The sequence below is a fragment of the Leptopilina heterotoma genome, unplaced genomic scaffold, assembly GCF_015476425.1.
Source record: "Leptopilina heterotoma isolate Lh14 unplaced genomic scaffold, ASM1547642v1 Lhet_227, whole genome shotgun sequence".
NCBI classification, from domain to species: domain Eukaryota; kingdom Metazoa; phylum Arthropoda; class Insecta; order Hymenoptera; family Figitidae; genus Leptopilina; species Leptopilina heterotoma.
In genome coordinates, this window is record NW_025110945.1 from 348,454 (window position 1) to 467,041 (window position 118,588).

Consider the following 118,588-nt stretch of genomic DNA (forward strand, 5'->3'; position numbering starts at 1 on the left):
TTTATTAAAATAGTAGATTTTGAAAATAATTGAAATTAGAAAATTTTTTGAAAATAATTGAAATTAGGACAAGAATTTTTTTGATATTTATGAAAATAATTGAACTTTGGAAAAGAATTTTGTTATTTATAAAGATAATTGTGATTATTACGAGAATTTTTTTCAAATTTTGAAATAGTTGAATTTTATTTTTTTTAAATAATTGAATTTTTGCAATTATTTTTAATTTCTCCAAAATTGAATTTTTTTAGTGTTTTCAACAAAAATTTAAGGAAGAACCCTCTCTGCATTGTGAGTCAATGCAATTACCATTTAAGTTTTCAATTTACTCACGTAGTACTAATGCAACGCTTGGCAACATTGTAATGCTTCCTCCGGTCTCATTTCGCGTCGTCTGTCATTGCTATTAACCATGTTAGATAATATTTCAGAAAATTCTGATAGTCTAAAAAAAATACTTTTGGAATTTTAATTTAAATGTTCTGAGCGTTCGATGGTCTCTGCAATCTGTAGGTTATGTGCGACTTACAGTTATCGCCCAAGAGAAACGGCATTGCATCGTTTAAATGACGTGAAATTAGTAAACAGTTGCTTTCGAACGAGTTTTTTTTCTGCACACAGGCACTTTTTACAAAATCTGACAACATACAATTGACACAAATGTTTTTAATTGTCTGAATTCAAAAGATTTTGTCAATCCATGCAGAAACGCGGTTGCAGGATTGGAAATACAAAAGTAATGTAATGACAGGCGGCAAGAAGTGTGTTACAGCCTAGCCATTTTGCCAGTGGAGGGCAGAAGCATGCAGGGAGCGAAAAGGCTCAGCTGTCAAAATGATTCGCATTACATTGCTACAGTAATTCCAATGCTGCAACCGTGTTTCTGCATGGATTAACAAAATCTTTTGAATTCAGATAATTAAAAACATTTGTGACGATTCTAGGTTGTCATATTTTGTAAAAAGTGCCTGTGAACAGAGAAAAATTTGTTAGAAAATGAATATTTACCAATTTCACGTCATTTAAACCGGTCAGTGCCGTATTTGTTGGGTGATGACTGTTAGTGGTTAGTCGCACTTTATCGAGAAATCTTGATTTGAAAATGATTTTTCTTCCAATGCAGACAGTTTTTGCAAAATCGGAAAAAATACTAGATATCCTGAATATTTTATGTTTCATTTGCGCACAAAAAGTAAAAGATTTATTTCCATTTACAACGACAGAAAGTAAAATAGAAAAAAGTCAAACAAATGTGCGGTACATAAAATTACCGCCAGAGGGCAGCACTTGATGGGCACATCAAATTTTCTCATTTTACTTCCTGACGTCGTGTATTATTCTGGATTTTCAATTTCTTGTGCATAAAATGACAGAACAAAAATTCATTTAATATCTGGTACTTTTTCTCATTTTTCAATAACTGTCCAAATGGAGAAAAATCCTTTTAAAATTACGTTTCGCGTTCAAGCAGTTATTTTTAAAAGTCGACCACTGTATGAAATTGCGCAACATCGTTAAATTGAATTCTTACAAAAAATTTCATTAACAAATTTATTATTCAAATAGTATATAATAATTCAAATGAAATTTTTTTTTAAAACTATTTGTAATTTTTAAAATTTATTTCTTTTTATTTAGATTAAATTATTAATTCGGTGTTACTTTTAATTTTTCTTAACTTTCTACAATCAAAAAATTAAATCAACATTAATAATATTGTTAATATTGTAAAAAATCTATCTATTTCAAATTTTAAATGATTCGCCTCTCCCGCTTTTTTACCATAACCTATATAAGTGCCTCTAAAGGCGCTAGCACAGCTCCTACTGCCTGCCTGCCTGCCTGCAGGTTGACATGGTAACACATAAGAGTAAGAGAGTCAGAAAATTCAAATTAAATGTTTTTTCTCTCTCACTCTTATGGCGCCTGCCTGCGCAGGCAGGCAGGCAGTGAGGTGAGAGTGTACCTTAAGAAGCAACGTTGCCAAGTGTCGTGCTTAGTAACTTCTGATTGATAAAAAATGTGTTTTCTTATACAATATAATTAATTTTGAGTCTCACAGGTTGTGACTGATCATTTTTTTGGACAATATTTAAACATCAGTTCTTTAGCTTTAACTGTAAAAAGTTACATCAATATCTCGCTGTCATTTTTCTCATACAATTGAATTTTAAAGATGATGAAAGTGCATTTTCCCATAAGACACAATGTAAAATGTGAAAACATAAAATTGTTTATAACTTTTCTTATACATTGTGCAGACCTCCAAAAATTTAACTACATATTTTTTAAACCAACATCTACCATTATTCCAAGTTTCATCAAAAACTCGCTGTTAATTCTATTTCCGAGGGTACTTCCTTAAATTAGAAAATTTTTAAATTCTATTATCTTTAAAATTGTTAATTTTATTTTTAAAAAAAGGCAGTAAGAAGTTAGCCGTGCGCGAATTGTTGCTATGTTATTAAATAATGTCCTAGAACATTATTTAACGGACATGAAATAGTCTAAAAACGTTTTAAGAACATTTTAAGAACGGACATGTTTTTTTGCCCAAAGGGAAGTGATCTGAAGGTGGAATTCATTTTTTCAATGTATTTGTTGGATATTTAAATAATGTCACATCTGACAGTTAATTGCAATGAATTTTGAAGTGTTTTACACGCAGATAATTTTGATTTCCGACGATACGTGAAAAGCCACTTCTATATTGATATTCATGCGTCTCTTTTCGTCAAGTATTGTAATCAAAATGTAAAACGAAGTGTTTACGATATAAAAGTTACATGTATGTATTGTGTGCATGTGTTTTTGTGTGTATTTGTGGAAGCCTCTTGTAGACTTGAGCGTTGGTTGGAAGCGTGACAGATTTCATGGGGTATTCCCCGAAGAACAATAGATTTCACGTTGGGTGGAACGAAGCCAGTGGGGTAAATGCTAAATCGCCATTCAATGGAGTTACGCCACTTTAACCCCAATAATATGGTCATTGTGTGCTACGAGGGTCGCGAGAGAGAATGCATTCATCGATTTGCTCGTCGGTATAAGCAAACCAACGTATCGATAACAGATGAGATAATTTATCTTAAATTAACTTTACCAACATTCCTCAAGTTCCACGGTCAAGGTTCACGATATTGTTATCTTTTTAAATATATATTACTATCCTAGTTCCAAAACTGACTCACAATATTCAGATAATGTTTATTTATTTTGTCAAGAATCAAATTTTCTCTATGAGAAATTCGTTAGATATGGATTGGAAGAGGAAACGTGCCAACTTACTCTGAAGAGGTGATTAACTGTTATCCAAATTAAACTTGAAGACTATTTTTTTTATTTTTAATTTTACAAAAAAACATTTTTTGTCCATAACTTTTAAAAAATGTTAGGACACCTATATATGTTTTCCTCTAATTTTGTAGTTTTTTAGACGCATCTTTTGGGCCCTTATTGAACATTTTTCTTCTATTATTATCTTCAAAAATCTAAAATTTTGAAAAATAAGACTTTTTAAAAAATTTTCTTAAGAAATGTAGGAGTAACTTTAAAAGTCGAATAACCAACTTGTAAAGCATTAAAAAAACTCTTCGACTGACCTATTTTTGAACCTAATTCGATTATAGAAATTACGAAATTAAAATTGTAAAGAAAATATTATTTTTGAAATTTTTTTTTAAAATATGGAAGTAACTTTTAAAGTCATATAAATAACTTGTAGAACTTTAAAATCGCTTCGACTCACCTATTTTTTAACCTAATTCGATCAGAAATAGGAAATTATTGTTATTTTAAAACCAAAAAACGTGGAAAACATCGTTTTCAAAATTTGTAGGTATTAAAAATAATTTTATAATAGCAGAAGTGTGTAATGTAATATAATTTATATAATAAAAATTTATGTAATACCCAATAAAAAAATAAAATAAATTGATCGAAAAAATCTCCACGAGGAAGCAAAGTGTAATGACATTAAATTAAAAATTATCTTAAAAAATAACAATATAACAATAAGAAATCTGAATTTCTCAAATTTTTGTTAAAACCATACAAAAAATATGAAGATATTTTTTTACAAATTCTTTTCTTACAAAAAAAAATTTTTTACACAGAAAATTCTTTTTTTTGCAAAATTTTTAGAAAATTAATTTCTGAAGAACTACCTTTAATTCTATAAACCATTGCACTTATAGATTAAAGTTTAAAATTTATAATAATTTCCACCTCACGAAGAAACTTTTCTTAAATGTATATCTAGAGCTGAAAGTGAAAACTTAAATGTTTACAAGTAATTTTTTTTAAAAAACTACCTCTGCCTAACAATAACCACCCTTTCAAAAGATTATTAAAAACATACCATAAAAATTTGAAAGGTACAGAATTTCATCCATATTAAACTTATAATGGTCTTAACAAACTTTTTTTTAATTCTCTTTTAATATACCGAAATCGATCTTGTTAATATTAATGTTTGAAAGTAAATAAAAAATTCTTCCACATTAATGTAGGATTAATTTGAAATTCCCTAAATTTATTGTTTAAAAAGCATCCCCTACTTTATATTTAAAGTGAGTTTATTTTAATAACTTATTCTTTAACCCTTTAACGTCCGACTTTCTTGTAGCAGTGCAATTCTCGCTATTGCTTATATATAAAGGTTTTTGGGGTCACTGATTACAAATCCGACGTCCCTTTTTCAAAATTCAAAATGGTGGATCCAATATGGCGGACATCTTTTCTAAAAATTGAATTAATTTGCCTAAAAATTGTTATTCGGTGGTTTTTGGGGTTGCTGATTGCGAATTTGATGTCAGATTTTAAAAGTTCAAAATGGCAGACATCTTATCTAAAAATTGATCCAAAAAAAAAAAAAAAAAAAATGATAACTGAAAAATGTTACTTAGGGTATTTCTGGGTCACTGCGATTACGAATCCGATATTAGATTTTATATTAGGCAATTATTTTTGTATAACCAAATATAGGCGTTAGGCATTTGTTTATCTGATTATTACGAATGTAGAAAAGAATATTTCATTATGTTTTCGCGTTAGGCATTTGTTTTTCACATTATCGCCATTTTAGACGTATTTTGAATTTTTGAAATCTGACATTAAATTCGTAATCAGCTACCCCGAAAACCTCCAAGTAGTAATTTTCAGCAGCTTTGCTTCTTTATATTTTTCAATTTGCAATTTTCTTATAAATACAACAAATATATTTTTTTATTGTTGTTGTAATTACAAAATTGTTAACTATTTATTGAAATATAAATTTTTTTCATAAAATAAAATAAATTTGTGGGTTGTGGGTGTTTAGAAATCAAAAATATATTAATTTTTGTCAAAGTTATATAGATTTTAGAAATCAGAAGTGGTTTCGATCGAAACCGCTGGGCGTTAAAGGGTTAGAAAATGAAGTCAAAATTAAAAAAATTTTTTTATGAACAATTAAAAGCCTTTAATTAGTCCTAAAAAACTATTTTCTCCTCCTCATGCTTTGCCATACTTTGCCAATGGTTCAAAAATAAAATAATTAGGAGGTGTTTGTTTTTTGTGTTTATTTCAGTTGATTTAATGAAAAATTAATTTTTGTTGTCGCTATTCTTTAACCATGGGATTTCTCTCATTAGAAATATTTTGCCATACTTTGTCAAAATTACCATATTTTACCATCTTTTACCCATACTTCCATTTCCACGCGGGTTGTTCTCAATGTTGAATTCAAAACTTTAAAAGAGGTGTTTTTATTGTTTAGGGGTAGTTCTTTAAAACATTACTTGTGAACATTTAAGTTTTCCTGCATCAGATCCCAAAATGTATAGAGGAAAAAATTCCTTTGTGTGGTTTTAATTTTCAAAGAGTGGTTTTTATATTAAGGGTATAGTTTTTCAAAAAAAAGATCTTCACATAAAAAAATGTATGAAATTTGTTGCGTTTAATTTTCAGATGGTGTTATTTTAACACCCAATAAAAATGCGTATTAATTTAACACGCTTGGTCGGTTAAAAATGTTGCGTTGTAGTTTATGACACTTATTTTTTTCTATATGATTACTGAAATCTGAAATATTCTAAAAAATCGTTCTTTTTTAAAATTTAGGGCAGATTTTAGAGTTAAGAGAAGGTTTTTGAAACTTGAGTTCTACTCTTAAACTTAAGCCTTGGCACATAATTAACAAAATACATGTTTCCTATAACAGAAAAATGGCAAATTCTAACAAAGTATTGCCAATGACTTTAGCTAGATTTTAATCAATCTTACAATGTATAAATTTTCAGGTTTTTAAATATTTTTGTCGTTTGCCATGGTTTCCTAAATTGTGACCACAGTCAAAATATACTAATTTTTAGAATTAAATTATTCTTCCCGTTAACCACGGTTCGCTATCATTGGTCATGGTTCACTGACTTTGACAATTCAAAATACAGAAATTTTCAGATTTAGACTAGTTTTCCCGTTGGTCATAGTTTACTAGATTTTTGAAACGATAAAAAATATAGAAATTTTGAGAGTTTAAAATATTTAAAAGATAGTCCATAGTTTGCCAGATTGTTATATCCTAAAATCCTTAAAGCTATCGGTGGAATTTTCTCTAAACCTTTCAGTAGAAACTAGAAGAAAAATATTTTTCAAAAACTCTGCAGAATCTGATTGTAAGACAAAAAGAGAAAAGTAAGTTGATTTTTTCATAAAGTTTTTGAGAAAAGTGAGAATAAAAAAAAGGCAAAACAAAGAACAATGAAAAGTCATGTTACTAATTGGAATCACGTGATCCCGGAATTTATGAGAAAGTACTGAGATGTCTAGGAAAAACGTGTTTCCGTGGGTTGAATCGATAGTTCCATTTTGGTGTGTGTATGTGTGAGTGCTAGAAGGAGGAAAGCCTCTGGCCTGGCAGTAGTAGAAGAGGATGCAGGCTCGAGGGAAACCGAAGGGTGGAAACGACAGAATGGGATGAGGCAGCCTTATTGGAATTGAGGAGATGGGGGCGAGGTTCTCTCCTAAGGGCTGAAATGGTAAAAGGGAGAATAAAGGGTGGCTCTGGGGGTTGGGGGTGAAGAGAAGTGCCAGGCAGGGGGTATATAGTTGATGGAACGAGGACGCTACAACGTTGGTAACAGCTAGATGGATAAAGGCGGATTCACCCATCGGGCTCTCCAGAAATGAAGCTTCGCCTCTTCTCTTCTCTTCTCTTCTACCCCCCCCCCCCCCTCACCCCTTACCCTTTTGCCCCTGCTGCCACCCTCAAGAAACCACCTTAATGCCTTTTGCTTTCATCCAGGATCCTCTATTGTTTATTTCAGCTATTTCAGTTGTGAGAGTAACATCCATCGTTTCTCTGTTTTACAAAACTTACAATCCACCAAGGCAAATGATACGATCATACCTTTGAAACTTAATTAAAATCACTTCCATTCACAATTTTACACAATGACAAAAAGGGGAAAAAAATGAACATGGAAATATTACACTTCACAAATTTTACTCTTTTGCAACTTTTTATCAATTTTAGCATCGTTCTGGAGGATATAATGTAAAACTACTAACTTTTAATCTAATTTTTCAAATTAAATGCCAAATTCCCTTAAATTGACATAACTATATTCAAAAATATATTTTTAGGATATTCTTCTTACGTTTTAAATATGGAAAATTTTTCTATATAAAAAATAAATGGAAAATAAGCAGTCATTTTTTAATTTTTTGAAAACTTCCTAGTAGAGTCTAATTCGAACTAATTGTATCGCAAGTAGACCCTACGTTACGACTGCTAAAATATAAAATAAGACCTATATTGTAGACTGATAGTAGGCTTAAATTTTAACTCGGGTCTGTTTTCATAATTATTACATCAATAAACATTAAAGTAAAAAGCAATTTTTTAAAAGCGAATTAATATAATAAAACTTTTTATAATTTTATAAGAAAATTCCCGGTTTGGAAAAAGCTAGAAAAACATCGTAAATTTTGTTCAAAAAAATAATATTCAATATTTTTGAAGTTCTTGCAATTAAAGAATATTGAATTAATTGTATAAACAACTAAATCTGAATTGCATTATTTTGACGTTAAAATCTTAATCAGAGACCCTAAAAATACTACTGAATGAAGCTTATTGATAGTAATTGGTATCAATTATATTTTTTCCGATTTTTTGATATTGAAAAAATTTTTATACTTACGTCATCGTTATAAGATAGTATTTTTTGCAAAATTATGCTAGAATGTGACTAAATAACATGTAATATTCAATTAAAAGTTTAATTTCTATCTAATTGCTATCTGCGAAAGTTTAAAAGCTATCTATTAAAAATGTGAAATTTGGAAATTTTCGATTTTTTGAAAATATTTTTATATTTACATCTTAGTTATAGAATAGTATTTTTTGAAAAATTATGTTAAAATGTGACTAAATAACATGTAATACTCAAGTATAGAAAGTTTAAAAGCAATCCATGAAAAAATATAAAATTCGGAAATTTTCGATTTTTGAATTTTTTGAAAAAATTGAATATCTCCCGTTCTAATTAATATTTTTTAAATCTGTAAATTTATAAACCTTCGTTGGGTAAATACCTAATACCCTACCGAGTTGGACTTAAATCGATTAACACGTTTTTGTGTGATTGGGGTACAAAGTTTTTGTGATATACATACATACATACATACACATACATTAAATTTTTTACGAATATTTTTGGAATCTCTGATGTCCATAATAACTAATCATACTAACATTTTGAAGTTTTAAGCAATGTATAGACAGATGTCTGGTTTTATTAATAAGGATTTACTATTGCAAACTTCGATGTATTTACTTGCAAAGTAAAAGAGAAAATTGTGTAAAGATTTAAATGTCCCACTTCAATAAATGTTTAGGAAAGTTTTAAGCTAAATTTTTAGTGACAATAAACATTTATTGAAGTGGAACATTTAAATCATTATACAATTTTCACTAAACTTTGCAAGTAAATTTTTCGATTTGCTTTCTGTTAAATTTTAAGTTAGATGTTAACATAAAAAATTACGGATTTTTAGGAATGATAATTTTTGTGTCATCACCAAACGTATTTTTTGTGCAAATACGAAGTCGATCAGAAGCGTCTATTTGTGCAATGAACACATTTTTTTTTATTGGTTTTTTCACAGTTTATGTTTTGAGCGCCACTATAATTTTTAAATTGTGAAACTGATTTCAGATGAAGAGCTGCGGACTCAGCTATACACGAATCTTCTCCAGACGCAGATTCAGAATCGAATAAGCAACTGATGATTCCAGAAAAATGTTCCTATTCTCAATCTTTGTCTTACTTTAAAACAATTTTGGAATACGTATATGGCAGCAAAGTGAAGCTACACCTGCAGACGTATTTCTAATAAAAAAAAGTGTCGTGATATTGTGAAAATTTATATTGAAAAATCGATCTATTTGTAGATTGAAACAAAATAAAATTACTAAATTTTTCAATGCTTTTTCAGTGCTAATTTTGTTTACATGTATTTTTTACCAGTATTATCCTTTCACTTCATTCACTATTTAAAAAATAAATACCTATTTGATATTATTGAATTTCATTTGTTAAATTTCTATTCGCCTTTTAGTTTTTTAGTTGAGTTCGAAAGTGCAAACGCTCGTACCATGTCATTGTAATATTTAAAAAAAATTCTTTTTACTGTAAATTTTTTTTATTTTTTTTGTTTTTGTTATTTTTGTTAATATTATTCATGCTTAATTTTTGTGACTTTTTTATTTATAATTTTACATTAAAGGGATTGTTTTTTCTTTTTTTCCTTTTTATTTATTGATTGACTTGGAGGATTGATAACTTCATTATAAATCTTAATAGATTCTAAATACTTTTGTCATCATTATAACAAATGTTTATTTTAGAATTGAATTTCATATTTAAAGGAATGTTAAAGACGATGCAATTTTTTATTGAAGCTTTATATAAAATCTTAATAACTTTGCAACCTCCATTAAAGAATGTTTTAAATTATAGTTATAGAATTTTTGTAAAATATATTTATTATATTGAATAATTGAATTCTCATAGAATATTCTAAGAAAAATTGATTTAAAAATGAGTATAATTTAAAAGTTTAGATAATAAATTAATATTAAAATCATTATAGCGTGAATTTTTAGAAATAATTGAATTTTGAAAAGGTTTCAAATTAAAATCTTTGAAAATTTTAATTTTTATATTCTCTTAGCCATTTTACATTTATAAAAAAATTACTTTCATTTATCCATAATATTAGTAATTCGAAAGTGAAGAAAAAAAATTTTCAAAATTAAAAAAAGTTTCTTCTAAAGCAACCACGAGATTTAAAATTAATTTTTTTAACTGCAAAACTATGATTTATAGTTAAGTATAGACTTGTTTCTTATTTTATTTGAAAAAAATAATGTTTATATTGGTAACAATGAAGATATAATTGGAGAGGGAATGTTTACTGGTTAATAAAAGGTTTTGATAGAGACAAAGAGTCAGGTGTTTTTATCTGTTGCGTATATTTTCCTCTCCTGGGTGCAATTTTAAACATAATAACGTTAATAGCACAACAATAATCTTACAATTGCGACGACAATAACTTAATTGTACCTCGACCTTAAAAACTAGTTTTTCGCTATATTACAACGATTATGTACAAAATAATTGTCGCGATTCCTTTCTCTCGAAATTTTAATTGTTAATTTATTACTTTTATTTTTCTCCTCCATATATATATATTTAATATATAAATTTTAAACGGAGGATCTACTTTCACAACAATATCGAACTTCTAGAACATTTCACGTAAGCACATTTTTTAAGGCCCTAATTTCTATTGTACTACGTTTTTTTTTTTTTTTTTTTTTTGAAAATTTACTTGTTTTTCTTAATATTTATTTATTCCTTAATTGGTAAATTAAACGTAGTTTATATATACTTTTTATTAATTTTTCTTTTTTTAAATATAATTATATCGTCAAAAATTCAAATTGTTTGCCAAAAATTGGAAAATGAGGAAAGAAAATTGTTTTTTTAAAGGCACGCGCATTTTTGAATCGCGGTTTTTGAACCAAACGAAATCAATTGTTAGTTTGTTAATATTAATAAATAAGAAAATATTCATTTTACAAAAGTAAATCGCATAATTTTATGTGCGTTATAGAAGAATAAAGGATTTTTTGTTATTTTTGTCTTTTTTGCAGTAAAGCTGAAAGTTTCGATAAAGCAAATATTTTCATTAGACAGTATAACTCTAGAGTTTATTAGGAGAAAATTGTGGAAAAATTTATATCCTTAAATATTTTTCCCTCGATCTACAATCACATTCAGAAAGTTAAAAAGTTGGATTTTTGAGGAGCTTTCCTTTTTTATAAAAAGCTTCAGAATTTTCTTACAATTAGCTTCGGCCCTTTTTTTAGGAGTTGCTTCGGCATTTTAAAGAAAGGATTTTTTCGTCGAGATTATTTATTTTTAATTACATGTTGTGAAAAGTAACCGGCAGTCTCTTTTAAATAATTCAGTCGTAGTTGGACTTTTATTACAATTAAATCTCGGAAACCGAACTTACCGATTTTTCTGAACCAAGGCTTCTTTTTAGAATATATAAAATATTTTAGAATATTATATTTTGATTCACTCTAGAAATGATTAGATACTCAAAAAAAATGTTCTATTGCATTTATTTACGAATTTTTTTAATTGTAAAATTATACGAAAACATTCGTTGTGTAAGAATTCAATTATTTTCATAAATAATAAAATTTTTTATAGGATTTCAATTATTTTTAATACAATTTTAAAGAAATTCTTCCAAAAATGAAATTAATTTCAAAAATTGTTTGCAAGAAGTCAATTACATTTCACAAATAATGAAATTCTTCGCTGAAATTAAAATATTTTCAAAATCTATTATTTCAATAAAATTTCTCAAAAGAATTTAGTTATTTAAAAAAAATGTAAAACATTCGTTGCAAGAATTCAATTATTTTCATAAATAATAACATTCTACACGCAGTAATTCAATTATTTTTTTAAAAAATGTAATTAAATACAATTTTAAGTAAATTCTTTGAAAAATGTAATTATTTTTAAAAATTTTATTAAAATTCTTCAAAACAAATCAATTATCAATTATTTTTAATAATTCCTGCAAATGTTTCTTGAGAATATACAATTCCATTTGTTTGCAATTCAATTTTATGAAACTTCGATTATTCGAAAATACTTTAATTAATTATTTGGAAATTAAAACCTATAAATAATTTCAAAAAAAATTCAATTAAACTTTTTCAAAAAAATTAATTTTTCAAGAATTGTTAGTTAAAAGGATAAAAAATTAAAATTTTGGAAGATTTTAATTTGAAACCTCTACAAAATTCAATTATTTATAAAAATTCATGCTATAATGCATTTAATATTCAATTATTATCTAAAATTTAAACTAAAGTTCATTTTTAAATCAATTTTTATTAGAAAATTCTACGAGAATTCAATTATATAAATACAAAAGTAAATAATTTATTGAATAATTGAATGTTTCTGAAAATTAAATTCTCATAAAGAATTTTATTAACAAATTTTTAAAAAATTGAATTTGTTCGACGAATTTTAATAATATTTTCATTTTTTAATATTTTCATTACATTTTTCGAGGAAATCGATTAAAATTAAATTTTAAAAATTGAAATTCTATGATGAGTTTTATTATTCATAAAAATAATTGTATCTCTGTAAAAAACTTTATTATTTATATAAAAATAATTGAATTATTGCGAAGAAATTTATAAAAAGTTTGTAAATAATTGAATTCCTGTGAAATTTTTATTATTCGTGGAAATAATTTAATGTTTGCTTAGAATTTTATCAAAATTTTGTTCAAATAGTTTAATTTCGTAGAAGAATGCTATTAGTTTTTAAAGTAAATTGAAATTTTGATAAGAATTTTAAAAAATTTTTGAACATAATTGAATTTCTGTGAAGAATTTTATTACTTTTGAAAATAATTAACATCCTCCGAATGATTTCATTATTTATGATTAATTCCTAAAAAAATTTTAAAATTTATGAAAATAATTGAATTTTGCAATGAATTTTATTAAAATTCTTGAAAGTAATTAAATTTTTTAGACGATTTTTCATATTCATTTATAAACATAATTGAAATGTTGATGACAATTTTTTTTTAGAATTTTTGAAAATAATTGAATTCTTGTGATGAATATTGTTTTTTATGAAAATAATTGAATTTTAATAATGAATTTTATAAAAATTTCTGAATATAATTGAATTTCCGTGAAGAATTTTGCTAAGCTATTTATAAAGGTAATTGAAATGTTGACAAGAATTAAAAAAAAAATTTTTTTGAAATTAATTTAATTTCAGGAAAGAATTTTAATATTTATTAAGATTCCTGTTAAATTTTTATTATTCATGGAAATAATTTAATGTTTGCTTAGAATTTTATCAAACATTTTTCTTAAATAATTGAATTCTTTTGAAAAATTTAATTAAATTAGTAGATATTGAAAATTATTGAAATGGGGAAAATTTTTGAAAATAATTGAAATTTTGAGAAGAATTTTATTAAAATTTTTGAAAATAATTGAATTTCTGCAATCATTTGTAACTTCTTCAAAATTTAATTTTTTTAGTTTTTTAACTAAAATTTTTCTATAAATCCTTTATTTTTGATAATTAATTAAATATTTGTTAAAAAAATTAACTAATTTCAGAAGAATTGAAATTATTAAAATTTTTCAAAAATCTATGTCCTTTAAAATTTCTAATTAAATTCATTCAAAAATTGAATTTTTTTGAAATTTCAAACTGAAGCTTTTGAAGTTCTTCTATTTATAAAAATTGTAAACGCAACTGTTTTAAAATTCAATTAATTTTGAAACATTTAAGTAAAATTTTTCATTAAATAATTGATAAGTAATAATTTTATAACAGTTTTTCAAGAATTAAGTTATTTAAAAAGAAATTGTTGCCAGTAATAGAATAAATTGAAGGTTTTGAATAAGAATTCGTGGTAATTTTATAGTTTATGAAGCAAACAAAAAAGACACAAAAATTAAGAATTTTTTTATGAATTATAAAAATTACATTTTTTTCAGTACTTTTCATAAAAGTCTTCGACTTTTTCCTGATTTTGCTGACCAACTTTACTTTCCCTGACTTTTCCTTAAATTCTCTGATTTTTATGATCTGTAGCAACCCTGAATATTATTCAATAGTCACATTTTCTTAACACTTTTTTTCATTGCTAGTAATTGTTCATTTGCTATTCATTATAATCTGACTACTTGAATTTGAATGTACGTTAAAATTATTCACTCTTCTATATGTGTGGCTTCTAAATTTGGCCTCGGCTTAAAAACAAAATACATATCTAATATTTTTCCATATTCTAAAAGAAAAACCTCGGTTCAACGAAATCGGTGAGTCCAGTTTGCATAGATTTACTTGTTACAACAACTACTGCAGAATAGGTTCGCAATCTCTTTTCCGAACACACTTTAATAAAGTCTTGTTTGAAGTATAACTTCAGTTCTCTCGAATATCTTCGGGCAATTCCATGAAGTTTAGTGTCTGCTTGCAGTCTCCTTGAAAATAGCTTCGGCATTTGTTTTCCAAAGTCTTTCCCAAGCTGTAGTTTCCATATGGGGCACACCTAAGTCGACCCATATTTATTTAACGTCTTTCAGGAGCCGGTTCGGCATATTTAAAGTGCAATCGTCCCTCAGGAATGATTATGACTCGCCGGTATCAGAAAGTTGTGGCCAATAATTGACGCGGGACCAAGAAGTGGATTATGTCCAATAATGGGATTATGTCCAAGAATTGTGGTCGGCATAAATGTGTTGGGCCCGGGAAGAGTGAGCGGCGTGGGCATCATTGTGGAGGGTTTGAGTCTCTCGGTTAATGCCAACATGACTTGACAGTGAAGATGTTGAATGGTCGCAAGTAGATTGAGATTGGTATCGATTAGACCCGCTGCCGGGGAGAACCTCTCGTTCTCCATGCTCTCCGTCTCGACAATGGTTGCCGCCGCCGCTGCAGCCGCGTTGCGTAACTCTTGGATCGCAATTTCCTCCCTTGTCGGTTGCTTTTTATTTTGCTCGGCGAGAATTCTCTGCTGATGCTTTAGGTACGTGGTAGTGATGGGAAGACTGTAGTCAATTGGCGTGTTCTTTGGATCTAATCCCGGACTCCATGGTCGTGCCAGTGGATGTGAGGGTTGTGGCGATGGTGTACGTCCCTCGGGCAACATCCTCCGCCACTTTGACGACGCCGAACTCCGGGAACTTGCTCTATCCGATTCCGGTGTTCTTCGTGACTCGAGTAGATTTTCGGTTGTTGCCACAGAACCACTATTGCTGAATGTCGGCTCCTTCTTGAGTAAATTCGTGATACTCAAGGGATTGTATTTCTCGTCCTTGTATTTTGGTTCTCTCTTCTCCTCCTTCACTTTCTCCTCCCTCAATGATTCCTCCTCCTTCCGCTCCTTCACATCATCGCTCTCCTTCGTCTCCCTCTGATCCTTAATCTCCTCCTTATTCTCCTTTTTCTCCTTCTTCTCCAAAATTAGCGTTTTTTGATGCTTCGGGTGCCTGTAGTTGAAGAGATTCTTGTCCGGTGCGTGACTGGCTTCACGAATTTTGAGTGTAGTTTGCAATGGAGTCGCTGACAAGGCAGTGGCGGATGTTGGACTCAATGGTGTCGCTGCTGTTGTCATTGTTAACGATGATGACATTGATGTTGTCACGGTTGATATTGACGATGTTGGAATTCCATTTGCATGCGATTGATTCGCCAGATTGCTGGGACTCGGCGTTCTTGGTCGTCGTTGACATTCCGTGCAGCCGAGGAGAAATCGAGTGACGGCCTCTCGGGGCAAAAAGGCGTACGTTTCTGTAATCTGAAACAAAGAATAAATCTTTTTTCTAATACTGCATTTTTCTCTTTACCTACAGAAGTGACAAAGAACAAGGGGAATAATTAATAATTCAGGAAATAGTCGGAGTTTAAATTTTATGTTTAAATAAGAGAGTGTAGGAGTAACATATATCATGAGATTTACACTTGAGCTTTGAATTCACAGTTGTATTGTAGGAAGAATGAAAGAAAGGCGAGTGGGAAGAAAACGGAGATGTCGCGGTTCTCGCAGGGTTGCCACAAAAATATAATTTTGTTTTTCTCTCACTTTCCTCTGATTTCCAGACAAAATTTTAACTTTTTTCCTGATCCTAAAGAATATTTTGTCATTTACTCTAAAAATGATTAGATATTCAAAAAAATGTTCTATTACATTTATTTATCAATTTCTTTAATTAAAAAATATTCGAAAACAACAAGAACTTAATTTTAAATATATATTTAATTATTATTTTTCCATAGAAATTAAAATTATCTAAAACATTCAAATTCTAACCTTTTTGAAATTCAATAATTTAGAAGAATTATTTAGAAAGAAATAATTAATTATTTTAGAAGAATATTATTATAAGACATGAAGATTAAAGATGACCAAGTAATAAAATTATTATTCATCATTTCAAATCAATTATTTTCTAAAATTTTTAACAAAAATTCTTCTTTAAATCAATTATTTTCAATAATTTTTGAAAAAGTTCTTTGAGAATTTCTAAATCTATTTGTTGACAATAATTCAATTTTACCAGAAATTTCGATTATTCGGAAATTCTTCAATTAAATATACATTGGAAATTAAAAATTTCAAAAAATTTTAAAAACAAATTAAATTAAACTTTTTTAAAAAAATTAATTCTACAGAATAGGTAATAATAATTTTAAAAAGATTTTAAATTGAAATCTTTCAAAATTCAAATTTTGAAAGATTCCAATTTAAAACCTTTTTAAAATTCAATTATTTCTAAAAATTCATGCTAAAATGCTTTTAAAAATTCAATTATTATCTAAAATTTTAACTAAAATTCATTTTTAAATCAATTTTTATTGGAAAATTTTACGAGAATTCAATTATTTAAATAAAAAATATATAATTTATTGAATAATTGAAAGATTCTTAAAATTGAATTCTTATACACAATATTATCAACAAATATTTTAATAATTGAATTAATTCGACGAATTTTAATAAAAATTTTAAGAACAATTACATTTTTTGAGATAATTAAAATTCTAAAATGAGTTTTATTATTTATGCAAATAATTGAATTCCTAAAAAGAAATTTATTATTTATGAAAATAATTGAATTGTTGCGAAGAATTTTATAACAAATTTTGAAACAATTTATTTTTTGAAGAAAATATTTATGATGGAAATAATTGAATTTTAAAGAAGTATTTTGCTATTTATACAAAGATAATTGAAATGTTGAAAAGAATTTTTTGGAAATTATTGAAAATAATTAAATTTCAGCGAATAGTTTGATTACTTTTGAAAATATTTGAATTCTTGTGATGAATATTGTTATATTGATAAAAATAACATAATTAAATTTTTCGAGGAATTTGATTAAAATTGTAATAAAAATAATTGAAATTCTGCAATGAGTTTTATTATTTATGAAAATAATTGAATTATTGAAAAGAAATTTACACAAAATTTTGGAAATAATTGAATTCCTGTGAAATTTTTGTTATTTATGAAAATAATTAAATGTTTGCGTAGAATTTTATTTAATTTTCTTTTCAATAATTGAATTCTTTTCGAAAATTATATTAAAGTAGTGGAGATTGAAAATAATTGAATTTTAGAGAAGAGCTTCATTATTTTTGAAGATAATTGAAATTTTTACGAGAATTTTTTGAAATTTTTGAACATAATTGAATTACTGCTAAGAATTTGATAACTTTTGAAAATAATTCAATTTGTAATTTGTAACTTCTCCAAAATTCAATTTTTTTAGTGTTTTTACCAAAAATCCTTCTATAATTCCATTACTTTAAATAATTAATTGAATATGTTTTAAAAAATTTAACTAATTTCATAAGAATTTAAATTATTAAAATTTTTTCAAAAATCCAAGTTCTTTAAAATTTCTAATTAAATACATTCAAAATTGAAATTTTCTTCAAACTAAAACCTTTTGAATTTCTTCTATTTATAAAAATTATAAACGCAACTCTTTAAAAACGCAATTAATTTTGAAATATTTAAGTGAAATTGTTCATTAAATAATTTGCAAGTAATAATTTTATGATAGTTCTTCAAAAATTAAGTTATTAAATCCTTTCGTGCCCCGAGTAACCCTGCGATTAGATTTTGTTGAAACTTGTTACTCAGTGGTTTTTGGGGTTGCTGATTACGAATCTGAGGTCAGATTTTCAAAATTTTGAAAATTCAAAATGTCGGATCCAATATGGCGGACATTTTTTCAAAATTGCTCAAATTAGCATAAAGCTCAAAAATGGTGACCCCGAAAACCCCCGAATTATGTCAAATTTTTTAAGTGGTATATATATGCACCAGAGTCACGAAAGGGTTAAAAAGAAATTATTGTCAGAAATAGAAAAAATTGAACGTTTTGTATTAGAATTAGTGGTAATTTCATAGTTTATGAGGCAAAAACAAAAACGACACAAAAATTCAAAGTTTTCTTATGAATTCTGAAAATTTAATTTTTTCAAATACTTTTAATAAAAATTCCTGACTTTTCCCTGACCTGTGGCAACCCTGTCTCGGTTATACGTGACGGGGTGACAAAATTACGTTACTGGGGATAAAATTTGAAATTTTATCCCTTTTAAATTATTGCATAAGAATTCTAGTATGCTATCTGTAAGATCCCGATGGTCACAATCCACTTCCTAAATCTGAATTAATAAAAATGTTTACTAGTTTGAATTAGTGACTGACTTTTTGCATTTGAATTAGTAAAATTTACTAAATAAACAGTAATTTATACTAATTTATTAGTGAAATTTACTAATTCAAAAGCAAAAAGTCAGTCACTAATTCAAATTAATAAACATTTTTACTAATTCAAATTTAGAAAGCACTTGGTTTGGAAAGACATTTGTAATCCCAGGTAAAAAAGATTCGTAAGAAATTCGTACGGTTTTCGTGCGAATTTCGTTCAGAAATCCGTCCAGATTCGTACAGAATTTCTATAGAATTCGTATGAAATTACTAGTGAAATTCGTGTGGCGTTTTGAAACGTTTTTTCGCACGAATATTCGTGCGAATAGTACCCGGATTTTTTAAAATGGATTTTCAAAAAAAAATTTCGTTTGGAAATCCGTATGGAAATTTGCACGGAAATTCTTTTGACAATTTCTTCAACAATTTTCGGACAAATTTCCTTACGAATTTCGTACAAAATTCAATCGAATAACGAACGGATTTATTTTGAAAATTTTTTACAAAATTCTGCTCAGAATGTCCTATGGAATTCCGCACGAAATGAAAGCTAAAAATTTCTTCAAAAGTTTTCGGCGAAATTTCCATACGAAATTCGTATGAAATTCGAGCGAATTACGAACGGATTTATTTTGGAAAATTTTTATAAAATTTTGCTCGGAAATTCGTATGGAAATTTCGCCGAAAATTTTTGAAGGAATTTTTAGTTGACATTCCGTGCGGAATTCCATACGAATTTCTGAGCAGAATTTTATAAAAAATTTTCAAAATAAATCCGTTCGTAATTCTATCGAATTTCATACGAATTTTGTATGGAAATTCCGATTAAAATTTTTGAATAAATTTTTTGCTGACATTTCCGAGCAGAATTTTCCAAAAAATTTACCAACAGAAATCCGTTCGTAATTCGATTGAATTTCGTACGAAATTCGTAAGGAAATTTGTCCGAAAATTGTTGAAGAAATTGTCAAAAGAATTTCCGTGCAAATTTCCATACGGATTTACAAAAATTTTTTTTTTCAAAATTCATTTTAAAAAATCCGGGTACTATTCGCACGAATTTCACTATAGTAATTTCATACGAATTCGATATTCTTTACGAATCTGGACGGATTTCTGAAGGAAATTCGCACGAAAACCGTACGAATTTCGTACGAATCTTATGAAATCGTATGAAATTGGTGATATGAGTTTGAACCTGGATTTGAATCTGGTTCATTAATTAGACTATCGGCCCTCAATAATAAAAAAATTGACCACAGGAATTATTTTTCAATTGCCACAATTTAGTATATATTGAGATTCTCTCAATTGGGAAATGTGGAAACGAGTGGATCTAATTTCTTGGTTCGGATGTGACAGCGATTAATATATACGACGCGGGGATTCCCCGAGTCGATGAATCGCACACCGTGTAACGTCGACTTAACGTAAAACAGTTTCACCGTCACGGCTTTCATTGTATATGTGTGTATACGAGTAAGCAGGCAATGCAACAAGTGTCCTGAGGTTTTGAATCACAAGCAGATCGCGCCGAGCCGGGGAGGTTAAGAGAAAGAGAGAGAGAGAGAGAGAGAGAACGATGACACTGGATGCTGAGGAGAGAAAGAGACTCGTGGTCGAGAGAGAGTGAGAGAGAGAGAGGGAGAATGATAGAGGCAAATAGAATGAGTAAAAGGAACATATAGATATGATACCCGAGAGAGTGGTTTACGCGAATGTGCAACGGAACATGTGAGATGACGTGCGGTATCGGGTGTTCGGTCGCTTGAATGCCTCATTGCATTCCCGAGGGAAGACATCAGGAATCGGTTAATATCATGTCACGTGGTGACACCGATCTATAGCCAATAAATTTTCTATCTCTCTCCCTCTCTCTATTTCTCTTTTTAACTATGTCATACCGTAAAAGCAAAACACACACTTCGCTTGAGTAAATATTCTCTAGAAGCAATAACAAAATTGCAGTATACAACATAGAAAATAAAAAAAAGAACCCGATAAAAGTTGTGTACTTGAGAGCAATTAGGAATTCATCTCCTTACCGTTCTATATGTCCTTTTCTGACCCGCATGTTTTCCAGGACGACCTTCGAGATCAACGTGGACAGCATGAATGATGTCGAAAAAGTTTTCAACAATTGCGACCTTCTTGAAAATTCTTCCAGGTGGAACGGTTCCTTCGGCTCCATTCAGGGACTGCAACAAAAAAAGAAAAAATAATATTCAGAATCTGTCAACAATTTTCAGTAAAGCGTAAAATATATTATATGGAGCATACAATAGATGCTTCAGTTAATTCAAAAATATTCATAAAGGGCGAAATAACTTTTTCAGTTAATAAAAAAATTGTGTGTAATCATAAGGAAGCAAAAGTAAGAAAATGTTAGAAAATATTATTGAGAGGATTGGGGTACAAAAGTTCCAAGAGATTAGTTCCAAGGATGGTTTTTTCCAAAAGTACAAAAGTTCCAAAAAATAAGTTCTGAAAGAAAAGTTACAATGTAAATTAAAATAAAAGATCCAAAAAGAGTAAAAGTGTTTAAAAATGTAAATTGTGACCAATTGCTTTTAAGTACTTAAGAATTTCAATCGTTTTGAATGAATTTCAAAACAAATAATACTTTGAAAAAAATATCCTTTGGGAAAAATAACTTTTTGGAACTTTTGACCTCCTACCATTGAAAGTACTGCGGAATATAAAATTATAGAATTACTACAAAAATTTCATTCTTTTGGTGGCATATTTTTGAAATGCTTAAAAACCTAGAATTCTTCTTTAATCTGTTTTGATCTTAAAAATCTTTATGTCGGGCAATGAATTTTAAAACAATACCTTGTAGGAAATAAAACGAATACATTCGGATAAGTGGATAATAATACGTGTGTAACAATAACGTTTCGAAATCTAAATGATTTCCACGCAATTTTTAATTCTGTTTTAGAAAAAAATTTGATAAATACAATTTATAATTAAAAAATGTTAATTATTATAAGTTGGAAGGCAATAAAAATTCTATTATAAATTATTTTTCTAAAAACATCATTTTAGAAGCTTGGCTGAATTTTTTAGCTTTCAGTGGAAGTTATTTAATTATATAAATTGAAATAAAAAAAATTGCAATTAAAATAAAAAGTTGGCGAAAATTCTCTAATTTTTCTGTTGAATATGTTTTTTCCTAAAAAGTAAGTGAATATTCGTAAATTTTAAAAAAGTATTCCTTAAAAACTGCGGAGTATTTGTCAACTTGTTGGGGAAAATTATATTCATTAAAATTTTGTTGAATTTTCACTAAATTTTAAGAAATATTCACCAAATTTTTGGGGAAAAGTACTTTTCTCAGAAAGTGTAATGTTCATCAAGAAAAGATAGTGAATTATCCCCAAATTTTTTGCTGTGTTCATTACACAACAAAAATTAACGAAGGCTACAAGAAATATAAATTTTACAGATTAGAGAACATTTCAATAAATAAAACTAACGAATTCTCGGAATTTACAAAAGGTATTTATAACAGAAATTAAAATATCAGAAAGCATAATTTAAAATAAATTAGGAATTAAAAATTAAAAATATTTAGAATAATAATAATAATAATAAAATAATCCCAATTCTACAAACAATATACCTTAATTTTTTCGTATATTTCTTTACAGAATTAAATTTATTTTGAAGAATTATAAATTCAAGAATAACTTTCTTAAAGTTATCATTTATAATTAACTTTTAGGAAAGGTTTTAGTTAAAAACCGTTTTTAATTTTTAAAAATAATCGAATTTCAAAAGGTTTTAAAAATTTAACGTATACTTAATATGTACAAAAGAGTTAAGACTCTAAATAAATAAATAGAATAAAAGTTTTCAAAAATTACAATTGCTACTTAAAAACTATTACTAATAATAATTAAATATTTCAATTTTCCCGAAATTAATCACAAAACAAATGTCGAAAAATAATTAAATGTCTATTTATTAAATTAATTTTATTTAAAATTCGAAAAAATTATATTTCTGATAAATTTTAATTCAATTAAAATTTATTAATTTTTTAAAGATAAGGTCAAATGTGGTTATTAGTAACAGTGGGGTGATATAAGTAACAGTAAATTCTTTTTGTACTTGAATTTTTGAAAAGAATTTATTAAAGAATTATCAAAATTAATTTAATAATAATTAGTAAATAATTGAATTTTACAAAAAGTCGCAATCGAAGATATTCATGTTGGTTAGTGTAAAAAACAGTGTTCAAATCGCATAAACAGTAATTTAAAATCAAAAGAGTTAAAGTTAAAATTTTAAGTAATTAGCTAAATTTTAAAAAGATTTAACAAATTGTTCAAAAAACTGAGAAAATAAATTAAAACGATTTAAGTTTTTTTAAGTATCTAATTGAAAATTTTTGAAATAATTAAAATTTCTATAAATGCAATTAAATAAATAAATTCTTATGGAATTTTTTTGAAATTATTGAAAATAATCAAAAGAAATTCGCCACAGTAAGTAATTTAGTTTTTAAAAAATGCCCTCGAAGGCTTAAATCTTGCTCCTGAAAATGATCTTTTTCTGTAATTGAAACCCCCTTGAATTTTTGTATTTACTATAATAGAAAGAATGTCAAAAATTTTGTCTAAAAATCAGGAAATGTTAGGGAAAAACGAAATCAAATTTTACTTTTTGCAACTCTAAATATTCATCAATGAAATTCCGGTGGATTTACGCTATTAATTTTAATCGAAAAAAATCTATCGGAATTCCGATATCAAATTCAGTCGAAGAAATACAATCGGAATTCAAATATTGATTTCCATTGACGAAATTTTAGTTTAATTACGATTACTATTAATTTTCAGCGACAAAAATTTATCTGAATTTCAATATCAAATTTAAAAGAAGAAATACCATCGGAATTCCGATATTTTATTTTCATCTTATAATTTCCGATGGAAATTATAATTTCTAATTCTGTTTCGTAAGAATTTATAATTTTGTTTATAGACGAAAATCTATGAGAAAGTCAATATAATTCGAAAGGGAATTATTATTGTCGGAATTCCAATTGAACTTTTAGGGTTGAATTCTTTTTAAAATTTCGATATTTTAGAATACTGATTCGCTACGTTCGCCCCATCTGTCGGAGGGTAGTTGAATTAGTCATCTCAACCCCTGCTGGTCGACATCTCGTTCGCGGGATTTACCAACAGTGACTTTGGTTTCTACCTCCCCGACGCTTGGTTCTTACCTACATTTTGGATACCGTATGTCGGTAATGTAGGTAACTCGAAAAAAATCCAAAAACTTTATATTTTTCAAACTTTTTGAGTTAATTTTCCTACTTTAAGAATAAATTTCCAAAAGAAATGACGAATTTCGAAATTAATCATTGTAAACTGATATGCTTCTTGTCATTGATTATTGGATAGTTGCAAGAAGTTTGAAAGGTAAAAGCAGAATTTAGGCGCGTGCGCATCATTATTGTATTTTCCCATATAAACACCTGTTGAAGGATGAAGTCACAACTCGCGTGGGGTTTATTTCTCCCAACACTATTAATGTGGTCAACCGGAATAATTAGGAATTCTTGAAGGGTCACTTTGAACGTGTCTCAATTTTTATATATATATATCGCAAGAACTGATATTTATGTAAATTCCAAGACACGTTCTACAAACATACTTTTTCTAAATTTACATCTAGTTACTGTTATACTAAAACTCTAGTTTTTCACTATAGACTGTTTCTAAACGGAACCTACCTAATTGCTTAAATTAGATTCTAATAAACGATCTTTTAGAAACATTCTTAGGACATTATATGTATATTGGTGAAAATTTTAGGAAACTTCCTAGGTCAAGCGTTTCTGGCTATATAATGTCGACTGGAAACAGTCCAAGAAATTTTACGAATTAGTTTTCTAGGTCTGACGATTTTTGACCCATATTATAGCTTTCTTGAAGTCCTGACAAAATTATTATTATTTATTATTATTTGAACTCTAAAAAGTTTCGCCTCCACCTTGAAGAATTTACTGTAAAAGTAAATTTAAAAATTTACTGCAATCGTTCAGAATAAATGTTAAGTCCGTTTTGTATTCTCAGTTTTCTTGAAAGTATCAAATTGATACCAAAGTGGATCCAATACAAAAATTTTGAACAATTACTAATTTGATCCAGATTTTTGGTATCAATTCGTTGCAATTTGATACCTTTAGTTAAGAGTGTCAAAAATTTGTTCTAATCAAAGATTTTTGAGGGTCACTGATTACAAATTTAAAGATAGTTTTAAAAAATACAAAATGTCGGATCCAAGGTGAAGAAATTTTTTTAAAATCACTGGCAAAGTATGAGCAACGGATAGAATCAATTTTTGAGAAATTCTTTACTTTTCTAACAAATTTTATACATTTTTCGAACTATGGGAAGAGTTTGGCAAAATATGGACAAAAACTATGCCCATTTTACAAAAATTAAAAGAAATTTGTTATAAAAACTAAAAGCATTTTCGAAAAATTATAATAGCCGCATTTCCATACTTTACAAGATTTTGCCAACACTTTAAGGAAGAATTTGACAAACAATCGGATCAAAAGTTGGTTCAATGTCACAATTTCGTATTTTAAAAGAGAAGGTGACATTGAATTTCAAATTCCTTTTGGTAGAAGCGTAAGGAATTTAATTTTCTACATTTTGAACAATTTAATGTTATATTTGAATAAAAATAATAATTTTTTGTCAATAGTAAATGATTAAAGTAACATTACCTAAAATTTAACAAATGTTTCTTATTGACAGAAAATTGTAATTTTTGTTCAACTGCAACTTTCAATCGTTTTAAATGTTCAAAATTAAATTCTTCTCACTTCCACCACAACGAATTTATAATTTATCTTTTAAATTACGAAATTATGACAATGGACTAACTTTTGTTTTGACTGTACGTCAGATTCTTCCTTAATAATTGTGTTATTATATAGAAATAATAATATTCACTTCTTTTTAATTTATATGTTTATAGGTTACCCCTTCAAAAGAGTTGAAATGACAAGAAATTAGGTGTGAAAATGAAAATTTTTGAGTGTTATAATTTTTGTTGCGCTCTTTATTTAATGACATTTATAAAAAAGGATGATACCCCTTGTCCTAACGTCATTATAAAAAATTCGGATTTATGAATCAAAATCTTGTTATTTTTGAATTTCAGAAATGAATTTTAAAATAAATAACAAAATCAAAATTATGAATCAATCTTTTCCTTTTTGAATTTTAAAAATGTTTATATTTGCCATTCTATATGTATTTACTCCCTAAAAATTCTATCCGAGCATTTATCAGATTTTCGTATTAATTATAATTAAAGTTCGATTTGTCCTTCGCGACTCCAATGACATCAAGAAAATATAATACTTGAATTCTGAATCTAAATTTTAAAGCGAAAATCAATTTATATTTTTTAAGATCTAAAAGTACATTTCCCCCTATAAATTCATGCCGAATCACTCTAGAGTAGCAATACATATATTCAGTAAGACCCTAAAGATCAGGAAATGACGCAAAAAGGATGTTCAATAAACATTATAAAAAGAAGAGGAAGAGAAAGAAGTAGTAGAAAAAGAAGAAGAACAACACTTGAAAATTGAAATAATAAAAGTAGGAGTCAATGGTGTTTAAATGTCTGACATCATCGCATCGGTCATGTTCCGGATGACGTAAAGGCTAATTTTTTTCACGCCTAGGACTCGCTACTTTGTGTATATATTGCGCAAGATGAGAGATACACTCTCAAAGTGCATATAATTTGTCGAGTAACCATAACAGCCGTAGGCGGACGCACCTACGATATATATATGGACAGAGATAGAGAGAGAGACCGAGAGCTATTTCTTTGACGCCACCGAGAATGATAACCCACTGGCGCATAGGCGAATAATGTGCCCGCACACGTGTATGCATATCCATTATCCGGGGGTCCGCGCACGTGTGTGTTTGAAAGTATAAATGGGCTCTCAATGTATAAATGTGTGCACATATAGGTATTATGTATGAATATAAGTCCGTATTGTATATATGACTACATACATGTGTATATAGATGTGTTTATTTTTGTGTATATATGTGCACATGTGCATATATGTGTAAATATATATATGTACATGTGTATATATTTGTGTTTGTATGTGCAAATATATATACATGTGAAAATATATGTACATGTGAATATATGTGCAAATATATACGTACATGTGAATATATATGTGCAAATATATGTACATGTGAATATATATGTATATGTGTAAATAAGTGTATATGTGTGTAAATATGTGTACATGTGTAAATAAGTGTGTATATGTGTGCTGGAGCAGGGTGCGTTTCACAGCTGAATGCACGAGGCGTGTGTTCGGCATCCTGTCGCCCACCGGCCTCCCGCGTCACGCAATGTGTTTCCTTGTGTATACGTTACATGCGAGCGTAACGAGCATGTAGTATATGGCCTCTCTCTCTCTCTCTCTCTGGACGACTCCACAAAATCAGAACCGCTCTAACACTATATATAACAGGATGTCATATATATACAATTTCCGAAAAATTACTTTACTCAAAAATCAAGAAACGGGCTTTTTTATTCAGAATTATACAATAACTAATAAAGTAATAAGTATCTATATATACATACAGAATTTCGATAGTGGACAAAACAGGGCTGGAACCAGTGAAAGTTTTTAAAAATACGGACTTTACGGACCAAAAAAGAAAAATTGCGGACCATTTACAGACCCACTGACAAAAATAAAAAGAGTCCTAGTCAAATAGAAGAACATTTTATACTTAAAACTATATTAAATTCAATTTTTCATAATTCTATAAAACATGAAGATATCGATTTCGAAGATGATCGATTTCTTCATGTTTTATAATAATTAAATATGACCAAATGATAAAATCATTATCAATTCAATTACTATTTTCAACGAATTTTTAACTGAAATTCTTCTTTAAATCGATTATTTTTAATAATTTTCGAAAAAGTTCTTTGACAATTTTCAAATCCACTTGTTTACAATATTCAATTTTTTACGAAATTTTAATTATTCCACAATTCTTCAATTAAATATTGTATATTAGAAAATAAAAACTTAAAATAATATTAAAAAAAATTCAATTAAAATTTTTCAAAAAAATTATTGTCAAAATTCAATTATTTCTATAAAAATTCATGCTATATTGCTTTTAATATTCAATTATTATCTAAAATTTTATTTGAAATTAATTTCTAAATTAATTTTTATTAGAAAATTCTACTATAATTCAATTATTTAAATACAAAAATAAATAATTTATTGAATAATTGAATGTTTCTTAAAATTCAATTCCTATAAAGAATTTTATTGTCGAAATTTTTAAATAATTGAATAATTTTGACGAATTTTAATTAAATTTTTTAAAATAATTACATTTTTCGAGAAATTAGATTAAAATTGTATTTAAAATAATTGAAAATCTGCGATGAGTTTTATTATTTGTGGAAATAATTGAATCCCTAAGAAAAATTTTATTGTTTTTGAACATTATTCAATTTTTGCGAAGAATATTATTACTCTTGAAAATAATTGAATTTCTACAAAAATTCCTAATTTTTCTGTTGAAATTAGTTTCAACTTTTAAAATTTTAATGCAAATATTAAAATTAATTATTTGCACAAACTCAATTATTTAAAATTTTTTTTTTTTAAATTCTCGTGAATATTTCAATTATCTTTATAAATTTTTATAAAATTAAAGTATTTCCATATAAATAACAATAATCATAACAGGAATTCAATTATTTTCAAAATTAATAAAATTCTTTGCAGAAATTCAATTATTTTCAAAAAAATCAAAAAAAATTGTTGTCCACATTTCAAGTATCTTTATAAATAAATGTCAAAATTCTTCGACAAAATTCAATAACAATTCTCTTACAGAATTTTCTCAATAAAGTTTTAAATAATTGACTTCTTTTGACGGTTTTAATAAAATTTTTAAGACGAATTTTTCGTTTTTCGAGAAATTCGATTATAAAATTGTATTAAAAATAATTGAAATTCTGCAATGAGTTTTATTATATTATTTATATGACAAAAATTGAATTCCTAAAAAGAATTTTATTATTTACAAAAAGAATTGAATTCCTGTGAAATTTTTATTATTTAAAGGTTTGCAAAGAATTTTATTAAATTTTTTTTTAATAATTGAATTCTTTTGGAAAATTTTATTAAAATAGAAGATATTAAAAATCATTGAATTGAGAACAAAATTTGGAAAATAATTGAAATTTTGCCAAGAATTTTATTAAAATTTTTGAAAACAATTAAATTTCGGAGAACAATTTAATTATTTCTAAAGATAATCGAAATTTAAAAAAATTTTTGAACATAATTGATTTTTTCCGAAGAATTTTATTGCTTTTGAGAATAATTGAATTTCTACAATCATTTGTAATTTCAATAAAATTCTCTAAGTTATAACGTAGATATTAAAAATCATTGAATTAAGGAAAATTTTTGAAAATAATTGAAATTTTGACAAGAATTTTATTAAAATTTTCTGCGAATAATTGAATTTTGGAGAACAATTTAATTATTTATAAAGATATTCGATTGAAGCAATTTTTAAAAATTTTTGAATATAATTGAATTTCTGCGAAGAGATTTTTTTACTTTTGAAAATAATTGAATTTCTGCAATCATATCTAACTTTTTAAAAATACCCAAAATTATGTGTTGTACAATTTACGAACTTTTTGTCCTTTTTCAGTTAAATTACGGACTTTACGGACCTTTTTAAAAAAAAATGACTTTTACGGACTTCAAGCAAATTGACGGACCTAGTTCGACCCCAGCCAAAGGAAAATAAAGTTTAAAGCCTGCAAACATTTATTAGTATCATGCTGAATACCAACATTCAGTATAACACTAGTACTGTACAATACTATATGCGGTAAATATTAAAAATAAGATTTTCTAGCCTTAAAATACAATTCAATTTTATGGCTATACAAAATCCTGAAATGATTAACTATTTATTGGAAAATGGTTAATCATTTCAGGTTTAGTACTAATTCGTTTTGGCCCATTATACTATATACTTGCGAGTAAGAAGCGATCCAACATTGTCAAAAAAAATTATTCACTAGGGGACTTAACAACCAATTTGTTTTTAATACAGGAGTATTATAGCTGAATACGGATTTCGGTATACTGGGGATACTATTTTCTATATTTTCGGTATAATGTATAATGAACCAGTGCAGCATCCAATACCAAAGTAAATTTAGTGTTTCGTTATAGTATTGCCAGTACCAAAATATAGTATTCAGCAAAGCTTGCACGTTTTGGCATTTCAACAATCGCAGTACTCCACTAATGATAAATGTCAGCACAATACTACGCTTCCAATTCCTGATTGGAAGCGTATATCACACACAGACACATAGTATAGGTTGCATTTTGACACTCACAGACACACACCAGCAGAGGGGATTTAGGCCAGCGAAATCTATGTTGCCAGGTACTAATATTGCTTCTATGCTAAACCGCTATCAACGTTTCAACAAGAATAATGCTATAGCCCTCTGTTTATGCCTTCCATATGGTTCGAAATTCATGAAACGTCAAGATGAATCATTTGGGAAAAATTATTCTTCCAGCCAATTACGTTACAAGTGCATGTAAAAATATTTCCATCTAATGACAAAAAAGAATTGCTACCGCAATTATACTTATCAACTCTCATGTACTAAGTTGAAACTGGCACCCACTTAATTTTGAGAATTAAGTTTTCTTTTTGTTTAAAATCAACATGAAATTTTCAAAACTTAATTGGCTGCAAGTTTTAGCTTCTTAAAAAATACTTAGGGCCGGTTTCACCATAACCAATTAAAAGTTAATCAATGATTAAATCCTCGACCGATCAATCATAAGTGGTTAAGCTGACGTTAATCATTGATTAATTTTTAGTCAGAGTTGGTGAAACTGGCCCTTAAGCGTTAAAATTTAATTTCCAAAATAAAGTGAATGCCAGTTTCAGCTTGAATCATGTACTTGGATTTCTAAGGATCACAAGCTGCTACCGAATTGTTGCCATGCAACGGTTTTATGCAGTTAAAGGTCTCAATTTGACAAACTTATATAGAAAAACTGTATTATGGACCCAAAATCTACAAAAGACATCTACATATACATTATGTTGAAGATGTTTATAAATGCGGAACTTGTCAGTGATTCGTGAATGCAAACTAAAAAAGCTCTCCCTATCTTTCGTGGAACATTGTTGTAAATCCAGATCGACATAACGATGCTGAAACGCGATGGAAGACGATAAAATCGAAAATTCACACTTTCGAGTTACGCGCGCACTATCTATATATCGTCGGTCGTTTCTCAGAGAGTATACTATATATATGTATGTGTATAACACTACCTCTGTGCAGATTCCATTCGGGTTCACGAATAAAAAACGCGCGTTTTTCCAAAGCTCGGTCTTGTACGTGGGAAAATGTCGAGTAATATAACAAAGCCACGAAAAGTGGTATCGAATTCTGTTCGGTTTCATACATGCGATCCTATATAGCTTTTGCATATGACTGAAATAAAAATGTTCCAATGATATTTACTTTATTATTGGTATAGAGAAAACTTTATATTTTCATACATTCCTCTTTTAGAATTCGGGTGGCAAATTAGTAATATATAATAATAAAAATAAAATTATAATTTTGTTAAAATTTACAATTTTCAAATGTGGACAAGTAGAATTTTCAAATAAAAATTGATTTAGAAATGAATTTCAGTTAAAATTTTAAATAATAATTGACTTTTCCCCTCTTTAATTAGTAGAATATTACTTATTTTTAGTAATATTCTACTAATGTTTTAGTTTTACTTCCACTAATTGAAAGTCACTTATTTCACTAAATGAATTAGTGAAACTGATGTTTTATCGACTATTAATAAAACTGTTCTACTAATTTTCAGTAGAATTCTACTAAGCAATTAGTAACATCTACTAATAATTAGTAACATCTACTAATAATTAGTAAAATTTTACTATTTGTTAGTAAAATTATTACTAAATCATTTAGTGGAAGACGTATCGTCAATCTATTGGTAACTTTCTACTAATTCAGATTTAGAGATTAAATGCTTTCATTGGTTCGAGCCCGCGGTTAATAAAAAAAATATTTAAAATCCTCAAAATTTAATACTTTTGACCATGGTCACAATCTAGCAAACCATGGTTACTAAATAGGTGCTAAAAATGTAGTTTAGTAATCGGAAGGAATAGAATCAGTCTAGACTGGAGGGAAATCCTTTTGTTCTGATTGGACTAGGAGTGGTCGAATTCAGACTCGAATTTATGATCATCATTTGAAACTAAAAATCAATTTAAAACCCCAGTTGATTAATTCGAGTAAAATATATTGTCGATATTCTTAATTGTTTTCGGAGTATAATACTGATGATGGCGACGAGAATGCCTACAGGATTAGGTTAGTTTTTGGTTTGTTGCGACGAGGCAAGACCAGTCAGGCCACCCAGTAGCCAGTTAGATAAACGACCTGCCCCTGTGTTGAGTGCCAGCCAGAGAGTGGAACACAGCTGTGTGAGTTGTACGCGTGTGAGCAAAGAAGACGGCGAAAGAATCCCTCCCAAGGCACATCAAACAAGAGAGAAGAAGAAGAAAGGAGTGTGTGTGTGTGTGTTTAAGTGAGAGAAGAAGCCTATCGCGAAAAGGCCAAAGTACTTGGAAGGAGATATAAAGCCTCGGTGACGGAAAGCCTCTCAAGTGAGAGAGGTTCAGTTTTCTCACTTTTTGGTATTAGAATCAAAATTTCCCTGCTAATCATGACCTTAATCCTTGTCTGCGACGGTTTTCTTTGTTTCGAGCTTCTAAATGACAAAGGAATTCCAAGCACCTTCTGTATTCGCCAAGGTATCTAAAAAGCAAATATTAGAACATAACCGAGACGTCTCATTAATGGTTGAGAGAGAGACAAAAAAAGAAGATTCCCGGGAGAATTGATCGGGTTATTTCGCGCGTAAACTAAAGAGAGATGGAGTGAGGGAGTCAAGAGGCCAGACATTTATGTGGTTGTCCTGCCCACCTACCTGCAGCCGACTAGATCGGCGGCTTATATCTTTAAATTCTTGACGAGTCACCGACGAAACACGAAGACCTGACAGGAGGCCTAAACTGAATAAATTATTACAACTTCGTCTCTGTTGCGATGAGAACCCTCTTTTTCTGAAAGATCCCCTCCTCCCCCTCCCTACAGAGTCCCAAATCCCAATGGGCAACTCTCCCCCCCACCAAAAACCCCCTTCCGAGAGTGCCAAGATTCCATATCTAACTCCCATCTCTTCACTCTGGAAACGGGACCCCGAAGCGGGACGAGATCCGGACAACAATTCTTCAGTGTCTGTATCTATATCTATATATATGTATACATAATGGACTAAACTTCGGCATCTTGACTCCTCTTGCCTCGTCGCCCCCATTTCCGCAAGTCTTGTTCGTGAGTAAGTGCGAGAGAAAGAAAAGAGAGGGGATCGAATCTGCAAGACGAGGAGATGTTCTGAAGAGCTTTTCGAAGGAAGAACTGCGATACGAATGCTACCAGACAAAAAAGAACTAAGGAGTGAGTGAGAGAGGATGAAGCTAAGAGGGCAAAAGAGAGAGAGAGAGAGAGAGAGAGAGAATAACAAAGTGAGATGGTGCGATTCTCTGGAGAATCACCACGCATGGAGAATATCGTGGAACGGGCCAGACCAGACCGCCAGCCTCGTTGATTGCACGGAAGGCAGCTGCCAGCCGGCTTACCACCGCCACGTATTATAAACCAGACGAGAGAACGAGACTAGGACGGTATATGAGATGCGGAGCAAGAGAGCAAAACACGACCACAGTCCCGCAATAATATCGACACGCCACCCGACTTGTATATAACCCAGAAATATCAGTTCTTTATTGGATTTTCCCAACGTCCACAACAAAATTAGAAATACTGCGGTCTTCTCTATACATTTTCTCGTTTAAATTCCCAAAACAAAATCGAATTATCCAAAGGATTTTTCCGACCTGAATATACTAACCTGAGCATCGACAAGGTTTTCTTAACATTCGAAACGTTCATATTGAGGAAATGCAAAAATTGCTAAAAGTATAATAATTTCTATTGCCGCATAGAATCTAAGGGCCAGTTTCACCAACTCCGATTAAATGCTAATCAATGTTTAATCATTGATTAACTTTTAATCGGAGTTGGTGAAACTGGTCCTTAGATTGTAAAATTCTACTGATTCGCAGTCAAAATTGACTGATTGAGTCAGTCCAGAATCACTAGCGGATCAGTTTGTTTGACTTATTCAAACCAATCAAGTACTGTTACATGATTGAATCAGTCACGAATACTGAAAAAATAAGTTATTTTTAATGATTCAAGCTAATGTATAAAAGCACCAGTACTTGGACACTTTTAAAATAGTATCAAATTTAGAAAGGATTTTTACAAAGATAATATAGTTTCGCTTGACAATATTTTCATATTTCATTTGTATTATGATTAAAGGATTCAAATTAAAAGAAATTAGTCTAAATCTTTATTTTAGTTCTAGAAAATAAATAATATTGCTTCTTTATCGTAATAGTTGGACATGCCGCTATTTTAGGGGGTCCAGTAGTTGGACATGATAAGGACCAATAGTTGGACATATAAGGAAACACGCATAATATTTATTTGCATAATTATAATGTTTGTATTTGTATATTAGTTAATATAGTCAACTATTAAATTTATTTTAAACGATGTACTTTGGTGTTGACCAGACTAAATTGTATTGAAAAATGTTACACTGTTAAAAAAGATTGTAAATTTACAATACTTTAATACAAAAAGTGATTGAAAATTTACAAATTTTGTATATGAAATAATTTCAAAAACGCGTGTTTGAAAGATTTGTAAATTTACAATATTTTCAAACAGAAGTGTTTGAAATTTTCAAAAATTTTTGTATGGATTAACTTCAAATACATATGTTTGAAAGATTTGTAAATTTACAATATTTTCAAACAAAAGTGTTAGAAATTTTCAAAAATTTTGTATGGATTAACTTCAAATACATAAGTTTGAAAAATATGTAAATTTACAACCTTTTCATAAAAAAGTGTTTGAAAAATTTATGTGTAAAATAATTCAATACACATATGTTTTAAAATATTGTAAGTAAATTTACAACTTTTTCATTGAAAAGTACTTAATTAAAATTTTTTTGAATTTTTATACGAAATTGCTTAAAACATATGTGTTTAATAATTCTCTAAATTAGTTTAAAACATTATTTATAAGTAAATACATTTTCAAATGTTGAAATAACTAAAATTTTTTTTAATCAGTTTAATTAGTTTAATTTGCCAAAACTTGTTAAGAGAATAAAACATTTTGGATGATATAATATAATTAATTAATATAGTTAGATATTTTGTACAGATTAAAATTTAAAAACTGATAAATTAAATAGAAAAATATTTTTCCATAAAAATTCTGCTGTTCATAAAGTATTGTTTAAATATTTCTTAAACATCTTAATACATAATTCATAAATTTAACAGAAACGTGAAGAGAAAAAAAGTAAAGAATACAAGAATCGGTTGGTGAAGAATTTTAAAGATATTGAATCTTTAGAAATTTAGAAGAAGTCAAAAAAAGGGAATGGTCCACATGTTTCTTACTACTGATACTTTGCAAGAGATTTTCATAGCCTCCCTTGGTCGAGCGCGTCTAGGCGCAGCTCCCAAAGTTGATGGCTCCATACAAGACACACTATACACAGACAACACTATATACGACTAAGGGTTCAAATCGTAGTGTCAAATTTCCGTAAAAATGCCAATAAAACTTTTTTTTTTAATTAATTTACATTTATTGTAACATATCAAAACACAATATAAACAGTTTAGATTTTTCATTTAAATATTTAAATCGTTTTGGTATTTCAAACAGATTTGTTTGAAATTTCAAACAAAACTGTTTGAAGTTTTAAACAAAACTATTTGAAATTTCATTCAAACACTTTGTATTAATTTTTCAAAGAATAATTTGAAAATTTTAAAGAAATGTGTTTTAAAATTTAATAAGAAAATTTGTATTAAATTTAAAAATGTGTGTTGTAGTTTTTCAAAATTGTATATGATAATTGCTTCAAACATTTTTGTATAAAATTTGGAACAAAAATTTTTAACAGTGTAGAATAGTGTTTTTGTTTTCACTGGTGCTGCTGCGGTGCTCAAGGTTAAAAAGCAGAAGGTAAATTTGGACACTCGATTTTAAGTAGTTCGTGACATATTATTTTATATACCTATAATTTTTTTTTTTTGATAAATTTTTGGCTTATAGAAATACAAAACTTTAATTATATCCAAAAGGTAACATTCAGAAAGGGCATATATTATTTTTTCATTTACATTGGAAGCAATTTTAATTCTTTTTGTTACTGTCCATCTATTGGTTCCATTTTTTGCAATGTCCAAGTATACTGGTGCTTTTACCTTATATTCATTTGATTATTTCAATAAGCTATTTTTATTTTTAAAACCGCATTTGTTTTACTGAAAAAGCAATATTTTCTATATATTAAATTAAATATACTGATCATAATTATTAAAAATAATTTTTATTGATAAAATAAATAAATTGTATTATTTATATTATTTCTTTTGACTGATTGCATCAGTCTTCTGTACTAGAATGTACCAGAACAAGCAGTTGCTTTTAATGATAAGAACTATACAGATGATTAGTGTAATCAGTTACTTTCACTATATTAAAATCATCATCCAGTTTTATTAAACTATATGTTTAAATTTTTATTGTTTATATAAATTAGTTATTGAGACTGTAGTGAGTAATGATTTTTATTAATAAAATCGTAAATTTAATTGTTCAAATTGATTATTTTGATTTAAAATACAGGTCTACAAAATAGGACGTATCACGTCAGAATTTTGAAAAAGCGGCTGTAACGACCACCAAAAACGTGTTTTTGAGGGTTTTCAGTATTTTTTTCTCCTGAACCTGACATCTAGTTAGTCTTAAATTTAAAACTCAAATCGTAAACTATACAAGACCCATATCCGTGAAAAAGGAATTTCGTTCAACCCAAAAACACACCTAGAGAAATGATTTATTTGAATTAAATAAAATTTATTTCAAACAAATAAAAAAGGATATTTGTCACAGAACCAACTAAACTTTTATTTAGCTCAAATAATATTTTTTATTTGAATTAATATATTTCGTTTAAATATCCATTTTTATTTAAATGAAAAAAATTTTATATTTTCTTTAAATATATTTTATATTTAGAACAAATAAAAAACACTTTTCATTTTAATAAATCCTGTAAGCATTCTAAAATATTAAAATTCACTTATAACCTTCAAATAAATTTAACAATCACAATCACTAATGGAACTTTTAATATTCATTAAAATAAATGTTTATTTTTATAAGAATATTTGTTAAATAAAGTCAGGTTTTTTTATTGTTAGTCATTTTACTTTACTTTTTCACTTCATATGTAAAAGTCCACTGTCACATTTTTCTCACAAAATCTCAAATAAGACACTAAAATGTAAATGAAATCACATACAAATCTGTTACTTTGTACTAATTAAAATTTTCACTTAAAAAGAAAAATTCTGTACTTAAATCAATTAAATTTGTTAACTATTCATGATGAATAAACCTCTTATAATTGTACGCGTTAAACTGTTAAAAGCAAAACATCTTATTGTTTTACTATAGCAATGCAATATGCGCAGGCGTCTACTTATAAGTCAAACAAACATTTATTTGAATCAAATATATTTTTTATTTGCTACAAATATACTATTTCATAAATTGCAAATATATTTCTTTATTTTAGATTAATTAGTGCATTTATTTGAAATAAATATTAGTTTATTTATTTTAAATAAAATATTTATTTGCAACAAATAAATTTTTCTTAAATATACACTTTTAGTTAAAATAAATAACTTTTTTCTCTGGGTGCATAAATATGGCGGTTTTAATTTCAAAAAATACAAAAAAATTTAAATTTTTTCAAGTTTGTTTTTTTTACCCATGAAACGTGTGTGAATAAAATTCAATTCTCAATCATTGGTGTATAAAAATTGTATACTTTTAAGAAACGTAAACTAAAAATTAAAATTCCAAGATGTTGGACCAAATATGGCGTTAAATATGAAGTAAAATTTGAAAGTTTTGGTCACTATTCGACAAAATTATGTTTTACTCGGGGTTTTTTTGGGTCGTTAATTACGAATTCGATGTTAGTTTTCAAAAATTCAAAATGGCGGATCCAATATGGCGGACTGAAAGTTTAAAAATGTAGTCAATTGAGCTAAATCTTTTCTCTTGGGGTTTTGCAGTGTTGCTGATTACGAATATGAACTTTATTTTCAAAATGTCAGAATTATATGATTTAAAAACAAAATTTTTTACTTTTTGTTTTTTAGCCGCCTAATAGACGATTACCAACTCTTAGTACGTGGATATAGACAAATTTAAGAATCTATATTTTATTTTTTTTGTATTTTAAAACTTTTTTGTATTTTTAAATTTCCCCCAAATGAAGAGATATTTAGGGCTATGAAATAAATTTTTAAATTTTTTTCCACCATATTGGATCCGCCATTTTGAATTTGGGAAATCTGACTTTAGATTTGTAGTCAGCGACTACGAAAACTCTTGAGTAAAAAGTCATCAATTCTTTTGGTCATAAGGTCCCTTTTCTCAGACGCGGTCACATATATGTACCAGAGGCACTAAAGGGTTAAAGATTCTATTTACTTCATCAAGTTTTTAAAAAACTGCCCTATTCAAATTATAGTCAGTCTGGGACTCAGCACTAGACTTAGACTCCTTTCAGGAGCGCTTTATTGATATGTTCAATCCGCTTTGTTCCGCCTATAAGTGTGCATATGAGCCATAAAACGTTAAGCCTCTTGACGTGCTTCAGTCCTTTACCTTTACGGTTTCTGGCTGAAGAATTGAAAAATGAATATTTATCAATTCTTCAACCAGAAACCGTAAAGGAATAAATCTAGTTTGGGAATGAGATCTAAATTACTAATTCTAAAATCCAAAGTTATTAATCACATTTTTCTGCGATTATACGTATTAATTCCCCAAAAGATCGATTGATGACCGTTCGATGCGCACGCGCAACGTAACGGACCACCTTCATTACCATACTCCTCCCACTACTCCGTTACAATGCGCCCGCGCAATCTCACGTAACGCCCTCAAATGCAACAATAAAACGCCTAATTCAACTCAATCAAGTGTAAATGCCAAAATTTTGTCGCAACCTGATCCCTCAATTGTGATTTAAACAATACCAATGTACAAATAATCTAATTAAAGTCGAGAGGTTCCAATAAAGCAGAGGGTTAACGAGAGAGGGTTGTCCGCAATAGGGGAAATGCATTATCACTGCCTCGAAGGGAAGCAAAGCGATCAAGAAAATACACGTACAGAGATGGGGAACGTGTTGGCGAGTGGGATGAGGGAGGGAATGGACAAATACTTGGGAAGCAGTACACACTATTTTGCTTCCCTCTCTCACGAGTTGCACAAAAAGGCTTCCCTTTGTGAAACAGCTCGCATTTCCTTCCACCCTCACACCGGTGACACTAGAAACCGGAATGATGAAGCAAAGGGGGTGAGAGAGTAGTGGAGGGTTTGGCGGGTAGTGATCCGCAGTCAACGCAAATGGCTCTCCAATCCCCCTTCAACCACACATCACGAACGCCACCCATCCGTATGTCTATCTGGATGGCGTGTCGGATTTCTGTTTGCGTTGCCGCGTCACGCATTGAACCGCGCCTGTTCAGATTTCAGGTGATCCCATACCCCCACAAATACACACACATTTCCCTCTCAACTCGTGCCGAAATGTCCCGTCCTGCGGGTTCACGACACTTATTCGGAACGGATGAAGCACCGGTTTACGTATGTTTGCACTTGCATGCGCGGACTTGAGAAATCCTGATATACGCAATTAACGTAAATCCTTTCGTATTTTTCCTTCTTTCTCTCCTTCAATACATTTGTCAAGGGCCCCGCACTAATTGGATTGAAAATGCCTTTCAGTTAAATTTTTACATATTTTCAGAATTTACAGTTCAAGTCCTGAGTTGGTATAAGGTTAGGGAATGAAGAATTTAGGTAACATAAAGGTTTGAACCCAAGTGAAAAAGTTAACGTTAGTCAACGTTAATTAATGATATTAACGTTAGACTAAAGGTACCACCTATTTCAGGAAACCTCTTAGGAAATCCAAATTTTGTCACACAGGTGAAAAAGTTAACGTTAGTTAACGTCAGCTAATGCTACTAACGTTAGACTAGCGTTAACTAACGTTACACTAACTAATGTAAGATTATACCGTTAGTTAATAACGTTAGTCTAACGTTAACTTTTCCACCTATGGGCACGTGCTTAAAACTAAAACTGTTTAAATTGTTGAACTTAAACTGTTTTAAACTATTTTTGTCGTTGGACATGATTTGCTAAATTTTTGGAATGGTAAAAAATATAGTAATTTTGAGGGTTCAAAATATTTTTGTCATTGGGTATGGTTAGTTAGCTTACGACCATAATCGAAATATGAAATTTTTGTGGGTTTAAAATAATGTTATCATTTGCCACAGTTCACTTGATTTTTCCCATAATCAAGATATAAAAATTTGAAGGTTTTAAACTATTTTTGCCTTTGAATTCCGTTTCCACGCGGTAGGTTTCCTATTAAAGTATATTTAGTATGGACCATATTAATAGTTGATACGTTCATACGATTAAGTAACATAAAAACATCGTTATCCCCTATTTGAAATGATCATATTAAATTTTGAAACAGAAAGTCTTTCAGTGCAGGTTGTTGCTATTTCAAGATAGTTTTCGGGCCAAGGTGTGAAAGGTCCGGAGTCCAAATGACAGAAATGAACGATATCCAAATGCAGGAACAATCTAAAGACTCCTTGGTATTGGAGTTAAATAATTGCTAGATTGAGTACTAGATGCTTGACGATAATTAACACTTTGTCAAAACTGTTCGCAGATTTCAACGATAAAGATTCGTCATACTAAACACTTGAAGCGAATACCAGATGTAAAGAAAAAAAAACGAACTTGTCGGACGAAATGGATTAAAGGAAAGTCTTGAGCTTTAAGTGAGCCTCAACCAAGTCTTGAGTCTTCTGTACAAGACTTAAGGGTTAGGTATCAATTTTTACCTTCAGCTACACTTTGAAGTTAATTTAAAAGATAATTCATCAAAAAAAAGCTTTGCCCACAAACAGTTTAATAAACTAGCAATTTTTACCGGAATGGAACAATTTTATGTATGCAGCAAATGAATCATTAGCTGTTGCATCCTTTACTGTCGAAAATTGTAAACTATCATCTCGAATGTGTCTGTACGGGTCAAGGATCGTTGGGAGGGAAATATCGTCTCGGCAAACGACGAGGCGGGTGATAAATTGTGACGGTTTCGCGAGCAGCTTCGACGAGCCAATGGAAGCGGGACGAGAGGGAGGGAAGGAAACCGTGGTAAAGTAGGTGCGCTCTTCTTCAAAGGTTACACCGACATCTACTCGACCGTCGGTCCCGCTCTTAACTTCTTCCTCCTTCTCCTCCTTCTCACCCTCTTACTTTTACTCCACAACTACATCCTCACTGTATCTCTCGAGTCAGAATCGACTATCTCTCTTTTACTCTTCAGCAAAGTCTCGCTCTGCTAACTTTTCGCCCGCACCACAGGCCAGGCGAACCTACTGAGTGGTGCAGAAATAAGAGCGATTTTTCAACTGTCCTACGCACAACGTCCAGTGATTTTTTTTAAATTTAAATAACAGATCAAAAACACTTCCAATATAGTGTATTCTTTTTTTAAGGGTTCAAATTTTTAATATAACGAAAAGTTTATTTTAGTTCGAATGGAGAAAATTCGTACTTTACCCCCTAGGTTTTAAAAAAGTAATTTCATCTAAGTAGAAAGACAATTTTTTATCTCATCAAGCTCGAAAAATGCAAAAATCGTTTTATTTCTGAAACAAATAACTTTTGTGTTCTCCAGATTGAAAATGTCCATTTTAGTCCTCAGGGCATTAATGAAAGCGATGATTCTAAAAAGATTAGCAATTTTTTGTTTTTAAAGCAAAGGGGAAAAATATCGTGGCTTCTATTGTAATTATTGCAAATGCGGATTCTCCCTTTCCCTCGCTACAAGAGCAGCAGTGCGGATAGAGAAAGGAGGAAAAAAATGAGGGCGCCTCGACAGAATTAATCTCTTACAACACGTCGAGTAAACACCAAGCCGCACCCGTGGCCCGTAAAAAGGCAATCGCTATACACCCAGACAGTGAGTGTCGAGCCGAATTTCGTTTCTGTGACAGCAAAAAAATATACCTACGTTTCATATATATAAATCTTTGCCAAAATCTAAGGACACAAAAAAAAATGTATTTCCATTCCACTTGAAAAGATTTCTTCTAAACCTCCTGCGGAGATTCTCTCGGAATTTCGTTATTAACAATTAATGAATTTCAGTTGGAAAGGGAAAAACCGTCAGAAAGACTTGAAATTCTGATTTCGGTTTTGATTCCCGAAAATTCCGAATTCTAATAATTGGAGGGTGTACTGTTAAACTTCCACTTGAATACCATCACCGATTAATCGGTTAAAACCGAATAACCAGTTATAACCGAATAATCAGTTAAAACCGAATAACCGGTTTATCGGTTATAACCGGTGATTTATCTGTAACCGGTATTTATCTGTTATTTCAATAACCGGAAACCGGTTACAGAATTCAATAACCGCACAGGCCTACTTGAATTCCATCGAATTTTCTACAGAGAATTCCCATCTGAATGGAAATTACAAACGAAGACTGAAAAGAATCGTAAATTCCCCCTAGAATTCCAATGAAATATCTTCAGGGTTAGCATTGAAACTTACAAGTTGGAGAAGATCCAAAAAAAAGAGAAAAAATTATTTTGTTTTGATTGCGGCAAAAGTTTTACGGGACAGGATCTTGGGATACACGGCTCATTCATTGGAAAAATTTCCTTGGTGAGATCACATAATTGAGGAAGTACAGAAGTTGAAAATAACAGGAATTGAGTGAGGCCTATCATCGTCAAGAAGAAATCGATTTCACCGCATTCTGGTGTACACCTGAAAGTGTACCGCACAGGCAGGCTATAGGCGGTGTGTATAGAGAGAAAAGAGGGCTCTCTGCTCCCTTCCCTCGTGTTGTCAAGAAGGCAAGGCGGGTCTCTCCTGTGATTAAGCGACCGCGTTCAATTACGATCGGTCGCGGTTGGCGCGAGCCCATGGCGGTAGTCGTATAGCTCTCTCGTCTCCTGGCAGCTGCAATTGCCAGATCGCTTGTATATATGTATGTAAACACATGTATCTACATATGCGTACATACGTCGATATATAGATAAACGTTAACTCCCTAATATTCCTCATTATTTATTTTTCATTACAAGGATGGGCCGATATTAAGCATTATATACTGTTGAAAATTGTGGCAATTTCTTTTAACAAATCAATGAAAATTTTTCCAAAATTAGAAACAACAGTTTCGCTAATTGATTACCTGAAAAATCGCTAATTACCTTAGGATAGATGGAGCCCTATCCTAAGGTATCTAAGTTACTACTACAGAAATCGCAATTCCGAAAGTCATCATCAGTTTGAAGGAAAACCGATAGTATATATTATATAGTAGTAGACACAGTTATTTTATCTTCTATATTTTAAAAGACGTAACCGCCCGGAATTAACCCCAACTGACCCATTCGGAGTCATCAGCGCAATATTGCAGACTTTGTGATGCTTACGATGCAGTACGGTGACAAATACCATGCAAGAAGTTGCACTATCTGTACATAATCCTTTCATATACATAAAGGCATATCGTGTGCATGTTGGAGTGTGTCATTATCGTAACGCGTAGACACTAGTAGGCAGAGAGTGTGTGACGTTGTGTGTACATTGTGTGCTGGCGATGTGGAAGGAGGGCTGTTGAGACTGCTCGACGTGTTAAGGGGAAGGAGGGGCCACATAGGAGGGTACGCGTGCGCGAAAGCGTGTGCCTCATTAACGTGAGGTTCGACTAAAGGCAGACGGAGCAAGAGAGAGAGAGAGCACATTCAGGGTCGGGTCGAGGAGCCGTATTACCCAAAGCCTGGCCAAGCTGCTCGGGCCGTTCCGGCATATACACACACATATACACACGCGGGGACAATCAACACACCAGAGCAGTGCAGCCGGACGATTGCGGCCTGCTAAACACCCAAAGCCACGATCCCGCAAGCGACAACATTTATACCGGGTGACCCAGGAATACCTAAGCCGCGCCCCACAAACCCAGCGCCTGCTCCAATCGATCGCACTCAAGAGTCGCTCACCACGATCTAAATCCAACGATTTCAATGGACTTTTAGGCCCCATATGCACGTGTCGACAATCATTGTCCCCCGGACTTCATTATTCCGGATGGATTTCATTAAATCTGATAATCCTCCCCCTTCGCATAAGTTATTTAGTATATCCCACACACTATCCTACAGAATTCAATAAAAAATTAAAAAAGACAAATAGAATTATGTCTGACAGGAGAACGTTTCTTGTTTCCATATTTAACACCATTTAGAGATAATTGGATCTCAACTTTAGATGGTAATCTGCCATCGTCTTTAAATGGCAGATTACCATCTACTTTCTTAAAACGAGTCTCTTCAGATAGTCGTCCTCCCATCGAGTTTGCCGGATTGGATCAAAATAAAACCAGAATTTTTTGTATAGAAAGAATTCGAGATTGTGCGAAAGCGTTTTTTTTTCGCGTAAAGCCTGTATAGAACCGCTTTAGAGGATGTAGTTCCAAACTACATTATTATGCGTAGCAATATCATAAGCATCTGAAACATTATAGTCAGCCGCATTATCAGCATCTGTAGTTTTATTATTAGCTTCTGTATGTCATTAGCATATAGTAGCACTATTAGCCGCACTAAATGTTTATTACTAGCTTCCGTATCATTTGCAAACGCTGTATGTACATTCATATCATCATTAACATCTGAAAATTAAGATTCGGGACATCATCAATACGGAGTTATCCGTTATCAATATCAATTCATTTATAGTTACCGCATTTCAACATAATAATTCGTATGTTAATGATTCACGCGTACTTCTTTAAAACTATTCTTACTAACATCCGTTATTCTTTTAATGTAACGTCCTTTATTATATGCATTCAACAACCTTTATTTTTTTACCAACATTATTTTATACCAATATTCTTTATTCTTTATCAACATCCCATCAGGTGGAAAAGTTAACGTTAGCTAATGTTACTAACGTTAGACTAACGTTAACTAACGTTATAATCTGATATTAGTGATCAAAAAATGTCGTTAGACTAACGTTAGGCTAACGTTATATAGTTAACGTTAGTAGCATTAGTTAACGTTAACTAACGTTAACTTTTCCACCTGGGATATCCTTTATTCTTTATGAACATCCTTTGTTTTTCATCAACATCTATTATTTTTTATCAACATCTTTTATTCTTTATTAATAACATCAGTTGTAAATCTATCATTGCTATCATTAGCCGATACATATCATTGGAATCCATGTAAGTAATATCCGATCATTAGCATCCGCATAACATTTAAGGTCATATATGTTTAGCATCTGTTTATGTATGAGCATCCTATTAGTAGCACCCACATGTTAATTATACTAGAAAACTTCTGCATCATTAGCATCCATTAATAGAGAAATATGAATCTTTAACATCCCAATTTTATCATCTTGAATGATCATCAAATTATTACTTTTTATCTGATCATCGTTAGCTTTTTAATCACTTAAATTAATGTATGTAGCATCCGCTCATCAGCAATCATACATTAGAATCCATTTATTAGCATTTCCGCGTAATATTAGAAATTAGCCAAAGAGTTAAGCCAAAGTAAAAAATTTTCAACTATGGTAAAAATCTGTAAACCTTAAAATTTTTATATTTTGACTAAGATCAAAATCTATAGTAAACCATGGATAACGGGAATCACAATAATGATTGTCCGTCTAGTTTAAAATAAATATAATAAGAAATAACTTTTATCAAAAGATTTTAAACACTATGGCTAATAAACTATTGACACAATTGATTATAAAAATCGTTGCTCAATTGTATCAAGTTTATTAACTATAATTTTTTAAATCTTTTGATAAGTTATTTCTTATTAATATTTATATTTTAACTAGACGGCCAATCATTGTCTAGGGGGCCAATCATTATGTACCGCTTAAATATCAGAATTTTAGCGTCCGGAAGACCATCAGATATTATTATTAACCTTAATTCTTATTAGCATCCGTAATAGCTTTAGCATATTTTATAAATATACCGTAGCAGTTATTTAGCATCCGCAAATATAAGTCTTCTAAATTATTAACATCTGTATGTTTATTATGTTTTCGTGTCATCAGCATCCAATTAGTAGCTCCTGTATATTTATTACTAGTTTCTGCTTCATTAGCATTTGTTACTAGTGTAACATAAATATCATTACGAGGAGCTTCAGAAACTCTAGCGCATCCGTGTATATAACCATCTTCATAATTATATATCATTTGCATCCGGATTTTAATGATTAATGTTTATACTTCTTTATTGTTAACATCCTTTTAATTTTTACTATTTTTACCATATCTTTATTAACGTATTATTAACTTACCATTATCATAATAATCATATCATTATTATCGCACCTTACTTTCGTTAACAGTATCAGTATTATCGGCAAAATTATTAGTATCTGTATCATCATTTGAGGCATTAGCGTACTGTGTATCAATAACAGTATTATCATCATCATTAGTAGATCAAATATTTCTATAAAAGAATATCCAGATCTAAAAATTCTTAAGAACCGTATAATAAATTGAAAGCAAACCTTAATATTTAAATGAAAAACTTTCAAGACGCTGTATGGCATATATATATACAGAATGAAGCTTTCGTGAACGGAAGCGAAAAGGAACTATATATATATGCGCACGAACGTATCATTGTCACACTCAGATCTATCGCAAGTTTTACGATTCGTGGTACGGCGAAACTTGGAAATTTCACAGTATGCGAGTGTAATAGTAGCACGGGTGTGACAACAGGGAGTACGGAAAAGTTTCGAAGATAAGAAAGGCAGGCGACGTCACCATGAGTATAACAGCCGGCGCCTACTCATTCTAATACCCGTCTCGTCATTATGTATATATAGGGTTAATGTGGTTGCTTGTCGACTACGAAAAGTTATTCTCGGATTTCGAAATAACGAATAGAATTAGTTTCACGACAAAAGAATATACGGCAATTAGAGTATATATACCACCTTTGCATATACAGATACAGCAAGAGTTGATGATTATTCAAATGATGCACGATCAATGATTCATGAACAATTCCACACACGTGTCATTGATGTTTATTGTTTGCAAAGCCTGCTTTGGTAATTCGAGTGATGTAAGCCAAGACATCGGTATGTCAATGATTACTCTTCCTATCACACTGCTAGCATGAAATCAACAACATAATCTCTAAATGTTGCAGTTTGGAAAAAGTCTATATATCTTTTGGTGAAATGATTGTCCACCAATCGATATTATACTCCGGGGATATCCTAATGCCAAACAGTCAGGTGCAGATGACCAACAAACAAAACTTTGCGGCAGGCGACAACAGAGAATATATATTCAACACAATAGGGTTCAACCCTCGGTTAACCACAATTGATGGAAATTCTAGCTTTCCAATGAGTAATAATGGATATCTTGCAGGTCCGGTGGCATTTAGCACCATCTCCCAAAGGGAATACAACTTTCAAAGGTGTGTGTTTATGACATGCGTCTTATACCTGATTCTCATACGGAATAAATTATGTCTACCTTCTTTTTTTTTGCCTTCAATAATTTCCAAAGGGAAAGGTGGGGGTCTTACTTTCTCATATTGCTTGGCTTTACAAGCGTGATAACTTTGAAGGATCATATTTAGTCTTATGTGTACGAACATAAATAAACAGAAATACGGCTTGAGGAACACGCTTCGTTAAAATAACTTCGCAACGGAACTTGAAACCTCTACTTCAACGTTGTTGCGCTTTGTAATTTCACAAAGTACAGTGGTAATCCTCATAATGACTCGGCTCAGGTAAATATTGAGACAAGTGATTTGCAGAAAAAAAAGTTATTCTTTAATAAAGCGAAGGTAAGATTTTTCTTCTGCGATGCTTCATGAAAGTCAATATAACGAAATTAAAATCTGTTTAGTTCATAAAATTTTTGACGAATTCCAAACTGTTACTACTTTATTAATGTTGATAATATATATGATCTTGGGAAGGTGAATGAAAATTCAAAAGTGTGTTGTTAAAAAAACGACAATTCGTTAACTATTTTATTTGATTAAAAAGACGACATGCAGATGAATATCATTGATTTCAGTATTCAGTAGTTTCTTTAGGTATAGGACTAATTAAGTTTGAAAAAGATTTTCTTACAAAACTAACTGTAAAAGGAAATAATGTTTAAACGCTTTTGGAAGTTGATTATATATGTTACTACTTTAAGTAGTGTCAACGAAAATGAAAACTACAGACACATGTTAGGAAAACTGTCGATGGTCGTTACGTAATTTAATCTCTTAGTGATTCCTTACAACTGTCTGAACTTTTCCAGACATTTTTCAGTGACGTTAGTCATCAGTTTTGAAGTGATTTTGATTCTTCAAAAAAGGTATTTTTAGATTGTAATCAGTACATGAAATTTTCCAAGATTACAACATAACAATAATGGATATCTTACGGATCGGGTGCTATCATCATTCGTGTCGAGTTACTTCATCATAAAAGAAGGAATCGTCCCGTAGGAATCGTCGGGTATATATCGCGATATGCGACGGTGGTTTTATCGAAGTTATTGGAGAGGGTGTCGATCTTGGGTTGCTAGGTGTTCTTAACGTCGACCACGATAGGGATCATCAAGGCGTGTTCTATCGGTCCGATCTTGGCCACCCTCTGACAATCTCACGTTCAGGGACCACGAAGAAGAAGAAGAGGAGGAAGAGGAGGAGGAGACGAGAATGAAGTATAAGATAGGAGGAGTAGAGAAAGAATCGTTGGCGCCGCGGAAAAAGAAGAGCAGATTGTTAGCCAAAGTGTGCTGAGCGAGATGAAACGATGTGGGGGTCTATTTTTGTCGGGACAAAAAGCCTGCGGCTTTTACTACAACCCCCAACCTCTTCCCCTTAAACCTCCTTCTTTCTCCACTTCCTTTTAGCTCTTTTCACCTCTTTTTAAGCCGCCGCCGCTTCTTCTTCTTTTCGTCTTGCCTCTTCCTCGAATTCAAATGTTCCGTCTCTGTTGGATTGGTGCGCAACATTGTTGCGCACGCGAGCGAGAAGTTGTACTGGCAATGATTCTTCTTGTCGAGTGACGAGGATGATCGCAGGGAGTGAGAGAGAGAGGAAGGGAGGAGAAATACTGCCGGCGGCGGTAGAGAGAGGTAAAGCTGATAGTGAGAGAGCGAGGTATGTCGAGGGGAAAGGCTCTTTGGCTCCCTTGGCGGCCCGCTACTAATTGCCGCCGGCCGCTCCTGGCTACGGGCCGCTGAGCATCGCACCACGCACAAGAGAGCCGGCATGGTTATATGTTCCGTCGAGTTAAAGCCGCGGTTCTATAGCTATGTAGAGCGAGTTCACTCGTCCGTATGGTACGTAAGTTTAAGCGAATTTACCCACATTGGTTGCCTCGTAACGGAGGCGACGGGACATCGACTCCATAAACTCACCGCTCCCATCCTCGAAAAATTGTCTCCATATATTTTCACAGTGCTAAAAAACTTTTGCAACAAAAAGTCTCCCAATAATCAAAAACCTACCATCCCTTCTCTTCTTGCTTCCTAATCTCACCGCTTATCAAAACCTTTCTTGATGTTCTCCAATACGAATCCTAATTACTAGAAGTGGCCTCTAAACCAGATTGTCTGCACTTCCAGAATAAAGAGATGTTCCTAAAAGACCGTTTTTGTTTCAACCGAATCTGAAAAATACCAACATGGTACAATATGATCTTCAGATGTGGTCAGTCTCTAATTACAAATAGAAACCAATCTTTGGTATAGATTGAAGAAAAAAGTCCGCTTCCCAATAAGCAAGAAAATAGATGATACTTCTTCAAATGTTCATTCTCTAATAAAGAAACATTTTAATTCCAGAAGTACTTTAAAGAACATTTGGCGAAACAATAAAGTTCCGGCGTTCAAAGATGTGACTAAAATAGTAATCTTTTTAACAAGTATCTTCTTTCTGCGCTGCCGGGTTTTTTTCCTCCTGCTTCTATTAAGTCGATGTACATTACGAAACCTCGGTTCGTGACTCAGCAACGAAAAAGCGAAGCCACCCTCGTTTGGCCCCTATTGCGAACCGTCTGTGTCGAAACCTAACCCAACCCTCCTATATAGAACACGATACTTCACACCAATACGAAAGCTTCTCCTATACTTTCATTATCATAGCATGCGGCGATAATCATCGGGCACAGACAGGCAAAGGGTCGTCGGCAAAAGGGGTATATATAGCCGATACACATATTGGGGTTAAGGTTCTAGGATCTCGAACTGATCCTTTTCCCCTTCGCACATAAATATATACACGCACGCACACATCAGAATCGTGGGGCCTTAATCCTTCATAGCCTATTAGTCTATCCACTGTGATTTGTTTTCGTGCTCAACTGCGTCGTTCTGACAAACAGCAAGGTCTCCCATGCAGCAGATATATAGAACCTATTGTATACCCGGATCTGAATGGTGAGCACTTGTTTCCAATTGTAAGCTCCCCTTTATAGAAGCACTCATTACGAAAATCTGCATCTAGACAATATTGTTCGAATGGGAAAAATCTTTTTGGATCTGTTGTTATATCTGCAATTCTAGTTTTTTGTTTCTAATATTCACCTTTACATGGAAGAAAATTCTTTTCTGAAATTTAACAAACTGATTGTTAAACTTAGGCTACTCAATGTTTGCTACAAAATATTAATAGATTACTATTAATGGTTTGATTACTATCAAATGGTTTATGAAATCTTCTAACAGTGTTGTTGGACCTGATCATGAATCTAAAGTCAGATTTTTAAAATTCAAAATGGCTGACATTTAAAAATTCATTTGAACGTAAGATCTGTTCCAATCACAAATGATTTCTGAAAATCTTCTATTTGGAGCAAAATCAAGAAATTTTTTCTAAATTTTTCAAGTACATCTTTTTTGAGTCATCATTATTCTAAAAACTCAAAAAACAGATCGCATTCTTTTGCTCTTCAGCGAAATTTCTCCATTCCAATGCGGAATCCTTTGATTTTTTTTCATTCCCCGTCTCTCTTTCTCTCTCTTTCTCTTTTATTCAATTCCCTCTCCGCGGAAGTCTCTGAGGGTGGTCCCACGTTGGGAGGTTCGTACCTGGGTCATCCGCTTAACTGAGGAAACGGCAACGACTCGGCTATTAGTCGTTAAACGATGGAAGGAAAACGAACACCCGAGAGTTGAACATCTCCACGATGCGATGTAGCTCACTTTATCCTTTCATTTAACTTCTCCGGGGAATCCTTCCTCTTTCCTCATCCTTCCACATTTTACTGATTCGATATATATATTCAGAAATAATGACAAATTATTCATCGTTATTTTTATAATTAATTATCCATGCCATTTGGTTCTTTGAACTTCTGCTTATACTTAGTTCCATCTACCTACTTTTATAAAATTAATTACTGACTTGATTACTAAGGGCCGGTTTCACCAACACCGATTAAAAGTTAATCAATGATTACATCCTTAACCGACCAATCATGGGCGCACACTGTGCCTGAACTGAAAAAAGTTTGACAAAAATGGATCCAAAATCTGGTTATTGGGAATGTTTCTGCACCATATAAAAAGTAAAAATCCGTTGAGATCAAAATCCTATAGCTAATCCTTTTTTCGAGATATCAACATGCAAATTTTTACAAAACATTCAAATTAAAACTTTGTAACTACATGTAGGCAAAGTAATCACGCCTACGAAGTTGAGGAAGGAAAAGTCTCAGCTCCTTTTTCAAAGGTCCTCCTACGCTTAAAACTCATTAAAATGGGACGGACCCAAAATTCGCCAATCAGACCCTTTTCTTAATGCATTTTCTTTATCTTAAACCAATCCTAAAATAGCCAAACTCTTTTTCCCTTTTTACAATATTTCCATTCCCAAATTATCCTCCCTTAAGAAAATTGGTAGTGAGAATTAACACATAATTATATATGTGTTCTTTAAGAAAACGTCAGTTCAAGTCATTATTCAAAATTCAGTTTAAAAAATTCAATCTTCGAGTTCAAGTCCTTCAAGTCTCAAGTTCTTTAAATCTCACCCAGGTGGAAAAGTTAACGCTAGCTAATGTTACTAACGTTAATTAACGTTAGACTAACATTAGACTAACTTTAGACTAATGTTAACTAACGTTATAATCTGATATTCCTTTCTTAAAAAAGACATGGAGTGGAAAGGTCGAATGTATCGAAAAGTATCGAAGTAAAGAATGGGCAATGAGAATGTAAAATCTTAATAGAAGGGTGCTTTTAAAATTGTTTGTACATGTGATGGTGGCGCTGCAGTCGTATGTTATTTAAAAAGAGCGCGAATATATAAATTTTATTTTTGTTAAGAGAAAGTACTTCTAATAAATCTTATTTTGCATTGTCAAAAAAACGTCAACATTTCAAATATAAATAAGCAAATTATTAACTGAAAAAATTTGAATATTATTATTAATGAAATAATGGACTTGGACAATGGACATATAAAAACTAGCACCGTAGACGGCCGCTTGCGGCCGTCGGAGGAGCTAGTAGTGATAAAAAGATGTCGTTAGACTAACGTTAGCCTAATGTTGGTCTAACGTTAGTTAACGTTAGTAGCATTAGCTGACGTTAACTAACGTTAACTTTTCCACCTGGGCAAGCTCAAGTCTCAATTTATAAAGTTCAAATTCATTCAAGTTTTAAATTAAAATCTTTGAAAAGATACAACAATTCAACCTCGACTTCAACTTCAATTCCAACTTCTATTTTTCAACTGTGAATCATCTTTAACAATTAAATTTTTATAAAAAGTTTGTAAAAATTAAATTACTGTCTTTTCTTTCTTTCTACAATCTTGTCAAATAATACTAAAATCCAAAAAAATTGGTACTCTTTTAAAAATTTGTACAAATTCGTTCCAAATTCTTATTTTGATTCCTAAATACCCAGGTGGAAAAGTTAACATTAGCTTATGTTACTAACATTAGACTAACGTTAGACTATAACGGTAGACTAACGTTAATGTTACTAATGTTAACTAACGTTATAATCTAATGTTAGTGATAAAAAAATGTCGTTAGCCTAACATTAGTTTACGTTACTCTAACGTTAGTTAACGTTAGTCTAACGTTAGAAGCATTAGCTAACGTTAACTTTTCCACCTGGGTAATTATTTAACCTTTTGAATCCGATATTAAGTATTGAAGCATTTATTTGTTTAAAAAAGATCTCATTCTTTTTAAATTCAATATTTCTTATTTTCAATTGAACCAAAGAAATAAGAAAATAATAGAAATTGTTCCTAAGCTATTGGATGTAAAAATTGTACAAGAAAAGTACAATTGTGCTAGTAATAACAACCCTGCTTCTGGTATGATACAGTAATATCTCCAACAACCAGATTTTGGATCAATTTTTGTCAAACATTTTATTGGTTCAGCGGCGGTTAAACTAACATTAATCATTGATTAACTTTTAATCGGAGTTGTTGAAACTGGCCCTTGCTTACTGAATTGGTTATTAAAGTACTTGCTTCTAGGATCAGATTTACCAAAAATGTTACATGTAAAGAAGGTGATTGGGAATTTTGATGATAAATCAGAAATTAGTGTGTATTTATAGAAGAGAGAGACTAAATAGAGTGTGTGATGAAAAAGAAGAAAAATCGACTTGGCTAGAATGTGTTGAGTTCAAGGCGTAACTTGAGCGCTTTGTTTGAAACGATACGCACGAGCTGACGTGCATTGCAGACGCATAAGTATGCCCACGTAAGCACTCTCCACACATACTCTCGCATGTACCTATATGGCAGCCTGTCGGCGGCCCGTACTTGTACGGGACCTTTAGCGGCTTCGTGAGTCTCGGTCGGGACGATCAATGACAACCTCTGCGGCTCTTTCTCTCCTTCTCACTACTTGCCACCCTCTCTCTCTCTTTTCCTCTCGGAGTAACATCATACGTCGACATCTCTCTTCTTCTTCTTTTGCGGCTTTCAAGCCTTATATACCCTCTCTTGATCGAGATAGACGCGCGAGAGGCTTAGCGCCGAGCAGAGTGGAGCAGAGGCGAACACAAGTGGTACGGGAGAATTTCTCTCTCTCTATCTGAGGAAAGAAAAGTTCAGACTCTAAAGGAGTGGAAGAAAAGGATAGAGGGAGACAAGAAAAGAGAGAAGTGAGTTTGGTATAGAACTGAGGGGATTGGAAGGGCAGGAGGTTGTTAAAAGAAGGAGAGGAAGAGAGAGAGAGAGAGACAAGTACCGGCACAGCCTGTCTGTGCCTCTGCTTCGGAAAGTGACTAATGACTAGCCGGCCAGACCTACTCTGCCACCCAACGTGCCAGAAGGAGACTAACAAAGCTGAGCCCGTCTTTCTTCAACCAACGCCAAATATCTCGGGCGTACGGTCGTTATCTCTCCACAGCCCCCAACGACGATCAACCGTGAAAAATGACTATCGGAAAAGAAATATTTCACCGGCGCGCACCACAAGGTAAGTGCGTGTGGTACTCTGAACTCTAAACCTTCCGGGTTCCCTCAATTTTAATACGCACACCACTTTTGTAAAAAGGGACGGATATGATATTAACGTTAGAATAACCTTAGGCTAACGTTAGATTAACCTTAGGCTAACCTTAGGCTAACGTTAGCTAATGATAAATTAAGGAAACTCGGAAGTTTAAAAACCTAAACTAAATTTTATTACTCCACACCACTTTTTACAAAAGTTGTGTGCTTATTGAAATTGAGGGAACCAGGAAGATTTAGAGTTCAGAGTACCCCAAACACACTTTTCACAAAAGTGCTGCGCGTATTGAAATTGAGGGACACCTCAAAATTATGCTCGCAGCCTGGAACAATAACCTAGGAAACTGTTGTCCCTGGTGGATTTAATTTACTTTCCCCCGCAGACGGTTATAGATGACAATTTCAACGCGGGAACAAATCTATTTCTTTATGGAAATATTTCTCAATGCTTCTTCCATAAAGAAATGGATCCGTCCCAAAGAGGGAATGGAAGTTTCCAACGGAAAAGTGCATCTGCCCATATGGTGAAACGTCTTAATCTACTAAAGAAGGAAAATGGAGTGCCTGAGAATGGATAACCAGATCAGGACACAATTAGCCCTCTTTTTCTCTGAACAACTTGTGCGGAACTGCCTACTTGTATTTACAGTTAGGTTGCTTGAATCAAGTGACGAGAAGCGAATTTTTAAGCTCTTGCGGAAAAATTACAACAGTCAGGGTTCCACAAGTGACGAAAATCATAGTGAATTTAGAGAAAAGTACTCACAGAAAACAGGGATGAAAAGTAAGGGATTTTTACAAAAAAGTACTGGAAAAAATTAAATGTTTAGAATTTATAAGAAAATTATGAATTTTTGTGCCTTTTTATTTGTCTCATAAACTATGAAATTACCACGAATTCTAAAAAACCATATTTTTTCTATTTCTGACAATAATTTATTTTAAATAACTTAATTCTATTGAAGAACTGACATAAAATTATTACTTATAAATATTATTTAATAAAGTATTTTTTTGAAAAATTTTAATTTTAATTATTTTTGAAATTAGTTTCAAATTTAAAAATTTTAACGCAATTCTTTATGAGGATTCAACAATTTTAAAAATTTTAACGCAATACTATGAAAGAATTCCACAATCTTAATACATAAATATTCAAATTCTTTCCAGAAATTCAAAAATTTTAACAAAAATTCTCGTCAACATTTCAATTATCTTTATCAATAGCAAAATTCTTTGCAGAAATTCAATTACATTTAAAAATTTAAATAAAATTCATTGCAAAATTTCAATTATTTAAAAAAAAACAATTTTCATCAGAAAAATTCAATTATTTACAAAATTAATAAAATTATTCGCAGAAATTATTTCAAATATTTTTTTTTAAATTGCAGTCAACATTTCAATATTTTTTTTATAAATGAATAACACAAAATTCTTCGACAAAATTCAAATATATTTTCAGGAATTTTAATGAAATTCATTGCAAAAATCAATTATTTGCATTCACTTATTTTCAAAAAAATTTCAGAGGAATTTAATTATTTGAAATAGAATTTTCATAAATTTTTTCGAAAAAATCAAATGTTTTAAAATCTGGCATTAAATTCTTTGCAAAAACTCAATTATTCCCATGAATTTTAAAATTCTTTTCAGGGACTTAATAATTTTCATAAATAATAAAATTATTCAAAGGAAGACAATTATTTCCACAAATAACAATAGTCATCACAAGAATTCAATTATTTTCAAAAGTAATAAAATTCAATTACTTTCAAAATTTTTTAATAAATTTCATTGCAAAATTCCAATTACTTTCAAAAATTTTTCTTAATTCAATAATTTGTATATCTATTATTTTATAAAAATTTTCCAAAAGAATTTAATTATTTAAAAAGAATTCTGACAAAGTTCTACACGAATATTCAATTATTTTCTAATATAATAAAAATTTCACAGGAATTCAATTATTATAAATAAAATTTGCATAAATATTTTTATACAAAATCAATTTTATGAAATCTTTTTATAAAATTCTTCGCAATAATTTAATTATTTTGATAAATAAGTAATAAAACTCATTGCAGAATTTCAATTATTTTTAATATAATTTTAATCGAATTCCTCGAAAAAATAGATTTTAAAAATTAATTTCAGTTACAGTTTTAGATAATAATAGTTGAATTTTTGAGAAGTTACTATAATAATTGAAATTTTTAGAAATAATTGAATTTTGTAAAGGTTTCAAAATAAAGTCTTTGAAAATCTGAATTTTTCATACTTTTAATTAAAAATTCTATGGAACTAATTAAAGAATTTTCGAATAATTTAAATTTGAGCCCATATTGAACATTTTTCGTTCATATTAGCAGGAGATATTAAACTTTTGTAAAATAAGACTTGTAGAACTTTAAAAATCGCTTTCATTTATCTATTTTTTGCCAAATTCAATCATAAATACGAAATTATTGTTATTTTAGAAGCAAAAATTTTGGAAAACATATTGAAAATTTATAGTAAAAATAATCTTGTTAAAGCAGAAGTGTTTATTGTAATAAAAATTTATGTAATAAAAAAAAACTAAATTAATCGAAAAAAATCTTTTTGAGGAAGCAAAGTGTTCATGAAATGAACACAATTAATTCATCTTTTAACTTGGCAGCGGTTTTTTTATTTAAAAATTGTAGAAAATAATAATTAAGTTGAAAGAAATGAAAATAATTTTGAAGAAATAAATTACAGAAACAATGTTCTTATATTATAATATAAAATAATGATTTTATCACTCGGTCACCTTTAATTATTATTATAAGTTATTAAATTTCAAAAGTTTTGAAGTAGAAGTTTCGAAAATCTTAGTTCTTATCATTTTTAGAATGAACCAGAATATTTTTTAGGGTCAGAGAAAAAGTCAAAATTTTTGTCTGTCAATCAGGGAAAAGTCAGGGAAAAACAAAATTAAATTTTTGTGGCAACCCTGATCAGTTCACTTGATTACAAATAAACGTCCGTACACGGAGAAACTTTTTCTTATAATATTAAATATATTTGGTTATGTTTATTCTAAAAGTACGTTAGAATGTGAGGATTTTTCGTGCGTTGTGCTAATAATTTCAACATTAATACGAAAATATGATAAGTTCGTTATATATTAAGCAACCTTCGGTGTACAAAAATTACTATCTGCATTAGAAATAGTCTTATTTTTCTTTAGAAAAGAATAAGATGCCATTTTTTGTTTGTGAAATAATACGGTAATTCTAACCTTTTTTACACATATAGATAGAATATATAAGAGACATTCTAACGTAACATACCAATTTTGGAAGGACTGCGGGCGGACTTAACCGATTTCACCCGAGCATCACCGAGTCCATCACCTGACGTCGCGAACTAACCCTAATGTTTTCGAAGTTGAAATTCTAAAGAAGAAGAAATTGAAATTCACACGTGTATGAAAGAAAAAACCTTTTATTAATAAACGTGAATGTCTCCTCATGCCAAATTAAATTCAAGAACTGTTCCTCAATATAACATAATTTTTTTCACGACTTTTACTTATTTACATAATTTGATTAGAAAGTTATTTAAAAAAAATGCTCTCTCTCGAAGGTACATATTTTTCCACTCGTTTAATATATAAGGACGATTCAGCTGTGTACTTCTAACGAATCGTGCGATCTTTCGGTTTCCGTGACCAATCGTCGTGTCTTTACTTGCGTGTGCGTGTGTGCGTTAATAATATAGGTTAGGTTCTTACGTCGTGTTAAATATATATTTACCTACAGTTACAGTGACATACACTAATGCCATCTACCATCAGATCCAAGTATCACTATCGTCTCTATGAGTATCTATAGACAATTAATTTGTTGTGTTTCTTTTTAATTCATGGCTTTCCCAACTTTGCAAAAATTATTATTTTCTTTCTAAAACAACATACTAATTTTCGTTAGTTTCCTTATGAAGAACTGTAAAATATATACTGAATGAGTGTTTTTGATAGTCTCAATAGCAATTTCTATAACCTATGTCGTTTTTCCCTTGAATCTAACCTAACATACTAAAATGTCTCACCAGTTTTAAGAATTAGTGGTATTAAAAGTTTCTCCGTGTAAATTTCGATTATGTTACAACATCCATAAATGTCTCGAATCCTTCTTGGGTTAGTTTAGATAAGTGTCAAGGTGTCAGTCCTCTCTGAATATGAATAAATGGAATGTCAATCATAGGAGATTCGGGAGAGATGCAAATACTAACCCACTACTATTTACTGATGTTCGGAAGGAAAAATTCAAAAGTTAAAATTCGCATGAATATCCCTAAAAGAGTAGGGGAACAGTAAAAAAAAGTTTATAAATACCGAATTTCGGTAAGAAAATTTTTTCGGATATATTGTCGAGTTTGGAAAATGAGGTAAAAACCGAAATATCCGTAAACTTTTGAAAGTGATGATACAACGTCGTTGTGCATGTCGAGTTGCGGCTTAACGAGGGAGCGAATCGTGGCAAACGGACCGACAAACATGTTAAGGTTTTAGTCGTCGTATATAACTGCGGTGAACGTTGCCACGAGCTACGTAATGCCTACCCATATACATATGCATAGAATGGTGAATGTGATGTGTGTGTGTTGATCGAAGTGTCCCGCAACTGTTTCTTTCCTCAGTGGCTATATGCGTATAATTAGACGTAATTAAGCAGACACCTTATCCTTGCCATGAGCTCTCTTCCGTCGGGAGCTACACGAGATTTCACGTAGTTACTCGATTACTCCTCTAGCCTCGCGCCAACTTGATTAATTCACGAGTGCCAGTCTGCTATCTAGCTTCTCCGTGAGTTACTCTACTCATCTCTCTTTCTCTCTCTCTCACTCTCTCTCTCGACCCTCCTCACCAATCTCTGAGATGCGTGAAATGCGATTATTGATAATGAAGTCCGCCAGCAAGATCGTTATCCTCGCGATGGCTTCTTTACCGTTATGCAAGTTCAAAATTATTTTATACATTCGATAGACGAAAGTCCTCCCAATTATTTAGTTATTTTTATTGTTAACACAGTTTTTCTAAGAATATCAAATTGAGACAGAAAACGAATCAAAACATTGCTTCGCAACACTTTTGATTCGTTTATTTGTCTTAACTTGCTATCTACAGAAAAACTGTAAATCCCAATTTTATTGTCAGGCTACGAAACGCTAAGATGTAGGAACTTTGCGTCTGCTTCTCTTAATTTTTTGAAAAAATGGTATCAACTTGACTTGACTAATGTAAGAAGTGGGATGTGGAATATTGGAAGTAGAAAAAGAAGTGTGGGAAATGAGATATGAGAAATTATATCACATCAAGAATTGGTCTCTCTTGGGGTTCGTTTTTGTAGGGATCCCTTAATCGACAGACTACATTAACCCTTCTATTTCCCGTTTCCTCCCTTTCACACCTCACTTCTCATATCTCATTTTCTGCATTCCAATTACCACCTTCAATTCCTTACTTTTCTGAAACAGGCGGAATGTGGGAAATTGGATATAGGAAGTGAATGCAATGGTATTTGTGTAGTAAGAAATGGGGGATTTTTGGTCAAACCAAAAACCTGTGGACAAGAGTCTAAAAAAAAGTAACCGCAGCGTAAAAAAATGTTGGCTACCTCAAGGCATATAATAATTCAAAGCTCCCTCAAGGCTCAAGGCTCAGTTAAAGCTCATGACTTGTTTGAAGCTAACAATTCGTCTAAGACTTAAGACTGAATTAAAACATAAGGATGGCTTAAAGCTCAGGACTTGTTTGAAGCCAAAAACTGATCTAATACTTAAGTTTGGTCTACAACTTAAGACTTGATTAAGGCTCAAGGCACAGTTTAAAGCTCATGACTTGTTTGAAGCTAACAATTCGTCTAAGACTTAAGACTGAATTAAAACATAAGGCTCGCTTAAAGCTTAGGACTTGTTTGAAGCTAAAAACACGTCTCAGACTAAAGACTAAACTAAAACATAAGGCTCGCTTAAGGCTCATGGCTCACTTAAAGCTCAAGACTTGTTTGAAGGTTAGGCTCGTCTAAGACTTAAGACCGAACTAAGACTTTTAAGACTCACTTAAGGCTGAGGCTCAAGACTTGTCTGAAGCTAAAAACTCATCTAAGGCTTAAGACTAAGCCTTCAAAACTCGCTTAAGTTTCAAGACTTGTTTAAAACTAAAAACTCGTCTCAGACAAGACTAAACTAAAACATAATGCTCGCTTAAAGTTCAGGACTTATTTGAAGCTAAAAACTCGTCTAATGCATAAGTTTGGTCTACAACTCCAGACTTGACTAAGGCTCAAGGCACAGTTTAAAGCTCATGACTTGTTTGAAGCTAACAATTCGTCTAAGACTTAAGACTGAATTAAAACATAGGGATGGCTTAAAGCTCAGGACTTGTTTGAAGCTATAAAAACTTATCTAATACTTAAGATTGGTCTACAACTCAAGACTTGACAAAGGCTCAAGGCTTATTTAAGGCTAAAGACTTGTTTGAAGCTAAAAATGCGTCTAAGACTTAAGGCTTGAGCTTTAAGCGAGTCTTAGCACACTTATGGGCCAAGACTTGATTCAAGCTAAAATCTCGTGTAGGACTTAAAAGCCTTTAATGCTTTGAGGCTTGTCTAAATCTCAAGACAGGTTTTAGAGCAATGTAAGGTCATAAGCAAAGTTTAATCTTCAAACAAGTCTTGAGCTAGTTTTACATTTCAGAACAATCTTAAATCTTAGAAGAGCTTTCAGGGTCAAACAACTCTTGAGCCTTAAGCAAGTCTAAAGCCTTAGACGAATGTTTTATTTTAGACGTGATTTTAGCTTCAAAAAAAGTTCAGCCTTAAGTAAGCCTTAAGTCTTAAGCGTGCATCATCTCTTACTTCAGTCTTAAGTCTTAGACGAATTTTTAGTTTTAAATAAGCCTTGAGCCTAAAGTGACCCTTAAGTCTTAAGCGAGTTTTAAAAGTCTTAGTACAGTATTGAGTCTTAGACGAGTTTTTAGCTTAAAGCATAAGCAATGAGCCTTAAGCGAGACTTATTTCTAAGTTCAGTCTTTTGTTTTAGACGAGTTTTTAGCTTCAAATAAGATTTGAGCTTAAAATGAGTCTTAAGCCTTAAGAGAGTCTTAAAAGTCTTATTTCAGTCTTAAGCCTCAGACGAGTTTTTAGCTTCAGACAAGCCTTGAGCCTTAAGGAGCCTTATGTCTTAAGTTTTAGACGAGTTTTTAGTTCCAAACAATTCTTGAGCCTTAAGCGAGTCTTATAATTTAGTTCAGTCTTATAAGTCTTAGAAGAGTTGTTAGCTTCAAACAACTCCTGAGCATTAACTGAGCCCGGAGCATTAAGCGAGCCTTGGGGTAGTTTTGAGTTATCCTTGGAGTAAATGTCTAACTTTAAAATTAAATTTCAAAATTAAGTGGGTGGTGATAAGTGGATGCCAGATTCAGCTTTTGGATATTAATTACTCGAGGATCACAAATCTGAACTCAGAATTGCAAAATTCAAGATGGCTGATTCAATATGGCGACTATGATGAATATAGTGAAGTAAGATGTAGAAAGTACGAAATCAAGTATAGGAATAAGTTAGAATAAGTAAATAACAGAAGTTGGGAAATTTTAATAGTTACAGATAACTCAATCCTCATCCTATCTTAAGATATTTTTTGTATTTCCATCAGGAAATGTTTTCAAAACCAAATATTCGTAAAAACTAACAAGTTTTTCGAAGTACACCACTATAGAAACTTTATATATCACGATCCAAATGACTAATTTTGCCAATTATTGCGAAATCTTCAAGTTACTTTTTTATATTACTTTGATGATATGTAGGATCGTTTATTAACGAGGGGCCAGAGTGATTCTCAGAGGCCTCGTTCTTGAGGCTTACATCACTATATGGAAGTTGGCTATCGTTGTGGGCAACGACGACGATGTGAAGGGGGAAGAGAATCCTCGGAAAAGGAAAGAGATATGGATTCCCCTGGGGAATGCAAGATATACAACGTCGTCTTGAGAATTCCCCAAAGCTTCCAATACCCTATATAAACGTTCTTCTCTTTTTCCTGCTCTTTTTTCCCTTCCTTTTTTTTTATTTTCGAAACGACTCTTCGACTTTTCCCGTGGATCGAACGCGATCGCTTGGAACTAATCGCTTTGTCCAAGTCGAGAGAGGGATTCCAGTGACACTCTAACCGTATGCTCTGCACTGTCGTTAACCCACATTATCAAGTATATCATCCTATAAGTGGATTCTTTTTAAAATCAACACGATTTAATCGCTATCGATGGATTAACAAATATTTAATATTTATCACACATATCGATGCTATTTTAAACTATCAATAAATATCAACAAGTTTAATCGCATCAGAGATTGAAAATGTTTAGAAAAAAATTCTTTTCTTTTAATTGCTATAAAGCAAAAAATAACAATGCTAAGGTACTTTAAAAAATTCATCAATTGTAGCTACTAAAATATATCACAAAATATTTTTTGATTTTTTTCAATATTTGAATGCCCCGTAGGCTGTAAATTTAAAAATTGTAATGTTTCCGAAAAAAAAATCGTTTTTACAAATTGATTTATGTATAAAATTTCTATTATATATTTTATTTCTATTGTAATTTACCATCAAATTTTGAAAAAAAAATTTTATTTCCTAACTGAAAACAAGTTTTTACCTTTTTTATAACACATTACAAAATTTATTGGTGTAAAATATTTAGAATACGTTAAAAAATTATTTTCTATTATTTTTCAACAATAATTCGTGTTTCATGTTTTTTTATCTCTCCAATCAATAAATCTATTATTTTGATTAAAAAGATAAAAAAAATACAATGAAACATCATTTTTTAAGAAATTTTATTTGAAATAGTGCTTGTTAGATATTTTTTTATCTTTCAACGTTATAGGGTGAAAAAATTAAATAGCAAAAAAAGATGAAAAAAGAAACGAAAAATATTCGAAAAAGTAATTATGTTAAACATAGTAATGTTTAACATTTCAAGTTTGAAAATAACAAATTTTAAAAAAGAATTCTTACTATATTCTTTATTGGACTCTTTATTGGATCAGGAAAATTCTATTCGGTGTAAAAAGCTTCATTTATTCCTAACTTTCAAGTTTCAAGTGCACTAAAAACTTTCAAAAATAGGTCAAATATAACAGTCACACAAGAAATTAATGAAAAAAATTTTTTTTTAAATACTGTGAAACTGATTGATTAGTTTTGACTTCACTTTTTTATTTTACATTTTTTTTAATACTGAATTTTTTCCAAATAATTAAATTGAAAATACTTTATATTTCAGATGAGTGCTTTAAAAACGTTCATATTTGCCTATTTGTGGAACTTTTAAGGTAAACTGTTTTAAAATTATTGATATTTTAAAAATATAGAAAATCTAGTCTTTTTCTTTTGAGCGATTTTTTATAAATTCATAAACATGCGAATTTAACTTTGAATTTCAGATTTTCTTTATAATTTGCCATTTTGTAGTCCTAGGTGACATACATAAAGTTGTAAAAAATTGTTTTGAAAAATTTCGATTATTTTGCTAGATATTGTTATTTAAACTTTTAGGTCTCTTTTTTCAGCAACTTTTATTTCGAAATCAACGATAGTTACAAAAAATGGCTTAATTTGAAAATTCTACGAAAACTATTGAATGTGAAATAAACAAAAGTTAGATTTACGTAATCAACCCTTTAGAATAATAATTTTGAAAATTGACTGAAATTCAAGTCCGCACTTGAAAGGCTTATCAGGAAAGTGCCCTTGTCTCTTGAGATTCCATCGGAATTACAAGAATATTTTCCCTTTGAATTCAGTGGAATTTCCGACTTTAATTGGAATTTTATTCAAATCCGATCGGAAGTCTGTTAGAATTCCAGTGGAAATCCCAACGAACGGAAATTAGTATACCCATCGGAATTTAAAAGGAGAATTTAATCCTATCGTGCCACCGAGAAAATTCACTGTAAAAAATTTTTGTGGTAATTTTACCAAAAATGTTTTGGAAGTAATTTACACAAAGAATTTCTGGGTAAAAATACAGAAAGTTTTTGGTAGTTTTACCCAAAACTTCTTGAAAAAATTCCTACTAAGTTTTAGGGGTTTTTAGGGTCGCTAATTACGAATCTGAAGTCAAATGTTCAAAATTTTTAAAATTCAAAATGGCGGATCCAATATGGCGGACATTAATTTCAAGATTGCTTAAATTTTACATAAAACTTGTTACTCGGGGGTTTTTGGTGTCTCTGATTACGAATCTAAAGTCAGATTTAAAAATTTCGAAATGGTGACACCGAAAACCTTCGAATAACAAGTTTTAAGCGAATTTTTCAGCAGATTTGAAAAAAATGTCCAACATTTTGATTTTTGAAAATCTGACTTTAGATTCGTAATCATCGATCCCGAAAACCCCTGAGTAAGAAGTTTTAAGCGAATTTGAGGAAATTTTGAGAAATTAGATTTCGCTATTTTCTTATAAATATTTCACCTATTGTTTATAATAATTATTATCGTACTACGTAATTTATTATTTTTTTAATTGTAGCAGCAGCCATTCGGAATAGAAAGAAATTTACCGCAAATTAATTGGTTGACTTTTATAAGAATAACATAAATTTTTCTAAGTGGGACAGAAAATTAGATTTCGTTATTTTCTTATAAATATTTTACCTATTGTTTATAATAATTATAATCGTACTACGTAATTTATCAATTTTTTTTAATTGTAGCAGCGGACATTCGGAATAGAAAGAAATTTACCGCAAATTAATTGGTTGACTTTTATAATAAATAATATAAATTTTTCTAAGTGGGACATAATGTCCCGGAGGCACGAAAGGGTTACCACCACTTTGCGGACAATTTTTCTAGAAGTTTGAAGGAATTAATCAGTTTTAAAAAATGGACGATTCATTGAAAATATTTGTTTTAAATTAAACAGTTGTTTAATATATTAAAAAAAAAGTAAAAACTCACCTTATTGTGAGGCGGCTGCGTGGGAACATAGAGCGGCGGATCAAGTCCGGGACTAGTGACGGCATGTCGTCCAATAATCCGATCTGCCGGCTTTGCGTCGTATCCTTCCGGTTGGCCGATATGGAAGCCCTTGCTCTTAACCCAGAAACGAAATTTGCTATTCTCAGCACTATTGACCTCCTCACCACGCAATGTTCTCAATATACGCGCATATTTTTTAATCGTTATTGTCTTAGTCTTTGCCAAATCGCCATAAGTTTTAATAACCCACGGCTGATAAGTCTCGTACATTGAGTCATTTTGAAATTTTTTCGGCAAATTCACTTGCTCAACAACCAATGCGGTTTGGCTGCGAGTTGAATTTTTAAAAGGGCCACTAGAATTCGTTGGCGGTGTCATATTGGTGTAGGTGCAATTTTTCACCTCGTGAGGAGTAGTGTTGACGGATTTCATGTTATTCATGTAGCCGGAATTGAGAGCACCTGCGGCATTTGAGCCGAGCGATCCACTGGTCATGTTGGAAATGTCAAGGTACGATACTGATGAGCTCTTGCCGAGATTTGTCGCGTTCCCGACAAAGGTCGCCATCGACGTTGCCATGTATGGAATTGGCGATGGCATACCGAGGTTTCCGGCGCAGAGACCGGCCTGACCACCTGTCACGTTCAAGCCCGTCACACCGGCATAGGACACTGGATCCGGCATTGACGATGTGGTCGGCCAGGAGGTCGTTGGATGGACATTAGCGCTCTCGAGATTCATCAGCGCTGACGATGTTGCCGGGCAATTCTTTCCCTTTGACATTGCCCGGCTTTTTGTCGAGTGTCCACCACCCTCGGCACTCTTCGCCGTCGATGTGCCTCGTGACTTTTTCGCCGGCGGCTCATCGCGGGAGCTCATTGAATTAAGATTCCCCTGCGAGGGACTGTTGTTGTTCTCAGACCGCGAGCGTTTGTTGGATGTCGAGGCGGATGATTGAATTGGCGTGGGTGAGTTATTCACGGTAACTCGTCGTCGCAAACCCATTGTTGCGGTTGCCATCAGTTTTCTTTTTCCTCAAAATTGATACTCTCCAAAACTACAAACACTCTTCTCACTGCATCCTCGTTGACATCATCTGATATCTGAAAGCAAAGAAAAAGAATGTAACAATCCAAATCGCTTTCTTACTTTTCTTTAAATATGTTTCATTTTCTGATTGTTTCCCCAATTCATAATTTATCGCGCTAGGTGTTAGCCTAAAGCTACTTAAAAAGAATTATAAATTCGGGTGTCATCGGACCAAAGACGAATGGCCTTATGGTTACGATGACGATTACGTGAAAATTCCCATCAGAGAGAACCGTGTCTTCGTACACCGAAGAGATCAGCGAGATCTCTTTCTGTAAACGGAAAATAACGCGTGTATTTGAGCTGTGTGAAGTTAAGAGCCCCATCTCAAAATTTTTTCAATTTTTTTATTGCATTCGTTTGTCCAACAAAAATGTTTATTTGTCCACCTTTCGTTAACAAGAAAAATAAAAGAAACGTCTTTTTGAAGTTGGAGACCACTAAAATTTAAAAAAACGCTAATTTACCTGTTCCACCTACACTAATCGTTTGTCCATAGTTAGTCCACGTTTGTCCAACAAACAATTCCCTTCTGTTATCATATTCACTAAAATTTTTAGACAGTCAACATCCCAGAAATCTTAAATCCAACAGATTCCACTTTTATGCAAATTTTCAAGGTTGGACAATTATTTTTAATGATTTTCAAAAGTTGGCCAATCAAAAACTGACCCTTAACTATTTTTTAAGTCAATTTTTTTACAGTCAACGTCCCAGAAATCTTAAATAAAACAGATTCCACTTTTTTGCATTTTTCAAGGTTAGACAATTATTTTTAATGGTTGGACAATCAATTTCAAAAGTTGGACAATCAAAAACAAACACTTAACAATTTTTAAGACAATTTTTTAACAGTGAACGTTTAGGAAAGTTTTAGTCAAACAGAATCCACTTTTTACAAGCTTCAAAGTTGTAAAATCATTTTTAATTGTTGGACAATTCTCTGAAAAGGTTGGAATATGAACAACGGACGTTAAGATTATTGTAGTCCACTTTTTTAACAGTAAATGTCTAGAAAAATTTAGGTATTACAGAATCTAGTTTTTTGAAATTTTAAGGGTTAGACAATCCTTATTAATAGTTGGACAATCAATTTAAATAATTCAAGTTCAGATCGCTTTTTGCAAATTTTTTTAATGTTTAACATGTTCTATAAGAACAACACTGTCTAAAAAATTGACTCAAAAATTGTTAAGAATCTGTTTTGATTACCCAACTTTTTAAATTAATTGTCGAAATATTAAAAATAATTGGCCAAGCTTGAAACTTGCAAAAAAGTGGAATATGATTAATTTAAAAAATTGACTTAAAAAATTGTTGTGTATCTGTTTTTGACTGTCCAGCTTTTACAATTGATTGTCCAGACATTAAGAATGATTGTCCAACTCTTTAAATTGATTGTTCAACTGATGAAATCAGTTGTCCAACCGTAAAAAATAATTGTTTAATTTGAAACTTGCTAAAAAGTGGAATCTGATTGATTTAAATATTCCGTGACGTAGACTGTCCAAGAAAATGCCTTAAAAATTTGTTAAGAGTCTAGTTTTGATTGTCCAACTTTTGAAATTAATTGTCTAACCATTAAAAATAATTGTCGAACCTTGAAAATTACAAAAAAGTGGAATCTGTTTGATTTAAGATTTCCTTGACGTAGACTGTCTAAAAAAATTGTATTGAAAATTGTTAAGGGTTTGTTTTTGATTGTCCAACTCTTGAAATTAATTGTCCAATCATTAAAAATGAACGTCCAATCTTAAAATTTGCAAAAAAGTGAAATCTGTTTAAGCAAATTTAAGATTTGCTTAACGTAAACTGTCTAAAAAATTGACTTCCACAAAGGTTAAGGGTCTGATTTTGATTTCCCAACTTTTCAAACTGATTGTTCAACTCTTCAAATTGATTGTCCAGTCAATAAAAATGATTGTCCAACCTTGTAGCTTGCAAAAGAGTGTCATCTGATTGATTTAATCTTTCCTTAAAGTAGACTGTCTAAAAGATTGTTAAGGTTTGTTTTTGATTGTCCATCTTTTGAAATCGATTGTCCAACTATTAAACATAATTGTCCAACCTTAAAACTTGCAAAAAAGTGGAATCAGTTTAATTTAAGATTTCCTTGACGTTTACTGTCCTAAAAATTGACTTAAAAAATTGTTAAAGGTCAGATTTTGATTGTGCATCTTTTGAAATTGATTGTCCAACCATAAAAAATATTTGTCCAACCTTGAAACTTGCAAAAAAAGCGGAAATTGATTGATTTAACTTTACCAAGACGTAGACTGTCTAAAAAGTTGTCTTAAAAATTGCTAAGGGTTTGTTTTTGATTGTCCAACTATTAAAAATGATTGTTCAATCTTGAAACTTGCAAAAAAGTGGAATCGGTTTGATTTAAGATTTCTAGACGTTAACTGTCTGAAAAATTGACTTAAAAAATAGTTAAGGGTCAGTTTTGGATTGTCTAACTTTTGAAAATCATTAAAAATAATTGTCCAACCTTGGAAATTGAAAAAAAGTGTAAACTATTTGATTCAAGATTTCTGGGACGTTGATTGTCTAAAAAAAATTGACTTAAAAAATTGTTAAGGGTCAGTTTTTGATTGTCCAACTTTTGAAATTAATTGTCCAACCTTGAAAATTGCAAATAGGTGGAATTGACTTAAAAAATTGTTAAGGGTTGAGAAAATTTTTTTTTAGTGAATATGATAACAGAAGGGAATTGTTTGTTGGACAAACGTGGACTTACCCTGGACAAACGATTAGTATAGGTGGAACAGTTAACTTAGCGTTTTTTAAAGTTTTAGAGGTTCTCAACTTCAAAAAGACGTTTTTCTTATTTTTCTTGTTAACGAAAGGTGGACAAATAAAAATTTTTGATGGACCAAGGTGGACTGATCGTGGACAAACGAATGCAATAAAAGAATTGAAAAAATTTTGAGATAGGCCTTTCAAATTCACACGTTAATTAAATATTTACTTTTTAATTATTTTTGTTTTATTGTCTCTTTGTTCCCATCACTAGGAATATCATTTATAGGAGAAAATTTGCGCTGCTATATTCAATGATCATCATTTAGTAAGTTCGCTCAATCTTCTCCATATCATCTATCAATTTTATCGCAACTGCTCATTTAATTAAAACTATAGGTAAAATTATCTTCTGATACGTGAAGATTTCGTTCATTAACACCTTGTGTCGATTGTCGTGAACCAAACCCTTATCCTCATTCTTTTAATTTTCAAAAATATTAAAGTCTCGCGAAGTTTGCCACAAGAAATTATTGTAGAGAGTTGTGAGTGGCGGCAGACCACATACATCTCTTTTGACCCCTTTTTATATTCGGAGTGACGATTGGATTCCCGCATCGCGTTCAATGGGAAATAGAGGGGTTGAAGGCGCGAGTTAGTGACGCTGGTATGAAAAAAAAGGTAATGAAATATAACGATATGAAAATGAACCCTCGTGTTCCCCTCATGCAAAAACCGTTTTTGATCCCGCATACTGCGTTTAACCTATAAAAGCCCCCATTTCTGACATACCCCTCGCAGGGTCGGCCCTTATAATTCAACCCTCCACCGCGAAATGATGGCGATCGCATTCAAGTCATCGACCTAATGACATAGGTGTGCCAGTTGTATTCCCCCTATTGTGTTTTTTCATCCATTTTCCACCCTTTTTATATTCGAAATGACCCCACACGTATTTTTTGTACTTTTTTTTTGTTTTCTTCAATTCTCTATAATTCTTTTGTTCCATCCTTGCATTTTGTTGCCATATCAACATTTGAGGACTAATTTTTTATCATGATAATCTAAAAAAAAATTCGATCTCAAATTAAATAAGAATCTGACTCAATTTTATATGCATAAAAAATTAGAATTTATCATGATAATCTGAAAAAAACTCGATCTCAAATTAAGTAAGAATCTGACTCAATTTGATACGAATGAAAAATGAGTAAGACTGAGGGTGCCACGTTCTGTTTCATTTAACATAGACTCATTTTGAGATGCAATAAAAATAAGTTCAAGTTTTTTCTGTGATAATCAGGGTTGCCATAAAAATTTAATTTTGTTTCTACCTGACTTTTCCCTGATTTCCAGACAAAATTTTGACTCTTTCCCTGACCCTAAATAATATTCTGATTCACTCTAAAAATGATAAGATACTCAAAAAAATTGTTTTATTAGATTTATTTACGAATTTCTTCTATTGTAAAATTATTCAAAAACACCAATAACTTGATTTTAAAATAAATATTTAATCATTATTATTTTTTCATAGGAATTAAGATTTTCAAAACATTCAAAATTTAAACCTTTTTAAAATTCAGAAAATTATAATAATTAAAGATGACTGAGTGATAAAATCATTATTTTATATTATAATATATATAAGAATATTGTTACTGTAACTTCTTCAAAATTATTTTCCTCATTTGAATTCAATTATTATTTTCTACAATTTTTAAATAAAATTCTTCTTTAAATCAATTATTTTTAATAATTTTTGAAAAAGTTCTTCTTTGAGAATTATTAAATCCATTTTTTGACAATTCAATTTTACGTGAAATTTCAATTATTATAAAATTCTTCAATTAAATATACATTAGAAAATATAAACTTGAAATAATTTTAAAAAGTTTCAATTAAGCTTTTTGAAAAAAATTAGTTCTATAGAATTTTTAATTAAAAGTATAAAAAATTCAAATTTTCAAAGATTTTAATTTGAAACCTTTACAAAATTCAATTATTTCTAAACATTTCAATTATTAGTAACTTTTCTAAAATTCAATTATTATCTAAAACTTTAACTGAATTTAATTTTTAAATCAACTTTTATTAGAAGATTCTACGAGAATTCAATTATTTAAATATAAACATAAATAATTTATTGAATAATTGAATGTTTCTTAAAATTGAATTCTTATACATACTTTTATCAAAACAAATTTTTAAATAATTGAATTCTTTGACGAATTTTAATAACAATTTTATGAATAATTATACATTTTTCGAGGAATTCGCGATTAAAATTGTATTACAAATAATTGAAATTCTGAAATAAGTTTCATCATTTATAAAAATAATTGAATTATTGCGAAGAATTATATAAAAAAGTTTCAAACAATTGATTTTTTTCGAAAAAATTTATGCAAATTCTATTTTTAATCATTGAATTCCTGTGAAATTTTCATTATTTTGGAAAATAATTGAATATTCGTGTAGAACTTTGTCAAAATTGTATTTAAAAAATTGAATTCTTTTGGAAAATTTTATTAAAATAACAGATATACAAATTATTGAATTGAGAAACATTTTTTTTAAAATAATTGGAATTTTGACATGAATTTTTATTAAAATTTTTGAAAATAATTGAATTTTATTACCTACTTGTGAAAATAATTGACTTTTGCAATGAATTTTATTAAAATTTGTGAAAATAATTGACTTTTGCAATGATTTTGATTGAATTTTATTACGTACTTTTGAAAATAATTGAATTTCTGCGAAGAATTTTATTAATTTCGAAAATAATTGAATCCTATTGTGATGCATATTGTTATGTACATGAAAATAATTGAATTTTATAAAAATTTAAAAATATAATTAATTTTTGGCGAAGGGGTTTGCTATTTATAAAGATAATTGAAATGTTGACGAGAATTTTTTTTTAATTTTTGAAAATAATTGAATTTCTGGATTGAATTTTAATATTTATTAAAGATTGTTGAATATTCTTTCAAAGAATTGCGTTAAAATTTTGAAAATTGAAATTAAAATTATAAAAAAAATGCTTCATTAAATGATTTATACGTATTTACTTTATGGATGTTCCTAAATAGAATTAAGTTATTTAAAATAAATTATTGTCATAAATAGAAAAAATTTAAAGCTTTTTTTAGAATTCGTGGTAATTTCATACAGTGCCGCTCAATAACTTTTGCCCATCCTATGCCTGCAGCGATTAAACACTTTACAAAAATTTTTGTATTTTGTTTATTATTTAAGTTAAAAAGCTCAAAAAGGTCTCTTTTTAAAGCTCTTTTCCTAAGCTTTGACACTATATAAAACAGAAATTAAAAAAATTAATTTGTTAATGTTAAAAAAATGTTATTGCAACATAAAATTTTTCAATTTTTTTTTAGTTTTTTTAAAGCGATACCGTTTTTTAGGAAATCATCGCATGTGAATCACACTTATATCATTTTAAACCTATAGTTTTATCACCTGTAAAACGCATTTTTTAAAAATTGTTTACGATAATTTTTAAGAATAATATGATTATTTGTTTTAAAAATTAGCCATTTTTTTCAATTGCTAATAACTCAAAAACGGTTTGTTTAAAAAAAAATTTTTAATTTTTTTTTTCATTTTTACATGTAGAATCAGAAAACAAATATACAAAATTTTTTTTTAGGTAATTTTAGTTTTTAATTCTAGAAATTCGCAAATTTTACTCACCACAACAAACAAATCAATTTATTATCGTATTTATTTAATTATATTCAATATATTTAACTCAGTAATCATTTAAATAACTTTTGATAATATAATTAAGTATATTGTTTGTAAACTGATTAAAAGTTATTTAAACAATTGCTTAGTTGAAAATAATTACATAAATATGATAATAAATTTATTTCTTTGTTTTAGTGAGTAAAAGTTGCGAATTTTTACAATTAAAACTTGAAAATATAAAAAATGCAAAAAAAATTGTTTTAAAAAAATAAGTTAACAAATTTTTTTCTTTAAAAAAATTTTGTTTATTTTTTTTCTGATTCTACATGTAAAAATGAACAATTTATGTTGTTAAAAATTTTTTTTTAAATGAACCGTTTTTGAGTTATCAACAATTGAATAAAATGGCTAATTTTTTAAACAAATAATCATATTATTCTTAAAAATTATTGTAAAAAATTTTTTAGAAATGCGTTTTAAAGGTGATAAAACTAGTTTTAAAATGATATAAGTGTGATTCACATGCGATGATTTCCTAAAAAACGGTATCGCTTTAAAAAAAACCAAAAAAAATTTAAAAATTTTATTGTGCAATAACACTTTTTAAACATTAACAATGTAATTTTTTAATATCTGTTTTATATAGTGTCAAAGCTCAGGAAAAGAGCTTTAAAAAGATACCTTTTTGAGCTTTTTAACTTAAATAATAAACAAAATACAATACTTTTTGTAAGGTGTTTAATCGCTGTAGGATGGGCAAAAGTTATTGAGCGGCACTGTATATGAGTCAAACAAAAAGACACAAAAAACCAGAATTTTCTTATAAATTCTAAAAATGAAATTTTTTCCAGTACTTTTAATAATAATCCCTGACTTTTCCCTGATTAATTCTACTTTCCCTGATTTCCCTGGCCTGTGGCAACCCTGCCAATGATCTAGCCTCATCAGTTCTTGTCAGTCAACATAAACTGACTGTCGAGAAAGTCTACTCCGGACACATCAGTTCACAGATTCTCTAATATATTTTCCCCCATCTGGAGATTTCCATTAGTGAAATTACTTTCAGTCGGATTGTCGGGATACGACATTATACGCACAAACCACACCAAAGGGACATCTGGAATTTGTCTCTCTTTTTTTTGCTGGTGCTTGGAAAATTTAGTTTTTGCTTATACTGTTAAATGCTTTCTGCGTTGTGGATGCGAGTTCTATTTGTGTTGGTGTGGTTTTAAATTGAAGACATGCTCGAGAATGAGGGCCGTTGGTGGGATGGAGGGAGGAGGACGACGACGACGACGTGGTGAAATGGATTATCGGGAGCCTTGGCTCGTATCTGTGGTATATCTGCCACGTCTGTATAATACAGCGCGACCATGCAAGCTTGATTACGCATTGCGATCACGAGTGTCCCACGAGCGCGACGGACATAAGGCCTTTTGTCACATGGTGCCTGCGGGCAGGAAGCACGTAGCGTGACACCGTCCGTGTGGTGTGCGAATACCCACATTATACATCCGTATTTTGTAGGTATATATATATATATATACACACACGTCACAATATACATTGGCCAGGCTCTTTTACGTGACTTGTGTTACAGGACTGAAAAATCTGCTCCGAGGTCCCCATCCAGATAGCATACAACTTTTTGCACGGAACTTGTCGCACTATTCTGTGGCAAGGTCTGTAATATTGAGACACGTTTTCAATGTAAGCCCATGCACATTACGAGGAGGAGGAGCGAACCCATCTGACATCATCGATTTTAAGAAAAATTTAAACCATGACGGATCTTAGGGATCGTCCATAAACTATAGTTTATGGACGATCCCAAAGATCCACTATGGTTTTAATTTTGTTACCAAAATATTGGTAACGAATAGATTACAAATTTTTGATACTTTTTGGACCCCTTCCCCCCTCGTTACCATTGCGTTAAATGAATTTTTAAAGATTTTTAGCCCCCCCCACCCTCTCCCTAAATTGGTAACGTAGTTTATAAATGACCCCTTATAAGTAAACCAACGGATTTTTGCCATAATCAAAACTTACAAATATTCAGATTTAAACATAAGTTTTCCCGTTGGCCGCATAGTTTGCGCTTGATTTTCAGATATGGTCAAAATATGAATATTTTGAGGGTTTAAACAAGTTTTTCCGTTGGCCATGATTCACTAGATTTTGACCATAGTCAAGAATTGTAAATTTTGAATGTTTTAAAGTATTTTTGTTTACTTTGGCTAATTTCTTTGGCCACATTTAGCTAGAATTTGCCATGTTTATTGTTTTCACGCGTCTATTATTAAATTTGAGCCCTTCTCAGATTTCGCACTAAAAAAATTAGCTTAAATTTAAAAAAGTAGGTATCGAAAAATTAAACTTCACAAAACTGACAAAAATTACATTCGACGAATTTTATTATTTATGAAAGAATTTAAATATTTATAAAAATAATTTAATTCTTGCGAATTTTTATTATATTTTCAATTATCAATTTTTTAAATAATTGATTTTTTTCGACTAATTTTATGAAAATTCTATACGGAGACAGAATATATATATATATTAAATTTTGTAAAAGTATTTTACAAATTAGGGGAAAAAGTGTGCAACAAAGCGAAATTTTGATATAAAAAATACTAAACTTTAAAAAAACTTATGTGATATTTAATAAAGTTATATTAAAATTTAATTAATGTTTTTGATATTTGATATAACTAGAGTTGTGCAAAAAGCTTGAAGCTCGAAGCTCGATCGAGCTTTTTCAAGCTTTTCATTTTTCGAGCCGAGCCGAGCCGAGCCTAATCAGTTCGAGCTCGAGCCGAGTTCGAGCCGAGCCGAGCTGTGTAAAAAGCTCGCATAGTTTCGAGTACTCGAATTTTTCGAGCACTCGAGGGAATTCGAGTACTCGAATTTTTTCGAGCCCTTGAGTAAATTCGAGTTTTAGAGAAAATTCATACAATTTTCGCATATATTATATTTAGCGAATAGAAATACACTTTGAAATTAAAGATTTCTTTACTTTATTGATTCAGTAATTCGAATAAATTCGAAATTTTCTACTTATTAATAGTTTTTTTAGTAAGTCAAAAGCTCGAATCCATTCGAGTAGGTACTCGAATTTTTCGAGTACTCGAGTGACTTCGAGTACTCGAATTTACCCGAGTACTCGAAAATTTCGAGTACTCGATACATCGAGCCGGCTTGGCTCGGCTCGTCGGCTCGACATTTCGAGCTTTTTGCACATCTCTAGATATAACTTTACTAAATTTCCATAAGTTTTTTTAAAGTTTTGTATTTTTTATATCAAAATTTGTCTTTGTCGAGCTTTTTTCCCTAATTTGTAAAATACTTTTATAAAATTCAAAATAATAATGAAAATATTTGAATTCTTGAGAACGATTTTATTAGAATTTTTTAAAATAATTGAATTTCCAAGAAGAAAATTATTACTTTTAAAAATAATTGAATTCTTATGTGATGAATATTGTTATTTATGAAAATAATTTAATTTTGCAAAGGATTTTTATTAAAATGACTCAAAATAATTGAATTTTCGAGAATAATTTTGTTATTTATCGACATAATTGATTTCTTTCGAAGAATTATTTATGTAAATAATTAAATTCTTGAGAAGAATTTTATTAAAATTTAAAAGAATAATTGAATTATTTCAAAAAAAATTTAATTACAATTGTATTAAAAATAATAGATTTCTTTCCAACAATTTTATTAAAATATTTGAAAATAATTGAATTCCTGTGAAAAATTCGAATATTTGGGTTTTGTAAATAATTGAATTCTTCCAAAGAATTTGAAAAAAAACATTTTTTTAAATAATTCATTTTTTCGAGGAATTAAAATTAAATTTTTAAGAATATAATTGAATTTTTTATTAATTCCTGTAAGATTGTATTAAAAATAATTGAAATCCTGAGATGAATTTTATTATGTATAAAAATAATTGAATAGTTGCTAAGAATTTTATTAAAATTTTTTAAAATAATTTAATTCCTGTGAAAAATTCTAATATTTTTGTAAATGGTTGCGAATTCTTCCAAAGAATTTTAAAGAAACATTTTTTAAAATAATTCATTATTTCGAGGAATTGAAATTAAATTTTTAAGAATAATTTCATTTTTTTGAGCAATTCCAGTAAAATTGTATCAAAAATAATTGAAATCCTGCGATGAATTTTATTATTTATGAAAATAATTGATAAGTTGCTGAGAATTTCATTAAAATTTTCAAAAATAATTGAATTCCTGAGAATAATTTGATTATTTATGAAAATAATTGAATTATTGCGAAGAATTTCATAATTGAATTTATGTGAAAAATTTTGTTATTTTTGAAAGTAATTGAATTCTTTATAAGAATTTTATAAACATTGTTTTAAATAATTAATGTTTTCGAAATATAATAAATATTATGTAAATTTTATTTTAAATATAATTGAATTTCTGTGAAAATTTTATTATTTATGAAAATAATTGAATTTTGGATTAATTTTATCAATTTTTTTTTAAAATAATTTAATTCTTTTGCAAAGTTTGATGAAAATACTATATATTAAAAATAATTGAATTTCGAACATTTTTTAAAAATAATTGAATCGTTTTAAAGAATTTGATTATAATTTTGAGAGTATTTTTTTGATTTCTAGTATTAGCGAATTTAAAGTACTGGAAATTCTCAAAAAAACAGAAATAGTAGCTTTTAGTGGATGAAATTTAAAAAAAGTACCCAAATAGTAGCATAACGTAAAAAAAGTAGTAAATATAGTATAGGTTTTAGTAGATGAGTGCGAAAAGCTCGCTTTGTACATAAAGCAGGACCAGATTTCATATAAGTTTACTTGCTATATATAGTATTACTATCGAAACGATGAAGAAGTTTGTCTTCCTGAATAAGCGCAGGCGTTTTGGAGAAAATTCGATCCATCACTTTCGAAATCCAACTGCTACAGAAAGACTAATTGAATTTTCACCAAAAGTACAGCACAATGGGTTTTTCACTTAATTTCTAGCTTTACATTATCAATTTGAATCATTGTTGTAAGTATCCCAAAAAATGAAGAGGGCCACGATAATGCGCAACATTCAGCAATATTGCAAGGCAATACTAAATCGCAACTATATTTAGTTATTGTTATTCTATCCACAAGCTTGTTGGTACATCACCAAATCCCAACGAGGGGCTTCGATTTTTTCTTCTTCTTTTCTTTTTTCTTTTATTGAATTAGTTGTAGGTTTTCGTCGTTATTCAAAATTATGTTCACTACTCACACATCACGCCTCTTCGTTTTCTGTATTGTATATTAAAACGTGTGACGCGCTAACTCTCCGACAGCTTCCTCTCAATTCAGGTCCTATTCATTTTCGAGAATGACACGTGTGTATATACCATAGTTGTGTGAGAGGGAAGAAATTGGGTTTAGTCTCCTGTATATGACTTGCAATTCTGCGGCAAAAATAAAATTTTAACTATTATTCGTTTCGAAAACGTTTTTTCTTTTAATTTCAGAACATATTTCCTATGTGGTTTTTATATGATGTTATTTATACGTTATATTTTTGAAAAACGTTTCACGAAATAAAGTTCTATTGATGTTAAATTTGTTGAAATATATGGAAAAATATCCTTTGCACCAGAAAATAAAAGTTCGTTTTGTCCTAACGTATTTTTTCACACAAAATTCGAATCTGATGCTAAATTTTCCCACTTTACGTGATCAGATTTCAAAATAGGGAAATCAATATGGTGGATGACTTTTTGAAAATCGATTTGATTTGCATGAAACTTGTTATCTCAAGGTTTTTTGGTGTCACACATGAATCTTCCAAATATGACTTATACATTCGTAATCAGTGACCCAAAAAAAAACCTCTAGTGGCAATTTTTAAGCAGAATCGAATTTCAAAAAGTTCTTTGAATTCTATACTTAAATTTTTAAATTTATACATTTGCAATCTGTCTGCAGAAAACAATTCATCACTTTGCTTTATTCACTTTTAAATCAATGAAATTGCAAGACAAGAAAATTATACTTATTAATATACTCGTCAGTAAAATATTTCACTACCGCATTAAGATTGAGAGTTTAAATAATCAATTTTAATTTGCAATCAAACATTTCAATAGCAGCTGAAAATTGAGTTCATCTTATATGATGTCTGGCGATGAAAGGGACTCTACATAAGATGCCGCACTTCTTTTACAGAAACGGTTTTTAAATCTAATTCCTCTATCCTGATCATATCTTTCACTCGTAAAATGACAGCGCATGTAAAAACATGTAATCTACTTTGCGTCAGTGATTTAATCAAGTTCAGCTATATGCGAGAAGCTTTCTGCTGCTGCTGCAAAATATGTACGGTAAAGACATTATATACTTGACTAATACTTGAATCAAGTTGGAAAAGATTGGATCTCCAGTTTTCGTGTACCTTTTTTCAGACAAGCTCCAGAAATCGATTTGCTTATATCGTATAATAATTAATAAGAAGCGAATACATCGATTTTGATTTGATTAAAATTCATCAAAAATGAATAATTGAAAAGAAGATGATCAACTCAACGGATTCACTTTGAACTATTTTTGAAATTTAGAATAAAAAAAATAAAACAGTTTTCATTAAATCAACTGAAATAAACATAAAAACTTTCAAATTTTTTATTTTTGAACCATGGGCAACAAAGCAAAGCATTAAAAAAACGTTCTTTAAAATTTTTAAATTTATTATCAAAATTTTGAACTGATAGCAAAATATGGCAAATCACGGGAAGGAAAAAAACTTTTTTTTATATTTTCAAACTGTTGGGCAAAATATGACAAACCATGAAAAGAAAAAATTTTTTTTTTCTTTATTCGATATTCAATTATTTTTAATACAATACATTTTTGTAATCGAATTCCTCGAAAAATGTAATTATTTTTGAAAATATTATTAAAATTCGTCGAAAAAATTCAATTATTTAAAATTTTGATCATAAAATTCTTTATGAGAATTTAATTTTGAGAAATATTCAGTTATTCAATAAATTATTTATTTTTATATTCAAATAATTGAATTCTCGCAGAATTTTCTAATAGAAATTGATTCAAAAATTATATTCTTCGCAGTAATGAAATTATTTTTCTAAATTTTAAAATTCTTTTCAGGGATTTGTTTATTTTTATAAATACCTAATAAAAGGTATTCGGAGGAAGGAAATTATTCTCATAAATAAAAAAATATTCATCACATGAATTCAATTATTTTCAAAAGTATTAAAATTCTATTATTTTCAAACATTTTAATGAAATTCAATGCAAATTTTCAATTATTTTCAAAAATTTTTCTTAATGCAATAATTTCAATATGCTATACTATTTTAATAAAATTTCCCAAAAGAATTCAATTACACACTAAAAAAAAGTTTTACTTTCAGCCTATTTTTGAGGCTGAATTTAAGATGTAAACGGAGTCAGCCCCGTTAAACAAGGACAGACTTATGTGAAATACATAGGCTGAATTTAAGGTGTAAACGGAGTCAGACTTTTTTTTCCTGTGTATTTAAAAACAGTTTTGACATAAAGTTCTAATCGTATATGCAGTTATTTTCTAGAATAATAAAAACTTCACGAGAATTCAATTATTAAAAATTGAATTTGCATAAATTTTTTCGAAAAAAATCAATTGTTTGACACTTTTTTTTATAAAATTCTTCGCAATAATTCAATTATTTTCATAAATAATAAAAGTCATTGCGGAATTTAAATTATTTTTAATACAATTTTAATCGAATTCCTCGAAAAATGTATAATTATTCTTAAAAATTTTTTTGTTCGATGTTAATTTTTTATCTTTTTGTTATTTTATATAAAAAGTTTTTTTAATTTAGTTTCATTTTTTTATTTGGTAAAATAATCAAATAAAAAAATGAAACTAAATTAAAAAACATTTTTATATTTTTAAAAATGTTATTAAAATTCGTCGAAAGAATTCAATTATTTAAAAAATTGTTATTAAAATTATGTAGAAGAATTCAATTTTAAGAAACATTCAATAAATTATCTATGTTTGTATTCCAATAATTGAATCCTCAAAGAGTTTTCTAATAAAAATTAATTTAAAAATTAATTTCAGTTAAAGTTATAGATAATAATTGAATTTTCATAAATTACGAATAGTTGAATCTTCAGAAATTACGAATAATTGTAATTTTTAGAAATAATTGAATTTTGTAAAGGTTTCAAATTAAAATCTTTAAAAATCTGAATTTTTCATACTTTTATTAAAAAATTCTAGTTGGAACTAATTTTTCTCAAAAAGATAAATCGAAATTTTTTAAAATTATTTCAAAGAGGTTTGAATTTGAAATTTTTGAAAATCTTAGTTGGAAAAATAATGATTAAATTGTTGGTGTGTTTGAATAATTTTACAATTAAAAAAATTCGTAAATAAATATAATAGAATACATTTTTTTGAGTATCTAATAATTTTTAGAGTGAATCAAAATATTCTTTAGGGTCAGGAAAAAAGTCAAAATTTTGTCTAAAAATTAGAGAAAAGTCAAATGTTGACAATAATGATAAAAATTAAGGGCAAATAGTTCAAAGAACGATATAAATGTTTCGAAAAAAATATAAATAAATTTTTTCCAGTGTGGAAAATTGAAGAATCAAAAACAGAATCTGGAGCATCCTGGAAGCTGAAGAGACGTAGATTTCCGTTATATATATATAGGATTGAACTAGAGTACACATACGTATACATCAAGTTCAATATATAGAAGATCGGTTTTTACTTTCCAACCTCTTTTTATCGCCTACTCGCGATTTTATTGCTACCGCCCATCGGATATCGCGCGGCATACGGGCAAGCAGATAAGATCGGATATGTGTATACGGAGACAACTATATATATACAACCCCTGGAGCGCTACATATACCGTTTGAGAGGCAGCTACATTTTTACCCGCCCATGTGTGAATAGTGTGAATTGTGTGACTTTCCCCGACGACGTTCGTTAGTGAGTAGAGCTGAACCGCTGGTTTTTGTATTTGTATATACATATGCACTGTCAAAGACTCGAGAGAGTGTCGAGCGACGATAAGTCGAATTCCCAAACGGGCGGGTGTGGCGACCGGCCCGCGCCGGCCACACCGGAACAAGTACCGCTATCTCCTGCTCTGACTGATGTTGAAGCTTCTATCGAATTATTTTTCATTTTCCATAACCAGCAAAAAAAAAAGCTCCCTATTTCTTTTTTCTGCTAATCTTTTCCCCATTTCGAAAAATTCTACTCTTATTTCTTCTCTTTCTAATAAATAGTCGTATTTTCTACTAATTTATTAGTAAAATTTATTTACTAATTCAAAAGCAAAAAGTAAGTCGAATATTAATCACATTCGTACGGTTCGAATGAAGTTCAAAATTTAAAAACTGTTTGAATTTTTTTCGAAACACCATTTCTAGTGAAGAAAAATGATACGTTTTCGATAGAAAGTACATTTTATATTCATAATACTTCATGCATAATTTGTGTGACAAAAAGTTGCCCTATTTTTAAGTACATATAAATGTCACAGCTGCGTGTTCTTTTATAAATGAGTTCGACACATTTAAAGTTCATCGTGATTGATCGACTAAATAGTTTAACATAGGGGTAATTTTGTGAATGAAAAAAAGAATCATAGAAATATGTGCCGTATGAAAAGTTTTTGCACGTAAACAATAACAAAATACAAGAAATGCCTTGGATTATAATTAAAATTTTTTAAAAATAATTTTCAAGATAGCAAACATATTTTAATTGAAGTAGTAATAGACTAACATTTTCAAAACGAGTCTTTTAAGAAACATTTATATGTTTAATTCATAAAAACAAAGTCTGAAACCATTTACATTTTATAAAACAAAAATGCCTTAAAAGTATAGCCTAATTTTTAGGCTTAAAACTATATATACAAAGAAAAAACAAAGTCTGACACCGTTTACATCTTAAAACCAAAATGTTTGAAAAGTACCCTATTTTTAAGCTTAAAACTGTATTAAGTCTTTGTTAGGACTTAAAATAATACTCTCAAGGCTAAAATTCAGTCAAAAATGTTCCTAAAATGTATAAACGGTTTTAGTCAAAAGTAGACTGAAAGTAAGATTTATTTTTCATAGTGTTGTTTATATTTATAAATTTACAGAGTTCATATTCAATTTTTAATTTATTTATTTAACATTTATTTCAAGGCATGTGAGTTATAAATTCCTTTCAATGTAAACACGGGAACGGAAATAAGAAAATGTTATTAAAAAAATAATTCTATTTGAAATTCGTTTTGTCGTATCTATTAATATTAAAATTTACAAAAACAAATTTTTTCGCGCACCTTCGATTGGAAATAAATTGTTAAATGTTCCTGCTTCTTTGCAACAAAGCAATAAAACACTGTTAATTTTGTGATTCTAAGTAATAAAACTATGACAAGCCGTGATCGCGATTTCGACCGTGAAGTTCTACTTGAACAAGAGACCGCCCTCGTTAACGGCTCAATAAGCGCGCGAGTCGACTAAAAAAGCGGAGGAGCGACAATCGTCAAGTTTACCAAAGAGACACTATATAGCGTTTTTAATATTTCAAGCTATGCTTTGACATAATGCTCAGATTTCTAATAAAAAAAACCCCCTTTAAAAGACCTTATTATTGAGGAAAGGTATAAACTGTAAATTTTAGACGAGACGAAGAAAGATGTTTTTTATTCTCTTCTTTGACTATATATGTAAATTTTTATAATTTTAAATATTAATTCTTAAAAATAATAATTATTATCTCACAATAAATTTTATTCCATTTAAGGTTGCGTAAACTACTTTACTAATTTTTCATATTTTTTAGACCCCCTTCCCCCTAAATTGGTAACGTAGTTTACAGCGGTTCCACATGGAGGCAAAATCGCAGCGACGTTGCGATTGTCGTGCTCCCACCATCCCATCTACACAATGCTTTCCCCTCATGACGTCACAGGCGGGGAGTGCATTGAGTAGATGGGATGGTGGGAGCACGACAATCGCAACGTCGCTGCGATTTTGCCTCCATGTGGAACCGCTGTTACGGAGGACCACTAGTAACTATTCTGCAATTCTTAAACGTTTAATAATTTTTAGACCCCTCCCCCTTCGTAACTATATGCGTTACTATTGCATTTTTATAGAATTTTGACCCCTTCCCCCCTAAATTGGTAACGTAGGTTATGGAGGATCTCTAACACTATTGTGCAATTGTTGGACTTTTGATAATTTTTAGATCCCATTTCCCCTCATTACAATTGCGTTAAGTATATTTTTATAGATTTTTTACCCCCTTCCCCCTAAATTAGTAACGTAGTTTTTGGAGGACCTCTATATACTATTCTGCAATTGTTCGACTTTTGATAGTTTTTAGACCCCCTTTCCCCTAAATTAGTAACGTTGTTTATAGAGGACATCTAATACTATTCTGCAATTGTTAGATTTTTCGTAATTTCAGACCCCTTTTCCCTTCGTTACCATTGCGTTAAATGCATTTTTATTTAATTATGGACCGCTTTGTTGTGGCCTTCGGTCAAGAAATTACAAGCTTTATGATGTTATTATGTTAGAAATTTAATTTTGTCTCAAAAATTTTGATTTTAATCTTTGATTGTTGCTTTTTTTAAGAGTAAATAGTGTTTTTGGTTGTGTTTTATGATTTTCTCTGTTGTAGGTATATCATACAATTTTTTTGTGAATTTTATTCAGTTTTAGAATTTGATGAATTGTATTGGACTTTAATGATTGTTCTAATGGGTCTTTTGGGGCAAAATAAAGAAGAAATTCCGAAAAGCGTGTAGGCATGATAAAGTTTTTTAATTTAAAAGGTACACACTAATTATTATCGCTATTTTAAATTTAGAGATTAGATATTTTTGAACTGTAAAACTGACCTGTAGATTTGGGTAACTTTTCTTGGTTCATAAATCACCGCACATGAAATAAAATTTAGAATCACAAGAAAGAAACTTTTGCACAATTGGTCTGTTGTTTTTTTTTTTCGTCACACTTGACACTCGACCTACACGCAACGAGAGTTTCGTTAGTAGTGACAGGCAAAGTCGCGCCGGGCAGAGAGGTGCGGGGAGGCACTCTCCTATCGTAGCACTCAGTTGACTCAGTGGCCGAGCGGTATTTCACCCGCGAAAAGCGTCGTCCCGCGATCAGGTGACAGTGGGAGAGCAATACAGCACACCACGAGTTACGGGCGAGACGAGATTTGTGGGAAGGGAAAAGAGAGAGAGAGAGAGAGAAAACGAGACTTGCGGATTGCAACGGCTTGGAAAGGAGTGAGTGAGTTGGGGTGCAATGAGAACAAGTGAAACAGCCAAGAGAGGAAGAGGTACCGATGCGGCGCCGAGAGTGTTCAACAGCGAGAGTTGAGTGTGAGTCTGTGGAAGAGAGAGAAAGAGAGAGAGGGAGTGTGAGGAACAAGGACCTCGATGTTGGAGAGAGAGGGGGGTTAAAGGGGAAACGAACGCGGTGCGCGGGAGTCACTCTCTGTATGGAAGCTCCCTGATCGCTTCTGAGTGCAAACGGTTCGGCGTGCGGTGGGACACTGGCGGCTTGGTTGAAACTGCTGCGGATAGCGGGTGGCGAGCGATACTCTACGGGACGGGACAGGCCGATCCAAACCGGGACCCCATCCGAGCGCGTATATATTCCACTCTTGTGTTTGTGTGCGCGCGCGTCGGTAGCCCCCTAACACACACACAAATACCTTCACGAGTCTTGCTATAAGGCACGTTGCCACTCCAACTCACTTGTCCGCCCGCATATTCCAAGCTTTCGTCTCTCTTCAACTCCCCCCCACTATTTTCACCCCCCTCACCCCGCCCCTCTACCCTTCGCTACCGTCGCGTCAGCGATGCCGATGCTCTCTTCCGCAAGCGCACAAAGCTTTCTCTCTCTTTTGCTCTTTCGATAGAGTGAGAGAAGATCTTTCCTTGTCTCTCTCTCTCTTCAAACCACGAGTTCTAGACATCCGACTCCCTCAATATTCACCGACCTTTCGCATCTCACTCTATATACCGCTCTCAGAGTGTAGTGTGTTCACTCGGGGCGTTCTCTTTTTATCGTGGTTCTCGTCACTCACACGCGCCCACAGTCGAGAGCGGTAGCATATCGTAGGTCCGCTTGCCTACCGGAGCATTTTAAAACCTCCCGAGAGGAGTGAGCCCGAAGGAGAGACCGACGAACAAGATAAAGAACGACAACGATAGTGTGAGCGAGAGAGGAATGTAACGGGTGTACCGATCACAGTCTTTTTTTTCTTACTCTTCCATATATTAAAACACATCATTAAAATTTAATAATTTTTCTTATTGTCTAAAAAATACTTCTTCAATAGAATATTGTTATACATCCCTTCAAAATTCCTGAACTATTCAATTCGAACATTGTAAATAGGGAATATTAATCCTAGAAGGAAAAACTGGAGTGGTTGGGTACCCCACGCGAAGATCAAGGTACCCTAACCAGACTGAGGTAAAGGTTGGGTCTGGGACTTATAAGTCATCAGGAGCGGATCCAGCTTTCAGAATAGGGGGTGGGTCAGCTCGTGTATATTTTGTCTGACAAGAGTCCAATTGCCTGCAAGTGCTAAAAAAAATTAAATAAACTTCGAAGGGGGTGGTCATGACCTCGATCCCATTCCCCTGGATCTGCTGCTGTACTTCATTCTCTGTAACATCTTGCGTCAAAAACTCGACTAAAGTATCGTTTTTGACGCACTAGTGCGAGAAAAGAGGGGACATCGAACTTTCTCGCACAGTGTACCCCAACTTCCATAAGCTGCTAAAGAACTAGTACCAACCTGACATAAATATTTGATAACTATAGCAAATATGAAGAGATACCACTGCACATGCTGCAATGTTGTTGACAGCAGATGATGCCTAACCTTAATATTCCTCAAGATTACTAAAAACGTGAAACGGAAATTATGAAGAGTGATTAATTTCATAAAGTAATTTAAGAAGATTTAAGGAATGGTGAATGTTAACCGAGAACTTCGCCCCCCGAAGCGCTGTTCTCCTTGTAGGCCACACTAAAGTTTTTTCAACATTACTACTGAGACAAATTGTTTACTTTTTATTGTCATTAAAAATTAATATTTTGAGTTGGTTTTTTTTATTGTCGGGGGGCTTCTTCCCCGAACCCCCCCCCAATCGGGACGCTGCAATTCAAAACAAAAACCCAGTGTGTAAAAGACGCAAAACCTTTCTTGCTCCTTCTTGTGGTGTAGCAAACTCAAAGTAAATGAATTATTACAATTTTTAGTAAACATTATCCTAACAAATTCTATAAGTAAGTTTGGGTACAGACAGTCTGGTCCAAAGCCCCGAAGTGAACAGTTGAACCCCAAAATTCCATAAGAACCACAAGCAAACATTCACACAGTAAATTTACTAAAATATTGTTTGATCCCGAGATGAAATGTTCAACTTACATTGGACCATAAGAACCTAGTTTAAAACTGATTCAAACCTTTTAACGATTGTTTGATCTTTATGGCATTACTTTAACGTTTAATCAACCTTCAATTGTTATATATTTCCAACCCTAAAAGAAACCTTATGAACCTCAAAAGAACTTTTTAATTTTATGATTCTCAAACAGTCAACCTTACTAACCTTCCTTTAACCCTAACATACATTACTTTCTTTCTCACCAACTTCGTTTGAAACTAAAACATTGATTTTGTAATTCGAGTTACAATATAAATGTAAGTAATTCGAAGAAATCTCCTTTGTCCTAAAAATTTCCTTCTTCGTTCCCGGAAACAAACCATAAATATGTAGACAATCATAAAAATGGGACCAAAAATTGCTAGCAATCCAAAAGTAAGTCTTTAAAGATGTTTAGCTTAGTGGATATGAAGAGGTATATATGAATAAATATACACAAAATATGGTTTTGGGATTTTCAAATTTCCCACCCAAAAATTTACTATAGTGAAAACACAACTATCACATAGCCTAAAACTCATATTGCAGTTAGTTTTTCGTCAACTACAACAAAATTTCCACTCATTTTTTGAAAGTGTCGAATAAAATTTGATTTAAACAAAATTTATGTAATAAAAATATAAAAAAACAATTTTGTGCTTTTGCGGTGGGTGACAAGTAAGATGAAAACTATCAAGGAGTATCACGGAAAAAAATGGTTAGCCTATTATAACCAGACTGAGTTTGGTTGACTGAATGGAGGTTGTTTGAAACAAGTGAATAGTTGTGTTAACCCAAGAGATTTAGTTTTTAGGACGGAACTTGAATGGTTATATTAGTGTGACTATTGGAACCAAATGTTCGTTTATGACCACCAAACTGTTACTAGCAAAGCAGTTTCTTCTATCCCCACTACTTAAGAAGTGGAACTTAGAAAATTTTTCCACAATTTATTCTTTAAGCAATTTGAACTTAGAAAATTTTTCCACAATTTATTCTTTAAGCAATTTGAACTTAGAAAATTTTTTCACAATTTATTCTTTAAGCAATTTGTACTTAGAAAATTTTCCACAATTTATTCTTTAAGCAATTTGAACTTAGAAAATTTTTCAACAATTTATTTTTAAGCAATTTGAACTTAGAACTATTTTATAAATTCAAGAATAGAATACCTATATTTAAACCAATAAAATTGTTATTACTATTATTTTTATTTTTAAGGATAAAATGAATTAAAATGTACTCTCAATATATAAAAAATGGTAAATATTTCACTAACTTTAACAAGCGTATATACGTATGTGTATAGCCTGAAAGGTTTTGAAGCTTTGGTAACAAAGAATTTTGAATTAAAAACTGATAAAACAGTATTACATTTTATGAATATATACCTACATATGTATGTATATTTATAATATATAATTTAAAAAAATAAATATATCTATTTATTTTTATATACAGTAATAAACAAAAAAATTTAATTTATATTTTTTTATAACTATAATCTTTTTCCCTCATTGTGTGTCACGTTTTGGATAGTAACAATGGTTAAACTTTTATGATACTTTTTGGGCTGGTTAACATGGGACCGTTGACATCTGGAAGCAATTTCAGCGCTGTATTTAACGCGCTTGGGACCGGTTGACCGAGCGTAGTTCAAATTTCAGAATTTTTTTTTGCAAGGGTTTTTAGATCTTTGAATTTTTTTAAATATGGAAAAATGAAAATGCAATGTTGTCAAATGCTTTCCTTTTTCAACGTTGTCAAGTCTTTTTCTGATTTTCGGCTATAGGACAAAAGCATTTTCAGTCTTCAGGATTTACTCTTACAGTAATCTTGTTCTTAAAAGTGGAAAGTGTTGTGAGTTTGTGAATTTGTGAAGTGCAATTTCTGGATTAATTTGATATTGCATTTTTTATATTGGAAATAAAAGAATATAAATAATATAATATTTAATATTCTTATATACTATTAAATAAATTTATTATATTCAACTGTAATAATGAGTTACAAACTTTTGCTTTGTGAATGGGGTTTGGAAAAATACATTGAAAAATTTGAAGGTAAGAGATTTTTTCAACAAATTTATAAACAAAAAGTTAAATTTCACATTTTCTTCTTTATCAGAAAGAAGCTTTAATAAGTAAAAAGCTTTTTTCAATAAAATACAATTAGTATACTGGGATATTAGTATAATGTTTAATGCAAGTAGTGTACAAAGGTTTGTCCCAATAAAAAGAAAGTCTTATTGTAAATTAGAATTAGAGTCGAGCGCGCGGACGAACGCTTTAATGTCAGTCTGGGAGCAGTGAGCGCCTCTGCGCCTACCACTGCTACCTGACTGGTATTAGCGCGTGCGTTCGCGCGCTTAGCGAGTTCTTCTTTTGGGCTTCTCAATTAATTAAAATAAATAAATCACTATTTTATAATTATTATAAAAATATTGTTAGAATTACTTCTTCAAAATTATTTTTATCATTTCAATTCAATTAATACTTTTTATTATTTTTAACTAAAATTCTTCTTTAATTAAATTAATTTTAAAAAAGTTCTTTAAGAATTGTCACATCCATGTGTTTATAATTCAATTTTATGGAATTTCGATTATTTGGAAATTTTTTAATTAATTTAATTACGGACCAAAAATGAAAAATTACGGACCATTTACGGATCAATTACCGACAAGAATATAACCAGTCCGAGTCAAATAAAAGAACATTTTAACTTAAAATTACAAATTAAATTTTAATAACTATAAAACATGAAGATATCAATAACTATAAGTCGAAGACTCGGAGTAATCGTTTCTTCATGTTCTATAATAATTAAAGATGACTGAGATTATAAAATCAATACCAATTCAATTATTATTTTTAAGAATAAAAGAATTAAAGTTTTTCACAAGAATTAATTTTAAATTCAATTATTTCTAAAAATTCATGCTTTTAATATTTAATTATTATCTAAAATCTTTAACTAAAATTCAATTTTAATTTAATTTTTATTAGAAAGTTTTACTAGAATTCAATTACTTAAAAACAAAAATAAATAATTTATTGAATAATTGAATGTTTCTTAAAATTCAATTCCCTTAAAGAATTTCATCAACAATTTTTTAAATAATTGAATTCTTTCGACGAATTTTAAGAAAATTTTTATGAATAATTCCATTTTTGAGAAATTCGATTTAAATTGTATTAAAAATAATATAATTTCCGCGATGAGTTTTATTATTTATAAAAATAATTGAATCTCTGTAAAATATATTATTATTTATGAATATAATTGAAGAGTTGGATGCTATAATGTGTTACGCGCCATGGTAAGTGAATGGCGCGTAACACATTATAGCATCCAACCCCTCAACTGAATTATTGTGAATAATTTTATTAAAACTTTATAAATAATATAATCCCTGTATATAATAAAAAAATTTATAAAATTTATAAAAATTTGTAAATAATTGAAATTCTGTGAAATTTAATTAAAAATTAATTAATTAATTAATTTTTTTTTAATTTAATTTAATTTTTAATTAATTTTTTTAATTTAATTTTTATTTTTAATTATGTGAAATTTTTTTTTCTTTATGAAAATAATTAAATGTTTACGTAGCATTTTATCAAAAAAAATTTTAAATAATTAAATTCTTTTGAAAAATTTTACTAAAATAGATAGTAAAAATCATTCGTGAAGAAAATTATTACTCTTAATTACTCTTAACAAATAATTGAATTTCTGCAATAATTTGTAAAATTTCCCAAATTAATTTTTTTTTATGTTTTTAACTAAAATTCTTCCTTAAATGCATTATTTTTATAATTTTTGAAAAAGTTCTTTGAAAATTTTCAAATTCATTTGTTTACAATTTAATTTTACACAATTTTAACTATTCGTAAATTCTTCAATTAAGTATATATTACAAAATAAAAACTTTAAATAATTTCAAAAAAAATCCGCAATTAAAATTTACCAAAAAATATTAATTAACAGAATTGTTAGTTAAAAACATGTAACATTCAGATTTTTAAAGATTTTAATTTGAAACCTTTTCAAAATTCAATTATTTTAACTGATTTTAGAAGAATTTAAATTATTTAAATTTTTCAAAAATCTAAGTTCATTAAAATTTCTAATTAAATTCATGTAAAATATATTACTGTGCTATTACAATATTACAATTTTTAATAAGCGTTTTTTAATTAGATGAAGAAATCGATGATGAATCTTTCCCATTTTTGGAAAAGGAAAAAATTTCTGACTTATTTCCTAAAGTGGGACCTTACTCTAAATTTATAAGGTTATACAATAATTGGATTCACGATAAAGAAAATAATGAACCGGCTTCAACACCTGTATGTACACTACTTAATTTAATAAAAAAAATTATTGTAAACTATTTAAAGATGAAGATAAATAAATCATTACTGTTTTCTAAATTTATTTTTCAAATGATTAAAGGTCAATAATGCATTACAATTAAAAAGTGATATTGAAGGAACCTATGAGATTGGTCCTGATGGACAATTAGAAGAAGTATACAACCCTCAAGATTCAAATTCGGAAAGAAACGAATTGGAAGATTTTACATTAGAAGAGGAAGTGCAAAATACTTTGAAAGCGGAAAAACGTTCTGCAAATGTAACAACGGTTGTTCCTGAAAAAAGAAGAAAAGTTAGTTCCGATTCTACTCATCATTCTATTATTAAAGAGGTAATAATTTTTTTGTTCAGATTAATGTTGTTATTGTCCTATCGTTGTTTATGTTATTGTTTTATGAACATGTAGTAAACATTTTTTATTTTGTTGTAGGGTCCAATCTACGAATGTCTTATTAATAACATTCGTGGGAATTTGGCAATTGCGGAGTATGAATCGAAAGGATTCTTAAGGTCAAGAACACAGCAAATTGTTGCAGAGTGTGTTCTTTCACAGGAATTCAAATGAGATATTTGGAAACAGTATGTAAAAAATTATTTAAAAAGTAACAAATATTACGTCCATATAACTCTATTTCTTTTTTACAGGATACATCGAGAACAATTTTTGAAACTTTCTGAGGGCATCGAATTGCTTTTTCCTTCTGAAAATAAGGTATATATATTATAGTATTCTTTATTACATCCATATTTAATGACATAAAAATCTCGTCTTATCAACATTTTTTGATTTCAGGAAACATACTATATACCGTATTATAAAAATGAAGCTGGGAAAAAGTATAGTGCTTCTGGAAAACTAGTGGACTTGTTCTATAATATAAGAAAAAGAGCTGTTCGTTCTGGGATTCAATCTTCCAGAAAAAACTCAAGTCAAAAATCTACTGATAATGATGCTCTGACTAATGCCGTTACTCCAGATGCAGATACTTTAAATAAAATTAATTCTCTTTCAATAACATGCATACCATGGCAAGATTGCATTGAAAAGTGGCGAGACACTCACGATTATCGAATGACGGAAATTCGTTCAACTGCAACTGTAACTTCAAAAACGAAAGGAGGAAAAGAGAAGACTACAATTTCTAATAAAGTTACATTCTATATTACAAAGTATAGAGGAATAAAGGAGGCTTTAGGTTACACTTTGGTGAGTGGCAATTGATTTTCAAATTTTCAAAGATATTTAGAATAAGCTTATCGCTTTTACTGATAATTAAAGGATTGTTTTCTCTTTTTCTATTTCATGTAAATAATTTGTAATTCTTTTGACAGCTTGAATTGGATTACTCTATGTTGTACCCAGGAACTGAAGAAAACTTATTGTTTTTATGGCCATCTTTTAAAAGCAAACTTCTCTCGGTATTTCAACGTGATAACAGCAATTTGTTTAAATCAAACAGTAATGGTTAGTTAAATTTTAAACTAACTTTTACATTAATAAAGATGCAATTTTAACTAATTTGTTATTTTTATAATTTGTAGATGAAATAAGCGATGCTCAATTACTAATGAAATTGTGTATGCTAGTTAAACCAAAATTAATTAATGATGGTGATGAAAGCTGGAAACCCACAAGAGAAGTCATTCAAGAAGGATTTTTGATACATGTGATTGTAAGTAATTAAATTATTTAAGTATCAATAGTGTTTAAATTACATTTTATAATACATATTTCTTTTTTATAGAGTGCTAGTGACATAAAATCGGCCATTAAGAGAGTAAGAGACAGAGCAACAGCAAGAAAAGAGACAACTCAGCCTTTTGCCGTGATTGTAGGAGAAGATTTACACAATATAACTGACTGTTATATCTCAGTAGACAACATCTTATATAACGTAGATTCCCCTGTAAAAGCCATCGACGTTACATTTAAGATTTTTCAAGCGATTCATGCTCAATATCCCAAGCATGCCGAACCTCTTTGGTTACTTCTTCAAATATGTGTATACGGTATAAAAACAAAGTGGGATAATAGTAAGCATATGCATAGTTTAACTTCCTTGATTAAAGATTTAAAGTGTGTTGATTAAACTAAAAATAAAATGCCTAATTGTTTTCAATGTAACGTTGGATCTTTCTTTCCATCCATTCAAGCTTTATGGATACATTATAAAATAACCCATAACATGTCCACTGCATCATCATTTATGTGTGCTGAACCTGATTGTTTATTTAAAAAAACCTTTTCTTCATGGTCTAGAATCCGAAAACACTACAAGTGTTATCACAAATTTTGTAATAATTTTGTCAATAATCTTCAAATAGAAAATAATGAACCTATTGGAATAGAACTCCCTGTTAATGATATTCAAAATGTCAATCATGAGCAACCAGAACCCATTGACAATGAAATTGATATAGTTAATGATCCAGTTGAGAATGAAAATCAACAGTTATTTCCTCAATTTTTGACACATGAAGCTTCTAAGTTGTTAGCGAAATTTTATAGTCGACCATCTTTTCCTCGAAGTCTGGTACAATTAATGGTTGATAATGTTGGTGATTTTATGAGTAGTTCTCTTCAACAATTTCGAAAGAAATGCGAAATAGTGTTAAACAATTCAACTCTTCAAGAAAACGAAAAAAATGAAATACATAAATTAATAGATGAATTTGATAATTCATTCTCTTCTCTTTCTTCAGAGTACTTAAGACTAAAATATTTTGAGAAATCCGGTCATCTTATTTCTGCAGTTGATTATAAAGTAGGAGAAAGAATTGAATATAAATTTAAAAATGGTAGAATTGTTCGAGAATCAGTAGATTGCATTGCAAAACATATTCCTATGCGATTAATCTTGAAAAAATTTCTAGAACTTCCGGGAAATTTTGAAATAATTTCAAACTATATGAACGAATTAAAACGCTCAGAAACAGAGATATGCAATTTTATTCAGGGAAATTTATGGAAAGAAAAATCGGCTATTTATGAATTAGAAAATAAAATAGTTCTGCCTATATTTTTAGGCATAGATGATTTTGAAATTAATAATCCCTTAGGATCGCACACAGGAGTTAGTGAAGTTGGATCAGTATATCTTTCAATGCCATTCTTACCCCCAGAATTTTATTCTCGATTGGAAAACATTTTTTTAATTGGTTTATATTATTCACGAGACAGACAATTACCAAATGGGAATTACCATATCTTTAAAATTATTGTAGAAGAGTTGAATTTTCTTGCACGAGAAGGGATATTAATTAATACTGCATCCGGTATTCAACGAGTATATTTTCTTCTTGGTTTAATTTTGGGAGATAATAAAGGGTTAAATGAAGTATTAGGGTTTTCTGGAAGCTTTAGTGCCAATTATTTTTGTCGCTTTTGTACAAGACATAAAAGTAATTGTGCAAAAGATATTTCTGAGCAATGTAATTTTTTAAGAAATCCAGTAGATTATGAAAGAGATATTAATAATGGTTTTGACGTTTCTGGTGTTAAAGAAAAATCCATTTGGCTTGATGTAGATCACTTTCATCCTTATAAGAATTTTGCTGTTTGTACCCTACACGATTTTGATGAAGGAATCAGTTCTTATGCAATGCCGCTTATATGTCAGTATTTTATTTTAAAGCAAAAAATTTTCGATCTTGATTTTTTAAATGAGCGAATATTAGGATTTAACTATCAAGTAAACGGATTCTCAAATAAACCCTGCATTATAACAGTAGACAATTTAAAAAATCTTCAATTTCGTATGTCTGGCAACGAAATGAGAACATTCGTTTTATGTTTTCATTTTTTAGTTGGTGATTATGTACCTTTCGACAATGATGTTTGGAAATATTATCTTGTATTGCGTCGATTAATTGAATTTATATCTTGCAGAATTTTTCCAAGAAATCGTGTGCTACAATTTCAAGAATTGATAAAAGAACATAATTACCTTTATCAAAAGCAATTTGGTTCACTAAAACCAAAAATGCATATTTTAAATCATTACTTTAAAATTTTAATTGAATCTGGACCATTCTCTTTTCTTAGTACTATACGTAATGAAGGGAAGCACAAAGAAGTTAAAGACAGTGCATCGGCTACAAGATCAAGAAAAAATGTAACACATACACTTGCTCTTAAACAACAATTACAATTATGTTACCGATTTCTATCTGAAGAAGGTTTAAAAACCGATCTTATGTCTGGGCGCTGTCAAATTCTTTACAATATAATGTTATTAGAAGGTTATCAATATTTTTCAAATACTTTACCTGGCTCTTTCATAAATAATGCGTGCGTTAGTGTAAAGTGGGTTACATTTAATGGTATAACGTATAGAGAAGAAATGTGTATAATTTTAGATTTATGCGATAATGGTATCCTACCAACATTTGGAATTATTAAGAAAATTTTATTTAATTCCAATGCAAATGAAGTATGTTTCATTTGTTTAAAATTATCAAATCTTGGTTTTGACTCAAATATGGGAGCTTATGAAATAGAATACGATTTGCAGTGGCAGTGTTGTTTAATTAATAACTTGTTAAGTCCATTTCCCGCAATAAAAGTAGTATTAAGCAATGGTAAAAAATATGTTGGTCTTCGGTGTTTAGTTTGAGTAATATATGTAATTTATAAATAAAGAGATTTAGAAATGTAAGTTCAGAAAGAATATAGATTGTTGACTTTTACATTTGAAAGTATATTTAAAAAGTTGTAATAAATTATCATTTTAAATTTTAACAATTTTTAATTTTATTCATAAACCACTCTTAATTATCACCCCCCACCCCTCAAATAATATTCAAGAATTTTGGTTTCTTTAAACAAACCGTTTGGTTGGTATAATCTAACGACACACAATACTGCTAACCCAACATACTGTTTAAAGGAACCGAACTCTACTAACCAAGTGAGTTCGGTTACTGTATAAACTGTGCATTCGGTCAGTCCATAGTCAACCTACCAGTTCAGTTGACGTAACCGTAGTTTTGTTTCTTATGGCCAAACTCTTTTTTCCGTGTAAGTGGACTCTAATGAACAGAAATCAAAAGATTAATTGGCAAGGATTGTAATGTTTGGATGTAAGTGATATTTATTTTGTGTGATAATATTAAATAACTTTAAATATCACGGGTATTAGGCGTAAAAACCCAATATCCATTGTTAACCCTACGTTAAAAAATTATTTGAATCAAATGTTATATTACTGAGACAATAATGAAACGATATTATACCTAGCATTCTCGCATAGTATTAAATATTTTGTACTTAGAACAAATATTATTAATTATTACAACGTTGTCTCCAGATCATCACAATAAAAATTACCGCTGTATTCAATGACAATATGAACTCAATATTTCCGAGCATCGAGACTACAATGTTGCCATGCTTTAATGCTTCAAGTCTAATATAACATTTGCAAAAATATTGACAATATTTCTATGCAATATTAATCTATTTTATTTATTGTTTAAAATGGACAAGAAGATTGTTAAATGGACGATGGAAAGCTGACAAGGGCCGATTATATCGACATCATGAATAAAAAAGATTCCAACAAAATATATATAAAATACAAAAAGAAACAAGAGCAACATATATAAAAAAAATTCAAATTAGGTGAGAAAGGATGATTTTTAAAAGAAATACACTTTTCAACATCAGTTTCAATATAACTTAAAGAATTTTAATTAATAATGTTTATTGTAACGTTTAAAGCTAATAATAAATTATTATTAACTTTTAAGGAATTACATTTTTTGTTTAATTTAAAATGTAAAAACTATAATTGTAAAAGTAACAAATAAAAAATTCATAAGCCTGAAAAACGTCATTTTCTATTATTTAATCCTGCTTGGCAATAAAATAGGTCATAAATATGAAAACACTCCAGACGCTACCTTAATAAGGAATCTTAACCCTACATGTACGTGCTTCATTAACAGGTATAAATCGCACTGTCGAACCTTCTATCAAACTTTTGAGGCTGCAAAATAAACCTTACAACACTATAATAAACTAGAAGTCGGTTTCAAATGAATATTATAAGATTTTTAAGGAGTAAAGAATTGGGAATTCAAATCATGTTGAAAGTAGGCTGTAAATTTTGTCTCGGGATGACATTAGCCTAAAAACGATTGTATAATTACAAATTTATTAATATAAAGTGAACATTAAAGTGAATTTATATTAGCCTTTATTGATAATTCAACTAAAAGTTCGAACTCAAATACTTTAATGGAATACTAAAATAATAATAATAATACTGAAAAAATTTAACCGCAAAACTATACCGTTTACAGTTTCATTTATGTACGGACTGTGAAGAAAATTGAGTTAAGCAATTGGATGATCACAAATGGGAAGGGGAAGTTTAACCCCCACTATAAGACAAAACCATCCAGAATTCGTACAGCTGGGTCTTTCTCATGGTCCGTGCCAAATTAGCATAACGTAAACACCTCCTACAAATGAAGTTTAACCCTCTGCCTTAGCTGACTTGTTCTAACATAAGAGTTAGTATATACTAACTCTAATAGCGTTCTTAAACGTAATTTCCATAATTCTCACTAGGCTTTCAAATAGACGAATAGACGATTTTAGACTATAAAGATCACACGAGTAGACAAAGAGTAGAGGAACTCTGGATAATTTTCAACATTTTTGGTTACCGTATTAAAACCGCCATTTAGAAAATTTTAAACCTTACATGAAATTTCATAAAAATAATTTGGAGATAATTTAAGATACTCTTGTACAGAACGACTTTCCACCTAAATTTATTGACAAGTATGTGGAACTGAGAATAAATCGAATAAATACACAGAAGAACAACATATTATCTACAAGATCTTTGGTACGAATACTTTGGTAGTAATTCCATATATTAATGACCACTATAACTAACTAAAACGTATTCTTTAAAAGTGTAATTTTGACGTGGTCTCTAAACCTTGCAAAAATAACTCTGGTACTTTCCAAAATCCTAAGGATCCTATTTCATATAACAAAGCGAATGTAGTGTATGAGATTCATTGTAAGGGATGTAATGGTGGTTACATCGGCCAAACAAAACAAAAACTAAGAACTAGAGTCGATGAACATATTAGATCATGCAGAACTGACGATACGTCATCTGCACTACCACAGCACTCACACAAGGAAGATCATCTTTTCGACTTCAAAAATGTCAAAATTTTATCAATTGAAAACAATTTTGTAAAACGCAGCTTTATTGAAATGTATCATATATTTAAAAAAAACCAAATTCAGTCAATGCCAAAACCGATCTAGCAGACAAAAAAGGAATTCAGAAGTATTTAACATTTTCGTCTTCCTATTGATGATGACATAATTTTTAATACCTTTCTATTCAAGACTTCTTACCGGGTCACCTTTGAGTAAATATCACAGATCAGTGTGAGTATAGAAAGAAGGGTGTGAATCATCATTGTGGAACTTGACTTAATAAAAATTGTGTCAGGAACAAAATTTAAAAAAAAATAACGTGAAAGACTAGAAAAAAAGAAGAACAAAAGCTGAACATTTAAAAGTCGGATAAGCTTTGAAAGCCACCCGTTACGTGAAAAATGCCAAGTATTGGAGGACAGATGTACGCAGCAGGAGGGCAGAACCCCATAACACCGGGCACGAGACAGTAATGGGGGGTCCCTTCTCCGTCTTTCTTGCCCCACGGTCTCTTTCCTTCTCTCTCTTTCGTCCACTTACGCATCCTCATACAGGCTGCAGAGCGAAGGGTTCCGGGGAATTATTAAAATAGAGGAGGGGATTTAAAAGGGGGGGGGGAGTGTTCTACTGTTACGGGCTTGAAGCTCCACACTACAGGAAACCGGTGCCCCATTTCCCTGTATTACTCTATCTCACTTTTACCAACTTTCTCCACCCTCTCCTTCTCTCTATTTCTGTCTTCTTCTTTTTATTCTTATTCTTTTTGCATGAGCATTTAAGATTCAAGAAAGGATATGTGGTCGGTGCACCAAGTGCCCTTTTATAATGATACCAATCAACGATGCCACTCATGCATAGAAACACACCAATCATAAGTGATTTTAAAATTATATCGAATATTTCTGTTTACTGAAAACGGGTCAAAGTATGTCTAATTTTATTTTTAGAAGGATTTTATAGTTCCAACTTTTTCTAAAGTCAATTTCTTTCTGCGGTTGATGGATTTTATTTTTAATTGTTTCGTCACGGGTTAATAATCTTAATGTTGATTCTCTCCGAGTCCTAAATTCTTTTAGTTTGATAAATACAAAATCTTAACACGCCCAAATATGTTTTGTGTTTCTGTAGAGGTGCATAACGAGGCTTTGTCCTTTCATAAAAGAAAAGAGATGAAAATATAACATTCAATAGTTTTCATTGTTTTTCTCGGTTTTTCGAGACGAGACTCGATCGAAGTGCATCACTATCTGTCACGTCATCGCTACGTATTTATATTTATAAAATAATATTTTGTAAAATTAAAATTTGAATCCTCCTTATCTTGTAACCGAAGCAACATTGATCGAATAGTCTCTCACCTGGGCAACAGATACCAAATATGGTCTTCAACGTTTTAACACCCTTTTATAGGGTCACTCACCTGCCTAATGCAGGGACTAAGCATATGCGCCCAAATTAAATCAATAGAAAAAACTGATCCAGAAAGAAATTAAAGTAAGTGGCTTTAACATTTTGTTCCATTGAAAGGAACTGTATAATAGGTGTCATCCTCGCCAAATTCGACAGTCCAGGAAACCCCTTCAATTAAAGTGGGTGGCATTAACATTTTGTTCCATTGGAAGGAACCGTTAAAAAGGTGTCATCCTCGCCAAATTCGACAGTCCAGGAAACCCCTTCAATTAAAGTGGGTGGCATTAACATTTTGTTCCATTGGAAGGAACCGTTAAAAAGGTGTCATCCTCGCTAAATTCGACAGTCCAGGAAAGCCCTTCAAGCTAACCAGTCCAGAAATCACAGTCAAACCAGAAACCTGTGTTCTTCCTGTCAGTCCAGCATCCGCCACCAAGTTAACTAGTTGTGTACTGTCATCAAGTCTCTTCTTCAACTTCAGCCCAGAAAATCTCTTCAAGTACTAAGTACCTTCTTCGAGTCTCGTCTTAGGTTAAATTCATTCAAGGAGATAATTTCTACTACGAGGCACATTTCTATTTTTCTAAGGACTCCATCACCACGGCACCAACAACGAATAAATAATTAGGTTGCTTCAAGTTTGAAGGGAGTTCAATCTAATCTGCATCGACACCCTTGGTTGACCCGAAAATAATTTAAAGGAAATCTACTGCATTTTCTGTTTCCATTGGTCAAGGTCATTTCCTCGACCTCACACTGAAGGAGGTATTGTTTGCTGGGTCTACAACTTTAACAATTGTTTTAAAACGTAAATAACTAATACTTAAAATTTTCTTTGATTCCACAAAGTTCTAATTTTGTTTCAGTGTGCCTGAAGACATCTGGATCTATTCTTTCTCTCATTCTAATTGTAAAGGATTCAAATAAAAACTTTAATAATTTAATTTCGATTTTAACAGTTGCTGTTTCTTAAACCTGTCCCTTAAAATCAAAGCCTTCTGCTCTGTGAATAAATTATGTTTGGATCACCGATGCCGAATTATTTAAATACATATAATTTAGGGTAATAATGTTTAGTTCAATCTAATTTGCATCGACACCTTTGGCTGACCCGAAAACAATTTGAGGGAAATCTACTGCATTTTCTGTTTCCACTTGTCAAGGTCATTTCCTCGACCTCACACTGTAGGAGGTATCGTTTGCTGGGTCTACGACTCTAACCATAATTTTAAAACGTAAATAACTAATACTTTAAATTTTCTTTGATTACACAAAGTTCCAATTTTGTTTCAGTGTGCCTGAAGATATCTGGATCTATTCTTTCTCTCATTCTAATTGTAAAGGATTCAAATAAAAACTTTAATAATTTAATTTCGATTTTAACAGTTGCTGTTTCTTAAACCTGTCCCTTAAAATCAGAGCCTTCTGCTCTGTGAATAAATTATGTTTAAATCACCGATGCCGCATTATTTAAATACATAAAATTTAGGGTAATGTGTTTAGTTTCCTTCTGGGACATAATATGTCAATAGATTGAAAATTCGGAGAAGAGATCAACGTTTAATTTTTTATCAAAATTTAACTATTTATTTAATATAACCTTTTTATGTACGTTACTTATTAGAAATCAATTAAAAACATTAGTTAAATTAGGGAAATGTTAGACAGTTTAACCGATTTAACGCCATAGCGGCCGAAAAATTACCATTAAAGGGGTTTTTGGGGTCACTAACTACGAATCCCAAGTCGGATTTTCAAAATTCAAAATGGCGGATCCAATATGGCGGACGAATTTTGAAAAATCGTTGAATTCACTCAAAACTCGTTACTTGGAGGTTTTCGGAGTCGCTGATTACGAATCTGAGGTCAGTTTTAAAAAAACTAAATATGGAGGACGAGTTTTTAAAAATCGTCCAATTAATTTGTAAATCATTACTCAAGGCTTTTCGGGATTGCTTATTATGAATATATATATAATGATTATAGATAAACATTATATATATTCTTCTCTGTATGACATTTTATTGACAAAATAACATTTCTCACTTTTATTATCACTTCTAGAACCATCAATATCAATTATTTACTTATTCTTAAACAACCACCAATTACTTCCGTAGATACATTGAAACCAATAAAATCGATAAAGATAGAAGTTCCTATCATTACTGAAATTTTTTAACAATTTTGATAATAAACTGTGAGAGAATTCTCATAACTAAAATATTAATTATATTTTTCATCGGAATAGTCGATGCAAAATTAAAATTAAAAAAGCATTTTGTATAGAATGTAAACCTGGAATGAAGACAAGAATGAGACGAATGATTCGCGGAAGTGTCCGGCAAAAGTATTCTCAAACGTCGCATCTAGATTCTATTAAACGAGCGCGCACAAAGGCAAATTTTTGGCTGCCGTCCAGCAAAAAAAGGATGTCTACAGCACCTTGCGAATCGCGTGACACCTTGCAAGTACCGCAGACACAAAGAGACGACAAACACGTGCAGCAATGTCCTCTCTCGAAATCGTCTACCTGCGATGTTATGCGCGACTCATAGGGTCTTTAATAAATGCAAGCCATTGACTGTTTATAAACTCGGGACTCTCGGCCATTGTCAAACGTGGAACGGTTAAATAGAGCCATTAGAAAAACGCCCCGACCCCATCAAAATAAAGCCGCAAGGTCGCGTAGTATTTGCCAACAACCTCATTAGCATTTATAACTCAGGTGTTGCATAGTCATCAGTTATATAGACGTTCATTTTGAATATTGTAATTGTAATTTTAAGTTATAACGATTTATAAACTTTATCTTGGTGATATTAACATGTATTTTTATTGCATAACATAAAATTTTAAATATTCACAAAATAACCCTTTAATGTCTGAGTGATACAGATATGGATTATTATCCATATCTATGTTAAGGGGTTATGACACTCTAGGATTTTCAAAAAATTGACTTTTTTTGCTTTAAATGGTCCCTTGGAGTCTCAAATGTAACATATTGAAAGATTATGGACGTAAGAAATTCCTAAATAGCTTATTTTCAAAGTTTCGTGCAGGGCTTTACAGCGCGCTTGAAGGGTACTTGAAGGGTCTACGCAGGTATACAGCATGTGTTTTCAAAATTGTTAGTGACTAGAGTGTATTCAAGTAAGATAAGAGTGAGATAAGGACCTTAATCAGAAAGGACAATTATATGATGTAGGCATTGCAGATTAAAGGTATTTAAAAATTATGTATGCTTTTTTACAATTTAAAACTTTAAACGCGATGATCTCAAAACTACATTTTTCGAACTGGCCGCGCCATTAATTTTTACAATTTTCAACCGATTAAGTTCAATTTTTGCACACATCTTTAATAATTTATATTGTCTGAAGGAAAGCGTAGGATTTTTCTTATTGCATAGATCATTTGTTATTAACAATTTACTGACCAATTTTTTGGCAAATGTTCATAAGTAAAATTTAGAAGTACGCCAATCGGCCAAAAATCAATATATCCAAAAATTCCTACTTTTTCCTTTAGCCACTGTAATAAGGAATAAGAAACAATTTTGATAATTATGATATTTCAAAATTTACAGGAACGAATGGTGCGGTCGCGGACCCTTCACGCCAAAAACCAGATTAGAAAAATCAGCGTCAGCGCCACAAATTTCAATAAAATTTTATAATATTTATATTTTTTAAACTTCAATAAATGTACAATAAAGTCCTCAGATCATAATTGTGATTGCCTTCGTAGTTTGCTTTAAAAAAATTCTCAAAAAACATATTTTTTCTACCTCTAGAGTATCATAAACCCTTAAACACCCCCCTTGGAACCCACCCCTCTTACATAATTATTCTTACATAGTGCCAATAGTTTTGAAAAATCAAAAAAAAAATTTCTATAATAACTATCAAGTGATGATACTAAATGTAAAGAACCCTCTAAAAAACACCTTTAATTTTTTTTGTCCGACATATTGGATCCGACATTTTGAATTTTGTGAATCTTGAAAATTTGACTTCATATTCGTAATCAGCAACTCCAAAAACCTCCGATTAACAAATTTTAGGCGAATTTGGTAGATTTTTAAATTATTTGGTTTTTTGTGGGGTAGCTTTCATAAATTTTTTTTTACCCTGAGGTAAATTTTTGTTATTAATTTTTTAAAAAAGTTTACAATATTTTTAAACATATATGTTACTGTGAAAGCCGAAAAAAATTAGCGGAGTTGATCTGTTAAGTTTTAAAAAAGTTATGATTTTCTGAAGTAGGTGGGGTTGCTGAATTCGAATTTGAGTTCAAATTTTCAAAATTCAAAATGTCGGATAATTTAAAAATTGAAGCGTTTCGACCGAAATTCACTTCTCGTAAGTTTTCGGGGTCGATGATTAGGAAACTGATTTCAGATTTTCTAAATTCAAAATGACGGATCTAATATGGCGGACGAGAAAATTAAAAATCCACGAAATTTTAAAATTCAAAATTGCGGATCCATTTCTTAAATTTTATCCGCCATATTAGATCCGCCATTTTGAATTTAGAAAATCTGACTTCAGATAGGTAATCATCAACCTCAAGCACCTCTGGGGTAAAAAATATCAGTAAATTTTAAATACCTACACTCCCGAGTCTTGGACAGGTTTTTTTAGTTTGACCCACTGTGTACACTTTAATAAAGTATAATAGAAATAAAAAAAATCCATTTATAAGTTTTACTAAATAACAAAATATCTTCTATTTTTCAATTAATTACAATGTTTAGACCGCTTGATTATTAGAATATCAAATAAAACTTATAGGTAAGAAGCATCAAGTTATTTTTCATATAAAAATATGAAATCGATTTTTTTGCTTAAATGTTTAGGTAATATGTCCGAGAATTTGTAACCAAAGTTGTAGAAGTTAATCTAAAGTATTTTTCAAGTTACGAGGGGTCGGTCAGGTGTTCCAGCGCCTAGTTATAGACTTGAAGGCGCCCCACTCCCTTTTATATTCCACTCCGCATTTCTTACCCCATATACAAAGTTACTGAGGTGTATTTTATGGTGTCGGGATTGCTAATTAGAGAAATATTGATGTAAGTAATTTTAAGCCTCAAACCTTGAAGCGTATTTTCTTCAATTTCACTTTTTACGATTTCTACAAATTGATGGGCGTGATTAACGGAAAATTCATTGACGGATTTAAATGAATAATTGCTTGTTTTATTCAATATTAATCCCTTTTATACCTTAACAAAACATATAGGGAACAATTTTTTTATTAATTTTAAGAATCAGTTTATTTTCAAAATTATACTTGAAAATATTCTCTAGACTAGCAGCCTTCACATCCACGGCGTAATAATAATTAAATCCCCATTTTAATTGATTATTAATTTCTTAAGAATAGTAAAAATATATTTCTTTTATTCTTAAATTGGAAAATTAAGTCTCCTAATAATCCTATACAATATTTTGTGAAGTTGCTAGATCGATGAGGCGAAAATTGAACTTTAGAATTAAAATAAAAAAACACTTTTTCCCGAAAAAGTAGTAAGAGAGGCATAGAGAGAAAAGGGGGAGAGGGAATGCAGGGGTCGAAATGAAAGGAAATTTGTCTCTAACAGAAAAAATTGCCAAACGATTTTCGATGATTGGAAGGCGGTAGGGGGATATCGTTATCGAATCTCTCTCCTTGCTGCGCGCATACTTTGCTTCATTGCATGCGGGTTCCGATATTTTAACTCTCTGGCCCTCTTGTTTTTATCATTCAACATTATTGCCACTCGAGATTCATACTTTTTCTACTCAAAAATCGCCAAACAAAATGCGAATTCGGGATTATTTGAAATTGAATATAGAAAAAAAAATCCTTTTTAATAAAATATGATTTCTGCGGGGGTCTATTTGGTAACTATCCCAATTTTCACTTCCCATTACCCACATCCAAGCTTTTATTTTTTAAATTCCGTCGAAAATCCGATAAAATGTGATGGAATTCTGAAATAAGTTTTTCCCACCTCAGTTCTTACATCAGTTTTTATTTTTAAAGCTACAGTTTCCATATTTTCTTCATTAAGAAACCCTACTCAGATCTTTCTTCACCCTTTATCAGTCAACTTTTCCGTCTTCTTTTAGCGAGTTTGCGAAAGGTCTGGTAATATTCCAGGATTTGTTTTCACGCTAGATAGAACTGAAACCAATTAGATCTGTTGATGGCAAGTCCATAGCAAAGGCTTTTAAGAAGTTGGTTGTGTTCAGAAGGGACAATCTTCATTTTCTGTTAATGGATAATGGAAGATTTTAATAACCCATCTTAAACCAATTTTGTCAGAATATGGTGTCAAACGTTTGACAATGCCGTTATACCAGCCTCGGGCGAACCCATAGTGAAACGGAGCAATCGGACTCTGAAAACAATGATTGCTACCTTTGTGGGCGAGAACAATCGGAAGTGGGACAAACATGTCCCTGAATTCCATCACGCGGTCAATATGGCCGTACAGATATTTACTAAAGTTTTCCCGCAATTTCTGAATTATAGCCTTTAACCTCAGCCTGTTAAAAGTTTGAAAAGAGAGGTTGAAAGAATCGTTAGTGTTCAACGAATTCACCCAGAGGTTTGGTGTGATAGATTGCGTATAGCTTGAATGCTCTGAAAGATTTAAGGGTTAGGATCAGAAATAAAAAAGCGAGAAACAGATCAAGTAATATAACTCGAGGCTTTTTTTAGGTAGGAGACCAAGTGCTTCAGCGCACTTATAAATTATCGATTGCGTCTCAGAAGTTTTCGTCAAAATTGGTTCTTAAGTTTGAGGGACCGTATGAAATAATTAGTCAATTTTCTCCGCCAATTTGCGAATTGGGTTCGGAAATAAATCGTCATGTGACAGAAGTTCATGTGTCCGATCTTGGATGGTATAACCCTCGAATTATAAATTTTAAATGTCTGGTTTCTTATTTTTGAATTGTTTACATATTTGGACCATGTAACAAGGATCGTCAGGTTTTACGTGAAAGTCCTTCGTATACAAGACTGCCTTCATGGCTTGCCTACGAGCGTAACGTTGATCACCAGAGACTGGGTACGTCAACCCTTATCTACTAACCCACTAGGATTATGATAACCCAAGTGGGCCCCTTGATCGGGGGCGGGACATTTTTAATTCCTTGTTACTCTGCAGGTAACCACCAGAGTTAAGGTTTGCAACTCACTAAAGGCCAAAGCAGAATAGAAACGTTACCGGAATCGTAACCGGAAGAATGAGATAAAGAAGGATAGGTATATTGTTTATCCTTCTCTAACTCATTCTTACGATTCCGGTTATATTTCTATTCTGCTTTGGCCTTAAGCGAGACTTAAACGCCTTTCCTTCAATATATGAAGTTTTTACCTCTAACAAAGGAGAAAAGGAAAAACGCTTTCGAAAGCTTTGAATTCCTTACCTTTGCAAGATAGACCATGATAAAAATACCAGAAGACTAATGCCCGATGAAATGGAGAAGTAGTTAGTTGCAGTCGTACTGTCCTTGGTAATACACTTAAGGAGTGATTAATGAGGACGTGCCTCGTGCACTACTAGCAGGGACCACGCGGAGGTTCTGCTTCCAGACCGAAGTCTCACCATTCCTGTACGAAACAGGCGTAATGCTTTCAAATGAAAAATAAAAGTAACTCTTTAGTCATCTTCTATACTACAAGATAGATGTTGGATTAACTATTATCTTTTACAACTGGACACAGCCCTGCGATTGGTAGGCCCCATTCGGACATGACGTCATCAAAAGCAGGCGTTTAAACTCAGGTACCACGGGTTCGTTAGGATGAAAGCACCTTCATCCCCTTGGGGAGTCGAGTCAATATTAGATTTGCCGGACTAACACAGCACTGACCACGCCATCGGGAACCTGCCTCTACGAGGCAGGACAAGCAGTTTGTAAGCAGTGGTGGCTCTTCGTGCCTCCTTTAGTCCGTGCCTTCTCTTACGACATGCGATAGATTATGAGTGGACTATTCTGCGTTCGAGCTAACACGGGACGGCTAACACTAGAACACGCATAACAGGAATTGCGGTTGCTGTTTTTGGTTAACTGTGGAACGTGACTGAGGAACCTATGGTTTTTTGGTATAGCCATGAAACTCCAATGCAACTATGGTCCTAAGGTCTTCAAAACGAATTAACGACAATTAGTTGTTCTGACCAGTGACAAATGTTGGTTTTCGAATAATGTTATTGAATCGGCAACAAAATCAGGGATATTTTTTACCTAAAAGAAGAAATTTTAAAGAAGCATTTCGTTATATGGTTCCTGTCATTTAGGACATAGCGTTTTCATACATTAAGAGATTGTGTAACGATCCATATCGTTTTCTTACTTTTCTTTAAATTTTAAATATGCCATTTTCTGATTGTTTCCCCAATTCATAATTTATCGCGTTAAGGGTTAGCCTAATAGCTACTGCGACCATCGGTCGTCAAAAGAATTAAAAATTCAGGTTTCATCGGATCAAAGACAAATGGTCTTATGGTTACGATAACGATTACGTGGAAATTCTCATCAGACAGAAGCGTGCCTTCATACACCGAAGAGATTAGCGAGATCTCTTTCAGTAAACGCGAAATATCGTGTGTATGTGTGTGAGTGCTTAAGGGGAGATTCCACTGATTTTTTTTTGAATACCGAAATTATTTTTTTTTAATTTTTGGTTAGTATGATTATCTAAAAATACGGGAAAAATAGTCTGAAGCGATAAGAATAGACTCGCGAGCAGGAGAGTAGGAATAACATCCCCTTTCCACCTCGAAAATTCATGTTTTTTTATTAATTAACTAACTGCAATTTGTTTATTTTTAAATTTACATTTTTTCTTTTCGCACCGTTAGAAAGAGTAGTTCTTAAGTAATAAGAAATGTCTACTGTTACATAACAAAGGTTATGTATATAACTTTAAGTTAAATTTTTGTATATTTGGTCCTTCAAACTTTAAACGCGTTTTTCTCGAAACTACACATTTTCAACTTGTTTACACTCTCATTTTTACAATTTTCAACGAAATAACTTGCAATTTGGACAACATGTTCCTTGAATGTGTAGTTTTCGTGTAAACTAGGATATTTAAGATCCATTAATATTTATAAAAGTTATAAACAATTTAAGTTGCAAAATTATGGTCGAAAAATTAAAAAGTCTGTCATTTGGTTATTTTTCAATAAATTTTTTTTGTTCTAGTTTACACGATAGCCATAATGGTATAGATTAAAAAAAATTTTGACTTTTTTATTTTAGATTAATTGTCGCAGAGAAAAAATGTAAACAACTTTTAGAGGGGACCACTTTCGGCAGCCATTTTCTAAGACTCCATTAAAAAAATAAATAAATAAATAATTATTTTTATTACTGTAACACAAGTATTTTATTGTAAAAAAAGTTTGACTAACAAATATTTATTTTACTACCTATAAAAAAATTTTTAAAAAAAACCTTAATTTCTGTGGAATCTCCCCTTAATGCGTTGCGTCGCATCCCTTTTATTCGTTGTAACGAGGCGCATGAAAAGTTTCCAATTTTTATTTGCCGAATCTTTATTTTATCGAAATTCTTTTTATCTAATAAGAATTAATTATAATCTCTATTAATCGAAAGAATAATTGTCAAAAACATTATTTTTTAAATGACTAATTAACAGAACGTTTAATACTGCGAAAGAAATTTTTTTATAATCTTTAAATAACTGAATTATCATTTCTAAAAATTATTATTTTTGATATTTCTTATTTACACTAATATTTTCATTTTCGAAATGTCAATTTTGATAAATTTTATTTTATAGATTTGCTAATAATTATAATAATTATATTCTCGAATTATTATTCAATATAATTCAAATATTACCGAATTATACCGAATTACCAATTTTAAAAGAATTTATTGTTCCTAATAATATTTTTTATAATGTGTAAATGTTCTAAATTCTAAAGTCTCTAAATTTTATTTTATCGAAATATCATTTGTTATAAAACTTTTTTCTTATGAATGTTTTTCAAAATAATTTTAACTTTTTCGAATTAACATTACTCATAATTTTCTTTACTTCTAATCATTCTTCTTTATAATTACTGTATTTTCTAACATGTATTTCTTCTAACTATAACTTTACCGAATTAATTACTAATTAATTACTCGTTCCGGTCTCGGGGCGCCTACGGCACCCTCGACCTCCACTCGTGTCACAAAAATCACCGTACACAAATGGCTGCCTTTATACCCTTGTTGCTTAATATTCTATTTATACAAATTTTTTTATTGTATAATAACCAGTTTTTATAATTTTATTTTATTCGAATAATTATTTCGTATAATTTTTTTCTTACCGAAATTATATTTTTAATAATTTTTTTTAATCGATTTTTTATTTTTCCTAATATTCATTTTTCCAAATAATTCTTTTTCATAATTTTTATATTTCCTAATTCGTATTTTACATAACATACATTTTTTCTAAGATTTAAAGTCTCTAATTTATTATTTTCCTAACCTATAAATGTTAGGGACAAAAATGCAATTGAACGAGATTTCTGCTCTCAAAAATCAGCTGGAAGCACGTCAATTAGATGGGGAAGAAAATTTGAGAATTGTGTTCCGGTCTAGGAATCCTGTTATAGTGAAAAACCAGAAACTGATGGAAACAACGTTAACTATTCAAACGAATTCTTACGAGGTCGATTGACAACTAACGAGGTCTCTCACCTTGAGTTCGATGTTGACACCTCTCCTACACATACTAATTTCTCAGGAACTTGGATTTAATAATTATGATGTCTTCCGGTCAGATAGAAGTGCATTGACAAGTGTGGGTAAAAGAGGGGGAGGTGTTCTAATTGCATCTAAATTTTTTCTAAATTAATAGTAATTGAGTAGAGTTAAATCCTTCTATAATTTAATTGATGGATTATTTTATAAATATTGAAGTGTTTTTTTTTCTTTTAATAAATTCAGCCTGATGAGGTTGGCAAACCATAGCCAACGAAACGTCGCTATACTGACAATACACATTAGATTTTTATTCAATTTTCACCTTCTCATGATCATTTATTCAACAACTATATCAATTTTTTCTAAATTGTTCTCCTATAGTTACTAATTCTGTCAACATGAAACATATTTTCATAAAGTTTTTTAAAAATTCTATTCTTTATATTTTGGGTTGTTTTTATATACCTTCGAATTCTTCAGCTAATAAATATTTTGACATGTGTTCTATTATTAAAAATGTAATGTATTCTTATCCTGATGCGAAAATTTGTATTTTTGGAGATTTTAACTTACTTTTTTTAAAATGGAATTTTAGTACATATGGTCCTCTTTGTCTTCCTAAAAATATTTCTATTATGCAACATGAAATAATATCGTCAATCATTTCTGACACATGTGATGTTACTAATTTGTTACGGATAAATGCGTTTACTAATATTTATGATTCTATTCTGGACTTAGTTTTTTGTAATTCGATCGATTTTGCTTTAAGTCTCTCTAATGATTTTGTTTTACCTGTCGATGATTATCATCCACCATTACAATTAAATGTCATGGCTAATACTAACAATGATAATGGATCTAACACTAATCACTCTGTTATAATTAATTATGACTTAAAAAATGCAGATTTTGCGGCAATTAGTTGTTATTTAAATGGTATTAATTGGAATTTGGTACTTGACGAGTCTGATATTGATACTGCGTTAACGATTTTTTATAATTACTTGTATACAGCACTAAACTTATATGTACCTCTTAAATCATTGCGTTCCTTTCAATATCCACACTGGTTTACTCCTGAATTAAAAAAACTAGTTTTGGCAAAAAAGATAGCACACTATAATTACAAATTGTCCAATACTTGTGATAACTATTCAACTTTTTCAAATTTAAGAGCACAATGTAAACTTTTATCAAGAGACTGTTACCATTCTTATCTACACAAAACTGAAAACTCAATCATAAACAATGCTAAATTTTTTTGGAAACATGTTAGTTCTGTGTGCAAAAAATCACGATACCCTAATGTAATGTATCTTGATGATGAAATTTGTGATAACGATCGAGATATTAGTAATCTCTTTGCAAAATTTTTTGAATCTGTTTAAATTATTGAATGGTTTTGTAAATTGTCCAACGCTTTTGTCAAGGATAAATCTAAGTGTGCCTTCTAGACCATCAAGATACCGCTTATTATTTAAAATTGAACATCACAAAACAAACTATGTAAACGAAGCAAACACTGTAAGCGATTCAGTTGAGTTCTTTGACACTTCTTTGAATAGATTTGTAAATGCATTGCGACAATTGTTGTACCATTATCATTAATACTATGGTCTAGCCTAGCGTTTTTTATAACTTACCTTAATAGACTTATTACGGTTCTTTTTTTTTCTTTTTGCTGTATGATTACAGTTAAGTACTTTTGTACGAAAGGGTTTATTTGAAACCCGTTTATGTTCAAATAAATAAATAAATAAATGTCATAATAAGAATTGCACCGAATAGTTATTTCACCTACAGAATATACGGTTTCGACGTTTCCTATCTCTGAAGAATATGGCGCTAAATAACTATTCGGTGCAATTCTTATTATGACATTTATAGGTTAGGAAAATAATAAATTAGAGAATTTAAATCTTAGAAAAAATGTATGTTATGTAAAATACGAATTAGTAAATATAAAAATTATGAAAAAGAATTATTTGCAAAAATGAATATTAGGAAAAATAAAAAATCGATTAAAAAAAATTATTTAAAATATAATTTCGGTAAGAAAAAAATTATACGAAATGATTATTCGAATAAAAAAAATATAAAAACTGGTTATTATACAATAAATAAAGGGCTTAGGGGGTTAAGTGTGCAAAAACTGCCCCCGCATCTATTTTTCTCAAATTTGGCCTATATATTACTATCCAGATGACTATAACTTTCTGCAATTTTGAACTCAAAATTCGCTTTTTTGGGGGAGTTATGGAGGGGGAAAGCAAAATCAAAAAACTTATTTTTCTCGAAAACTACTGAACCGATTTTAATGAAATTTTAAGAGGTTGTAAATATAGATAAGACGATTTTAGAAAAAATATCAAAATTAAAAAAAAAAATTTTCAATCAAATTTTTTGAAATTTTCAAAATTTTTTATTAGGGTTATTTTTTGAAGTGACCACTTTCTCTTTTGTTGTAAAAAGTACCTTATAATGTCCCCTTTAACATATATTTTTTCCAAATTTTTTAAAAATATAGTTTTTGAGTAAAATGTCAAAAACCATGGTCATGCTATTTGTCACGTACGGTAATATGTAAAAAATATTGGTAAATTTTCCTAACATTTCTTAGGTAATTTCTCTTATAATTTTGGGTAAAGTCGTTTTACCCAAAACTTTTGGTAATTCTACCAAAATTGTAAAATATTACCTAAATAAATTGGAAAATTTTCCTAAAACTTGGGTAAACTCTTGGGAAAATTTCCAAATTTTGTGGGTAAAGTCATTTCACCCAAAGATGTTGGGAATTCTAAAAAAATTGTGAAATATTACCTAATTAAATTGGAGAATTTTCCTAAAGCTTGGGTAAACTCTTGTGAAAATTTTCAAGGTTTTGTCACATCTGGTTCATCTTAAGATGGCCAGCTAAGGCCTTTTTGGCGTCCTTTTTGGCGTCAGTTGCTCTGCAGCATTTACTAGAGAAGCTACATCCGCGCGTGAAGGTTTTCTTGTTTTTACAGTGTTTTTAATAAAAAATGTGGTTTTTAATTGAAAGTAAATGTATGTGTGATGTTATATTTTATAAATAGTGAATAATAGTGAATTTTTTAATTAATTAATCTGCTTCTTTGTATTATCTGTTATTTCGACGATTGTTAATTTCTTGTTATAAGTAGATTAATAATAAGTGTTGATAATGATTAATCTAATATAATATTCATACTATTTTATTATTGTTTTTCATAACTATTTATTATTGTATGTGAAAACATATTTTGTAAAATAGTTTTGTATTAAAACATATTTTATATGAAATAAAAAGAATCACTATAATCTGCAATTATTGTTTAAAATTATATTAGCGAATTTTTTTAAATTGCGGATGAAAAATTAACTATTCCATTTCATCACTTATGTATTTTCTCAAAATGTTTAGATAAAAAATTATCACAAGTCTTGAATTTCTCCAAAAATTTCATGGGTATTTCTACACATAACTTTGGACAAAAGTACAAAAATTTGTGTAATTTTACCTAAAAATTTTTGGGTATTTTTTCCAAAACTTTTATAAAAGATACCAAAATGTTTTTATTTTTACCCAAAACCTTTTAGGTATTTCTTCCAAAATCTTTGGGTAAAATCACTAAAACTCTTGTGCATTTTTACCTAAAACTTAACAGGAATTTTTTCAAGAAATTTTGGGTAAAACTTCCAAAAATCTTGTGTATTTTTACCCACAAATTCTTGGTGAAAATTACTTCCAAAACATTTTTGGTAAAATTACCCCAAAAATTTTTTACAGTGATATTATATGCACATATATGTATGCATATGGGCAATTTCATGTGATAGGGTTTAGCAAAATAAGTAGGGCAAAAGTGATCCAAATATATTTTTTCCATTCATTCCTACTCACTTAAAAATAACTTTTTGAAATTTTTAACTCAAAATTTTGTGTTTTTTGGAACTTGTGGAGGGGAAAAAATCGAAAAACACATTTTTCTCAAAAACTACTGTATGCATTTTAATCAGCTTTGGATATGTTGAAAAGACAATTAAAGAGATTCCAAAAGAAATTTCAAATTTTTTTTTAAAAAATTCCAAAAATCTTTTTTTTTTTTTGAAAATTTTAAAATGAAATTTTTTTGAAATTAAAAAAAAAATAATTTTGTAGTTCTATTAAAGTGACATTTTTATGTATTTTCTCATTTGTCTTATGTGATCAACTTAATAAAAAAATTTTGCCTGACATGATTTCAGAGTGTGTCACGGTAAATAACTCAAAAACCCTACCCGGTACATTTTTATGTTGTATGTGAATGGTTAATTTTAAAAAACCTGTCAAATATTTTTACAATTTATTACTAGTGGGTTATTGAGGTTGCTAAATAACATAAAAAAATATTTTTAGACAAACAAAAAAATTTGGAAAATTTTAAAATCAAATTTTAGGATTTTTTGAGTTTTTTTACCGTGTCGCACTCTAAAATCATCTAGGCCATTATTTTTGAAAAAGTAAGACTGTTAAAAACGTTACATAAATAAAGTGTGATGTACCGCTACAACGATCCAAAAAGAAAAAAATTTTAAATTCCAAAATAAAAATTTTTGGATTTTTCTTTGGAAATAATTTTTTTTGACATCCATTTCAGACTTGTATTCAGAAAACCCCTAAGTATTAATTTGCAATTAAATAAATAATTAATTAATTAACCATTCACATACAACATCAAAATGTACCGGGTAGGGTTTTTGAGTTATTTACCGTGACACACCCTGAAATCATGTCGGGCAAAATTTTTTTATTAAGTAGATCACAAAAGAGAATAAAATGAGAAAATACATAAAATTATCACATTTATAAAACTAAAAAATTTTTTTTTTGAAAATTTCAAAAAATTTCTATTTTGAAATTATCAAAAAAAAAAAATTTTTGGAATTTATTGAAAAAAAAATTTGAAATTTTTTTTGGAATCTCTTTAATTGTCTTTTCAACATATCCAAAGCTGAATTAAAATGCGTACAGTAGTTTTTGAGAAAAATGCGTTTTTCGATTTTTCCCCCTCCATAACTCCCCCAAAAAAGCGAATTTTTAGTTCAAAATTGCAGAAAGTTATAGTCATATGGATAGTAATATATGGGTCAAATTTAAGAAAAATAGATGCGGGGGCAGTTTTTGCACACTTAACCCCCTAAGCCCTTTGTATAAAAAATTATTAGATATTACAAAAATTTTGAAAAATAATATTTCGATATAATAATAATTATGAGAAGTGACAATTCGGTAAAGTTATAGTTAGAAGAAATACATGTTAAAAAATATAGTAATTATAAAGAAGAATAATTAGAAATAAAGAAAATTATGAGTAATGTTAATTCGAAAAAGTTAAAATTATTTTGAAAAACATTTATAAGAAAAAAGTTTTATAACAAATGATATTTCGATAAAATATAATTTAGAGACTTTAGAATTTAGAACATTTACACATTATAAAAAAATATTCTAGAAACAATAAATTTTTTAAGAATTGGTAATTCGGTAATATTTGAATTATATTGAATTATATTAATAATTATATTCGGGAATATAATTATTAACAAATCTATAAAATAATATTTATCAAAATTGACATTTCGAAAATGAAAATGTTAGTGTAAATAAGAAATATAAAAAATAATAATTTTTAGAAATGATAATTCGGTTATTTGAATATTATAAAAAAATTTCTTTCGCAGTATTAAACATTCTGTTAATTAGTCATTCAAAAAAATAATGTTTTTGAGAATTATTCTTTCGATTAAAACAAATTAACTATAATAATCTTCATACTCATTCTGTCTGTCACAGTATGAGAGAGAAAGCATGATAAAGAGAAAGAGAGGGAGGTATTGTCTCTTCTTTTAGTTTAGCGTAGGAAGGAAAGAGAGACGAATAGGTAAGATAGTAACGCCTATTTCTTTGGTTTACAGAAGAACATAATGTTTTCTCCATTTTCCGTGTTAGGTAGAAAGAGAGGAACAGAAATTGGTAGGGGAAGGAAAAGTGGGGAATTTCACTTTCAAGCCAAAATACGAGAAGGGCATCTTATTTCCTTATTGGCTAATTATTTTTCTTTTCTCACTCACAGATAGATTAAGGATGGAAAGAGAGGGAGATCGAGAACGAGTTAAGAGTGAGGGGTATAAATTTTATCAGTATTCCATATACTAAATGGACAATTTTTCACCAATTTTTGACCCCCCCCCCCGCCTCCGGTTGTGGACAATCGTGAACATTTGGCAAACCCTCTCCCCTTTATGCACATTTAAAAAGTATGTAAGTATTATTTTAATGTTACTCCTGCATTTTAAAAAGTAATAAAGCTCATTTTTGAACATATTTTAAAGCACGAAATTACGAAAATGATTTACGATTAAAATAAAAAATAAACACTATAATTTAATTAAACACTTTATTTTTTTAATTATTATATTGTTATATTAGGTGGATTCCACGTCAGTTCAACACACTTATTTTCATGACTTGTTGGGATTTGGCTGTACTTTTGTAAATTTATTACTTTTATAGTGATAAACAACTTCACCAAATATTTTTTCAAAATTTTAAAAATTACCAAGAATATGTCATTTTCAAAATTTTTGTCTTTTTTTTAAAGTGCTATAACTTTGGTTCTAATTAACCGAGTTTGGATTTTAAAAAAAGGATTTTTTTGGTTTTAAGTATATTTTAAGTTAAAATTAATATAAAAAAAAATTCAAAAAATTTTTTTGTTTGAAATTTTGAAAAATTAAAAATCCTTTTTTGAAAAAACATCATCTTCGATTTTTTTCAAAATTTTACTAAATATTAGGGCAAATGTGCTTTATATGTCCTGTAAATTTCATCTTGGGATCTCAAAGGGATTCGGAGTAAAAAAAT

At 30.3% G+C, this 118,588-nt stretch overlaps 3 protein-coding genes across 5 annotated transcripts; 2 read left to right on the top strand and 1 right to left on the bottom strand.

The window, feature by feature from the left end:
* Positions 1-13,985: 13,985 nt before the first annotated feature.
* On the bottom strand, positions 13,986-86,253 carry LOC122502302. 2 transcript variants are annotated; one of them, XM_043612281.1, is made up of 5 exons: positions 85,403-86,253; positions 78,748-78,922; positions 65,894-67,017; positions 20,895-21,047; positions 13,986-15,921 (listed from the first exon to the last, which is right to left on the bottom strand). In XM_043612281.1, the coding sequence occupies exons 3-5, from the start codon at positions 66,932-66,934 to the stop codon at positions 14,743-14,745; spliced, it is 2,373 nt and encodes a 790-aa protein (XP_043468216.1). In that variant the 5' UTR covers positions 66,935-67,017; positions 78,748-78,922; positions 85,403-86,253; the 3' UTR covers positions 13,986-14,742. The 2 variants fall into 2 exon arrangements, with proteins under 2 accessions (XP_043468216.1, XP_043468215.1); XM_043612280.1 differs by lacking the exon at positions 78,748-78,922.
* A 3,694-nt stretch (positions 86,254-89,947) lies between these two features.
* Positions 89,948-92,499, top strand: LOC122502306. Its single transcript, XM_043612290.1, has 2 exons — positions 89,948-90,021; positions 92,165-92,499. Exons 1-2 carry the CDS (start codon positions 89,961-89,963, stop codon positions 92,425-92,427), a joined length of 324 nt encoding a protein of 107 aa, XP_043468225.1. The 5' UTR covers positions 89,948-89,960; the 3' UTR covers positions 92,428-92,499.
* Positions 92,500-93,010: 511 nt separating this feature from the next.
* LOC122502305 lies at positions 93,011-97,436 on the top strand. 2 transcript variants are annotated; one of them, XM_043612288.1, is made up of 4 exons: positions 93,011-93,052; positions 93,134-93,547; positions 93,673-94,013; positions 94,086-97,436. In XM_043612288.1, exon 4 carries the CDS (start codon positions 94,443-94,445, stop codon positions 96,954-96,956), a length of 2,514 nt encoding a protein of 837 aa, XP_043468223.1. In that variant the 5' UTR covers positions 93,011-93,052; positions 93,134-93,547; positions 93,673-94,013; positions 94,086-94,442; the 3' UTR covers positions 96,957-97,436. The 2 variants fall into 2 exon arrangements, with proteins under 2 accessions (XP_043468223.1, XP_043468224.1); XM_043612289.1 differs by having other exon boundaries at positions 93,022-93,547.
* The last annotated feature ends 21,152 nt before the right edge of the window (positions 97,437-118,588 follow it).

Excerpts from the sequence above, each read along its gene's own strand:
- LOC122502305 (XM_043612288.1), top strand. The coding sequence starts at position 94,443 with ATGCCTAATTGTTTTCAATGTAACGTTGGATCTTTCTTTCCATCCATT.
- LOC122502306 (XM_043612290.1), top strand. The coding sequence starts at position 89,961 with ATGAGTTACAAACTTTTGCTTTGTGAATGGGGTTTGGAAAAATACATT. Across the intron at positions 90,022-92,164 it reads ATACATTGAAAAATTTGAAG|ATGAAGAAATCGATGATGAA; the intron begins GTAAGAGATTTT and ends TTTTTTAATTAG.
- LOC122502302 (XM_043612280.1), bottom strand. The coding sequence starts at position 66,934 with ATGGCAACCGCAACAATGGGTTTGCGACGACGAGTTACCGTGAATAAC. Across the intron at positions 21,048-65,893 it reads CGCAGCCGCCTCACAATAAG|TCCCTGAATGGAGCCGAAGG; the intron begins GTGAGTTTTTAC and ends TTTTTGTTGCAG. Across the intron at positions 15,922-20,894 it reads AGAAAAGGACATATAGAACG|ATTACAGAAACGTACGCCTT; the intron begins GTAAGGAGATGA and ends TCTTTGTTTCAG.